The 135,513-nt window shown below is 35.4% G+C and overlaps 2 protein-coding genes across 4 annotated transcripts; both read right to left on the bottom strand.

Annotated features, from left to right (window-relative positions):
- Positions 1-18,699: 18,699 nt before the first annotated feature.
- Positions 18,700-93,685, bottom strand: LOC116175332 (homeobox protein Hox-B10a-like). Of its 3 annotated transcripts, none has more exons than XM_031493402.1 (3): positions 92,527-93,685; positions 19,148-19,526; positions 18,700-19,012 (listed from the first exon to the last, which is right to left on the bottom strand). In XM_031493402.1, coding segments are annotated over exons 1-3 (1,149 nt in total). In that variant the 5' UTR covers positions 93,296-93,685; the 3' UTR covers positions 18,700-19,011. The 3 variants fall into 3 exon arrangements, with proteins under 3 accessions (XP_031349262.1, XP_031349263.1, XP_031349261.1); XM_031493403.1 differs by having other exon boundaries at positions 19,272-19,526; positions 92,527-93,681; XM_031493401.1 differs by having other exon boundaries at positions 18,700-19,526; positions 92,527-93,683.
- A 17,101-nt stretch (positions 93,686-110,786) lies between these two features.
- On the bottom strand, positions 110,787-112,015 carry LOC116177205 (matrix metalloproteinase-9-like). Its single transcript, XM_031496106.1, has 7 exons — positions 111,908-112,015; positions 111,812-111,852; positions 111,613-111,750; positions 111,470-111,567; positions 111,256-111,420; positions 111,096-111,202; positions 110,787-111,039 (listed from the first exon to the last, which is right to left on the bottom strand). Exons 1-7 carry the CDS (start codon positions 111,948-111,950, stop codon positions 110,870-110,872), a joined length of 762 nt encoding a protein of 253 aa, XP_031351966.1. The 5' UTR covers positions 111,951-112,015; the 3' UTR covers positions 110,787-110,869.
- Between the last annotated feature and the right edge of the window lie 23,498 nt (positions 112,016-135,513).

Raw genomic sequence — 135,513 nt, 5'->3', positions numbered from 1 at the left:
GAATTTTTGTTATTTTTTTAAGCTAATCGTTAGAATACGCAAAACCAGCGATCACGAATGATTATATTACGATTTTTATACACTGGCGCGAGCTATAACAATGTAAATCAGTATCCTGATTTTCAACCGTATTATTTAACGATTTTCTTGTACAAACAAAACTGAAACTTTCTCCCATAGAAACATTTGCATATATTTACGGGCAAGAGCGCAATTATAGAAATCGACGTCGAAGATTAGTTATAAATCGAATGCAATGAGTTAAACTGCTGAGGGGTGCAAATCGACCCCTAAATTAAGCAGGAGAATGGAGCTTTTCAGAAAATTGCACCCTGATATTGACGCCCTGTATTTATCGCCGAATGCGAGAGAGAGGACGACCTTACGTATACAATTCTGCTACCGAAGATTAACGTTGTTTGTTTATATTTTAAGGATATTGACTTTTGTTGGCATTTTTTCAAATTAATTCGCAGCGGGGAGATGCGGATATAGGTCTTATAAAATTAATTGCTAGGAAATCTGGTTTTTGTTGAACCTTTTTTACCCTTCTAATTGTAGATTACTACTCCCTACTGCTAACTTATTTTTAGCGCAGTTTTTGCAAAAAATTTTTTGTAAAAAGTACTATTAATTCACTTCTGCTGGCTGGCTGGGCTGGCGGCTGGCTGGGCTGGCGCAAAATGTTGGCGCGGTAAGGAATTAGGTAAGAACTCTTGTTAGAAAGGCAACGGGTGTGACGTGTATCTACAGGGCCGTTGAAATTTGTCAACACTTAGGGAAATGGCTACATGATGTATGGTTGGCGACATTCTGAGGCGTCATCCTCGAGCGTAGTATTACTACGTGAAGGTTTTTCAGTTTGTCCTATTTTCTACTAAGTTTTGGTCCGTTCTTTTGAATTGGTGTCTGTCGGAAACGATGTGTAAAACGCGCGATCAACTCCTGCGTGGGCGGAATTTTGTTTGTTTGTCCATAGGGGCGAATAACGACCTTTGCGAGGCGGCAGCGCGCGTGCTGTCTTCGAGAGTAGTCAGCGCCTTTTCTTTCCGTTGCGAACTCAGCGGTGTTAACGTTTCGTGAATCTCGATCGCCTGTCACTTCTTTCTCGTGTCGCATAGAGTGAATGCGATGGGAACGGCGTGCGAGTGGTAACCGTAAAAGAGAATTGTGGTTAGCCGCGACACGGATCTCACTGGATGGTGGAGGTCAAATCTTCAATCGCGAATATGCGGGTGAAGAGGGACGTCGGAAGGGGTCCGTTCAAAGGGAAATGTTGGTAGCCCGACCGATCTTCCTTGATGGTGGAGTCAAAACGCATCAAACGCGCAATGCGGGGTGCGGGACGTCGGAAGGAGTTACCAGTCAAAGGAATGTGGTAGCCCCGACAACGATCTTCTGATCAACCCAATGATGCGAGTTAAATCTATCACTAACACGCGAATTGCGGTTTGTGTAACGGGCCGTCGGAGGGGGTACCTCAAGAAATGTGGATAGCCCCCAGACCCGATCTTTTCCCTGATTGGTGGAGTCAAATTCTTCAACCGTCGAATGCGGGTTGAACCGGGAGCGTCGGAATGGGAGGGGAGGTACCGTTTAAATGAATTGGTAAGCCCGCGTACACGATCTCACCTGATGCGGTGAGTCAATCTTCAATCGCGAATGCGGGTGTGAACGGGACGTCGGAAGGGGTACGTCAACAGGGAACTGTGGTGCCTCCCGACGATCTTTTGATGTGGAGCAAATCTTCCAAACGCGAATTGCAGGTAGATTGAACGGGACGTCGGAATGGTGGTTCGTTAAAAGGGAATGTGGTAGGCCGCCGACACGACTCTCACTGTGGGAGTTCAAATCTTCAATCGCGAATTGCGGAGTGAAGGGAAGTCGGAAGGCGGTAACGATCAAAGGGGAAATGTTTGGTAGCCCCCGAACGATCTTTCTGATGGGTGGAGTCAAATCTTCAAACGCGAATTTGAAGGAAGTGAACCGCGGACGTCGGATAGTGAAGGTTACAAGAATAAAAGGAATGTGTGTAGGCCCGCGACACGATCCAATGAGGTGATGTTCAAAATCCCTTTTTGCTTATTTATCAACAACGCGATCATTGCTGTGAACCGGGCACGTCGGAAGGAGGTACCGTCAAAGGGAATTGTGGTAGGCCCCCGACACGATCTCCTGATGGTGGAGTTCAAATCTTCAACGCGAATTGCGGGTGAAACGGGACGCGGAAGTGTGGTACCGTAAAAGGGAAGTGGGTAGCCGCGACCGATCTCACTGATGGTGGAGTTCAAATCTTCAAACGCGAAATGTGTGTGTGAACGGGACGTGGAAGGAGACCGTCAAAGGGAGATGTGGTAGGCCCCCGACACGATCTTGCCTGCATCGGTGGAGGTCAAATCTTTTATTCCTCTCCAACACAGCACGCGAATTGCGGGTGAACGGGACGTCGGAAGTTGGTACCGTAAAAGGGAATGTGGTAGCCCGCGACACGATCTCACTGATGGTGGAGTCAAATCTTCAATCGCGAATTGCGGGCGAACGGGACGTCGGAAGGGGGTACCGTCAAAGGAAATGTGGTAGCCCCCGACACGATCTTCCTGATGGTGGAGTAAAATCTTCAAACGCGAATTGCGGGTGAACCGAACGTCGGAAGTGGGTACCGTCAAAGGGAATGTGGTAGCCCCCGACACGATCTTCCTGATGGTGGAGTCAAATCTTTAAAAGCGAATTGCGGGTGCACGAGGAAAGTGGGAAGCGGTTAGTGAATGTAGTATCCTTCGACAAGATCTGTTATTGATGGTTGAATCGAAAGTGGCTAATAGAATACTGATCTGCCACACAAAAATGCGCTGAAGTCCCTTCGATCTCAAACGAGGACTTTGATAATTTTTGTGGCATTGACTTCTTGTTGTTGCGTTTTTTTTGTAATTAGATGATTGGTTTGTCGGCAAGTTTTTCATTAGTGTCATACCATAATCACTTTCCTATTTTATTATTGCAAGAAGTGACAGACTCAGTTGCCTTTTTTTAAAAATAAAACTAAACATTTATATGCAACGACTAAAAATATTTGCATAAAGTGTTAATTCGGAAACGTGGTTTAATGCCTTTTTTATATACCTACCTAAGTAGGTATTAGTATAATAGACTTCGCGGGAGGTCATTTTGAGTTCGAAAAGTGTCGAAGCTCTAAAAAAACTGACTTTCCTTTGGAAATAGATCTTTCAGTACAAAAAATTGCAAAATTTCTACTGCAAGGCTGGTGAAGAAGGACCTCCGACCAATTTGGTAAAAACGGGAGTGTATAAACTGTTATGTGTTTAATCTGCAAAAGCGCAAGTTGTTCTTTTCAAAAAATTTCACTTATTTTTAGAAATATGAAAAAAGCATAAGAACTAAAAGTTATTTATAATCGAATTAGATGACGTTTATTTCACATTGCCCTATATTGAACGGATTCTGCGATATAGCACCAAGTTTTTCAAATTACACGATGACAATTCTTGCACTGTCGTGTTTACAAAACGTGAAAAATAGTTACCTTCTATTATTGAATTTTATTTACTGTTTAAACTAATAAGTCGGAAGAAATTAAGCCATTTTGCATGGATGCCATGTTTCTTTCGGAAAGAAATAAAAACGGCCAAGCTCAATCCAATTTCATTGGGAAAGGAAGCCGAAAATGTGAAAACCGTTTCCAAATATTCCAACAGAATGCAGGAAATCGAAATTGGTACATTGCACAGAATCTTGTTAGCATCCTTTATCAAACTTTTTGCATATTCTAATTGTATGTTTCGCAACTCTACATACTACTGTTGGTTTTATACAGGGTGGTGCCTGAAACATGGACTACATCTTCAAAACAACATTTTTCGATTTTATCCAAAATTCTAAAAAGTTTGTTACCAATCCACATACTTTAAAATTTATGTCAGTCTGCAGTATGCTTTTTCATTTTCGCAGGATTGTCTCACGTTATTATTTTCTCTTCTGTTCTCATTTCTGCAATTTCTAATTGTTTCCGAAGAATATCAATAATTAAACGGTCTTGTCGCAGATCAAAGAGTGATAGGTGTAGATTATTCGCGACGTTAGGTGATTTCGATTTTCCATTTTAGGAGTATACATAATGTAGGGTGGTGAAGGTCACGTGATCTCTAGAGCAAAATAAAACTGTACAATAAACGAACAGCATGCTGCGGATGGAGCGTCAACCAGAACCTCTAAATTTTGTACACCATAACCTCAAACTTGTGCCACAGTAGTGGATAAAAAAAATGGTTTTAGCTGTAATCCTCCATCAGGGTGCAAATTTGATATCTTTTGACAGTTATTCAAATACTAAATCATAGGAATGTGTAGAAATATTCATGATGTTCAAAATATCTTTAGGAAACAAATCGCATACCAAAACAGTCGATTAGAGAAGACACAAAGGCCAATCTTTAGATTAAAATAATCTTCAAAATGTTCTGAAACGATATTTCGTAACACACAAGTCTTCAAAGGATTTGAAATGAGCACAGTGTGATTATGCAAAGCACGAGAAATCATCTGTTAACTCACAGTACTTTCAAATATTTAAAGAGTGCACGGTGTGTCGCTTAAAAGTACGCAATACTTCAAAAGATAATAAATCTTCTACATACTCTGAAACGACACCTTTCAAGACACAAGTCTTCAAAGCATTTAAAATGTGCACAGTGTAACACATCACTACCATCTCCTGAAACGGAAATACCTCAAAGGATTTAAAATGTGTACACTGAAAAGGCTATATATGGAAATGTCAGGAAATGTCAATGTACTCATATACACGGTGTTTCAACAAAAGGTCGCATATTTTATCCACGTATAGTACTCATGAAAACAAACCAAAAAGTCTTAATAAACATAGGTCCATAAATTAAGTGTTTCAGAGAGTAGATTTTGTATTGCCTTCAATAAATTACATTATTAAAAACAAACTAACAGTGTTGTTACTTGTTTCTTAATGAAACTTAAAATACTTAGAAGATGCTCTATGTGTGCTCCTTCCATTTGCACACAGACTGCAAATCTTCGTTGAGACGAAGCTCTAATTCGTTCGAATACAACAATATTTACATAGACAAAACACTGAATTTGCGAACCTATGCTTATTAAAACATTTTTGTTCCTTTTCATGAGCACTATACGCAGATAAAATATTCTACCTATTATTTCTAACACCCTGTATTCGAGGTTCTATACAACGTTCGTCGGGTCTGCTTTTATCTACCTATATAAAGAAATGATGGTTTGTTTGTCTCTTATACTTTTCTAAACCGTTCGTCCAATTGCGATTGGGGAGTACCTCGGCTTGGACGTATGCCCTCGAAAGTTTCTGAGTTAGTAGAAACACTTTCAGAACTTTCCACGGGAACGGGAAGAGGAAAAACAGGTTTCACAGTCAAAAAAAGACTTGAGTTTTAGGTTTCTTTGAATACTGCAAGGTGTACTCCACAAGAACTTTCCACGGAAACGAGGTACGGAAAAAACGGGATTTCCCAAAGGCGATACGAAGTTCACCGAAACTACAAGTAGACTATAAAATCAAAAAATTAGACGAATTCGACGAAAAGGGGGGATTCGAATAATCCCAAGGATCTGAAACAATATGAAAAGAATCTTTAAAATTCAATTAATTTTCTGTACATGATGAATCTCAAGAATAGGAAAAACGGAAGCATCCATAGCATCATAAGAATGTGAAGGGTTGTAGAAATCAAAATTAATCTGATCTGAAAAATTTGAACAATCTGAGAAATAGAAAGAATTTGAAGAGCTTATCAATTTGAAAAGATTTGTCGATCTGAAGAACTTTAAAAATCGAAGAATTTCGAAAAATTAAATGTCAGAAAATCCTTACAGAACTGAAATATTGCTAAATACCGGAATAATCAACAACTGAAGGTTCCGATGGAACCTTAAAAAAATAGAAAACCACCGAAAGATCGAACAACTTGAAATATTCAAAAAACGAAAGAATCAGAAGAAGGGGGGGAAGAGGAATCGTAATAAATGGACACATTGAACAATTTGAGCAACTTGAAACTGAAGAATATCGAGCATCCCGAGATATGATGGGTTTTAAACAATTTTCATAACCTCAGACGGAATTTTGATAATCCAAAGAATATCTGAAGAATCCAAAGAATCAATGCGAATAATTTGATAAATCTGAAGGATTAGAATAATATCAAAAATGTAGACTGTGTGTAAACTTGATGCTAGAAGTGTGCTGTCAATCTAGTAAGCTTGCCGCCAGAAAATTTCAATCACTTCCAAGAGCTTGTATATTGTAGGGCGTGTATATGCGACAAACTGTACAAGAAATAATTTCCTATACAATTTTTGACTGGTATACAACAAAATACTTGGTGCCATACCGCCTTTAATCTACAATGCGTCATTCACAATTTCACAAAATGCTATTGATGTTTAGGGTTACAAAGTATAATCCGATTTTTCATAATGCAAAATTTAATATCAATCAGTGATTTTATCGCGACTCATCAAATGACTGAAGTCATTCTAAGTATTTGCTTAATTTTGACAGTCCCCTATCAAACAGGTAGGTACCTATTCAAACCATCAACTTTTATGGAAATCTCAACCTTTTTAACGTGTCTAAGTTGACGTGCTTGCATGTAGTCATGTTTAAAGAAAACGATAAGGCTTAAATGGCCGAATTTGGAATTACCTAATAAATATCGTCTAATAACTTCCTCTTTCATAACTCTTAAAAATGTCATATTACAACTATTAAAAATGAAAGAAAAACGTTAGCTAATAGTACCTTGGCCATAACTTCGCCGGGCATGTAATATATAAGAGGATCGAAGAAACGGCGCGAACCATTCAAATAGCACCGTAAATTACCTAGCAGTGTTTTGTCACGGGAACAATTGGTCTCACACCTAGCCGCTTTTGATCTTTGCCGACACATAAATCTAGCCACTTTCTTAATGAAAGCCGAGACGTCACTAATCCAACCATCAGTAAGTGACCACTGATTTATCGATTTTGAGCTTGATTACTGAACCTAATAGTAATTAAAGTGTTGTTACGCATTTTGACATGTATAATGTGCGCTCTTAATTTGCAATATAATTGAATTACGTAATGAAAGATGCTTAATTATATGGGAAAAATACGTACCTATTCGGGCGGTTGAACGCTTAAAACGCGATCCTAAATATTAACCGCGTGCGTTTAGTATAGGAAATTAATTTTGAAAAAATTAATGAGTATTTTTATTACTGGATTCTTTATTACCAATACGACGAAAATGGAAATTAATTTGAGCGGTTCGTCTAAGGTGAGATTTATTAATCGATTTCAGATGCATAGGAATAAATTTTACTGCGCCTCTCAAGTTCCACTAGGTTTGTTAAATCTGTACACACTGTCTGTCTAATTTCTTCATTTTGAGATGTACGGAGGCAATTTCCTTTCAATCTCACTATTGCGAAGGTACTACATGCATATACATCAGTGGCTTGTTTTATGACTACTCGAAATGTAAGTGTAATAAATTAGTACTAAGAAGTAATAGGAAACAAGTCATTACAGAAGTACAATGCCTTGCTAAAAAAACAACAATTAGGAAGAACACGTGTAATAGTAGTAGGTAATATAAAGCGTTAGGTATACATATACGCTATTTCTCATAAAAAGAACAATTTTATTTAAAAAATGCAGCTTATGTTTACCCTGCATGAATTGCGTCCACCAAAGGGTTTGAGCCTCAGCACTGTATAGTGTGGTCCAATTAAATGGGCAACTTTCTTATTAGCGCAGATAAACGAAAACCGCTTAAGGTACTCGTGGCCTCTTTTTTTATGCTTATTCCATTATCGTTGCCAGAAATAAGCTGCCGTCTTTTGTTTTTTCACCATAGAGAAAACTGAAAAATGGCCGATTCCTTCAATTTAGTTTAACTTCTTTATTTTTGAACCTAGAACAAAATGGCTTTAGTATTATTCAGGCACTTATATGCCGTCAGTCGTTTGTTTCTAGCCCTTTTAGTAACTGCGTTGTAACTCAAAGTTGATTTTTTTTAATGGACCACTTGATTTTTTCGAGACAATGCTTGGCAAAAAGTTAGCGTCGGTCACTAGATTTCGAATAAATGGCACGCTCGGTCGGGTTTTACAATAATTATGTTGTTTTGCAAAGTGTAGGTACTTCCAGGTAGTAATCATTTTATTCTTTATAATACTAACCATCAATCTTTGAATCTTGTTTTCTCTGTTTATGATAATGGCCGTGCTTACTTCAAGTTCATCTCACACTCTTGTAATAAACCTTTCAAATTCATTTCATGTTCCCCTCAAGCTTTTCTTTAAGTTTCGACCAAATCCTTCTCAAGTTCCTCCCAAGTTCCCATCATTTTACTTCCACGTTCATTTCTTAGCTCTCCTTCAATTTCTTCTTAAGTCAATTTCTCATTCAGTCTTTCTAAAGTTGATCCCTTAATCATTGCCAGAGCTGGGCAGAATACTTTCAAAAAGTATATGAATACTAAATAGGAAATACTTTACACAAATCAAAGGTATTTGAATACTAAATACTTTTACGTCCAGCACAAGCGAATACTAGATACAGATGCATTGAAAAGTATTGAAATACTTAAAAAAATAAGTATTCAAATACTTTAGAATGTATTCGAATACTTTCAAAAGTATTCGAATACTTTCAAAGGTATTCGAATACTATAAAAAGTATTCGAATACTTTGAAAAGTATTTCATTATCTTACTTTGAAAAGTATTCGAATACAGTAAAAAGTATTTAAATACTTGTCACTCAAATACATTAAAAATTTAAAATAGTATACTAGATAAAAGGCTTAATACTACTTAAAAAATCAAGTTATACTTTGTATATTTTTGACCATCCGTTTGTCCGTGTGCATGATAACTTGTTTAGAAACGTGCGATCGCTTTGAAAATTGGTACACATGGTTTTAAGGATATAAGAAAGGTCCCTATTGTTTTTAAGTTACGTAGACTATCGAGTTCGGTATTCAGATCTAAATTGTTCTCAAATATTTCAATAACTTAAAAGTACTGCCTTTTTTGAGGCCGGAAAAAAAATTGTCTGAGATCGAGATCGATCGAGAGTCCATAATTTCAAACAGTTTGAAGATTGGGCTACTAAATCAAAAGTTACAGCCCTTTGAATTTTTTTTCGAAATTTGTTTTTTGTCCATAACTTTTTATTGAGAGGTCCAATCGAAAACGTACGAATTGTTTTGGATTCTACGCACCAAAATTAATAAGAAAAAGTGTTTTCCCGAGAAATTTTGGTGTAGTCGATTTTTGGAGGTTATATACACTGCCTTTTTCTGAGGCTCGCAAAAAAAATTGTCTCAGATCGACCCGACCCTTTGAATTTTCTTTCGAAATTGGTTTCTAGTCTATAACTTTTGATTGAAAAATCTAATCGAAAAAGTACGAATTGTTTTGGATTCTACGCACCAAAATTAATAAGAAAAAGTGTTTTCCCGAGAAATTTTGGTGTAGTCGATTTTTGGTAAAAAAGGAAGGTTATACACTGCCTTTTTTTGAGGTCCGCAAAAAAATTGTCTCAGATCGACCCGGAAAAAAATTTACTTATAGAATGTGGCCTATAGAATCCATAATTTCAAACAGTTCCAAGATTGGGCTATTAGTTCAAAAGTTACAGCCCTTTGAATTTTCTTTCGAAATTTGTTTCTAGTCTATAACTTTTGATTGAGAAGTCTGATCGAAAAAGTACGAATTGCTTTGGATTCTACGCACCAAAATTAATAAGAAATTGTCCAAGCTGATTTCAAGTTTTCCACTACTGATTTTTGGTGCTTCTCAAATTCCCACAATATCTCTCAGTGTTCCCATAAAATTCATTGTTCATTTGAAGTTACTCTTCAATTTTAATCACGTTAAATGTTTCCGGAATAGTACGACAATTGTGATTTTTCTGTACCTATTTTTATTGGGTATTTTCTGGTAAATTCGGTCAACAATGCATAAAAATTACAATGCGTTTGTATATATTTGTGAAAATGGTTTCACCTGGACTTGCCCTTGCATTTTCTACACGTTGAATTTTGCAGAGACATGGAACCTAATGGAAAATTGTTACCAGGCTTTAAACTAGTGAATTAGTTTCACCGTCAGTATCTAAGTGAATGTATAGGTTCTTTCATTAAAAACATGTTTGAATCTAATGCATTGTTCGCCTAAAGTTGTCACATCCATCAGTTTCTGGATCAAACCACTGTATGCCTTCATTACATATCATGTACTGATGTACCTCCCCCCTTCCTAGCCCATTGAGCCCCTCGCCTATAGTGTATTGTGCCTCATTGATATACTGCCTCATAAACAATCTTTCAGCTATTTACAATTTGAGGTAACGGATAAACAATCCTTCAAAGATTCTTGTGGTAATTGGTAATAAATATTCCAATGCATTTTTCAAGTGAATAAAAAGCGAAGCTCTTTAAAGGTGGTTTGGGAATAAAGCCGTATTCGTAAATTACTTCTTGATCAATTTGCGCGTTGCGCACTCTGCGCTCCTTTCTTCGAGTGACCGAAAGCCTTTGTAAATCCATTGACTTGTTCCATAGGGAGGTCTAGTAGTGTATCGAGGTCTTATCCTCAGTTATAATAGGTTTTCATCTTGGGATAAAGCAGTAAACTTCTCCTAGGAAATTTGTCTACACCGTTTTTGATCGGGCCTGAGCAAATTGGGAATCCATCGCGGCGACACTTTGTCCATTCCATTTTTTTTACCGATAACCGAGGTTTTACTGCGCGTTCACCAAATCTTCAACTTGATGATTTCGTCAGTTGTTACTTCCAGAGATCTTCCACATTGTTAAACCATCATAACTCTCTTGCCCATTTGAACTGCTTGCACCAAAATTTGATTATTTTCTCCATAGTTAGAAACGTTAGATACCTAATATAGTAATACGCAACGCATATTCTTTCATGGATGTTAATTGGGCCACCTCCTTTCATTAAAATTGCATAACGCTAAACTTTCAAATTACACATTTTCCCCAATTTAAACTCGTATAGAAATGACAAACGCTAAACGATTGCAACCAAACTGGGAGATTATAAAACACTGCAAAAACTGGATGTAAGAAAATTGTCACGATGAAGCAAATCGTGGGGCAACCAGTTCGTAGTACTGCAATACCATATAAATAAAGTTCATTGAGTTGTAACTAATTCGTACCATTCGTAGAATATTAAACTGTTTGAAGTTTTTGTTCTTTCTGCATTGCTGCTCTCGCTATATTTAGATTGATGGAAAAAATACTAAATTTGAGTCACTTTTCCACAGATTAAATCGAATAATTACGCCTATAATGAAATAATGTGCGCCTAACAATGTCTAATTATTAGGCCAATGCGTATAATTAACCCCATAGTCCGTGGCTTGTTTTCGTAATGACGATAATTAGATTATTCTTCTGTGATTGTTCATTTGTCAGCATAGTAATTCACATACCCGAAATGGAGTTCAAGGAACCTAAAAAGTGCAAATATTCTCACTGATGGCACGCTGTATTTTGGTCATATCATCTAATTTACCCCCATAGCAAAAGGCTATTGTGTCTTAATAGACTTGTCACTTAACAAAGATCAGTGTTAAGATGAGGCATAATTAAGTCATTTGATGCTGTTACTGTACCGTAACCATACGGTAAGCAACCAACGGTGTGCATAGCAATGACGCGAGTGAAAACCAATTAATTAATGGCACTATATCAATATGAGCGTAGGTACTTTATTAATGAGCAAATGCACTAAGAACTGCGTTGAAACTCCCAACTCATATATTTCCTTTTGAGTCAAGTAATCCGTTATATAACTTATTCGAATCCGACGATTCCAAACAAACGTTCACACGTAATATTTTCATTGTAATGCTCGTACAATTACCACAATTAGTTCCTATTATACACCACAAATTATTAAGCTGCATTCCTATCTTTATACACACCGTCCGAGATTACTGTTAGACATACGTCGTTTTAATTAAAATACTAAAAAGTTCTAAGGTGTTATTACAATTTTCTTATGGTAATCGCGCATGTAATAATGTGGCAATTATAATAATTTTACAAAGTGCACTTAGCAGTTAAGCATCTTTTTGCACATACCTAAACTGTTCGTTCGTTTGACTAACGGAGTTCAGTTTACTGAACGCGAAATCCACATAAAAATAAAATTTAAATAAATTATGTTGCGGCTTCTGGATTTTTAATTAATTCTACTTAGTCGTAGTCAACTTAAGTACTAATTTATGTCGTATGTACCGGTTTTTTTCTAATATTTCGTTTAGAAATATATTAAAATCTTAAGTACCTACCTCTCCGGTTCCGACAAAAAGCGCGAACTGCTTTCCATTCATTTATATGTTAATTTATTTGTCAAATAATTTGCTATAATTATTGTCTGAGTTAAATTCCGTTCGACCGCTTCTATATTAAATATTATAATACAAGTAATATTGAAGTTTTCGTTCGGTTACACGCTCGGACGCGAATGCCGGTACAGGCTACCATTGAGGTGTTATAACAACAGAGTCATTTAGCTCAAATATCTGTTTTAAAGGTAGATCATCGCTCCTTAGGGGTGGTCTCTACTTTGGCGGCATGTTATATCGCAATTAGAGATGGGAGTCTATCATTAGTTCAGATAACGACATAACTAGACAAATGGGCACGGGTATAGAAATACAAATTATAGCCTCTAGCCGCTCTCTAATTTAAACCACCGCGGACACCTACTGATGCACACATGATTTTTGATTGAGTTTTTTTTTAATATATTAAAGACGGCATAATTCATTTAGCAATCAATGATACTGCTAAATGAACTTTGATTTTCTTTAACTGCAATTAGTATCATCAACTCGACTTTAGTAATGCCGTTTCAAATTATTTAAAGAAAAGACTTTCAGTTCTAATTCTAAATTTACTCTTGATGCCATGGATCTGGGAGAATACACAATTTGGAATGGAACGGTGAAAGTATAAAAATAGAAGATGCATGTAACCTCAAATGAATATACCATGTGTGAACTACCAAACCTGATGGCTATAGGGATTTAATATGAAGGTTTTGTTTGATTTCTGGTACCTGCCACATTAAGAAGTTAATTAAATATAACATTTGTAAAATGGGAAAGTTATTAGAAACATTTTTACTCACAATAATAGTAGTAATATTAACAACAAGATAAACAAACAATTACTAGCAGGTTGTAATAAATATTCGAATAATTCGCCGTTCTGGTTTATTAAAACCCACCCTATAATGCAGTCACATTCATCAGTTGCCTTTCTGTTACATTTCTGCATTCTGCACGGATAGTCTCCCTCCGAAAATCAATATTTAGTTGTCAAGATTTATAAATGTTGTTCTGAAGGTAGGCCCACAAAAAGAAGTCATGGTGCAAGATCAGGAGATCTATCCGGCCAATTTATGGTACCACCATACCTCCACCGTGGCTCATTATTGAACATAAACGTGTATTCGTCGGCAAAACAAACAGAAGACAAAAAGAAGACAATTTTGGTTTGCCTTTTCCTGCATTTTTTTTGCACAAAATAATGCTACCTTCTACGACTACATCAACAATTTCCTAATGCCGCTGTAGTTTATATGGATAATAATTATATTCACGCAAAATTTTCCATACCCTTTGGGGAGTTACATTGCAGTTTCCCGTAACAGTTGTTCTCTTTCGCAATAGTACCTACTTATAGGATAAGCGGATACCATTCCTATAATACCATTTCCCCATGCATGATTTAAGTTTCCTTTATTGCCTCTTCTGGACGTTTTTGCCACAGAACCGGTTTCCGCAAATTTTGTATTTTTTAACGGTATAGGGCGGTTATTAAATTTAAATTAAATACCTTATTCTTCTAAAACTATATGGTGGTAACTAATGTTGGTAACACGGTATTCTATCTTGGGGCAGGAATAAATTTAAAAGGGCAAGGAATCTGTTATGGTTGTTGAGGCACAAGATATTTTTGGGACTACCTGTTTTTAGCCTCCTCTGCCACAAGTAGACAAATTTACCGTTAAGCCGCCTACGGATTACTGAACCACAGGGACCGCCACATAAAGAAGGGGGCTATGCGCAGATGACCAATTTAGAGTCTGCAGACTCCGTGGCGCACCAGTAGAAGAATAGAATATGAATATCTCCAGATGCGTTATCTTTCGCCATCTTACAAGTAGGTACCAGTACAATTTTTATTTTAAAAAATGTCCCAAAAAACTCAAATCATTAAAAAATGGTTCATTGTAGTCTTATAATCATTTGTAACTTATGGTCATTTGTAGCAAATATAGTCCCAATTTTGCGTTAAATTAAGCATGTTCATCAGGTTGTTTGGATGTCGGTTTCAGACATTTTACACTCAAAATGTTATTCGCTTTGAGATAATCCACAAGGGTCTCCTCAGAGCAGCTTATAACGAACGAATGAAAAGAAGAGTAAACCTTTTAGCCTCTTTTAGAGCACTGGTTTCCTGGGAACCAAAAATTCCCTGTGGATTTTTTAGTATTTCAATTGAGACAACTCGGGGGGCCCGTTCCCCCACCTCTCATATTGTATGAGGTAGAGCAATATATGATACATCACAATGATACAAAATGCATACAAGATTGCTATGTATTTTTTATGCATGTTTGTTGGGTATATTTTAGGAAAAAAAGTCTTTTTTTTTAACCATTAACCGTACGTCCTTGAGGGACAATCCCAGAAACCCAAAAATAATTTCCAACGATTTCCCCAAGCTGTGCAATTAACGGTTCCATATAGATAATGGCTTGTGGGCACAACGAGAACATAGTGTACTATTTTTAGGTTAGCAGATCCCTGGGTAACTAGAGGCTGAAATCAGGCCTTTTTAACATTAACATGACAACTCGATGAAACAAAGACAAGTCATGACATAAACAACAACTTAAAATTATAACAATAATATTAACATAGCAACCAGTGACATACTTACTCGCACATAATCATAAACAAAATATATAGCTTCCATGGGCTTTGAGATGCGACTTATTTGCTCCAGCGTACCATAAAATTCACGTGAAACTGATATTTAGTCACCATATGTCAACGGTAAACTAAAAGAATCGATTAGCAATATCAACAAAATGGATGGACACATAAAAACAAGTCCATATAAATATAGCTCTGGTATACAACGCTCAAGGCGAGATTGTCGAATTCAAATATACCACAAGCAGAACCACAAGTCACTCTGCTTATAAATATGAATATTCATTATTACCCTGGTCAGATAAATAGTGCAAGGAGAATTACGTTAAGTAGCATTACAATACAACAAAGAAACATGCCGTGGCAAAATACTAGAGGAAATTCTTAATTCAAAGGAAAGGGCAGTATTCAATGATTTTGACCTACAAAACCGCCTCCAGATGAGGAACACCCTGTAAATAAATACGAGGGACGCTAAAAAAGAAATGTACCTCGACATGAAACAAAAGACATGCCAGGGTTTTCATTATTTTATTTTTCAGCGTATGAGGTCCTCCTTTTGTTAGACACTTAATGACACTGCGATGTTCTGACTTCTGGGAACTCATATTGTGGCACAAAACACCACATAAAATGCAAGATAGTTGTCACAAGTTCAAGTTTGCTGGTAGAGTAAGAAAATATGACATGACACAATCTGACACCCTAATTTCAAGTTTATCATTTGTTTTCTTTTGGCTAGGTAGATTTCTTTTCTAATGTCCCGCGTACTAATAAGCACACCTTAAGGGATTGATTCTGTCCCACCAGATCAGTATACTTTGTAAAACAAATTGTTGCATCTTTATTAGTTTTACTTTTATTTTATTTATTCATTTAAATATCCTGATAAAAAAATTGGGATTGCGCAAATACAAAAGTTGGGTTGCGCATGCGCAATTTTGTTTTATTCATTTGCATAGTTACCCGAGGTTAAGGAACATTTACTAACACAGAAAACCGGACATTCGTATGTTCTTTGTAACAAGAATTATAAAAGAAACCCTTTTTTTGAGGTTTGGGCAGTTTTTGGACTGTAACTTTTTAGCCCGTGTTGACATGTGTATCAATTTTCAAAGCGATCGGACGTTTCTACACAAAGTTAACATGCACACGGGCAGACAGACGGACATAAAGACAGCAATACAAAATTATAAACGATCTCGAGGATCGTTAATAAAAATCCCTACATCTGCAACGTGAAAGCGAGTTTTCCTGTATTGTTATGGGGTTGGCACGTAATACCAATTGTATTAACCTAATGCACCTGTATAATGCGATGCAATGATGTAATCACACGATGTGTAATAAACTAAAGACAAAAATAAATAAATTACATCACCTGAACTCTGAAGTCTAACTCAGGATGAAGCACTCCCGGTCGCATATTTGTTAACGGCAGACGCGTCCGCATATTGACTCTTCCCCACAACTGTTTCGGAATGATTCAGATTAATCACGATCTCGATCGACTCTTTGCTTGAAATGTTTTTTTAATTATTTTTTTTTTTACAAAAATGCGTATCACAATTCAGCCGAATGGAACATTAGGATGTTTGTAGGCTTAAGATTGTCTTCTCGAAATTTTGTAAAGCAAAGTTGTACAAAAATGCTGAGGAGTTTTCCGAAGAGATAACGCGTCTGATATTTACAAATTTGCCCCCCCCCCCACCCCGGTCTTCGAACAATTCACTTGGACAACCAATAACAAGTATATTTACCTAAGGGTTGATAGGCACAACAACGGGATTTCCTGTTATTTCTTTCTTGGATAGAACAGAATGGAAAATTTGAACAAATATTTCAAATCCAGTCCTACCAGTTCATCAAAGAAGTTAAACTAAAAAGTTGCGATTGTTTCAAAAAATGAAAACCGCCAATATTTAAATCGAATAATGGGTGCATCATTCTTTTACATGAATTTTGTATACTATTCGTTTTATTGCTATGATAATGTGAGCCGGTACCTAGTTCTCTTTGGAATTCTCTGGGTAATTTGTTATCCTATGGCATTGCTGTTTTTCTTGTTGTCTCTGCTATTCCTTTCATTCCAGCATCTAGAGATTATTTATATAATCCTCACAATGCAACGTTTGATGTATACTTACCTGCAACCTTTCACGCGGTAAATTTTCTACTCTACTATACTAAAGGGCTTTCAATTCAATTACTTTAGATTTTGCAGCAGAGATCTTGACTGGCAGGCTTATAAGTTGTAAAGCTAGCTGATCACGAACATCGTCGTACGTGCAGTGGGTAAATGCATAAACAAGGTTTACACCTTTTTAAGAAGATGAGTCCTTAAGATGTAACTCTTTTTCATTTGTCAAGGTATGTAAGTAAAAAAAGTTGCAAATCGCAAAACGTCAAAAAATATGGAACACTCTCTAAAATATAGGGAAAAAATAGGACCAAGCTTATCCGAAAGTGTTGCTGGTTATAATGAATAGAAAACTAATGCAGTATATTATTTGCCTACGTTCGATTGGAGCAATGAAAACGTCATTGTTATTAGTGCCGCTAGTATGAAATTGTGCGATAAAAAATTGTATCAATTTATCAAAGAATGATCGTGCAACCGAAGAGGAGATGTGTAGTAGATCCCGTGAAATTACACATCAGGTCGTGGTTCCTAATAAACAATTAGTATACATTGTAATATTGCGTTTTTCTGTGGTAAAGAAGGACATGCTCATCAGAAATCAGTCATTCGCAAATCCATTGCTTCGGATATTACTACCACACTGTATAATACTCCTAACATGATAATCATCACGGTGTTGATTTCTTGGATATGAAACCAATTATGGACAGATATCGGTCGAAATTGAAAAAACTCATTTACATATTTGTCTCTTGAAGAACAAATTATCTATTCAAAACGCGCCCTGTATTATTCCTTTTTAAGGAGCGCTTGTTCTACGAACTGTTTCCTAAGCGTCTATTATAGCGGGCGGTAAGTGATAGAGTTGTTTACAAATATTTTTTTTATTAACAAGCTTCTTCATTAACAAGGTTTTTTAATTTAGATCACGAACAGTAGGTGTTCGGTAGGTTAAGGAAATAACATTAATTAATAACTGAATTAAGCTACAAGTTTGCATATTAAAAATTACTTAATTGCTTAGCTTTTAGCTTTACATTAATTTCGAACTCTTGGACCGAGTGCCTATAACAGTATAATCTGCCCTCGCCTGCTCACTTTAATTTTTGTATATGGATCGATTTATATTTGAACGTGTGCAAACTGTCAGTAGCAATAAAGAAGGCACCAAGGAAATTGGTTCGTCAGTGTATTTATCAAATGCATAATTTAATGTGACAAGCGGAAATTCTAGAAAAACAAGCAAGCGTTAGTCCTTACATCGAATACGTACCAGATATTCATTTAGGCAGATACCTACATTAAAAATAATTAAATTCTGGCGCATCTGGATAATTTTAGCCATAAATTTTCTATGGATCTAAATATTCATAAATCATCGCTAGTAAATTTAACTACAATGTTCTAGGGGACTAAAGATCAAAGCTGCCGACCTTTCAGTTACCCAATAAGACGCAACCAGTTTAAAAATCTTTTATTTTCACATTGACGCTATCCACAATGAAAAATACTAAAGCTTACTACTGTACACTAATAAAATATTGCAGTTACCCGTCTAATCGACGTCAATAAATTATTAACATTAATATAACAGAGTTGTGTTTACATACACATATATAGATCAACATTTACGAAATCTATCTAAATACATTATTTACATTTGTACAAAATCGAACGTCGCTTAATTTTTTGGGGAACTATATACAAGTGGGAGAGTCGTTGCAATTTTGATCCAAATCGGATAAAATCAAATAAAGGAAGTCGATGTGTGGCATTCTTCATCTACTCGCCGATCATACTCTTGTTTCTATAAAAATTTGAATTAGTAACGTAATTCGGAATGCGTTTGAATGAAAACACAACGGCATATAAGACACAAGTATTACTTAACGGAATTTAGACTAAAAGTAATATTTGCGTAAATTTCCTCTTAAGTACACACTATTTATCCGATGAGACCACTAAATTTTTCGGGCAATCATCGTCATTCACAACTTTTTTCTTTAAAATTCCCAAATCTTGTACATTTTCGAGGAAACTTTTATGCGCGTGTAGTAGTTTCGTACTTTCGACGTCCTTTTTAAGCTCTTCCATGTCCCGTTTCAGTTTCGCACGACGATTTTGAAACCATGTTATCACTTGTGCGTTCGTAAGTCCGAGAGATTGCGCGATCTCGTCACGATCCGCTGGGCTAAGGTACTTTTGGTAGAGGAATCGTTTTTCTAATTCGAAAATTTGATGATTTGTGAAGGCCGTGCGCGACTTCCGCTTCTTTTTCGGTTGCTGCCGGTTGTTGAACAGGTTTAGGTGGTTTTGGCCATCTGTAACAAAAATTAACCTTATTAGATTTCATACGTGAATTGCTTTGTTTATATGAAATGAGCTTTTAGTGATTCCTAATGAGCAATTTTAATAGAATCTGATAACTTGGAAAAACATGCAATCACATCTTTAGTTAATTAAATTTAAATTCTAAATTAAATTATTAACTTTAATGGTAGACAAGAACGCTTAATAGCTTTCTAGTTTTAGATACCAATCCGACCTACCTACCACATTGTAACAATATGAAGGAAGAAAATTTGTATGATATAAAATATGAAAAGAAGAGTGGGAGTTAATAAATCATTATTTTTGCATTATGGTAATTGATGGGTTTGAATTATTTTTATTACATTGTTGTATCTAATTTATTTTGCAGATTGAAAGTTTATACCTACTTTCCATTCCAATCGTTTACCATTAATGGCACTCATATTGAGAAGTTTTCGTAACACGACCCTTAGTCGTAGTAGTAATTTAGGGGCATTAACTAACAATAGTTTATTTAGTTTACAAATGAACACAGTATGTCCGCGGATTGAGTTTACTATGCGCATTATTGATCAAAAATTTTTAAATCTAATTTTGATGTTTTGAGATCCCGACCTGCTTGGCCTGAAAAGAATTTCAAGCAAATTTTTACTTTTTAAAACCCCTGATGGCCATGACAATTGAGAAAAAAATAATTTTATGTTTAGGTAAAGTGCCATTTCGATCAATAAAACGACAACCTGTTATTAAGAATTAAAATATTAAATTATGCCCATACCCAAAATTTCACAAGTATAGGATTGATTAAATCAGTATTTGATTTGTAGTCTTGCATAGAAACCACAGAAATAAATATTATGTCTAAATAAAACAAATGAATTATTGTTATCTGGGATTAAGATTAAAGTGACATCTAAAACAATCTGTTATACAGAGTACTTAGTTCAAATGGAAGACTACAAATGAAATACTGATTTAATCAAAGTGATGCGATATTTGTGAAATTTTGACATAATTTCATATTCTAAACAACTTCTCTTAATAACAATTTGCCGTATTATTGACCAAAATGCCACTATAAAAGTATGATTTTCTTAATTGTCACGGCCATCTTGGATTTTAAGAAATAAAAATGTGCTTAAAATTTTTTCTAGACCAAGCAGGCCTGGATCCAAAAACATCAAAACGAAAAATGTTTCATCAATTACCGTGTAGGTAGTATAATAGTGAACTTAATGCGCGGACACACTGTATATTGATCTCTGGCGATTGAATTCGTAATTTGGGCATTCCCAAGCGATTACCTATTTGTCCGACATTAACCTGTGCTTCTAGTGGAGGTTGTACATATGCGTTTTTACCCTTTTGTCGTAGATACCGCTATGTTGCATTTCGTTTATTTATCGTGCGTCTTTAGAGCTGTAGCTGTTTCTTAATCTAGGATTACCACGCTTATATAAGAGGTATAAGAGGTTACCTTTGATTTCTTTTAGGGTTCAAGTTTCACGTTTTACGTTACGTACCAGTTCTTGTTCGACGTACAAGCTTACAAACCTTGAGTTAAATTCACCATTATTTGCGGATGCAGACGTCCTTAGCTTAGTTCTACATCTGCTGATCACAAACGGCCATTTTGCGGTGGAATAGGTCACCGAGTCATGAAGGAGATGTAGCATCGAAGATCCACCCTCATATGGGACAACTATTTAACAGCTTAGTTGATAACTATTTTTGTCAAGTAATTGCAGACCGAGTCCTGCGGCTTGAGAGGTTTTTGTTTGATTGTTTTCAGGTTTGGATGCGATAACTGAGCTCAGCTCTTGGCGTCAACGTCTAACTTTATTCAAGGTAAGAGTTGTCTCATATGTTTTACTTATTTAATTTGTTTAATCGATCGCTTGTTGCATGGTGTGTTATCTGACCCTGAGTTGCTTTCAGCTTATTTGATTATTCTGTGTCGAATAAATTTTGTTTCATCCGTCAATGGTTAGTTTTGTGCTTAATTGACCACAAATTACGACCCAAATACGAGTGTTAAATTTTTATATTTTGTACTCAAAATTACATCAGGCAATTTCTTAATTAATTCTTTGGAGACGATTAAGGCTGCTGAATTCCTCAAATACAAATTAATAAAATTTACGTCAATATCGAGATTTTCGATGTGGCTGAGGCCGGACGTGCTCTAGAAAATTATAATCTTGTAAACGGTTTGTTAGTACTTGTACTTAATTGAGCTAGCTGGGCTGGTGGAGTATAGGAGTTTATTTGCCTAACTACCTAACAAGATGAAATAAATTTCATGTTTTCTAAGTAAGTCGGGCATAAACTTTATAATTTTCAGAACGGCATTTTAATTAGAACATAAAAACTATATAAATCAATTAATCGTGTATTTAATTATCCGATTAAAACCAGCAAATTTTTATCAGGAGATGCTGTGCGAGCTATCACTGGCAATAAGGCTGTCCCCAAAGGCATGGCTATTGAATTTTAAGATTTAAACAGATTCTCAAAATTAATGATTATCGATTATGAAATAACCATGAATTATTTTATAAATATCGAATATTTAAACGACCTACCACCCCTTTTGATCTTATTGAATTAAGTATTACTTTCACTACTTGCTAACAAAGTAGGAAAGGAATCTCTAAATTACATCCTTGATACAGTTTAATAATTCACTACAAATATAATAGCGGTCTCATTATAAGTCGATTGGCGATTTGAAGTAGTACTTAGTTCCTTTCAAGGAAACTACAACTGCTAATTAGGTACTAACATAAACATTTTAGAAAAATTAAGGAACGAGTAATGTTTCAACTACTCGTGCTCTGGTGAAAGCACCTTGGAAATCAATTTACGTGAATTTATTGAAAAAGTAAAACAAGTGATCAAACCTCTCGCATTATGACAAGAACAAGTGAAGTTTGACATAACTGACAAACATCGGCAAAAGGAGCGTTCCTTAATTAAGTTTTCTACTCAGTTTATTAGTCTATTAAGCCTTACAAATGACTAATTAGTGTTTAAAATTAGCCGCAATCCTCCTTTTAAATCCAACCACAGTGTATCCAGCGAATGTTTTACAAACGCTAGTGGTCTTTAGAGAGAAGTATTTCCATCGTCGGAGCCAGCGCAGCTGCATATGTCGTGAAAACATTTTTGTCACATTATTAAACGGTGTTAAAATCCTGAATTATAAGCATTTAAACCGTAACGTAATAGGATTTTTTGTAACTCTAAATTAAGATGACGAATGAAACGTTAATTTAAGTTACAATTATTTCTATTAGCGTTCCGTAAATATTGTCGCCGGAAAATAAAGTTTTCAAGTGAGGTGGTAAATTAAAAATTAAGGCCCTCTAAAATTACGAGTAGGTATAGGCATTTTTGCACTGTGAGGTCCTAAAACAACATTTTAACTTAATAAAAAGTCAGGAAATAGACGCCAGTGTCGAAAGACAAACGTGCAAGTTGTTCCAAAATGAGTATCCTTAAATCCCCCAAGCGCCACATAAGCTGACAAATAGAGTGAAAACAAAATAAATCAGAATACCACCGCCGCTTTCGCTATAAACTCTTCACTGATTTCGTTTAGAAAAAAATGTACGCCAACTATAAATCACCTAATTTAATTAAATATGCGCAAAATGAACTCGCAAAGAAGCGTTAGGTATATTCATTAACAGTCGTCTTAAGTGCGACCCATCAATTTCTGTTTGTCGTTTTGGGTTGGGTCGAAATTTACAGACCATTTCCGTACGGTTTTATTTTCTAATTTCTTACCGAAAATTTATGACCGTTTAATAGTGTTGATGAGTGGATTGTGTCGCAAATCAAATGCACGGTCGGATCGTACGTCAAGTTCTAAGTATAATGTGCGAATGGACTTGAATCGCTGCAGAACATTTTCAAAATATTTATGTCGGTGAAATTACCTGCAGAAATATCAAAAAATAAAGATATAAAAGTATGAAGATGTAAAACAGAAATGTATGTTGTTTTAAACGTTCTGTCAGACGCTCACACCAATTTCAAACACTAAATCAAGTTGGCGTTCCTTGTTAAAAATAACGCGGCTTATTCTGACGCATGTAACCACATTTGTATTACTTTTTTTTAAGTGTTACTTACCAGACTTTTACAATTATCTGACAATAACGTTTTAAGACGCCTTATCGTTGACATAATGTAAGGGGAGAACCTGGAATGTATTCTGTTTGCATAAATTCAGGATGTTTCATTGGAAATGCGAGAAATTTTTATATACCTACCTAATGTACCTAGATATGAAGGAAAGGACTAAACCAAGCATATGTACCTTTTTTTGCAATAAATCTTAAAAAATGTGTTGGTAGCTCTAGCAGCAACTTTCAGGTTCTCATTAGAAGCAAAAGATATTAGTCGCAGGATGCTAAATCCAAACTATTGGGCGAACTCCTGGAAGCCACTTTCATCGATAACATCGAACTTTTTGAGCCTTGTGAAATTTATTGGTGTGTAACAGTACGATCCTATGGCTAAAATTCTGAGGTTTTTTCTCTTGAACAGCATCAGTGTTAAAGTTTAGTAGTCTCTTTATAAACATCGCCATTAAGTGTACTGTTTTTCATGTTTCCAATAAGCAGAATCCCCCCACAATCCTGGAAAATTAACCTCCAACACAAATTTATTAAAATTGACTGATGGAAGAGAAACAGTAGGTATATTCGGGTTTATTTAGTGACAGAGATTCCCCCCCCCCTTTTTTTTAATCCACCACCGAAATACGCGCTTTCACAAAATTCGCGTTCGGAACAACCGGTCTGAAGGAAAATGTTGAGGAATTAAAAAAGCGGAATGAGTAGGTAAAGAAGAAAAACGAGAAAATTTATAAAAGGGAAAAAAGGTAAATTTCGACAAAATTAAATAAGAAATTTCTGGAAATCAGCACGCCACTGGTTTCAACAGGAACCAACTAGACTCCAAGAAAATCAAATGCCTGTCTCCAGTAATATATACAGGGTGGGCCATTAGTGGAAGATTGTGAGTTTATTAGCGCACATACTTAAAATTCATTGTCGAAGCATGTTGAAGAACTCTTAAGGCTACAACTTAAAAATATTTCCAGCGAAACTGTCGAAATAGCAATTGTTATACAGAGTGATTTATATCAAAGTTGCATTTTATTAAATAGCACCTGCATATTATTGGATATTTCGATTCCTTGGTTAATTTTAGTGTATATTATTATACAATAGTATTACCCCAGATAAAATAAGTATTTTATCTAAGGTATTACATACAAAATTTAAAATGATTCGTTTCGCTGCAATTCGTCATTTTTGAAACAGTCGATGTCCAGTAAAAATTGAATATCGCAGTTATCACAAAACTTCGACGGCCGTGAGTCTTACTAATCATAAAAATATTAAAATTTATGGTTCTATTTTTTGGCTTTCGTAATGCCGTAAGTATACAAGGTGTTTTTTTGTGGCCATAAAAAAATAAAGCTGATGATGATTTCTCGGATACAACATTTGGAGACCCTATTTTGCATTTCTTGGAAAATTTCGCAAAACGATAAAACAATCATGAATTTCCGCAATCGACATGTCAACATGCCGAGGTTCAGTCGAGATTGTGTTATGGCATTATTTTCTGGGGATCATCCTACATACGCATCAAAAGTGTTTATGGTGCAGAAAAGAATACTGCGCTGCTTGGTGGGTATTAAGAAATGGGAATCATGCAAAACCCACTTTATTCAGCTTGGTCTTCTCACTCTGCCGTCTATTTTTGTACTGGAGGTTTTATTGTACATATATAAAAATCAGCATAAGTTTGTGCGCAATGGGGACTTAAACACAAGAAGGCAACGAGATTTCTCTGTGCCGGTATCCCAACAGTCACCCAATAGCATTGGCATTAAGCTCTTCAACAACCTCCCTAGCACCATGAAAAATATAAAGACTTTCAAGGAATTCAGGTTCAAATTAAAAAAAATTATTAGTTCAAAATGCAATCTATAAAATCGACGAATTCGTAAACATCTGCAAATAAATCTATTTACTTTTTAATTTAAACTTTGTAAATTGCTATGTTACTATGTAATCTTATTATTATTTTTTTTACTGTCCTGACTAGCCCTTACACAATGTTAATCCATTGTCAAAAGGTAACAATATATGAAACAAAAAAAAAACAAAAAAAAACATACATAATGCAACTTTTTCCTAATTTAAACCACTCTGTATCTTTTCCTGTTTTCAAAATCCTCATGCTGTGCTTTCTTATCTTGGGCATGGTGTATAACTGTATACTGAATACCTTTTACAAAAATTTCGAATGAATAACGCTGAAGAACGGGCAAACGGACATACTTGAACTCCGCTTAGGCCTCCTGGGAACTCGGGCAAATTGCAAAAAGTCATTTGTCTGGTGGATCTTTAACTCTCTTCAGGTTAAATATTTTTGTCACACATTTAGAATTATTGATTTTGATCCGCTATTAGTGACAATGTTACTATATCTCCGACAAGTGCTGTGGTGTACTGCTTTTGATCAAAACTTTCTTTGAATATTGCTACTATTCTTTGTAGTTATGCTAGTTGTGGAATAATGATTTTGGAATCCAAATTAAAATTTGGTAGGTATAATGTTCAGATTCTTTACTAAGCCTGATCCATATCAATTTTTTCCAGTAATTTCGAAAACGTGGTTAATAAACTTATTGGTCGATAGGAATTAACAAGTTTTTTGTTCCTACCGGACTTTGGGCATATTTCCATTTCTTTGGGAAGTAACTTAGTCTTAAGCAAGATGTTAAATAAGTAGGATAGAATGTGCCAGCGACTTGTGTGTGAGGTTTTTCAGGACCACATTAGTGATCAGATCGTTACCAGCAGATTTGTTTTTTTGTCACAGAAAAAAAAACAAGCCTTAGTTCTTTTGGGCTTATTGATTTTATGGGGGAGGTGCGTTTCAATGTGACGGATGATTGTGTTATAGGACGATGTTAGCTGGGTGGTGTGAAGGAGTGAAGATGGTTTCGAGATCTGTATTAAATGTACACTATCTGACGTAATTATTGGGATTTCTTGGGTCTGGTGTAGAATCCGTTTTGTAGATTTTCATAATCTAGGGTCTGACGTACTGAGTCTGATACGGTTACGACTTTATTTTATAATGCATCTAGTTCGTTTCTGATACGATGTGCTAGTTGTTTAGAATATTTTTGGTCTTAGGATTTCTTGTGCGCTGCCATTCTCTTCGGGTTTCGTTTTTCTTTTTTATTAGGTTTAGGGTGCAGTAGTACAGTATGGTCGTGTCTGAATTTTAATTGGTTTTGTGAAATGTTTAAATACCTACTTTCGCTCACAGCATTCGTGTAATTTACTAATCTTAAAATGTATACGCCGTACTCCGGCGGTAACTTGTACCCCCATAAAACTGGGCAATAAAACACTAGAATTCCGTCTATTTTTATATTGAAGGAGGCTAATTATACATAGTTCAATCTGTCGAGTCGGTCCACGATGTTGAGAGCATTAACACAATAGACCCATCTATTGATCCTGTTGAGTAGCCTGAAGACAAAAACAGATGTCTGTCCTGAAATAACGTCGAACACACCACGTAATAAGATTTGAAAATCAGCCGCGGATTTAAAGTGGGCGCAGGGGCGACCGCCCCCCCCCCCCCAGACAGTGGTAGTTACGCAGGCGGTCACCTATTGGAAAAGACTTATACATTCCAATTCTTAATCATTTAATAACTGACTTAAAACATCGTTTTAGTGAAAAAAAAATTATTAAATTTAAACATAAATATATTAATACCTAATACTCTTCTGGCAGCTCCAGATGATAACTTTTGAGTGAAGTGCAGGTATACACCGTGTCCCAGATGGTCAAATCATAGAGGTAAGAAATTTGTTGATTTCGTTTTTATTCTTGTCTGATGTTATTTGAGCAGATACAAAAAAAAACATTTTCTCATTGTCACTTATTGAGTTTTACAAGAGACATTGAGACGTTTCATTTCAGAGAAATCATTATCAATTTTATTTTTTTATATGGCCCGTAAAAAAGTAGATACTATATCGAGTAGCATTCTTTCCTACGAATAAAACGATGTACGGCACACAAAAGCAAACAAAAGTGGGAAACTGTTGGTTTCAGCAAGATGGTGTACCTGCGCACAATGCCCTAATCGCATAAGGATACCTATATTGGACAAATTTCGTGGAAAATAGATTTGCGCCGACAAAAAGAAAACTCACGACTTTGCCATTTAGCCTTTTTTCTGGTTTGTTCGTTCATTAGTTTATAAAGATTCAGTTATTTGTTCAATGTATTATGTATTATGGCAAAAATTTTCTATTTTTAAACGTATAATAAAGGTTTTTTTAATATATTCACTTTAAAAATTGTATGCGCCCCTCTCCAGACCAAATCCTAAATCCGCCACTGTTGAAAATGGTCCCCGAGATCAAGGCTCATCATAATTGAAAAAAAAATTCGTTATTCCGCTTGTGAGCAAGGCGAAGAGTGCATTTTCAAATTTGTTGTTTTCGATTTTAACAGTGCCTTAACGAGAATACAAACGTGAAATAATTTTTAATTTATGATCGAATGACACCAATACTAAGTCTGTAAGACAGACAGACATACATACATCAAGAGCGCAAAAGTGCACTTTTTATTTTTTGAAAGTGAAAGTGCACTAAAAATAAGATCTTATTAAACAGCGGTTTTTACCTATAGTTTCATTTAACAATTTATACCTCAATTCTATATTTTACCACAGTGTAAGAATAGTTACACTAAGATTTTACATAAGAAGTTACTTCCGGTGCTGTATGTTAGCATCAAAATGCAGTTTCTAGATTGTGGGGGACGGTAATAAAATAACGATCAATCAAAATTGTAATCGAAACGTCCATATTGCTAGTTCTGGGCCCAAACAAAATTATTATGCTGCAGTTTTCAAAGTTTCGAATGCAGACTGAGGTGCAGTGAAAAAATGAGTTTTGCGGCAATTTTACTTTCAACATTTTCATTATCGGTGTCGATATCGAATGCCTGACCATTAATTTAACAAATTAAAGCGCACGGAATCGGTTTAAATAAATTATTAAAAAGCGTTGAAAATGTGTGGTAGGAGAACATTAACTCTATGAGAAGGCTACAGACACAAATTACGCCTTGTGGACATTTTAATAAATCTAATATCATATTAGACGTATTTCCCCCTAGTAATATAATGTAAATGGCTTTATAATTTACATAATTACGATATTTAAATTAATTAAATTAAAAAAGGGTAAACTTTAACTACCACCCAAAAATTCTCCTTTAATATTGGTGTTATTAAAAGATATCGCCAAATCATTGTAGTATGTGGATGTTCAACTTGCTAGTTGAGTGCTAGTGGCGGCTGGCAGGTGTGACTAACATAAGGCCTTTGAAGGAACTTGCCGACATTGGTTCAATTTATTATTCAATACGTCTAATAAGTACGTGAATGGTTAAGGTACGTTTGGACAGCTGGAAACTCGCGCTTGTCTCACCTACAGCAGAGTTGCTATAACTTAATGTTTTAAACTGTAATCTTATAGTATTTAGTAATGAATTTTTGAGAATTTTTTGATCCTCTTCCGTTAATAAGAATTAGAAAAGAATTTGTGGGAATGTCGTGTAATTTTGTTGGGGACACCTTCCTATATAATATTCTTTAAGTACATAGTTAACTACCGGTTTTTTTGCATCGTGTTCTATTTCTATAACCTTACGAAATTACCGAAGCGTTAAATTGTGGTATGTATAATCTTTGGATTGCTACAGAAAAATTGTAAGACGCAAGCATTCTTCACTTTTAAGTAAACTTCCCCAAATTTAATTCAACCCCTAAATTATATCATTTTACTTACTTTTTTAAGGACCTGTGGTTGAACCTACATTTATCAGAGCGATTACCATAGTCTTGTCCCTGAAAATGTGCAGGGTGCAGATAAATTATTTTTTCTCGTTATGCTACAAGTGCCTCTCTGGACTACCAGTCAACACTAAAATATGATGATGTTTTACAACTATCCAAATTTAAGAGAGACATACTGATCGCTTGAAGGTACTATATTATGCAGATATATTGCATTTAAACTTTAATTCAAGTCCCAAAAAATTGCTAGACCTTTTTCTTTTAATAGCGTAAGTGCATATCTCGAGAATGGGTAAAATTAGAGTTTTCCCGCAATTACTAACTAATGAAAGGAAAAATAGTAGGTACTAAAAATCTCGTGCGCATTGGAAGTCAGTTGCAAGAATATATACAAATACAGCGGTCGAGGGTATTTTAGAAACACAAATTATGTTCATACAAAAAGTGAGCCGAAATATTTTCGAATGGACAGATAAAAAGAACTGTACAGCTAGAGAGGATGGTTTTACCGAGGGTAAACTAAGTAGAATTAAACGATAATTAAAGGAAAACATAATATGAAACAATTTCATGCCAGAGAAAAGTTCCGGTAAGAAACACAAATCAGAAATTGGTACAAACCTATTTTTAACCTGCAAAAAAGATAAAAGGGAATAACGTGAACAACATTTGGGAAAATATGAATAAACTCCGAAATCCTAAAGAGAGATAAAGAATGATCAGAAGTCAGGGGAAGTCAACTTCACTATTATTTGGTTGAAGCATTTCTGGTGGAAGTATAGAGGAACTTGAGGAAAATTGAAAGAGGAACAATACATTTAGAGCACCTTGATTGAACTTTATGATGAATTTGCCCTAACCTTGAGGATAGCCAAAGAGGGATTTGAAGGGAACTTGTGAGCACATGTTGATAAAAGCATAAAGAGATTATGAACGAAAAAACTTGAGAAGGGTTTGAAAAGAGTTTGAGGACAATTTAAGGAGAGCTACAGGAAGAATTAAGGGAAACTTAAAAATGAACTTGAGAATAACATTGAATTCTGGGGAAACTTGAGCTGGCAAAGAGCTTGACGCGAAGGGGAAAACCTGAAAGCAACTTATAAAAAGAACTTCAGGGACGCTTAAGAATTTTGGGGAGCTGGAGAGGAACATAAAGAACTTTAAAAGTGTTTGATGACTTTTTTTAAGGGTATTTGAGACGAATTCGAAGGAACTTGAGAATAACATTTGACAGCAACTTGAAAGGAACTTGAAGGGAATTTGCGAAATTTCTAGCCACCTCAACTTTATACAGTAAATTAAAGAAAGAAGTGTTGGTGGAATATTCTCGTCAAGATCACAGGATTATTTGAACAGTACATGTCACCACCACGTTTGCAGACAAAGAAAGTGTTTCCCGAGATCATCTCAATAATAAACAAGAAATAGTGAGGTCTCTTCCTTCTATTTTCTCTCTACAGTTCGCAGGTTTGACCCAGATGCATCTTCTATACAAGGAAAGTGATTATCAGATCAATCTTAGCGATAGAAACAAAACAGGCAATCCTTTTTGGATGTATTTTGTGATACATTTCAAAAGTTTTCGATGAAATTCTGATCAAGCTTACATTCGTAAGGAGATTACGATTTCACATCCAATAAATGTTAATTTCATCACATTAGTGTTTAAGATTTACACTGTGTGCGAATGAAACAAATACAAAGGTTTTCGCCTAATGCGAGTAACTTTAGCGCATTTTCTATCCATTTATCAGTACTTCCCAAAAGGCTATGGCTATATTTTTCCTTACTAAAAGCATCTTTGGTCAATATTCCAAGGAAATATCTTAATAAATAAGAAAGTTAGCGTTGCGCAATCTACGCATTCGCGCATCTTTTGTTTGCAAAATGCGATATGTTTGCCTTTACTAGAAGTTATCTGTGATTAAAATTTCATCAAAATATATTAATAAACGAGAAAGTTCACATTAATTGGCTCAGGTGCCAGAGCTATAAACTACCAAACTCAAATGAACGAACTAAATATTAAATAAAACTGTAGTAGTAGCCTCGAGCGGACAGACGGACGGACGGACAGAGAGAGAAAGTGGCTGTAATAGCGCACCCACCTGAGTTGGAAAATTCTCTAAAAAGTAAATGGTGTAAAACGTGTACTATGCGATCAAAAATGAGTTGCTTTCGAGTCACCCTTGGAATTTTTGTTTACATGGGAACTTGAACTTCCAAAGGTCACTCGACAGCAACTCATTTTTGATCGCACGGTATTAAATAGATATTGAAATTACTATTTAAATAAGTCCCCATATTGTCATATTGTGACTGATGCTGCTGTAAAGCGACTTTGGCCAAAATTTTAGAAAAATCTTTATTATAAACCAAAAAGTTGAATTTGAAAATGATGTTAGTTGATTCCCGAGTTTGAAGTAATGGAGGACTTTCCTCTGAGTCCTTTTCCTATAGATGGTACGATCTATAGTGTCAATATGGTGAGTGCTTAATATTATCAAGTTGAATTGCAGGGTCTTTTGTAATATAACGCAAAGTTTTTAAACGAGTTATCAATTCAATTAGGGTTGTTCTTTGTTTACTTGCGATAAATGACACATTTTTAAAGTTTTCTCATGAACGTAGAAGTTTCATCGATAATATCGCTTATGTTTATAGGAATTAGGAATTTTTCTTTAACTTAATTAATTTTTATCATGTTTTAACGTCGGGGTAAGATTTATCATTCTGAAGGTTAGTACAGGGTGTTGATACAATTTAGGGTATGTTGTAGGTTTTGTGTACGTAGTTGCAACTACCACATGGATTTTAAATTTTAACAATGGGCATAAAGGTGACTTTAAAATTCAGTTACGATGTTTGTTATCGGCTTGTGGGATGAGTCGAGGTTTTGTTTGTTATATGTGGGGGCGTAATATATTTGTTGAATTTCTTTGAATTGGTATTTTTCCACCATCTTATTACATAAATGCCAAATGTGATAATTATTCATAATTCTTGAATATTTGTGTTATTTGGATACTGGATCTCTAAACTGTTTATTAAACGAGAAAAGAAAGCGATTGCTCGTCTGTCTATTTGTCTGTCCGTTCATGAACACGATAACTGCCAAACGCTTGGGCGGATTCGATTCAAACTTTGCACAGTTGACTTATGCCACATGCAACAAACCTATTGAAAATGGGTCAAATCCAATGACCCCGTAGCCTGTCGCTTTGTAGATTCTGTTTACAAGGTTTATTATAATCCCCTATATCATTATAATCAGACAGGTACTGCAAAATGACAAGATAGACATTAGGTATTTGGCACAATACGACAAAATCTATTAAAATATTTCTATTCTGTCCAAGAAACGACGGCGATCAAACTCACCGACGAGGAGTCGGTTTAGGCATTATCTGACCCATTATTTGTTTCGTCAATGACATTTTTATCATGTTTGGCAATGGTTACAAACGACGAGAGTTCACAATATTAATTCACAACACATTAATACTGTAAATCTCGTTATTTTTGTTTAAAAACTCCTTCAACTGTAAGAATTTAATGAGGCGTGAAAATATCTATTGCCATAGAAAATTAGCAACATATTTCAAACACAAATTATAGGTGGGTGCAGAAATAAATTGAATTCACGATCAAATTTATCTGAAGCAATAAAGTTCGTTTATTAACGTTAATTCACAGGGAATCCGTTAGTGCATACCAGTGAAGACTCTTTTTGTCATTTTATTTTGCATATTCCCGCTTTTTAGAAACGAATTCATATTTTGTATAACTCTTACCTAGAAAAAGTGGAGGCAACATGTTTTAATTAATTTAAAGGTAGAACAAGGACGAAGAGGTTCCACCATTTTAACGAATCCAAGGGAAGGAAACAATGAAACATAGTCACGTCTGTTTTAGAGTGGAGCTTTTTATCAAGTTCATAATTAGGATAATACCTAACCGCTAACAAATAAAAGCATACGTTTAATAATTATTGCAAGGATACCTTATTAATGTTTAACGAAGCAGAGCGCGTAATTAGGTAGAGTAAATGGTTAAACTTGGTTAAAAGACATTTATAACTGGCAAACATCTCATTACATACCTCTTGCATTTCGAACGAAAGTACGAACGGCTTGATGGACGTAGATCCATTAAACAATTGTCTTTAATGAGACTGTTGGCGAAATAGAAAATCACAACTTTGTATAACGAGGCATTAAAATTTAAACATATCTTACAATTGATTACGTTGTCATTATACAACACGCAACAATACTTAGCGTTTTGCTTACATCCTGATTTCTGGAATTTATATCCATTTCAGGCATTATTAAAATGCTGCAAGGTATAAAACGATAAAATCAAATCAAGTAATTACTAAACATATCCAGTTTCCTCCCTAAATCTCATTACGAATGCTGTTACAGTTGGGATACATTTAACTAAACTCCGCCGTAGAGAACTAAACGGTCTTGGAGTGTACTCTGAATTTATGACGTCAGAGTAGAATTTTCGCACCCGTGGCTGGGCGGAATGCTCATTTTCTCATCACAGCTAAATCGGGTGGAAAATAGAGCGCGGGTGCGACCGTATTTATTACAAGAGTGTCAACCCCGCAGAGTTATTGTTAGCGACCCACGTTTCGTTGCCCCGACGTCAACCTCCACTAAAATATACCTTGAAAGACCGCCACTGATACGTTTCGTATGACAGTGATAACAGATTTTATCATTTGTTTTAAGAACGTAGGTGGCATTCGTGTTTTCGGATAATAAAGCTACCGGCGTTTATTTTAATGGCCCAAAACCGCCGGAGTATACTCTATTTGTAGAAATAACGGATAACACGCCCATATAAATTCTATCAACACCTGACTAAACGCCTAGCTAATCGAAATATCGAATAAGTGTTTCACCAACGTCCGGAAATAAATTCCCTACATCGCAAACAGGCTCGTAAATGCTGTAATAATAAAACAGTTGAAGTGTGAAAGTGGATTTTTGTTGTTCACGAAACAAAATGGCTTCTTGACAAAAGGCGAACACTTCACTTGTAATTGGTGATTTAGTTGTATAGAGTTGACGATGCGACACTTTTTCAAAGATAAACACGAAACCGTCTTTGGAATTTCTTTAATTTTTCCTCAATAAGTATTTCGTCCCAGACGTTCGCCCAATTAAAACTCGGCACTATGAAGTGCTGCAGAAGGCATAACGAAACATATCGCTTTGCTACTAACTTTCGAACGTCAAGTTAGGGGAAGTACTTGGGGGTGACAATATGTTGACTTAATAGGTATTAATGGTTTGTAACAGGAAGCATACGAGGAATTTGCCAATATCGCATGTGTAATGTACTGTAAATATTAATACCGGCATTATTATTAAGTCAATCGGTACTGAATTTGCGTACAAATTTGCAGTTGTCCTGCCTTTTGTGCTGTACACACCACTCGATCGGGCGAATATACAGAATGAGCGTAATGATAATCCTTAGACGGTATTTTTGTAGACATAAGCTACACGCGATAGGGAGTTTTTAACACACAAAGCTGTCTAACCTCAAGTAATTACTAAAATAATGTATAACCACCCGTCTCGATTTTCTTTTGTGCAACTAATAACAAAACAACACCATTGTGAGATCTCACACCTCTAATTTAGACATTGATATAATATTTTAATACAAACCAACTGGTGTTCTGATACATTTTTTTAAAAGCACAGGAAGTCGTTTGTATTCCATGTTAATAATGACATATAACTATATTGCACTGAACTAATGGGTTAAGATCATTAATTAACTTCGGTTATCGAAATTTTAAGTAATTAAACTTACCGCTAAATATTGTTATATTTCCGGTTAATTACTATATACCGATTTAGTTTCGTATGGTCTGAATGTAATTAGTAGAAGACTACTTATACGATTTTACATTTTAATTTACAAGATAATAAGCACCAAAAAGTTTCGAGTCATCGTCTCTTTTATTTGGGAAAGGAAATTTCTATAATTCATAGATATTTCTTGAAGCGTAAATGCGCTAGAAACAATTGCAGTCAGACGAATGTCGGACAAGTACAAAAAACGTTTCAGTGGTAACATTGATAACTGTTGAGCCCCAATTGTTAGCTCACAATCACAAATGTATTCTTAAGCTGCTGACTGACTGCATAGCTAAGGAGCCGAAATCCATTTAAATTTTAGCTTTTCAAAGTATAGGTACCAATAAATATTTGGGTGAACTAAAAATTGCGACTCAACCTCAATTATAATGATGCACATTTCTTCGTGGAAACGAACAAATTTGAGACCATCAACGACCAATCAAGTACCCAAAATTTACTATTATTTTTAAAAAATCATCTACATATTTTGGTGGAGCTTTGAAGTTGGGCTCAACATTCTGAAATAGAAAAAATGGTTGATAGTGCTTTTTTTTTCTTCAAACCTAACTAAAACATGACTTTTCTCATCTTAAGGGGTTCATGCCATAAAGTTTTACATTTTAGACGGATGTGCGTTGCCATTGGCAGCGTAAAAAAGTACTTTAACTGAAGCTCTGGGCGACCCGTATTAATACATCGGCCATGCGATATTAACATATTGCGCAATTATACAGTGTGTAAAGCGATGGGGTATACAAGAGGGCATTTTTTTTAAATATTGATTTATGAAAAAAATGTATTCTTCATGATATGTTTTGCTTGCTTTGAAAGTACCAATAACGTTTCGATAATCTAAAATTTATTTATAGAAATCTGGAAAAATAATAAAATTAATTTTTTTTATTGAAAGTGATTCTACATTATAATCAAGATAGCGTATTGCTACCAAACCACAAACAATCGAAACGTTATTGGTACTTTCAAAGCAAGCAAAAAATATCATGAGGAATAAATTTTTTTCATAAATTAATATTAAAAAAAAATTCCCTCTTGTATACCCCATCGCTTTACACACTGTATAGATACACATATTTTTAGCGCATTTTTAAAAACAATTTGCTATTGTTTGTGTTTTGTCCGTCCGTCCGGACCCACTTCTACCGTTTTGAACTACTTCTAGAGGAATGGTCCTAGAGTCCTGATGGAATTTTTTGCAGTAGGTAAAACCTTGAAGGTGTGCCAGACGGCCATCAAATTTCGCCAAATCTGTTCCACTTTTTAATCGCGTTGTTTAAAGTTTTGAATTAATTCAGCAAAGGGTAGAAGATTTAAATACCTTAGACATTTCATGCCAGCGTTACAGATGGTTTAGGACTTTATTTAAACGATGCTTCCTATTCATACAGGATAACAGCTCTTCACATTCTTTGCTTTTGGATTTTTGAAGTACCAGCTTTTCTTCTGCTTTTGCAACAAGCTACTGAATGGGCGATTTATTATCTTTTTCAACCGAACTCATTTTATTCACAAACGCTAAGGCGGTGATTTTAATAAGCAGACTTTAAGTGGCACTTCTTCCCTTATCCATAAGGAGTTGAGGTGGTGTCACTGTACAAATAAATTTTATTTATTTATCATATATATGGGGTTTGTTTTTAAGTGGAATATAACTTTTACGGGTCGTTTCCTTTTCCATTCTTTTGGAAATAGACATTTTTGGTGGGAATTTTAAGCAAGTGCCCTTTTCTCAATTTTAGAATTTGTAACCCAAGTGAGTAATTAATATATATTTTTCTTATAGGTTATCGATTTCGCTATTTATTAGCATCTTCGGACCTTAGCTGAAATGTATGCTAATAAATAGCCATAAGAAAAATATATATTAATTACTCACCTAATATCCAAGAATCCAAATAATATAAAGTAATTAACAATATGGAGACATACATCAATAAAATTTGTAACCCAACTTCCAAGCTCCGTATCTATTCCATCAAAACGGATTTTTTTAAAATAAGAGCATATTTTGCGTACTGTCATCATTATAAGGGCACAAGTTTGTGTCGGATTGACCGTTATCACGCTGCTGGAAGCAAAAAAGTTAAAAAATGTCGTAGTTTTTTGGGCCCCCTGCAGTTAGCACAACGAAATTTTGTTGGCGTAGTATTACTGAATACCACCGAACAATATTCCAAAGTATCAGAAACTTTGCAGTTTTTGCAAGCTACTACCTCGATTTTAACTCATGCTGACTGGACTATTTCTAAAATTTTCAGTTTCCAAAATCTAAGCGAAGATCATGGAGGAACTTCTGTGATAACATGGAGGGTCTTCCTGAAGTTCAAAAACGCCGTAAGAGCTTTTTGAAAGACCCGGAACAAAAAATGGGGACATTGAGGGGTTCATGCGGCACATATACGTCTACCGCGGGTAAGGATTTCACATGTCTCCTCGAAACACACTTTCTAGGCTCTTCGGGCCCAGCAAAAGGAGCTCCCCGGTTGGGTGCAAAGCCGATCGACTAGAAAGTAGCTGCCCGGGTGGTTACCGAGGGATCTCTCAAATAGGCGGTCAACACGTTCAGCCCATTTAAGTGTGTAGCACCGGACGGGTTATTCCCGGCTTTCTACAAAAGGGCCTGGAACTGCTGCTCTTGCATTTGTTGCACCTCTTTAGAGCCTCCCTGAAAACTGGAGAAAGGTAAGAGTTGTGTACCTACCTCAATCGGGTTGTGCCAAATAGGGCATGGCGAAGGATTACTAACAGACCCATCAGCCTATCATCGTTTCTTCTAAAAACGGTGGAGAAGCTGGAAGATGCATACAATAAAGATTGAGATGCTGGTCCTTAGACCACTACATCTATTTCAGCATGCTTACAGGGCGAATATGCCCACGGAGACCGGTCTTTCGTGCGCAGGATTGTCTGCTGGGGGAGGTAGCCTTGGGAGCGTTCCTAGGTAGAGGGTGAGTTTAACAACACATGGGTTAATCGTAAGATGAATCAGCACCATGCTCGGAAGCAGGGTCATTATACCCTCAATCGGGCCGACGGAGATGAGCTTCTCGGTCGCTAGAGGATGTCCGCATGGTGGAGTATTTTCTCCACTGCTGTGGTGCTTGGTGCTAGACGGGGTCTTCGCACTTTGAACCAAGACTGAGGGTATGCACAGGAATACGCTCACGATCTCGCTATTGTCATAGCTGGAAAGTTCCCATTCACCGTGAAAGAACAGAGCTCTTGAACAGGTGGATGGGTGGTGCAAGGTCCAGGGTTGGTCCATTTACGAATAGGTCTTCGTCGGACCCGAGCCTAAAATATATTCTAAGACCCTATTTCTGACCCTTGAAGCTTTGAAACTCCAAAGTTCCTAGTTTTAAACGTTCAAACTTTCAAGAGCTTTTGAAGGTTAAAAAATGCCAGTTTCGAAGTTTCAGTGCTTCAACATAAACTTTGAATGGGTCGTTTTAAATTCACATAGTGTCTAAAGTTGCAGAGCTTAAAGGTTTCAAGGTTGAAAAGAAAAGAATATTCCGTTTTTATTAAGGGCCTGATGAAATTACGAAGAAAGTCGTAACGTAAGGCTTGAAAATGAAGTTAATTAATTATCTTTCAATACCAAATATGGCATGTAGTTTTGGTTTATGATTTTTTAAATATCCTAAACAATGGAATAGTAGGTAATTAGTATATAAGAGCACCAAAAACTTCCGGACAATTTCCTTGACCAAGACCATGAGTTTAACAAAACTATGGTAATTGTGTGTTGCCTATTTAAATTCCGAAACCTTTCAGCCTACGAGGCCTTAATATTTAGGTTCTGAAATAGTAGAAACTGCAAAATTTGATATGGAGAATGGTTGAAAAAATTGTGGGAACGAGTATCAATAAAATCTTTGAAGGCGGTTTGGACTGCCTCATTGGAGTTAAATGTCGGAGACATTCCAATCGCAGCTCCTCTAATTTCGACCGTACTGCAATTGACCAGTCTCAGCCATCTTTTCCATCAAATAACGCGATATTTTAAGTTTTCCTTTTGCGAATAGAACGATGGCAAAGAAAAATCAAATAGTGTGAAAACAAGTGAACCACTACTAAATTCGAAATTTGAAATAAATTTGGAATTCGGAACCAAAGGCCAAATATTTGAGATCAAAGTGACCAGTTCGACCAAACGCGAATTTAATTTATGTAAGGACCTAATATTTGGCCACGACAGACAACTATCTTGCATAAACCAATGAAATACCTAAGTTTGTTAATGTTGGGAGAGCGATTTCATTACGAACTTGAGAAGCATTTTGGAACTAGTTCTATGGCAATTGTGTAATCGATACATTTATTCGCTGCATACTGAAATCACGTCCAATAATAGGTTATTGATTATGATTACTATATGAAGGGATTAGCTTAGTAGATCTTAGCGATATACACTTAAAAGTGCTCTCAGATGTTTATCACTTGGTATACTATATAAAACCGATTTTAAGAGCCCAATCGTATCTACAAATCTTCGATGACTGACATGGACTGAAAATTCCTTTATCTTTCAGAGTTACGTATCAATTCTTATGTTTAATGATAACTTAAGCCTATATCGAATTATAATGAACAATTACTGAAACTACCTACTAAACTTCAGAAATACGATGAGGGCTGGTTTTTATATTCCCGGACTGGGCTGTTTTGAATTTTGATGCAATTTTTTATTATTATGCCTTGGTAACTTGTGTGGCAATTTACAAAACCATTTCAACATTATTAATTTTATTATATATCATTTTGTATTGTCGCGCATTGTATAAGTATATAAATGAATAGAATCGAATACCGTGCTGTTAGAAAATTCATTACAAAACATTACAAAACAAGGAAAACCTCCAAAAATTATTATTGAAGCAACGTTGGGGATGATTACGCTTCTATTTTCGAGTGGTCAAAATTGTTTAAACATGCTCGAGAATCACATCCCCGCGGTCTAGGACGAGGACGTGATCTTGTGCAGTACCTCAGGACTATGCATCACTAGGCTCCACGTTGTTTATTACATTTTTTGGTGAATGATTTCCCAGTTTCTGTTAGATATTGTAATGGTGGGTTTATACAATCATTATCGTTAATTCACTACCATTAGATCCTTCAGAAATAGCCAATAGAAAAAAAGTATGGTTTAGTTGAATATAGCGACCCATAATAAACCTTTGTTTCTATTGGATATATCTTAATGATATAATGATAGTGTACTAATGATAATGACTATGACCCACCATCAATCTGCCCGAAAGTACCTAGTCCAAATATAGAAGCCTAAGCATCTATTACAATAAAACGAACATAGTTCATTTTCGTCATGGGATAAGTGCTAATGCTAAAAAATTAGTTTTACTGGTCCTCAATTGATAAAAATTCGCACCTGATGGTCATCCTTGTAAGTCGTTCATATTGCGAAGATAAGGCCTCTTTTCTAGAAAAATGTTTAATTCTTGGGCTAACCATATCAAAAATGTCTGTACGTACAGTGTAATTAAAACCGGATCACGTACCAATTTGCAGTTTTTAGTACAGACTATAGATGAGCCTTGTGTATTACACTGGAACAAATGCAAACACCAAAAAATACTGAATTTCTTTTACGTTTGGACCACCAGCAACGTAACATTTATTAAGCATGAAAATTGTTTGTGAGAGGAAATCGGTAATGGTTCATAAATAGTTACTACCATTACAGGCTATATGGATTGCCAATTATCATAAACTAATAAGACGGAATAACTTAATTTATTCTTCGTTTTGTTCCACGCGGAGCACACTGAGACAAGGAAATTGCCCTATTCGCAACAATCATTTTTCAAATCTCACTATTCAACGCAAATAATATCGATAACAGTACACAGGTTAATAAAATTGTATCAAAGTAAAGATTCCCAAACAAGAAATGGTTCTTAAGTTATGGATGGAACACCGCAAGTAAGTATTGCCAATCGTGCTTTGCCGGTTGTGAAATTCAAATATACGCGAAATCAACAACAATAGTAACAATTTTTCAAGGCCTTACGTCCCACAACCCAACAATTATTGGAACATCTCATTGTTTCTCAAGCAATTATAATACACCTCCAATTAGTAAACGGTTACCTTCTGATGGAGCGAAAGTATTACAAATTTAAAGGCAAAATAATGACACGAATGTAAAATAAAACGTATGCATGTAATTTAAGTTCATTTGAAGATTCAGAATGAAGCAATTACACTTACACCTCCTCATTACACAATCGTGTATTTAAGAGACTTAATTATTCCATTAGTCTATCACAAGATATTTCTTGCAAACGCGTACAATTTAACTAACATTGCGATAGCAAATATTGGGAAAATAGATAATTATATGCACTTGTGTTGTATACCTTTGATGTTCACCAATTAAGACATCTTGGTGCTGGACGTACGCAATACAAATAAATTGCGGTGCAATTTCCCTTTGAAGTTATCAAATAAAGATTCTATCTGGAATAATTTTAAGATGTTTAAAATCACTAGAAGCAAAATTAGATGCGGGCGAATGATTTCCTATTAACAATTCCCAAGCAATATTCAATTTCTGACTAAATTTTTTGCTATTTTCTGTATCGTACATATGTTTCATGCTCTTTTAGAATAATGAACTCCACGCGTTTTTAAAATAGAATCGCCTTTTGTACTTTTTAAATTTATCCTAATGATTTTTGGTCGATCATATACATTTTCTGCTTTTGTGGTTTTTAACTTTTTTAACATTCAGCTTCATGCGTTCAAATATCTCATGTTACCAAACGAGAAAGGTTTTGTATCTAATAGTGTTTAGAAGAGGATTCAGAGGAGGAAGGAATGGGGATACTAAGGGATTTGTATAATGCGATATACGAAAGTGGAGTGTGGCCCGAAAACTTAGAATCATTTAGATACCGCTTCAGAAAAAGAAGGGAACAAAAAAATGCGAGGATACAGAACCATCAGTGTTATAGCTCATGCTGCTAAGATTTTGTTGCGGTTGTTGGATAGGAGCGCAATTGAGGGGTCAGTGGGGGAATATTAATTTGGATTCGGAGTAGTAAAAAAATGGAGAAAGATATATAGAACGAGGAAGAGCTGCAAGTCAGGGCCTAGTAGATCTGGAAAGGGCATTCGATTGTGCGAAATACGAAAAACTGCTCCAGATTTTAAGGGTCAAGGGTGTGGGTCGGAGGAAAAGAAGATTGATCAGTAACTTGTACATGAAGCAGGCAAATTTTTTTAACATTTCTTTCATTTTTTCAATTACACTTTTCATCCATTTTTGTCCTTTTCTTCCCTTGTCCAATATTTCTTTCTTACTTTCTCTTGTTCTTTCTACCTTTTTTACGTTCCCCTATCAGATGGTCTATATTTTTACTTTCTTCCACGTAGCACTCGTTTTCGTACCAGCTGATTGAACGCCCGGTACATGGGGGAACTCAACCGGATGCTTCTGTACGATAAACTGTAGCGGATGCTTTTATTTTACAGTGTTGTTCTAGCCACCGATAAGGAGCTCAAGATACTGTTACTCATTTTCAGTTTGTAACCGTTCTTGTGAAGATATTTAAATTATGATTGCAGCATCCGAAAGCTCATTTAAAACTAGGATAGACACGGACAAGGTCGCCGTAGTACCATAGATAGTCAAACCCCTCGCTTGACACGAGGGTTCTAAGAAACAATGGTTGTACTACCGAATTTGGAAATTTCAACCCAGATTTTTATGATGACCTAAAGCCGAGAAATTAATTAAAGAAGTTTTACTTTTCGAGCACTTTGATATTAGTTAGTTGGGCTATGCGGATTTTACAGCCTTCTTTTTCCACATTTTATATAAGGTAAGAGCTTGTTAAGGGGGCACCTTTTGATATTTTGTCGTCTTGCATAGTGTGCATTTAAGTAAATTCAATTTAACCGTACCGTTTAATTTTAAATGTAAGCGTGTGATATTTTCATTAATCCGTTAATATTGTAGTGAGGATCTGCTTTTCTTCGGTTTGTTTCCCTTTGGATACCGTTAGTTAATTTGTGCTTTTGTTCCCGCTTTGGTAAATCGCTACCGTTTCCGTGTGCTGTAACTCTTTCTAGATTATTCGCCAGTGACTGACTGCTCGTTTCCTGGCGTTGACCGTTTTCTCAGCCTGTGGCTTCCAAATTCTGCAACCATAATCGGCGTCTTTGATCACGGACAAGGATCAATAAACTCCTTGTGGCGCTCGAGATAAATCGTACCGTTCCAACGAGACTATCGCATCCTCCTACCAACTACCGAAGATTCTTAAAGTATTTCAAAGAGAATTTTTATTAATTTATTTTGTGAATTAAAATCGATCGCTTGGATCCAACTAATTTCACCGGAAGTTTGTCGCGCACATAGTCTGCATTTCCTTTCTACTCTCCACTTCTACTTTCCCTTCTCCTCCTTTCTGCATCTAAATCAAGATATTACTTTGATGTTTTTCTTTCCTTCCCTTAGATATTTTGGCACCCCATCCATTTTTACCTCCTTGTACCTTCTGTTTCCTCGTTAATTCACGTGAATTCTCTGCTGCACTTGTATATCTTGGTCCATTTGTGTAACTTCTTCATCCACCCTCTCCCTACTTTCAACCCCCGCCCATCCTCGTTTCTTTCATAACATTTTCTCTCGCCATTTTCCTTTTGTGTTCATCCTCGTTTTTTGTTTCACCAATTCACTTTCCTCGAATCTTATCGCCCTGCGTCATCTATCCTTTATCCTTATCTTCTCCATGTTCATTTCCTCCTCTAATATGTAATTAGGTATCCCTCCGTTTAGTATCAGTACCCATGTATAATAAAGTCCAGGAACTAAGCCACCGATATGAAGCACAAATGACGTCACCATGCAAGGTCCTTAGTGCTTCATTGTCCTTCACACCAGAAACCAACCACACCTACTATTCAGGAGATAGAAGCACAATTGTTGTGATGGAGGAGAATCCTTAGTGCTTCGCTAGTATTCATTTACGCTTCACACTGGAATCCAGCCCAGTGACGTCATTTGTGCTTCAAATCGGCGACTTTATTAGAAATGGGTACTGAGACCTAACGAAGGGATACCAAATATACCTTCTAGTTCATCCCGTTTCTTTCATCCCCACATCTCCGTCCCATATACCATCAACAGTCAACACCCTTCTAAACATTGCATAAAAAGATGTTTTTCTATTTTGAACTCGTTTTTAAGTTTACTCTCTTCTATTCCCCACACCTGTCTCATCGCCACTTCTCCCTTTTTCCTTATTTCCCTTTGCCCCATTATTTCATTGCACCTGATATCCTACATATTTAAATTCTCTTACTTCCTCTAGCCTTTCTATCCTCAACTTCCATTGTACCTTTCTTTTCTCACCTTCCTCCTTCCCAAATTGTTTGACATTCCTTTTTCCCTTTCTTCTAATATTCAATGAACTACCACAGACGCGTGACACTAAAATGTTTCGTTTTGGGAATGCGTTTTAGAGTTGAATTGGAAATTGAAAATTGTAGTTCAGTTGATTATGGAGCTTTCCTTTTTCTAGATATTAACTATGCCCGTTCCTGAGTTATCGTGTACACAGACGACTGACAGAAAGTCCAAATGACACAAATTTAATCAGTTAGTCCCTTGATCATTGTCTACCTGTGACTGAAAACCGAATTGGAAAATTCGAAAGCACAAACGGACGGACGAACGAGCAGAAAGTCCAAAATCAGAACGAACTCTGAGTTGACTTCGATTACAAGTAAAACTGTGGTATAGTATGTCCACATTTACTTGGGTCTTTTTTGTCCGAGCATTTCTATCAAATTCGGTAACTCATTATCATGTTTCCGTTTAATAAACCTATCTACACATTTCTAATATGGGAAACTTTTACATGCAAATATATCTGGTAGACACAATCCGGTTGGAATGTGGAACAGAATCGCTCTTCCATTATTAAGAAAAGGGAATATTAATTTAATCAGAAGAGGAGCGGACACGCCTAAAGTGAATGAAACCTCAGATTTACTTATAGCAACGGCACAATTCCAAAGTGGAAGAGCAATTCGCATACCGATCCATGTTTTTTTTAATTCATTAAAAAATACAACCTACGATTTCATAAGCAATAAATACACATTGTAGCCCCATTTAAAAGGATAATGCAAAAATAACATTTAATAAACCCTCGGAGACGATGATTATAACAGGGACGGTGTTTTAACTATTACACAATGACAGAGAAGAGACACACACACATAGTTAATTTCACAAGTAATGTTAAACAATTAAAGTTGATTACAGAGCGGTACCTTTCACCTGGTTAAAGATGGGATCGGTATATTATAGTTATGCTCACCCTTAATACAAGCGGTTTGTAGATTGAAATTTTTGTAACCGCAATCATAGAACGTGATGAGTCACTAATATAAAATTTTATGATATGAGAATTGATTTTTTTAAAGAAACACTGTTAATGACAGGGCGCCGCTAATTGGATAGTCTTGTTATAAAATGTTTCAACTTACCGGTTTGTAAAGTATAAAACGTTAAGAAATTGCTTTAACAACATGAACAAATAGTAATAAAAAGGGACTATATGGTGCCAAAGGCTGGGAAGATGACATGGACGAGTCGCAACTGATGCCAAATGCCTACCTACATCGCTATTAAAGATCATGCTCGAGGGGGTATCGTAAAATTAAATCAAACACAATTTAATGACCTAAGAAATGTCTATTTTCGGACATTTCCGTCCTTCTCGGTCTTTAAATCATCGTTTTGTTATCGTCTTCCCGTTTTAGTGTAAGTAGATAAAATCTCCCAATGTTTTATTGGGATACAGATAATGGTGATTTAACGTGTTTTCGAAAGGTTTTAAACACGGAAAGAGTGCAATTAAGAAATTAACTTAAAACAATGCTACCAAAATCCGAATGACTAATAAAACTGTCCGCTTTTTAAAGCACTAATAAAAGGCTTCGTACCTGTAAGCTATATAAACTTCTAACATGGTGATGGTTAGTGGTAGTCGTGGTCGCCGCCACAGGCTGTGCCGACAAAAGCAGCTAAAGTGTTTCTAATGTCGATTAATGGTCTCCGAGGACCGTCGTAAAGATTGTATAAACCAGCTATATACTTAAGGATAAATCTCCTTTGAATGCGTGCTTCAGTTCTGCTTCGCAGTTTAAATTTTCGAGTATTGTAAAAATGCAGACGGACGAGACAGGCGCTGTTCACTTTTAAAATAAAAACTCTGTTAATCCCGTTAAGAGATTATTTAAATTTTGTAGGAAACTAACCTTTGTCTTAACTGGCTATAAGTTATACTTAATACGAGGTGAGAATTTAAGGTATACCACTGATTTAAAAGAACGACATTCTTGCGAGGTGCTTTAAAACGAAATTTGCATTTGCGAATAAGAAAGCTCATAAATTTCATTTGTAAAAGGCATCTTTTTTAACATTAATCTTCTTGATCAATTTCGATTGTATTCGAATCTGTTAACATTGAAACCGAACGCGGCACCAAAGGGATATGGACAAAAAAATCAAGAATGGGAGTATTTCTATCCGGACTTCCTTACTGTGACTAAAATTCAACAAAGTTACAACCACACTTCATTTAGTTATGTGGTCCTCTCTTTAGGTATAAACCTTGAAACTTTTTCTCAGAATGCGTCAGAATTGGGCAAGGCTTTGCCACAAGTAAAATTTTCTAGTCCCCCGGGAGAGATTTGAACGCAATAGGTACTGAACAAATTTTACGTGAATATTCCTTATCCCTAAAACTTACAATTAGATTAGACTTCGATCGTGTTGCGAAATTTCTAAGCGTGTAGCTTTCCATTTTTCAAACACCAAACCGAAGCCCTACTAAAGTGCTCAAGAACCATATTTTTATTAAATAATAACTTTTGTGCACCAATTTTGTGGGTAAAGGTTTCCACTCCATGCCAATCATTCTCATAACTTTCATAACGTTCAGAAATTTACGTACGCAATTATTAGCATCTCAAGCGACAATACATTATACAGTGCTTTTTGAGATTGAGAGGATTGATTTTTCTTATGGTAAATTTTTAAAAGTAAAAGTGTTGATGTGTTCTTTTCTACTTGCGAAAAGTGTGCTTAAAGCACATATTGGCATAAAAGTTGAGGATTTACGAACTACAACAAAGTGAAAAATAATTGCTCTTTAATACCAAAATTGTATACATTCAGGATAAGCGTTTTCCTATGTTTAGTGAGGGGATCTCGTATAACCACAGGAGAGACAATGGGCAAAGTATTGCAGAATTTTATACATATTAATTTTCCCTTTCAGAGTTTTTTGTAGTCCTACAAACAACAAAGTTATGGTAAAAAATGTGCTTTGGTTTCCACAGATACCACCCACACACCTGTGCATGCGCGTTCTGCCCAAAAACTGTTCAACCATTTCTGTTATGCCTAGGAATATGTGTACCAAATTTCGTTCCAATTGGCTCAGCCGTTTAGCCGGAAATGAGATTACAGACGGGCCGACAGACCGACATCATAAAAATTTTGTTTGAGCCGTATTCCTGGTGTTTCAAACGTGTATTTCCGTCAAAAAAGTGGGGGATCATTTTTTACCCCAATGCCATACTTCCCTTCAGCTACCGCTGGTGCCCGGGGCGGCCCACAGAAATGCGCTCTCATACATCCCCCCCCCCTTCATCTCCCATTCGCCACCAAATGAACAGCTTGGTGGGTACAATGAAAACAGTTCTCTTTGTTTTTTGTTTTGAGCTAGCCTGGACAGGTGTTATAGGAGTCGTGTAGTGACCGTATACCATTGCACTTTTGCACTGCACAATATATACCTACACACCTAAACAATATTTTATTTCCCTCGAATGTAGCAGATTGATTATGGCAATTATGGAATAAAATTTAACTTCTTGAACCAAACATGAATCATGAAATCCAAAGCAAACCCAATAGGCTCTTTCCCGAACTACCCTTATGATTTGAAACTTTAAATTTTAACGCCCAACTCCCTCACATCAAAAAATTTTTTTAATTCCTTTTTTAGTGAAGTAACTTCTTTCACATCCACAATATCGAATTATTTTACAAAATGGTGATGTCCAATGTCTTTTTTACTACCAATCCTAAACGGCTTTTAAAAATCAATTCAAAATCTGCACGTTCGTCAAGTTCCAGAGTGCGAATTTATCTTACGATGAGTTCACTAAATTAATACTATATCTCCATTGAAAAAGCCTGAATTTGCAACCGGTCGCCGCTATTTTGACGCCACAAGTAATTAAAGAACGAAAGCCCATACAAACTAATAAGTCGATGTGACACATATTTCGCTGACCTCAATCAACCAGTTAAATTCTTTCAATCATGACCAAAATCGGTTTGGGAAGACATTTCAGATCCTTGGCACTTTGTACAGTGTAAAATTTCTACTTTACCTATTTCTGCTAGAAAGCTAGACAGCGCCCGGGGTCTGATTAAAATGAAAAGTAATTAATTTTACTGATACCCCTTGTTCAATTTAACATCGTTAATAATAATAATAACTATATTAATGGCGTTCAAATAATTTGTTTTGTCATGGCAACTATACGATTTGGTAAAACAGTTTGATGATATGTTATAAATGCAAATATTTCAAAAATGACTAAAGTAAATGTCGACATATTATATATATTTTTGAAATCAGAAAGAAAAGATCTATTCAATTTTTGAAAACTATACAGGGCATTCCATTAAAAATTTACTAAATTTGCATTTTTTTTTGCTTTACATTTACTTTCTGGCGATTTATGATAAAAATATCCACTTGCTCTCTAACTCAAATATCATGTCTTAGAACGGCAAAGATTAATAACCTCATACGGGTTTTAATAGATATATACTTACTCAATTTACTGGCTATAGTACACGCGGTACTACTATTTTAAATTCGCAAATTTTGCTTTAACTTTTGAGAAAATTCTTAGACCTATCCAATAAAAAATTGTATACGCTTTTTAAAAATCTGAGTTTTTAAATTCCAAATTCTTATCAGAAAGAAGGCAAGCTTATAGACCGATCTAATGCGAGATTTCTGCTCTTTTCAAAAGATCGTCTTCAAGTAGATTTGAGTGCGACGCGTTTCCACGAAAAACAAAAACAGCAACGTGGCAGTTTACTAAAAAAACACTAACTTAGGTATATTTAATAACTTTAAATTGTTGCACAAAGTTCCTTTTCGTGACAACAAATTCTCAGCTTCATGTGGCATTAAACTTAGGCTGCCCCACCAATTTGAGTCACTACACACTTTCAACGATTTCTGATCACCCTGTACAATAATTACGAAAAGTGGACACATCACACACATGGCACATTTTAGGAAAGGAACCCAAAATAATGCGAAAACCAAATCAGAGCATTTACTCCAAACGAGCCTTTTTTACTTTAGATATCAATTTGTAACCAAATAATTATGCTTTAATTATCAGTTTGAAAACAGATCAACAATATACTAAATTGTAGTGAACTAGTGACAAGAAACCAATATTCCAGATATTTAGTAGTACATATATGCTACACTGTCGCCTTGTCGGTCTCCTTGGATTATTATCTTACATTTGGCCATATAAGTACATAATACTCAATAACTTATGTATAGTGGTATATTGTATGAAAAAGGTAGAAAAGTTTGTATACCTGTTACATTGATATGGCAGCATATGCAAAAGTTAACAGTTACTTGTTAAATTTGTATTGTTCCTTTTACTACCAACACGTTGTATTTCACCTTTCATATGATTACTTTGTACAAGAAAGTTGATTAATTGATAGTATATTATCAAATGTTAATAAGTTGCGTACAGAGTAGGTCATAGACAATTAATGCCTTGTGCGATAAATTGTCTGCAAATTTAAGACGTCTTTAAACATTGAAAATAAATTACAAGAGGCGCATTAATTTTTCAGCAGTGTTATTTTTAGGTATATCTTTAAGGGTAGGTCCGGCCTCTTTTCATGTTAAACATGTCTAAATGTCAAAATACGGCTTATGCGAGATAAAATATATCTTTCATAAGTTTTAAGCTTAAATCCTTATAAGCAGCTTACAGTAAATCTGACCCTGCTTTTAAAAGCTACTGCAATCCCATTTAAAACGATTTAGTTTCACTTTTGCTCTTATTTGCGACACATGCTGTTCTCTTTCAGAAATTTTCGTACAGCGATTAATTTTCGGTTTTACAATTCTGCACGTAATCTACGGTAGTTGTAATATAAATAGGCAGAATACATCTGCGTCATCAATCATGAGATAAAGGGTAGGCGCATTAATTAACAAAGGTAATTAGTGAAAAGTGCAGCGTCACATTGGGCAATCACCAAATTAGTTTACGTTTATACTCTCAGGTACACCTTAAACAAAATTGATTTATAGAACACCACTTGACTATTGTGGGAAACGAAGATTTTCATAGTAAATTGGTTTATAAAACCCATTTAATTGCTAATTAAATAAGTTTGACATTTACGGCTTTTAATCTATAGGACCGCATTAACAAATAAAATTTAATATCCTATCATAAAGCGAAAAAAAACTGTTGATATTGATATTCTAAAACAATAAAAATAAAACAAAAAATTCAAACCGAGCCCCTTGCCTTGCTAAGAATCGAAATAGTTGAGGTACCAAACAACGGCAGCACATCAATAAAACAAAAGGGTGTCGTAAACTGTTGAACAAACATGGCTACCGCATTAAGGGACTGCTTTATGTTTGGTTTTTCTTATCTACATCAAATAGTAGGACCCGCCTAAAAAGCGGGAGCTTGTGGTCTGTTTCACCTAAAATAATTTGACTTGATAAAATTGCACGCATGGCATACTCTTTCTACTTTGGTTTGGTTGTTTAATTTTTTTATTGTTGTAACGCAATGACATATTTGTTTAGGAAAGTTTGAGAAAAAATTAATTAAATTCTCGACTTTAAGAATGATGGATTTGCTTTTTATGGTAATAAGTAATAAAATTAATTATACTATATCCATAATTTTGTAAATCATATTAAACAAATAAAACTTTAATTGAGTTTCTCGATTGCGTGACCACAAAAATAAGGTCCTACAAGATCGCCCACGCGAAAATTTGCGTTTCCGAAAAAATACTGAAAGAGAAGCCTTCATAAATATAAGCATAATTAGACAGATCATCCGTACGCGCTCACCTGATTTAAGCGAGCTTTATGATTAAGTATTTCTGATTTCCCTTTACTGCTTCAGCTTTTAGTTTTATAGCAGGTAAGGTTTTTTCCGATGCACTAAATTGCCGGTAATAAATTTTGAAGGAATACAACGACAAAAAATGCTCGATTAGATTACCTACGCCAGATTCCATAAAAACATCTTCATAAACTCAATTAGTTTTAGGCTGTAATTAGTACCTCTATAAGTATCCATACTTGCATCTGAAATTGGGAGATTATATTCATGGCTTTTCCTATATTGTACCTACGCTTTGACGGTTTATGTAGAGTTCGCCATCTTTTATTCAATCTCTGAGGGATTGATATCACTGTAAAGGTCCAATGTGGTCCAGCAATTATATAAAAATTAATTTTAACTTCCTAGCCTTCTACGATCTACAGCAAAGAACCAAAGTTACAATGTTCACAATACTTGTAATATATTCCTTTGGAAAATGCTGTTTTCTATTGAAACTTGTCACACTACATACGTGAAGTTTTCCGTAAGGCTCAAATACGAGAGCTAGAAGTTCCTTGTCGATGTTACTGTATCTCTGCTGGGTGGAAGTCAACGATACTGAAACATATTCAATAATTGGAATGTGGTAGCCCTTGACAAGATCTTACTGATGGTGGAGTCAAAACTTCCAAGTCGAGTTGCGGGTGAACGGGACGTCGAAAGTTGGAACCGACAAAAGGAATATGGCAACCCCCGACGAGATCTTCCTGACGGTGGAGTCAACTTTGAATGCGAATTGCCGGTGAACGGGACGTCGGAAATGGGTACCGACAAAGGGAATATGATTACTCTCGACAATATATTACTGATAGTGGTTCAAACTCGAGTTGCTGGACGATCTTATTGATGGTGAAGTCAAAACTGGCTAATAGAATACTGATCTGCCACACAAAAATGCGCTGAAGTCCCTTCGATTTCACACGATGACTTTGATAATTCTTTCATGCATATTCCATTACCATTGCCGGCAATAAGCTGCCGTCTTTTGTTTATCCCTAGAGAGAAAAACTGGAAACACTACATATTTTCAGAAATCGATTTGCATTAGTTTTCCACACAATGTGGTACGAATAAACAACCATTACAAAAACCATACCCAAAAAAGTAAATCATTTTACTCAAAAATTCCTTGAGAATTAGAAAGATTGGAGAACAAGTACATCCGAACGATGGTAATCAAAGAAACAAAAGTAAAACAATACACCACAATCGGAAATGAAACTCAATCTACGTTGAAGCGCATTTAAGTGCTAACCAGAAAGAACTGGTGTAGGATTAAGGCGCAGGATAGGAGAGAAGGTGGATAAGATATTAGATCCAGCAGTGATCAAGCTATCGTATCAATGAATACCATAATAGAACGAAGTGGAAATGAGGTAAAGAATGGAAGTATGAGCAGTAGCAGACGATAATTGAGCAAAGAAAGGTAATGCCGTTAAAGGTAAACGGAAAAGGAATAAATTAAAGAGAATTTCGTATTGGTTGTGTATTCGCATCGTTTGAATACTTACTAATCCAAGGGCGCAAATTGTACAAATCGAAAAGGGTGTATACTAAGGGTCTTTTTCTTAGTGCTTGAAATGTGTACTTGCTATGATACATTATTATTCCTTGCTATCTGATGGGAATCTTCAAAGCAGATATTGATGACCTGCATTTCTCCCTTATTTGCGTTAGTTACATTAGTTTCTGTCAAAAGTGGAAAAGTAATTACCAGTCTAATTAAAATAATACTGTTCTTGAATAAATATTTGGATACATTCAGAAGTAATTGATAAAAATCTAAGTCGATTGTAGGCGAATTTAACCCCAATTTATAACTGTAAATCATTGTTAGGGGATGTACGACAGGAAAACCTAACAATACTAAATTAAAGGAAAACCAAATAGTATCCTATTGAAAGGGCGTTAATATAGACGAACTGCAGTGATCAGTGAGGCAATAAAACGTCTCCAAACAAACAAATAACGAGTAATCCAGATTAAGGCGAGGTGTCGTAGTAATGGTGACATATTAGGCACGGGGTACCGCAGTTTACGTAAATCACTTCCACGACATTCCGTAATTTGCTTGCTTACATTCGTCGCCCAGTTTTGAAAGGTTATGCACTATGGGAGATTTTAGGCGAAATTAAACGATAATTATATGGTTCGTTGTAATAAAAGTTTAGCGTGTTATTTTAAATAAATTTTTAATTAACGCGATTGATGATCATAACATCTGCTTTCAAATGTCTTTGTCCATAGTATCTATTTTGCTAAACGAGTAATGGTCGATTTAGAAATCGCCATCTCTAGTAACCAATTAGTGAGGACTATTTAACATCTGGTGTTCCATTAATTTAATAAATTTATTAAAATTACGACATATTTGGCTCTTAAAGATGTTTATTGCACCTACTGACATTAAATTTTTTTTTGCTTTCATAACGACGCTATTATCATGAAAATGTCTCTCTCCAGTTTGCAATCGCATTGACATTTCGTTTAAATACTCAACCCCACAGCTAATATCCAAAATTCGTTAACAACCACTTAAATCAATTAAACTATTTTCTCTATATATTTGGTGTTGAAAAGAGAAAAACTTAAAGCAAACATCCCTTAACAATCTGTCGTCCCCCGACCCCCACTTGTTCCGTTTCGATTACGCACACAGTAATTCATTTATATCGTAAATATGTCCATCATAAAATTAACATATCTAAGGGTTTTTTTGAATAGTTATATAAAATAGCACTGTATAATAGGTACATAATAAATTTATTATAAAAGACGGAAGCCGACTTACTAATATTTACTTAAATTCTTGATGCGCTTCCAATTCATCTGCTGTGGATTCTCAAATTATTTTTAATCATGGCTTCTTCGAATTTTTCCAATTCTTCATTAAATCCTATCAGAATCTTTAGATTCTTTTCTTTTTAGCTCTTCCCATTGTTAAGATCCGTCAAATACAGGGTCAAATACTTCGGATTCTTCAGTTTACTTGAATGTTTCCGATGTCTTAGGATTTGATATCCGTTAATTCATCAGATTGGTATCATTCATCTATGTCTTAAGATTTCATATTCATATTCTTAATCAATCATTCAGACTTCGCCCTATTATTTGACTGTTTAGTATTTTTTCAGTGGCGTTGTTCCGATTATTCCCACTTTTCAAATTCTCTCCTTCTCATTCGCTTCGTCGAATCATTCCGATTTTTCAGGTTACTTTTAAATCCATAAAATCGTTTATATTAAGGTTTATCAAATTCTTCAATTGTTCGAATTTTTCCATTTTTTTAGATTCTTACGATTTTTGTTTTTTGAAGTGCGGTCCATTCTTCGGATCCATACGATTCTTCAAGCTTAAATGATATTTCAGGGCTTTGGGCGTTTCTTAATTCTTACGACTTATCACATTTTTCGGACGACATGGATTTTTTGGATCCGGGTGACTCTCAGGATTATTCAGGTTACGAACTTCTTCATTTCTTTCTGCTATTCCATTTGCCACGTTCTTTATTAAGAAACCTTACATTCTTCCGTTCCTTCGAATTCTTGAAATTATCCAAACTTTTTTTCATATTCCTCCGCTTGCAAATATTTTTTAATTTCTTCAGATCCATCAAATTCTGATGTCCATGAACCTAGCAGAGCAAGGTCAACAGAACACAATCCTACCCCAAATTAAATACTCCTTTTTTTTATTATTACATGTTCTGTCAGGTCATATGAACTGAGCAGAACACTACCTTTAAAACCCAAGAAAATGAAAAGTGAACTAACTATAATTAGGTGCAAATTAGGTGCTAATTAAGTGCCCTATTCCCGAATTAAATGCTCCTTTTTTTTAAATTATTACATGTTCTGCTATAGGTTCATAATTTTAAAAAAAGGAGGAAAGAAATTAATCTTCGCACGTAATGGAATCTCTTTCACACATTGGTCCAATTTCTCTTTCTCTCGCCAGTTTCCTTTAAATCTTCTACATGTATTATTTAATTTGTACCTTTTTGACCGATTTTTACTCCTTGGTTGTTTCATGACCTTTACGTCTTTTGCCTTTATGTCTGCTTTCTTTGCCCCTTCCTAATTAACGCCCTTTTTGGCGCATTTTGCAAATTGATTTGTAAAAAGCCGCTTGGCCGGCCATCAGCTGACTGGCTGGTAGCAAATGAGGACCCTAAAAAAGATGCTTGTAGAAAGGTGAGGAGTGTACGTGTATCTACCTGCCGGCGTAATTTTAGGGACGAGACTACTTGATGTGCGGGGTTGACGACATCTGGGCGTCATCCCCGAGCGTGGTTAATTTTTCAGTTCTTTCTTCTACACTTTTGTTCCGATTGTCTTCAACCTGGTGTCGTCGGAAAGATCTTGTAAACGCACTCAATTCCTGCATGATGGATTTTTTTCCTAGGGGCGAAATAAACCACCTTTCGCAAGGCGCGCGTCTTCGAGGTGTAGTCGATTTCGGGCGCCGGAAAATTATCTTCCGGGTCTTTTTTTCTCGTGTCGCCAATAGAATTTCGAGCTATGAGAAGTAACCCAAAAATTGAGTACACATTTGAGGAGGGTTTTTAACAAATTCCATCAAAATGGGTCATTTATATGACTGTGGGGGCCGACAAAGGGAATTAGGTAGCCTCTGGCAAGATCCTATTGATGGTGGATTCAAAACGGGCTAATAAAATACTGATCTGCCACAAAAAATGCGTTGATCTCAGACGAGGACTTGTTTTACTATTTTTTCACTCATCATTCGCTTTATTTCCTCCTCCGTGCTTTCTTGATACCTCATCCTTTCACATTTCTTCTTTCATATAACTATCCTCCCCAGGCTTCCATCTACGCCTCCTTTGTTCCCCTCACCTTCGCTTTCATTACTCGTTCTTTGTTTACTCTACTTCATTGTTCCTTTAGGGACTGTTCGTACTCCTTTTATGCGGTTTTCATCTTCATTCATGCTGTGTTCACTCCTCAACACGTTCTGCCTACTGTTCTACGCCCTCTGAAGCCACATTCCCGATTAGTTAATCGTCCTTCCTTTGAGCTCAATTTAATAATAAAAGCACACGCCAAAATCGCACCCCAATATAAAAACCAGCATCTCGGAAACCATACGTTACATCAGATTCGATTAAATTACAAAAAATGGGAATTAAGGGACAATATATTTATTTGCGTTATATATTTCAGGCGTTGACTACGATTACGAAATTTTATTTGCGGCGATTTAATCATTTTTAGTTTGTGAATTTTCAAAAGGAAACCTAAAGGTGTGCTATCTGCATTTCCAGCTTCCAATCAAATAATCCCACTGTTTATTAAACATTCAATTGTATTTTTCTGGCAATTATTTGCCTTTCTTTGAAAAAAAACGATCCTTATTATTATGTCTGTTTTATTAATCGTTCCTGGCCTCGAGAACGAAAAGGGCTGGCCGTCTCCTTTTCGGTTGGCATGAATAATAACAATCACCAATATCTAAATAGGTTATGAGTGTTTTAACAGTTGTTGTAACAAAAAATTACGATCTCTATTAAATTATGGCCCTTTAAAGTGAAGTTGAAAACTAAAGCTTTTCCCCTCGCAATCTATCCCTTTTGCTATATATTGTGCACTGCTATTTCTATTGAAAAATTTTTAAGTTCATTTGGGTCACTTGCAACTTCACTTACGTATACAGTTTGCAGTGATTGCATGGTAGAGATAAATATCACAATTTCACCTATTCACTTAATGCGCCCTTACCCAACTTAATCTGCCAAATGTTACTGCATAGAAACACAATTGAAGTGGAAAATAGTTTAAATTGGCGTTGATATTTTAATTAGTATTTAAAATATGAATGCGTGTCAGACCAACGTATAATGGAACCACTTTTACCTGTCAGTCGCTATTATTTCACAACAAAAACTAATACAAGAGCAGTTTGAAAGGCAAACACTGACAGACAATTTGTACGTATTTAGAACACCTATTAGAGCAGTGGGACGTTTCGAGTACTAATTGTAACACGATACGCATCAGACATAGTTAGACAGTAGTTAGTGGATATCGATTACTAATTGTAATATACTTACGATAGGTGAATATTTCCCGAACTAACTTGGAAAATATTCATATTCGTCCATAAATTGGTAACCTGATTCTTGTAGACGGTAAAATAGATATTAGTATTTCAACGTATAATATACGATCTTCGAAAAGTAATCAACTTATTGATCCTTCTATTATTACAGATTACAGCACCTAATCCCAGAAATTTCAATAAATTACGGAATTAAAATAATGATCCTGACGTCCTTGTGTTTTTTAGCAGCTATAAAATTTGAAATTTATTGTTCCCGCTAATGTGAACTGAATTCATCCTAACCGCAAAAAGAGATCCTAGGACTATCTTCGATTTCATAGCTCATTTTTGAAACGACATTTCATAATGAGCTGACATGTGGAATCACAATTGATTGCTAAAAAGACGATTTAACCCGAAATAAATGAGATCCTTTCGGCTTCTTACTTTGTGAATTAACTACTTTCTTTGTCAATTTTTAATGATTACCACTGATTTTTACACAAAATGAGATACTACCTTAAATTAAGATGTAACCACAATGATCTGCAGTTATGCGGTCGAACAAACGAGACGAGGTTGGACGGTGTCCTTTGTTGGGATCTTACTTGTTGACGGACCGTATTAACGATCAAAAGCATTCGGGTGATCTTTTTCGGGTAACCAATTTTCTATTCAAAATGTAATTAAGTTGCTTATTTTTAAACTTTCCGCATTTAGGATTAAGGAAATTAATTTACTTTTTTTCCGAATTCCGAATGGATTTTTGCTTCAGTTTCTATTACCTAATATTTGACGACCTATTTCATTCGATTTTTTAATTCACTTCGTCCTCCTTTATGTGAGTGCATTTACCAAAATACCAGAAAACTTTTATCAACATTATACAGTGTGTCCCGATTATAAATTGCGACTTTTTAAAAGTCATTATCTGGAAATTTGACAAAAAATGCTTGGACACGTCAAATTTGTATGGAAGGAGGGCTACATTAGACTTTGTTTTCAGTCATACACATTGTATCCCTTACAAAAATTTAATGATTAATGAAGTCATATCCAAAATCAAAATCTAACCTTTTTTTAGTTTTAATTTCCATCACTTTCTTTCAATAAAAGTTGAATTATTGCTTCGTCTTCCAATTATTATAAAGATTTCAGTTACCCACACTTTATAGGCCCGTAAATTAGAACCATTTGATTTAATTGGGATCCCACATAAGTCAATTAAAACTGTTCCAAAGGTACACCATAATCGCTGGATGCACGTTTTGAAGCATTGCTGGTAGTAATGACAGTGAATGTGACATCTGGTTATAAAATGGAATGTGTTCAACGGTGTGCTGCACGTCCCATGATCGTTTTCCAAGAAATGCTATTTAGGGTATATGTGAATTTAAGTTGAAACACTTTATATGTAGGTGGGTACCTTAGGATAGGAAGTAATTTTGAATATTTAATATACATAGACTAATAAATCAAAATCTCTATTAATATATTTTTTATTCCCTTATTAGCAACATAATTATCTGCAATGTATGTCACGCGGAACTCCCACAGAAACCTGATTGCAATTTTCACTCTACTGACGTAACCGAAAAAACGATTTCAACCCAAAATCAACAGCAGCCCACAATAAACGTAAATCAACAATCATACAATGAAAGTGTGTATTGTGTATTTTTACAAAAGCTTGTCCTCGTAAATTTTCGAGTAAACTTTTATGCAATATTAAACAAAATTGAATACTTTTTATTAGTAACGTCGTAAACCTAATAACATTTGTAACTCAGCATGAAAAACTCATACTCGTAGTTTTTATTGGCCCCATAATTTAAAGGGGAAAAAATGTTCTGACTCGAATCGTTAACACACTTTCATATTTATATCAAGATTTCTAACTATATAAAATATTTATGGTATTCATAAGTTTAACGTTTACAAGCCCGTGTTTAATGCATAATTAATCATATTGGAATAATTGTATAAATAGGTATATCCATTAGTATGCGATGATTACAAGTATAACGCTTCTATCGACTTTATTTATACAAGTACCTATAGTGAAATTACTATTATCTTTATTCTCTATTAATTCTTAATGGACAAACTCGAATCCGTGCATTGGGATTTATTCTCTACCAATATTCAGCAAATAAGGCACCGTTTTTAAGTTCTTGATCATAGAAACCACAAGTTTGAGTCTCCCATCACGATTTCCCTCATAGCGGAGTTCCACCTTTTAATCAAGTCCACAGAATATTGTGCTAGTTTGTGCACAAATTCACAAGTTTTGGAGCCCTTTTCGTTTCGAGGAAAATCACACTTTCCGTTCAAGTTCAACTTACTCATATTAAAATTAATGCAATGTTATAGTTTAGTGCAAATTTATAGGTTTAGAGAAATTCAACGTTCTTTTGGGAGTATCAGCTACACGTAACACCCCTCATTCTCGACACAACTAAAAATCTGTTTTCGCCGAGTTGTGTGTCTGTTCTAAAATTTTGTGCGCCTTTCGTTTACGAGAAAATAAATAGTAGGGGATTCCAAACTTTTTCCTCCTCCCAAAAAGGAACTCTCAACAACGTAAAAATAAATGTTGATTTAAATATTCTTGAAATTTTTGGAGAAATCTTGAATTCCATGGTGCACCGTGGTGAACGATTAAGAAATCGCTTTATTCTCACTTAACGCTTCCTTAAGGGTAACACGTCAAAATATTTGTCTTGTCAAGGGGGACAACTTTTTAACCAAAAACTACTACACCCGTATTCACCCTCTGCTCCCCAAGGTTATTCCCTTAAAAATGACAATGGGTATCGAGTAATAGATTGTTTGAAAGGTCTTTCGAAGTCCTTTATTTTGACGTTTGATTTGATTCGTTTTTGAGAAAATTAGAATAATTTCCACTCTTATTTCGGCTAGTGTGTCAACCATTTCAGAAGTAAAATCTGAATCAATAAATTAATTTTCATTGTTCCAAGATTGTCACAAAGGTAACTGACAGCAAATTAAATTCCCTCTGTCCCATAGCAATAAGTGATATTTTCGTTTGTTTTTGTTTTCTATCTGAACAAATTAAGATAAATAAACATTTCAATTCTCCCGTACTCCCCTTCGACCTCTCTAGTAATCGGTAAAAGAAAGGCCCCGAAAAAATATTTCGCTCCAGGCCTCGCATTTGCTAAGGACGGTTCTGATCCGGCTAATGAAGAAATATCATCGGGAAGCGAAAACTTGATTCCAGAGAATCTGTCTAATAATTAGAACCCTATTTGAGACAAAGAGGAACTTTGACGATGACGAAACAACAAACATTGCTCAAATTCAAATTCTAATATTAAGAAAGTTATTTAAATTTTTCAAAATTGACAGTTACTGGTTTTCGTTTATTGAGAACCGTTGATTTAAACGATACGATACTTGATTATTAAAATTAGATCTAATCAAGTACACCGATGTCACTTAAATGTCAAAAATGATGTATTATGTAATTAATTTGTTAATTTTGGTAGTGAGGTTAGAAATCACCCTGTAGATTCTTGGGAATACAATTGCGATTACTTTAATAATTAATTACAGCCGGTAAAAAAGAGAACTTTCCAATACTTTTTAAACGATATATCTAATATTAGTAAGGATTAAAACGTCGACTGAACTATCGAAGATATGTACTGCGGATGAAGTTAGTAGAAAAATCGCTAAGCAATTACAATCTTGGACTTGTATCCAATCCTATTAATCACGAACAATTTTCTTAATTGTATCCGAGTCGCTTTAAAAATAGCATATTACATGCGATATTTCTTTTTAAAAATACGTATGCGCCTCTCATTAGTAGTAAATAAATTATAGTTAACAGTCATAAAGTAGGTGTTAAAAATCTAAACATATTACTAAATTTTAAGTAAAGTACCATAATTTTGAATAATTACACCTTTTGTTATAAGAATAATAATTGGTTTCTTATGTAAAGTAGGCACTTGTATTGTGAAAAATATACTAAATACAAGTCACAGCAACTTCTGATATTTTCCTTGCGGCTACCATGTTTGACACTATCTCAAATCTCGCGTGATTCGCTTTCGTAAACCCTTCTTTCTTAGTTTACGCTAAATGCTGTGTGCTTTTTTACCATATAGCCTGTACATTAGAAGCATACATTCATTGTGGCGCTCTAATTAAACCGATCGATAGTATAGTTGATTGTAGGTGAGTAATAAACAGCTCCTTATATCGATCTTTTTGTTTTCTAAATTTAGACACCTCGTAGAGGAAAAAGTGTGAAACGGTTATTTGTCCATAATAAGGAATATTTAATTAACTTTTGTACGGAAATGCCTAAACCGCGTCAAAGAAAACAGGGCCAAAGCTTTTTTTCGGCGCACGGTTTTTCGTAATTATTGCTCATATAAGAACTTTACAGTTAAGCGACGTCTTTCACAATGCGACAGCGTATAATTAAAGGACAAAACTGTCCTATTTAATAAAATCGAATGTTTTCATTAGCGTGTTTTTATATACCTGTGCTGTGAATATCAGGCGTCTATTAAGAAATGGTGTAGGTATACAAGCTGGAATACCCCGAGGAAAGTAATAATGTAAAATTGCCTATTCATTTCATCAACTACATGATAGCTTTATATTACTCGTCATTCAAAAATTTTTAAATCTCCCATTCTGACTTCATTAAACTTAATTATGACATGACTTTTCTTGTCCAATCACTTTCGCACTACTGTTTTTAATAAACCTACTTATATATCATTCCTCGATGTTTTTTCTTGTAGCACGTTTGGAACTTACGTGCGAAAGCTTGGCCAAGACACTGAACACGATAATAATCCATCTAGTAATAGTAGTAATAGTAATTTATTTATGTTAATGCATTGAAGCAAATTGTCCGAAAATGGTGTAAAACATAAACATAAAATACATTACACACAAATTCTAAATAAAAGAGGTCCAATTATGGAACCTTGCGGAACCCCTGATGTGATACTTTGACATTTTGACGATTATTTAAGTACGATCCTATTAACTGTGTGCTTTGAAGAGAGAAATAATAATAATAATAATAATCTTTATTTTGTCATTCCACCAATCCTTGGCTTCGACACGTCATTGACACATAGCATCCAATAAAAAAAAATATACATATATAGGTACATAAAATAGCAAACAAATACAGTGATACATGCAAGTAATAATACAACAATAAAATTATTCATTAACAATCGTAAATTTTTAAAACAGTAGAAGGTATTTTACATTAAATCACAGGGTGTGTTTAGGTATGCGCTTACAGAGTAAAAGCAGTGGTTCAGAAGATGGTTCTTAATAGTATTTTTAAACTGATTGAATTGTTGACATTTAACAGGATCTGGAAGATAGTTGTACAATTCAACTCTTGGACTATTATTTTTTGATTTGCTTAATCTGTAATAAGGAACCCTTATATTTTTTGCGCCTCGAGTACCGTAATTATGAGAATAGTCATTGTAGAATTGTAGAATTGTAATTTTTCTAACGGTACATTGCGAGGCACTAAATCAAACGCTTTCGTTTGGTCAACAAATATTGACGTGCAAATCATACGTGCCTCTAAGCTATGCATTATACTCTGGTGTAGTAAAGTATCGTGTATCGCCGTTGTTGTAGATAGAGCTTTCCGAAAACCGTATTGATTACTACAAAAAAATTATTTTCTTCCATAAATTTAGCAATTCTATTTTTTTAAATGACTTCAAATATTTTGAAACTGACGTTAAGTAAATTTCATTAAATGGCTTCATAAATAAGAAATTTGCAATTCTGTTTATAAATGGTCGAGATGCGAAGAGACCACTGTGAATGCTGATTGATTAGGTTCAACTTTTGGAATTGCGTTTTATATGGCTAATGCTATATGCATATTGAATTTTATGCAATTCGGTTCATAACTAACGGAGATATCAAAAGGGCCTTCTTTATTTTTTGGCCTACATTGCCAATTCACGAACTCCGATCTACAAATTTGATACAAAACCCACCTGTAAAACTTCATCGTAGTCGGTCCATTCGTGTATGAGAGATCGTGCTAACGGACGGACGGACGGACAGACCGACAGACACCGCAAAATTATAAACTCGCTAGGAGCTTTTAATAATCTAGCAAAAAAAGTGAGACTATGTCACTTTTTCAAAGCTTCTAATTTTTAAATATCCGTAACACCATTTTTTTCAAATGGCAACCCCATTTTTTTCTTCACTGTTTTTTTTCCTTTTTCTGAGACCTTTAATTTGATACAAAATGTCAAAGGCTGCTTCAAAAGGTTTCCGAGATATTCCATGTTTTAATTCCTGCTTGTATTGCATGTAGGCAATCGCTTAATCGCCTCGCCCAGAATTCATCTACAGTTTTCTTGGTCGTTCCTTTCCATGAAAAACAGCCAAGTAGGTATTTTAATATCTACATACAAAAAGATCATAAGAATTCCATTTTCGTTCACTACAGAATTTTGTAATTTCTTGTAAAGTTAAAAATCGACAATGAAACTCAAACAACCAATCGATATTTGAAACAACAATGATTTGAACCATCTAAACCTGGTTGTAACACGCAAATATTGCCTCATTTCAGTTAACATAATTGAGGAATTTGAATTTTGAATCCTTGCCTAAATTCGTACCATAAGGTACAACGTAAGTCTTGATGTGGGTTACGATGCACAAAAAATGGCGGTAGTAGCTAAATCCTGCCGTTTTTCTAATTGGGTGGCATGAGCTCGACGTCACTAACTGATTAGTACCCTAATTCCAGCATAAATTTGACTCACTCCTAAATTCTTGTGGTTACATTAGGCCATCTTTAATTATGAACGCCTCGACAATTATCCAACGGTACCTATTTAAAAAAAAAAGATGTTAACTTCTGTATCCGACAGTACTTCAAAAGACGGTAATTCCTCTAGAACTAATAGGTGTGCGCGTACCTAATGCATTTTATAATCTAGATCAGGTAGTTAAAATTTGACAACTCATTCCATGAAATTAATACCGATCTAATGCAGAAAGAAAGTTTAATTATCAATTTTTTTACCGATCTTATCGATTTACTGATCTAAAGAAAGGTTTTTGACCTAAAATTGCTTATCGCTAAAAACTTATTTATTCATAACCAAAGTTAGCTTGTACTCGTAACCCATCTGCATATTCATGTTTGTATATTAACATATTCGCACGTAACACATAACCGCTAAATAATTTGTTGAGGCAATACAACTAATATGGCAGGCAACAATAAATAATCTTTAACGAGCCCGAAAATAATTTCGAGAATCTTTTTTGTATTTTGCATTTCGATTGATGGAAAAAACGGGGCTTCAATCAGTGCAAGGATTGTAATATGTAAAAGCAGTCCGACTGTTCTCACAGTTTAGAAATTATTGCGGTAAGCAATGCGGTCGCTACTGAATCTTCAAATCATAACGCCACAAAAAATAATCGAACGTGACCATCTCTCTCGACTGATATTGAAGCCGCTTTGCCGCTAAAGAACTATTGACTGAGTAGACTACCTACTTTTTATTCAGTAAATACCCATCACTGTTGCAAAGCTATGGAGATCTATAATTCTGTTTATCAATATGAATTGTGACAGTTGCGTTTGGAGTCTGTATTTCTGTCATGCGAAAAAACGTATCATTAGGATGAATCTTTCGCACTAATAGATCTTCGGTGCTTTACTAAATTGTTTATAAATGTTCACCCACAAATACTCCACTGCCTACACAATAAACAAGTTCATGCTTTTGGAGAACTGCCATATTAGAAATTTCTTCGTTAATATGTTATTACATGATGGCGTGCACTTATTCGGTCAGTGAATGTGCAAAAACGAACTAATGCAATATACATATAGGGAACATTACGAGCTTCCCACTTTCGAGGACTCAGTTACAGAAATGCCAGGTTGCAAATATTTTTCACCTCTTGATTCCAATAAAGTTTCAGGGATGTTGAACTTTGTGACGATCCGTCTAAACTGACAACCTTCGCAAGACCGTTTGGGCGATTTCGCAAATTACCTACCTTATGGAAAGTTATTTCTTAGTTTTATTTATATTAGACAAAGGGGGATGATATAGATGTAACGTGATGAACTATGTTAACGTAATGTTGTTCTATTTTTGACATTTAACAAATTATGCCATCCCCACATTAATTAATATCAATATGTTTTTTTAAATTTTAATTCTTCTACCTATCATAAATTTGGATAATTAATATCTAATCCGAAGTAGCCATCTCTTTTACTAGCTCTAAATCGCTCAATAACTTGAAATCGAATCGTTAATCATTTACACTTCAAACGCAACCTAGTTTTGTTTTTTTTTGTTAACTAGTTAACCTATGGATGACCTCTGAACTTGGTTTACTTACAGCGATTTTTTAAGAAAGCTCTTTTGAGTCCGCAAGATCAAATTTGAGTAGACTTGTCGAAAAATTCAGGGGTTCCTTTTGATAACAATGCACATGAAAAGAACAATAATTTACATGGTTCTCGATAATTTTAGAATCTTTCATTTAAAGTTTTGATCCTAATGATATCTACAATAGGTCAAATTTCTTTTTTATTATACCTGCATCACAATCTCCGTTTTAAACACTCAAATGCGTGCGAAAAAGGGCCTTTAAAACACACGTGCTTTAAAGTTGCTAAGTAACGATACTTCAAGTATGACTTTTGAAACTGTCATCTGGATGAAATAAAAACTCCTCTTAGGTCGCTTTCTGTAAATGCAGAACATTTCTTTGGTTTTTGTATCTATCCTTTGGTTGAAGCTTTCACAAACGCGCGTAATTTAGGGCATGCTTCCAAATCTGTTCCACTTTTTAATCGCAGCATTGCTTTAAAGTTTTGAATGAATGCACCAAAATATTGAAGATTTAAATACCTTTGACATTTCCTTCATATATGCTAGCATTATGGATGCATTTAAGACTGTATTTGTAAGTAACTTCCTATTCATCCATGGAAACAACTTTTCATATTCTTTATAATAGGCTTTACTGGAGTTGGATTTTACACCTACCAACGTTTGTTTAGATTTTACAACAATCGATTTAATGGACGGTGTATTATCTTTTTCAACGGAAATCGTTTAATTCACAAAGACGATGATTTTTATAAGCAAACGTCAAGTGACATTTCCATGGCAATCGTGAAATTACGAACACCCAGCCCACTTAATTAGACATGTATTCGAGTATAACGTCAATATGACTTCATTGTATTTCCTATTTTTAAATTATACTGCAGGTATAATAAAAAATACTATAAGATACACGTGTATAATTAGTCTTTAAAGCACTTGCAACGTTAAAGGCACTCCGCTTTGCGTCGTGCCCTTAAACTCGTTGCGCGTGCTTTAAAGACCTGATTATACACTTGTATCTTAATATACTATTTTGCAGCGGATCGTAAATGTAAATGTATGGGTTGACATTGACTAAATCATACAACATTTATAACTAACCTCTCTTTTACAATTCTTTCCTCGGCGTAGAACTATGGAATTCTTACAGTTAATTTTGGATCAGCGCTCCGACTTCAAAGTTTCTAAACAACTATTTTTTGGATTAGAAATTTCGGGTGATTGATTGATAAATATAGACTGACTCCGGCTGCCACTTTTTATTGGCGAAATTGAACACTGCCATAAGCTCAGTTTGAATGGGTTATTATTGAAATTTGGTTTAACGTTTAGGAAATCCTAAGGGAAGGCATCAGTGTAAAATTTTACCTAAGGCCTTCGCCTTTGCTTTATAAAGCACGAATACTAAACTTGAATATTATCTGCGTTTTAATAAAAGCTCTCTAGTCGTAATTTCATTTCACATGTAGAATTAGATTGAGTTTCTTATTACTTCGTGTACTAAATGAATCAGTATTGCGAGCTTTTTTAACTCCCACACTGGAATACATGAATATCCCTTGGTTTCACTGTATACCACTTTAATCCTTTAGTGAACTAGCACCTTTTTTACAGATATCGGTCACGATCGATGCACGTAAATTACACTGGTTACACTTTTTCTACAATAATCCAAAATGAGACGGACTTTTTTTACGTTTTTTACTATCTATTGGAACAGATGATAAATTTCCAGAAAATTACTGGTATCGTATTGTATCGTATGGGTGGCACTCCCTAGATACAGACGTTTTCAGGTCGCATCAACAGTATGACCGCCGGGACCCTCCGAAGCATGGTAATAAGGAGATGTTCTGTGCCACTAAAAACTAGCAAGTTGTGGTTAACTGTACGCTAACGGTCGCTTGGAAACTAATTAACTATTTATTTTAAGCTCGGTAATCCCGAACGCCAAATGAAACTATTTAGACTCAAAGACCGCTAATCCAAAACTCAATACTGACCAAAACGCTAATCTCTCGTCTCGACTTTTTCAACGCGAGTCGCTTATCTAGCTCTACGGCCAAAAGGTGAATCTTCTCTTCGTTCAAAATAATTCCTCTCAATACTAATTACTAAGTCAACTTAATGACAGAATAATAATGGCGGAAACACTTTGTTAATGTTCGTTGGTTCGTCAACTTTCAGGGCTGTCTATAGAAAAGCCGACAGACAGACTTTACTTATCTTTTCCCAATGAACGCTTAATTCGTTGATATGTAACCTAATATGACCCCTTTTTAGCGTGTAAAGCAAAACCACCTCCCGGCAATATGGCGACAGAAACCATTTAGAATAAAGACTTCACTGATAAACATGACGACGATGACAAATAAGGTTCACTGCATTACAATCAACAAAATAAAAACGTGAACTTGACATAAGGCATATTTGTTTGGATGAATGTTCTTGAAACCTTGAGCGTTTTTTAAACTTGGAATTTTTGTTTTTCCGCATATTTCAATGGAAAAATCGTAAAAATGAACGCAAAATCACTGCTCTCGTTACAAAAGTAGTACAATTAATATTGCCGCACAAAACGTGGCGGCCAGCGCACAAATCCGCATAAAAATTGACCGCGTAAAATTGAATTTGATGGCGAATGTCGGCATCAACCTTCAACCCCATATTAAAAATTCCACGTCCGTTACAATTAACAGGGCTATCGTTATCAAAGAAATTTGCCTTCCCCCATGAATTTGTGGACTAAAATAAGCAGCATTTTTATGGGATATTTTCGTAATATTTTTATGTGGAACCGCCATTTTGAGTTCCAGTTGAAGGACAAGTGACCTACATACCATTTGTTTACTGAATTATTGTTCCCGAGTTGTAACTGCAAGTATTACCTTTTGGAGATTACTGCTCTTGTGAATTACGTACATTAGATCTTTCGATACTCCACATTTTATCCTTGTTACTTTTTGTCGCTCCGAAGATGCATTCATGTAAGTTTAATTAAGTTGAATCCTTCAGATTAGTTTTGTTATACGAAAATATTTATTTACCTCTGCTTTGTAAATTATTTTTTGAAATTACGAGACCTATACCAATAACTGATAACTACGATACGTTTATAGGAAGATTGCGAGTTAGGGAAATTCCTTTAGCTTACTCAATTTTGTATCCTGCTTTGACATCAGGGTTAGATTAATCATGTGTTAGGGGAAGGCTGAAGATTAGTACAGGGTGTTAATACAATTTAGGGCATATTATAGTTTTTCATACGTGGCAGTTAAAGTGGATTTTTCCATAGGCATGGGTAACTTTCATTTGAGATTAATACACAGTGTGTTTAGATAATTTATGGACATTTTGTGTGCGTAGTTGAAGTGCTATATTAAGTTACGTTGATTGTTATCGGCTGTACGATAGAAAGGAAAAAAACAAAAGCTCTTAAACCTAATCTTACATTAAGCGAGAATATACATTTTAGCAATTAAAGTTTAAAAGAACGCCAACGTCACCGACAAGATAAAGATAGAAAAAATACTACAAGTAGTCAATGATTGCCCAAATTGCAATACGTTCAAAGATAGGTGGGTGTACAAAATTATAAATAATAAGATATGTGGGGGATATGTAAGAAAAATGAAAAAATACACACACCAAAACTGCAAACAACGACGATTTATTATATACTTTGAATACAAAACCTTACCCCTTCCATGAAAGAAAGTATAGCGGCTTCTCAGTGGCGTATCTACTATTTTCTCTAGTAGTTCGTGTTTATAAATCTTTCAAACGTAACCCCATATTGTAAAACTGGAAACCTATCGCGTCTATTTTGTGCAAATTTATTTTGTTTTGATCTGTAAAAATAGAATAGGCTCCATTGAGGATCACGATGGTGAGAGAATGTACCTACTTTGTTCAATTAACATAATATTAATTCATGAAGCTTATTAGTCAAAAACAATAAAATTGCGTAACAATGGCATGATGCCATGTGTGCAAATTGCTGACTAGAACTTGAAACGTATTCATAAACTTGACAAATTCAGGGTTAGCATGCATCAGAAAGGTTATGATCGACAGGCACCCTTAGTTTTGCAATCGATACATAAAAGAGGTTATTGAAACTGTACTATTTCCGTCCTGCACTTGTATTTTTTAGGTGCTACAAAAGTGTGCAAAATACCACCTGGGTCATGCTGTACCAACTAAATGATTAATAATTCACGACGCGATATAAACGCGATCCTAATCTACAATACGATTACATGCATAAAAAAGTACCCATACCTATTGACTTTTCATCTCTAATATGCAATGTTCTACGGTAGACTATTTGAATGGTATAGAATTACCTCCCGCCGCGCTGACTGCTTGGGCGTTTCCCTATAAAGTACAATTTCCAAAAAAAAATCTAAGTATCTACTAAACGAGCAAATTAAATTGGTTTACCTAATACTTCACATAAAACGTATGAAATATTTACAGACCCCTATATTCGAATAAGTTGAAATATAATTAAGTACGCCTACCGGATAATTTGCTTTAAAAGATAAAACTCGGTTATCTTAAACCAGTAATCATATAAATTACTGACCCCACTTTTTTATCTTCGTTATTGGGTGGGTGCCATGAAAGCGATTATTAAATACCAACTACTGCCGTTACGTTATTGATCGGTAATATTCCCTTCGAGCATTAGCGAAAGTCGTGCTTGAAAACGAAGGGTTAAAACACTACTCGGTCAAAGTGACACCTATCCAATTATAACTAAAACGAGAGACAAAATCGGTTTTTTTTTTAGAAAAATGAGCGAACGGACAGATACCGGTTAATTAATAACGACAGCTGGTGGTACTAGGCGTCAAAGGTTGAAGGAATAAGGGAGTCATGTTTATATATCATTAACAATCTTTCCCACATTTTAAACAGATTCAATTTTAAATTCAATTCCGTTGAAGGCACTAAATGAGATCGATCCGAAAAAACAACAACCGGTGGTACGATTCACGATTTCGGCCAAGCGGAACGATTCTCAATGGATTAAGTTGGTAATAAAAAATAAACATGTTAGCTGTTATTACAGGATGCCGCTTTGGTGTATGCTAACTGGAAGTTAGATTTTTTTGCGCTTTAATGATTCTTCAAATTAAATTAAATCTTTTTTTTAAGTTTTAGGGTCCATTAGCGTAGTTGCAACGCGAATTACCGCCTTGACGAGCGTGCAATTTTTGTCGCAGGTTAATGGACTTATATTTTTTTGGATTTTATGCGCGTTTACATAAATCAAACTTTAGCGACTATAACGTGTACTCTGTACAAGGTTGATTTGTAGTCCACACGCGTAAAATATTACCAAAAGAATTATGTGTTCCTTTAGTTATGTATACGCACCGATGTCAACAAAATAAGTAGAGTGGACGATCAGATATTGAAAAGTTTAGCAACCAAATGCAAATAATGCTTCTCATCGTCGACTACTTGGAAAACACTTTTGCAATGTTCCAAACATTAATTCCGGAGTATGTTGTATGCTGTAAGGGGGTCAATAGGATGGTTATATATGGTATGGACAAGTATGAGGTTTTCCAATATTTTCGGAAACGTTATACGTAAGATGACTAAACGAAGTTAATTGGGGATGTTGGAAAATTAATAATTTCATAAACATTGTAAATCCTGCACAGATTTTGGTTCGTTTCAATTTCAATGCATATTTATTAACACTTTCTTATTTCTCATTGTACACTCTACTGGCGACGAGCCAAGTATGGTAAAATCATTAGAACTGCTATACCTACAACTGAAAATATGTTGACTGAAACTGGCACCCTATGGTATAAGAGTAAACTTCAGAATTCCAATTGCATTACTTTCCCATATAATAAGATTAGGAACTCAACTCCTATTATTTTTGTAGGATGTACTATTAATTCCAGGTCGTGGTCAATAGGGTCAATTCTGAGATTTCTCTAGATTTGGTGAAACTTCATAAGGTGCCCATAAAGAATAATTATTAATTACTTAGATAACCTTTCCACGTGCATTTTCGATGTCTCACACTTCCTCGAATTTTTAATCGCCTTCATTAATTAAAAACGCTGAAGTTCGCATTGTCAACACTTTACGGCCCATAAAACTAAAATTTGGTGACCATTCTAGGAAATTTAAAAACCGCATACGAGGTTGTAGGCTTTCAAAACAAAATTTATTGATTGCTAACGTAATTAACCCTAGTCCTTGTAAGGACGAGTTAAATGTAGATTTGAAAAGAAACCATTTGTGGTATGGGCAGAATGTAAACACGCACAACTATAACAAGATTCTCGTCACACAATCCTTCGGCCATTATTACCTGTATAAGATGTTAATTTGCAATCGATTTTTAGCAAACTACCGGTGCTTAGTTGTTTGAGTTAACAACTTACAATGTCTAGTATCTAAAGATTCGAAAGGGGACTTTCATTGTCATGTCAGTGGCTGCTAAAGTGTTATAAACACAATTTTTATGACCAAGAGCAGAAATCATGTTTGATTGACGTTTACTGATATATGTACAATAACCCATATAATTTTAACTTGCAAAAATTGATTTCGGGCAAAGAATTATTACAGCTTTCACATTCACACGTGTATACCATTTAGTCCTATACTACAAAGAGCTTGCTGACTAGGGTCAACTTTTTATTAAAATTCTGGTAAATTTGCAACTTATTTGCAAATGCGTTTTGTTTGGGGGAAATGGCTATTTGTCTAACATAGACATCTTTTACTCACAACAAAAAGCAAAAGGTGAGAACGAAACGGAGTTAAGTTTAGAATTCTATAGGTACTTTACTTCTACATGAATGTCGCGGGAGTTTCCGGTTCCATAAGAGATGAAACGAAAGAGGGTATTTTTAAGAACTCGCGGAATGCCTCCAATAAAACTATTTGTGAAAAAACAAATTATTTTGCTACGTTAGAAATAATCAACTGGTAAATGTGGAAGGACAAGGGAAGAAATGTGCTAAATCAATTCGCCTACTTCTATTAGTATACGGGGCGTCAATTTTAAAACTTGCAGTCGGCCATATTTTGATATTGAAAATCGCGCAAAACCGCTTCGGGGGTATCGAGGGGGAACCAGAATGACGTTATGAGTGACAACCCTCCACCCCCCTTAACCCCCCAGTCCCCCCTCTTCAAAAATCCTAAAAGACTGTCGAAGAGTTCAGCCTTTCTGAAATTAATCCTAGCGATTTTGGAACAGATCCATTTTTGACCATCCGTTTGTCCGTGTGATGATAACTTGTTTAGAAACGTGCGATCGCTTTGAAAATTGGTACATATGGTTTTAAGGATATAAGAAAGGTCCTTATTGTTTTTAAGTTACGCAGACTATCGAGTTCGGTATTCAGATGTATCGGATTTTTATATTTGATTTTGTGACAATGGAAACTTTCCCTAAACATTTCTAAATTGTTCTCAAATATTTGAATAACTTAAAAGTACTGCCTTTTTTGAGGCCGGAAAAAAAATTGTCTGAGATCGAGATCGATCGAGAGTCCATAATTTCAAACAGTTTGAAGATTGGGCTACTAGATCAAAAGTTACAGCCCTTTGAATTTTCTTTCGAAATTGGTTTCTAGTCTGTAACTTTTGATTGAGAAGTCTGATCGAAAAAGTACGAGTTGTTTTGGATTCTACGCACCAAAATTAATAAGAAAAAGTGTTTTCCCGAGAAATTTTGGTGCAGTCGATTTTTGGTAAAAAAGGAAGGTTATACACTGCCTTTTTTTGAGCCCCGAAAAAAAAATTGTCTCAGATCGACCCGGAAAAAAATTTTCTTATAGAATGTGGCCTGTAGAATCCATAATTTCAAACAGTTCCAAGATTGGGCTACTAGTTCAAAAGTTACAGCCCTTTGAATTTTTTTTCGAAATTGGTTTCTAGTCTTAACTTTTGATTGAGAAGTCTGATCGAAAAAGTACGAATTGTTTTGGATTCTACGCACCAAAATTAATAAGAAAAAGTGTTTTCCCGAGAAATTTTGGAGTAGTCGATTTTTGGTAAAAAAAGGAAGGTTATACACTGCCTTTTTTTGAGGCCCGCAAAAAAAAATTGTCTCAGATCGACCCGGAAAAAAATTTTCTTATAGAATGTGGCCTGTAGAAAATCCATAATTTCAAACAGTTCCAAGATTGGGCTACTAGTTCAAAAGTTACAGCCCTTTGAATTTTCTTTCGAAATTGGTTTCTAGTCTATAACTTTTGATTGAAAAATCTAATCGAAAAAGTACGAATTGTTTTGGATTCTACGCACCAAAATTAATAAGAAAAAGTGTTTTCCCGAGAAATTTTGGTGCAGTCGATTTTTGGTAAAAAAGGAAGGTGATACACTGCCTTTTTTTGAGCCCCGACAAAAAAAATTGTCTCAGATCTACTCGGGAAAAAAAATGTCTTATAGAATGTGGCCTGTAGAATCCATAATTTCAAACAGTTCCAAGATTGGGCTACTAGTTCAAAAGTTACAGCCCTTTGAATTTTCTTTCGAAATTGGGTTCTAGTCCATAACTTTTGATTGAGAAGTCTGATCGAAAAAGTACGAATTGTTTTGGATTCTACGCACCAAAATTAATAAGAAAAAGTATTTTTCCGAGAAATTTTGGTGCAGTCGATTTTTGGTAAAAAAGGAAGGTTATACACTGCCTTTTTTTGAGCCCCGAAAAAAAAATTGTCTCAGATCGACCCGGGAAAAAAATTTTCTTATAGAATGTGGCCTGTAGAATCCATAATTTCAAACAGTTCCAAGATTGGGCTACTAGTTCTAAAGTTACAGCCCTTTGAATTTTTTTTCGAAATTGGTTTCTAGTCTATAACTTTTGATTGAGAAGTCTGATCGAAAAAGTACGAATTGATTTGGATTCTACGCAACCAAATAAATAAGAAAAAGTGTTTTCCCGAGAAATTTTGGTGTAGTCGATTTTTGGTAAAAAAGGAAGGTTATACACTGCCTTTTTTTGAGGCCCGCAAAAAAAATTTTCTCAGATCGACCCGAAAAAAAATTTTCTTATAGAATGTGGCCTGTAGAATCCATAATTTCAAACAGTTCCAAGATTGGGCTACTATTTCCAAAGTTATAGCCCTTTGAATTTTCTTTCGAAATTGGTTTCTAGTTAACTTTTGATTGAAAAATCTAATCGAAAAAGTACGAATTGTTTTGGTTCTACGCACCAAAATTAATAAGAAAGAGTGTTTTCCCGAGAAATTTTGGTGTAGTCGATTTTTGGTAAAAAAAAGTATTCAAATAGTATGCGAAGTATTCGAATACTTCTCAAAGTATTCAAATACCTTGCGAAGTATTAGAATACTTTACGAAGTATTCGAATACTAAATATTTGTGAAAGTATTTGAGTTACAAAAACAAATACTGCTTCCATAAAGGTGGGTTCATAGCTCTCCGTTCATCCGTTGCGTTGATCCGTCAAACGGATAGTACATTTTGTTAAGGTTCATAGCAATCCGTCCACATTGTACATTTGCAACGTATACCTAACCATAACCTAAATTTTATTTTGTACTGTACCCTCCGTGATTTTCAGTATGAAAAAATGATACGAAAATAAGAACACGTTGCTATCTGAATATCACCGTGAAGAACGAATAGGCGAACACTGTTAACGTACCAAACATAACCTCACTCTTGTTAAAAACGGACCAACGGAAACGTAAATCTTCAACTTCAACCAACTTTTCCGTCGTAAACGGACGACGTACGATTTAAAAATTTGCTGTCTTCTGATTGGCTAACGGACAAACGGAAACGTATGAACGGAGAGCTATGAACTTACCTTAATAGTATATTAAGATACAAGTGTATAATCAAGTCTTTAAAGCACGCGCAACGAGTTTAAGGGCACGACGCAAAGCGGAGTGCCTTTAACGTTGCAAGTGGTTTAAAGACCAATTATACACGTGTATCTTATAGTATTTTTTTATTATACCTGCAGTATAATTTAAAAATAGGAAATACAATGAAGTCATATTGACGTTATACTCGAATACATGTCTAATTAAGTGGGCTGGGTGTTCGTAATTTCACGATTGCCAGGGAAATGTCACTTGACGTTTGCTTACAAAAATCATCGTCTTTGCGAATTAAACGATTTCCGTTGAAAAAGATAATACACCGCCCATTAAATTGATTGTTGTAAAATCTAAACAAACGTTGGTAGGTGTAAAATCCAACTCCAGTAAAGCCTATTACAAAGAATATGAAAAGTAGTTTCCATGGATGAATAGGAAAGTTACTTACGAATACAGTCTTAAATGTGTCGATAATGCTGGCATATATGAAGGAAATGTCAAAGGTATTTAAATCTTCTATATTTTGGTGCATTCATTCAAAACTTTAAAGCAATGCTGCGATTAGAAAGTGGAACAGATTTGGAAGCATACCCTAAATGACGCGCGTTTGTGAAAGCTTCAACCAAAGGATAGATACAAAAGCCAAAGAAATGTTCTGCATTTACAGAAAGCGACCTAAGAGGAGTTTTTATTTCATCCAGATGACAGTTTCAAAAGTCATACTTGAAGTATCGTTACTTAGCAACTTTAAAGCACGGGTGTTTTAAAGGCCCTTTTTCGCACGCATTTGAGTGTTTAAAACGGAGATTGTGATTCAGGTATAATAAAAAAGTATTTAATTACAAAGTATTTGAATACTTTAAAGGATTTGAATACTAAAAAGTATTTACAAAATCGAATATTGCCCAGCTCTGTGCGTATCGAAAGTAATAGATCTCGTCTGTGACAGGTCATCAATCCTACTCCTCAAAGACCATGAAATTCTTTAAACTTATAGTGCCAAATTTAAAACTGATAAAATAGAATCAAACGGTCCAACCTCAACACTATACGTGTAGTATTTTCGGATGACCACGCTAATGGAGCAATTCAACCAAGCGGAAAGCACTACAGTTGGACCTTTTTTTACGCATAAAGTGCTAGGCTGGCCCTATAAGATATGAAAGGTTTGCAAGGGTCGGGCTCTGACAGCTTTCGTTCAAGCCTTTTGTTAAAGCTAATGCTTCAAAATGAAAGATTTCCAGGCTTGTTCTGTGATTTTTGGTTTCATCTTACTGATTCAAAACTAAAAGTTATTAACTTCTTAGCTTTCAATTTTTTGATATCATTTCTTGTCTTTTCCGAAAAGCTTCTTGCACATTTCTTGACCGAAAATTTTTTTTCATTATACTTCTGAATTTAAAGAAAAATCTAAGTACTTGCACTGTCAAGCTTAGGGTGTGGTTAGGATTAAGCATAGCTAAAATTCCACAGCAGGCATTATTGCAACAATGTATATTATGTTCACTCAGTTTAAATTTGATAGTCTCTTGTCTTATAAATTTTGCAAAATTGTTGTTCCAACTGTAATGGCTGACAAGCCACAAGGACAAAAACGATATTCGGATGTGACTTCTAATGGTAAGCAAGCATTTCTTTTTCCTTTTGGAACTAAAGCTCTTTTTGAATTACAAAATTGCTTTTCGCCTCTTCTAGCATATTTTGAGTCGAACTGTTCAACTTCCAATAATTTTTCCAGCATTTACTGTCCCCCGTATAAAATACAAGCAAAATCAAATTATAACTCCATTTCTGTTAGGACTTGCGACATTTAACGTAATTAATCTCAGGAATCATTAAGAGCATGAAATTGCTTTTTACGAGAAACGAAGATCTTTAATAAATAAATTCCATTTTGAAAATAGGTTAAGCTTTTTATATCAGCGCATTAACCGAACCCCTACTTGCACTTTACTTTTTTTTGTTTCTTAAATCCTCGCCACTTTTATTACCGCGGTCAGTTGCCTTTATTGCCACCATTTACAGCCCATACTTTTGTCATCGAAAATTCGGGTAACTAAACCTTTATTGCGTGCCATAAATTTCGCCGCCTTAAAAGTGCAAAAAAATGCGTGGCGTACAGAATTCCCAACCCCGGTTAATAACGCGATTAATTAATTAAGTGTAAGCGTGAAGGTAGAATGTGGATAGCTTTAGGAATGTCCTTCTGAGTGACATTTAACACATTTTTGCATCTGGTAAGCCATTAAGTATAACAAATCTAATCTTTTCTACATGTATCACTGATTCAAAGAATGTGATTAACTTAAATCTAACTTCGCACACGATCCCAGCATTTAAGAAATTAAAGTTCGTTAAGAATGTGATCGTTTAGTGAAGAAGCGTTAATGAGGTGCGTTTTTAAAAAACGTCCTTCACATTCTAATTGGACTATTCTTTAGACGGTGAAAAATCTTCAGTTAAAGGCATAAAACACATAACTAGCATATCGAAATGCACAGTCTAAGCCTGTACAGGTATTTTTTAACATCAAAGGGACCGCCGATGCCCGAAGCGACGGTTCACACTAATTGGAGGCTCAGGACGGTCAAAGAAGCCGCTGGAACTCAATATTGAGCGTTGTGTGGCTAATTGAGTGACCAACAACTTTATAGGTGGCTATGGTCTTCTTGTATCTATGCTCTACACTACTTTTTTCTGTAATTTTTTATGCAACTAGTTATTGTTATGTAAGTCGGTGACCTGAATTACTACACTTTTCATCTTAATGGAAAGGGTTTATTACCCGCTTTTACGCGGCGAGATATCGAACACATCTACTGGAATTTAATAAAGACAATTGGTTAACTGGCCTACAATCAGATATAGATCGCATGTTTTACCCCAGTTTAGTGTGTACTAGCTGATTCCCAGAATACTGTACCTAATTACTGTAGATTTAAAAAAATATGCGCTCCAGATACGACGGTTAAATTGTTAAACTTCGCAGGTGTGTTAAAGTTAATTAAATTGCAGATTAAATAATTGTAAATTTCAAGTGCCGTCTATATAAAGTAATTTCCTTTGAAGAAAGCTCATTATATAATTTAATAAGAAGCACATGTGAATCATTCTTCAACCTAAAAAAATCTTGTCAACGTATGATTAAGTATCGTACGAATAAATTTGAGATGTGAATAATTGATTATTTTCTTAGCAAAAAAGCTAAGTAGTACGATGGTGCAAAAATGACTGGTATGCGTGTGGCCTCGCGCATCGTGTATAATTGAAATGGAATCTCATTTGAATTCAATAACCAAAATTCTTGTTGATAAGCGGCTTGGAAATTTGACGCGGTCAATTCAATTTAAGAAAAATACTTGGCTGGCGACTACTTCCCTAATCGCCACGGACTCCACATCAAATTGGTCATGCCCATAATGTTTGCCACTGTAAATACTTCAATAGAGTCCCTTTGGAATCTAATATATTTAAATTGTATGCAGTATAAAGGTGCAAATCGTATGATTCTCTAATTCTAGAAAAGTTCTACCACAATAAGCGATATATGCGATAATATGTTGTATGAATTTGAACTTAGTAAATACTAAGTTAATGATAAGTAGGTAATATTTTTCCAAAAACAAATCAAAACGATCTCGTGTATACCTATTTAAATGGGTTCAAATTTTGCGAAATAACAAAAACGCTGTAACTTTTGCCTTCCCTTAAGTTCTATTTTTCTAAAAATGGTGCGTTAATAGAAATATGTCATTGTAATTTTAATTTGTAAAAAAAGGCCCAAACTAGAACTAGAAGCTACATTTCTAAATGAAATGGAACTGTGAATTTCCAAATTTATTAATTGTGTTCGTAATGTACTACAGATACGACTCTGTTGTGTGGAAAATAGTCTAAGGGGTAAAAATTTAATTAGAAATATTGGTAAATTAGAGATACGGAACGTTTGTTCAACTAGGATTTTTTTATTCACCTATGCAAGTTTATCTCAATAGATTTTGCTGAAAGTCGTGTCTGACAGAACAAGAACGTTTCTTTGGGAAAGTTGGGTTAAGTTAGCACCCCTAAATCAGCACCCCAATTTGTTACATCGCTAAAATATTGTCGGAATTTTCTAGTTTTCTTCATAGTAGTATATACCTAATAACCGTTATAATTATCCATCATCGTACCTTCTATAGTTAAACTGAACAAATTAGCAGTTGCATTAAATTGGACTACCAACGAAAAACTTTTCTCCGAAACGAAAGGCGCACAAAACTTGGGAATTAGCGCAAAAATCAGCACAAAATAGGCACAAAACCATGACATACGTTTCAAGTCACTGTAAGGGATGCTACGTTACGTTAACCACCGTTGAAGAAATTTTCTCCAAAAGGAAAGGCGCACAAAACCGGAGTATTGACGCTCAAATTAGCACAAAACAAGCTATGGTGTTGAGTCATGTCAATACGAATACATTTTGAATTACTCATTACATGAAAGGCGTACAAAACCTGGGTTAGTACAAAACGAGCACAAAAAAGGTGCAAGAAGGTACCTACATCAGGAAAAATAGTGATGTAAAGCAGTTTACAGGAAGCAGCGGGTTCATTCTGTAGTCCAAAAGGCGCCCTCAATTTCTAAAAATGTTTTCACGAAACTTTTCTTATTTTCTTCAAGAAAATTCCAAAGAATATGTATATACTTATTACCTATATGTATTTTTAATTCAATTCAATTCAATTTTTTATTGTTACCTTTTGACAATGGATTAACATTGTGTAAGGGCTAGTCAAGACAGTAAAGGAATAAGATTACATAGCTGCAATTTACAAGGTTTAAATTAAAAAGTAAATAAATTTATTTGCAGATGTTTACGAATTCGTCGATTTTATAGATTGCATTTTGAACCAATAACTTTTTTTAATTTTAACCAGAATTCACTGAAAGTCTTTATATTTTTCATGGTGCTGAGGAGGTTGTTGAAGAGCTTAATGCCAATGCTATTGGGTAACTGTTGGGATACTTTGAGTTTTGATACCGGCACAGAGAAATCTCGTTGCCTTCTCTCCTTGAGACCTATGGAATGTCTGTAAGAAAATTCTTTCGAAACTTTTTAAAAAGTAGTTGCAGTACGGTTTCTAAGACCTCTATCATGAGTTTTCTGATTCCTAAAAGCACTTTCTAGCAAGTTTTCGAAAAGTTGAAATTCCTACTCAGTGTGCGTAAAAAGTTTTCCACGATAATTCGCGGATAATTCTATCTAAACTTTTTGGTACTACCCATTTCTAAAAAAATTATACTTTAATGTAGGCACATCTGGTCGTTGGAGATATGGAGGTTTATTATCAGGTGAAATTTAAATAACGCGCGTGTTCTGGCGCTGATAGGGAGATGGAGATTTTACTAAGAATTTCACCTTTGCAAAAGTGGGGACGTTTAGACGCGTTCCGTTGGGATGTGCGATTTATTTAAAAATTCATAAATAAGAGGTTTATTTTATGGTTTTTTCTTAAATACTGGAAACAGCGTAAAAACGAGACTGCTGCTGGTTTTTTGATGGCAGTCTGTATGTGAAAACGTATTTCGTCAGTATGTCATAAAGTGTGTAGAAGAAGTTAAGCAATATTAATGAAAGATTTAAGTTATTACTTCGTCAAGTGAAGTGGTAAAAGTTCGAAGAAAGTCTTTTAAAGCGTGTTGTCTCATTACGAAAAAGTGTTGAACTTCGAGTTGAAAATAGAAGCAGTTTAGTCAGCGAGACCCTTTGTTAAGTTTCTTTTCTTATTAAGACTTAAAAGTTTCTACCGTCTGAACAGCTACCGAAAATTTGTCATTTTTGTCATCAAGTTAAGATTCATGGTCCAAGGTCGTGATCGGTTCTAAGCTTATATTTTACTATACAATATATTATATTACATATATATTATACGTCGATTCCTCGCTTCCAACCAGACTATAAAATAAAGGCAATAAAATAAAATCAATAACAAAAAAATAAATATTTCAGGTGGGAGTTGGCTCCCAAACCATTCCCGGACTTGATGGAAGGCGTGATATTTCGCTGACCCTTTGGTAAGAGGGAGGGAAGTAAGATCAGGTTGGCAATTTGTACAAGTTTGCAAAAAAAAAACATGTTTATTAAGGTCCGAGTGAGTGAGAGGGCGCACGATATACTTCAAGAAACATCTCCTGCTTCTGCTATATGGCGACGTCAGATCACCCCTCACTCTCGGATACACTATGTTCCTCTTTACACTTCAAAGAATAACTGTATCAACTTTCAAAACTACACATACTATTCCTATTCGGTCTGATTTTCTTAAACTATGTCATGTTCAGGAAATTTAAAGTCAAAATTAAGTTAAGCAGTATAGTAGCTAGTGAATGTCGTCTTTCAAATATCCTTGTAATTTCCACAAATACAAGGTTTATTTAATTGAGGTGATGGAGGAATAAACAGGGGAGATCCAAAACTTCGCCTTTACGAGCTACGTACACAAAATTTCAAATTCTTCATTAATTCTTTACCTAAGTAACCGTACCAAATGGAAAGGTGGAATTAACGGTTTTATTTAGGGTGTTGGGCACGCCCTTGCCTATTATGTACAGGGTGTCTCATTAATAATGGTCACAGGCCATATCTATGGAACCGTTAATTGCACCGCTTTGGGAAAAAAATTCATAAAAGGGGCCAAGAGAAATGGCTGGAAATTATTTTCAAGTTTCTAGCTTCGCCGCTAGAGGGCGTACGATACATGGTTAAGTAGAAAAATGACTTTTTCTACAATATACCCAAGAAACATGCATAAAAAATACATGCAAAGCAATCTTATATCAATTTTGCATCATTTTGATGCAGCACATATTGCTCTAGCTAGCTCATAAAATATGAGGGGCGTGGGAAGGGTAACATCTCTTTAAGGAATTGAATGTAACTTCGGTTTACGTTAACAGTTTTCACATAATAGGTCTTGTTGGAAGGAGCTCTCTTCGTGGAATCAGATTTTACATGAATAGAGTTTTGTTTAGTAAATGTGATAAGTGGTAGAGGGCGCGATGTGACATTCATAAACTTTGCAGGTTTTTTTGAACATTTCAACGATATAATTATTATATGATATTATTAAATAAGATGAAAAAGTGAGAATATCAGTGAAAACCTCATTGTGATATCTGTTTTCTATGCAGAGATATGGCGAAAATACGAACATTCACAAACGCGATAAGGATTTGACGAGAAAAACTGGAAAATTGCCTAAGGGGAACTTGTGAGAAATTAACCAGAGTGCCTCAAAATTAGGAATGTTCTATAGTGGATATAAAACTGTAACGAAAAAAAATATTGCCCATTGTTCGGATACCCCGACTTGTTTTTAAAGCAAATTCAAATAGAGTTCATACCGATATTGACCCACTTTGTTGTTAAATGAATTTCCAAAATGTTCCGTTGTCTCATAAGAAAAGGGATTCTAAACACTTTTCGCTTGTGGGATAATGCCATTCTGCTAATTTTTCAAAATATTTCGGGATTCAGGCGCCTAGTAATTGCTTCATTTTTTACACGAGGGTATAATCGTTAGAAGTATATGCAATTTGCATGAAAAATATAATGACTTTCAGGGAATTCAGGTGGAAATTTAAAAAGCTATTAGTACAAAATGCAATATATAAAATCGATGAATTCGTAAACATCTGCAAATAAATTTATTTACTTTTTAATTTAAACTTGTACTCCATTGCAACTATGTAATCTTGACTAGCCCCTACACAATGTTAATCCATTGTACAAAGGTAGATAACAATAAAATTGAATTGAATTTATGGCAAGGTTGACGAATATTAGACTTTAATCTGCGACGTCTTCAAAACACAGTTTTAAGAAAAAGTAGTCTGAACGATATATTATAAAATTACAGGATGTGTGACAAGTGAAATTTAGGGGCGTAACAAAAACAAATTTTACAAGACCTCTTGACAGGTGAAAACCATTTTTTTCAGCTTCCGACGAGCAAAACCATCAAAAGGCAATTCATAAACAAAAACAAGAACTAAAATTTTTCCATCCTTGCCATATATTATCATACTTACAGAACTTGTTATTAGTTTGATGTTATATCTAATTCTGAAAGTGGCAATTATAAAGTACTTAAAAGTTTGAACCGCATTTCGTGAGTTTGAACTTTTTGTTCGTCCTTCTTGCGTATAACGTTAAAACGAGATCTTCTTGTATAGTAGCTGAAGTCATTTTTAAAGTACCCGACTTTAATGTAGTGTAAAATTGATTGAGGATATGTCGAGAAGGTCAAAACATCAGAGATGAAATAATATTAAAGCGGCATCTTAATTATATAACACCTTAATTGTATCAAATTAGGGTAATAAGAATTTTGGAATGATTAATACGGTATGGACCGCAAATTTTAGGAAGAAGGGGGGTTGTACACTTGTACAGGAAATAATTAAATAGTATCAGACGCTAATGGCGTATACGCAAAAAGTTCAATTGGCTTAAGTTTTACTGAGAAATTTGCGGTAGGTTTTTACGGCACGATTTCGCATTGCTAATTATTTCTTGTATTTGTTTATCGTTTTGGAATTGTTCACCAGAACCGAGAGAACAACCACCCCGCATGGTCGTTTGTTAAAAGCATTAGCAGGATTGTGCTAAAATGACACTTAAAATTACGCGCAGTGTTGTGAATCATGGCTTAATTGGAACTATTTGGAAATTGCATGTGGCTATTTAATTATATTATTCTTTTAACTTTGTAAATTAAGAATTAAATGGAGTGTTTTAGGACATCATTTTAATGCACAGAACGCAATTTATAAAGTAAATGTACCATATAATTTCCATCATTAAATTTTAATATTGTAATTATTTTGTTCTATTTATACATTCAACATATTCAAGCTTATTCAAAATTCATTATTTAAGTCGTGCTTCAAATGAGGAGGTAAGGGGTAAGCCAATGACCGCGCCTTTATTCATTGGGTTATTTTAGGAAATTTTAGCCACAGTTATCCCACTATGTGGGGTTTCTAAAGTGAAAGAACCGAAAAGACAAACATTGTAGTCAAGAACCATTAGAGGAGATATTGTGGTAGCTGAAGAACTGCTTGCCACTTGCATAGGTATTCCAAGAGACAAAAAGGGTTTTCTTCCTGCAGGCTGCACACGCAACGATGGACAACTGTTTTAAGATTCCGGGGCGCATATTTGTAAACGGTAAACGCGTGTGCATGATGCATGTGAAAATTAGCCCTCCCCCTCAAATATTTCGGAGTGGGTTTAATCACGATTGAATGTATATCATAATGGCCTAGTGACAAGGCTACTCCGTTTGCAACTGGGCGGCTCGGGTTCAATTCTTTGCATGGATAGTTTTTTTATCACATAAATGCGTATTCCAATTCAGGTTTTTTATAGGGCTAAGGTTGTCTTTTCAAATTTTTTTGAAAAGTTCGAATACGATACGACGTTGCATATTTCTGTAGCTCTGATTGCAAACATGATTTGCTTAAGAGTTCCTCGCTGTCTCACCAGCAACTTTTACGTACATTTAGCGATGGAGCCCAAGAATATTAATTGAGAACATAATGAAATATTTTTCTAGATTTTGTATTTTTATTACTGGCTTTATCACATCACCTGAAAAACAGTCAATACCTATTGCGCCACCTGTTATTTATGTTCATAGATCCCTTTTTCCTTCCCCCTATACCCCCTTCAAAATTGTAAAGGACATATTCGGAAACAAAGGAAAGTCCTTAATCGCAGCCGTGTTGTGAATACACACTTACATAAAATGTTATAATTTATTTAGGGACGTATATTTGCAGTATCCAGTAAATTAAAGTATGGAGTTTTATATGGTTAGTTCACCCACCTTTCCATTTGAAAATATGTAAAAAGTCAAGCTTGTCCATACAACTATCGCACATTGGAAATGATAACCGTATAACGCCATATGTAAAACATAAATAACTATATCCACTATATGCACTACAGTCGTTACTTCATGCGACACCGTTGCCTTTTGGGCCTTGAACGAAACCCGTAACTTTGTACCCATGATATAAGTACAAAAACATACATAAACATTTCCAATGTTAAAATTTGGTACATTAGCAGATTCGTCAATTGAACACCGCAGATATTTGCAAAAAGCGTACAAATACCTATAAGTGTCGTCGGAAGTTTGTTAAATCGCTTTCAAAACAAGGGAAAAAGCAGACAAACCTACCGGAACCATATGATCTGAACATGTCGGGTTGGAAAGGAGAACTTGTCGATGCAGAGATATGATATCCTGAACTGTTTGGTTCATGATGAAACTAACGCATCTGGAGTAGTTTATCTGGATGCTTACTTCGGGAAAGCAACTTATTGCATTTACTTCCCGTGAAATCCCAAATAAACTTCAAGTTCATGTTTTATCTGCAAAAGTTGTGTCTATTGCTAAAAGTTCGTTGTAATATTGCTGGAAGGAAGAGAGCATGATTTATTCCATGCCCTGGTATTATACACGATAACATTTAAATAATAGAATCTTAATATGATTAAAACACTAATATTAAACGCACATGCAGATACATCCCTTAAACGAAAAATCCTAAATGAATGTGCAGAATAATTTGATTTTAAAAATATCGGCTTGGAAATATACCTTTGAACTTCTCTGATGTGATTTTAAAAGCAAAGCTCTGTAGAGCTTAGGAATCGGAAAAGAACTATTTGAAATATGTATGCAAAACTATGGTAAATTTCAAACTTTCTATCGGATTATTATAAACGATTGATTACATTTCAAATTTCTATTAAAATAAAACGTTTGTACAGCTGGCCATTGTTATTTACTTAAAGGCAGTGGTGGATCAGGGTAATGGATGAGTTGTTTTCAATAGGTACCTACTCGTTTTCACATTGCTCATGTAATAGTTATTCGTTCCTCCAGTCTATCCAGACGATTGTGTGTCATAAAATATTATTTTTTAAGATCGGCGACAAAAGGCAAAAGGAGGTGAAGTTGAAGCAGAACAATCCTTTAGTGGAATTGCACTTTTTTTAATTCGTTATCATAAAGTTAACTGTATTTTTTATAATTAGGTAGTTAGTTCTTTTTTGGACTTGTAAGTGTTTCTTGCAACTTTATACAAATATTGGTCGTGGGTTTTTCTACGCCTTCGTACATATTTGCTCTCTTCTAATTTTCGTCAGTTTGTTCTGAGCTTCGTTAAAACCATTTCGTAAACATGAACTAACTAACTTAAATCATATTTGCCACCATATTATCGAAAGCTGGTGTATTGTTTTACTCGCCAGAAAGAAGTCAGATTAGGGTACATATCCAACGCTGCAAATTAAGAATTTCGTGGGAAAAGAGAAGTAAAATCTGTTGTGTCAGCTTTTCTGTAGACAGCTCTGGAAGTTAGAAAACCAATAAAAATTAACCGCCATTACTTTCCACCATTCGGTGGTTGCAACGTGCAAAAATTTCTACTCTTCACACTTTTTTGGAATAATATTTTTAATTCTAGTGCCAACCGCGGTAAATCCCTCCCTAAGAGTGCGTTTACCCTGATCCGGTTTATCATTTTACCGCATTTCGGACATCTTGAGAGAGAGAATGGTCTACAAGTCAAAAAATTTCTTGTCTCATAGTGAGTGTTTCTTGTCTTGTCTCTCCTTCTCTTGCACAAGACATCAAGACAAACAAGAAGCAAGAAGCTTACTTGTAAAAATCACTAATTAAGAACGGTCATACATTTTTTGTATGCTATGTAATTGTTGAGACTAACAATGCCATGATTACAAACGTATATCGACGCACGTTATCTAATTTCGTAGTAATTTGTTTATAATTACCTAATTGCGATTACTGAAATTCCTGCTATTGAAAAGTGTGATTATTTTCACAATAGATCATTTTGACAACAAACAAACACGCAGGACTGGTCGGGCTTGAGTTGTTTCTTAATTTTAATTATCTACCTAAATATTTATTATTTGTCATAGTGGCTGACTCTCTATCCCTAGTTTTTCGATGAGGAATCCTTTCTGCAACCTGATGTTTATGCGTCCTGAAAAATATCTGCCCGTACCATTTACTTTGTGTAATTCTTGACAAATCAACTTGAAATGAGTAGAAATTGAAACCGAAAATTTTTTACCACTATTGGTTGAGATGTTTAACCACGTAAAGGGAGCAATTGATTAAAATTTAAAAAAAGAAAAAGAAGGTTTTAGTAGGCGAGGGTGGACTTGAAGACCATTTGGTATAAGTAATAACAATGTGTAGAAATCTAGGCCTACTCCTATGACGTTGGCGCGGAGTTGTGGGTATGATTATAAAATTATAATGGATGCTCCAGTATTTTCCCGTTCGACTGAAACTTACTCCAAATTTCGAAACTTGAATGGCACATCTTGTACATTTTTATGTTTCTGATGGATCCTCAGAACCAGTTTTTTTCGATATGTTATTCTTACGAGGTTTGTCGACAAGCTAATGAAATTTTATTTTTTAAGATAGCCATGATAATTAAAATCGTTCTTCTACATCACTATACAAAGAACGGTTTTGTCGTTATCCAATAACAATTTAACAGGAAATTTTCCAGTTAATTAATGACTACAATAATTTGATAATGTAATTACCTACCGTTGAATAGAATAGTTTTAATTTTTTGATATGTTAACGTTAATTATTAATTATATTTTGTCAAATGATATAGAAATAGTCTAAAAGAACCATCGGATGTAAAAATAAGACATTTCTAATCATTTTTATTCATCATAATATCACCCACCAACATTTCATATCCATAGGCATTGTGTTATTGAGTCGATTAGTTAGGTATCGCCAATCCTGCCAGCCTATAGGTACACACTTCTCACAATAAATTCCAAAATCCGCACCAAAGACCAAGCGAGGACGATTCCATATTCGTCGACATGATACACATTTTTGTCTCTGCTCATCTTCGAAGTTATAACTTACGACTCTACGTTTATATTTTTTTCAATAAAATTGAAATTTCATAAAATATGAGCGACGCCTGATGCCTTGAACAAATTTGACAAATTTTGCGTTATCTAAGTAAGTACCTACATCACCAAAGCGGTTTCCTTAAATATTCTGGACTCTGGTTAAGGTGTTTAGTGAGGTTTTTGATCCACAACAAAATAAATAGAAACAAGGTGCTTGATAGTTACCAATATGTGGCCAGAGAAGAGCTGGAAGTACAGATTCAATATACAGGGTGGCAATTTGAAAACTTACCACCCCCCATGTCTTAGTAAATAAACGAGATATTTTAAAAAATCAAAATCCGTTTCGGTAATTCGGAGACATAGTTGGCGACGCCAACCCCCTGCACCCCAGCCACCTCAACTTCTAAATCATAAATAGTGACCCCCCATGTGTGATACGTCGTTGGAAAGCTCTGAAAAAATGCTTTCCAACCATACCAAATAGCATTACATTTAGGTTATAGTGCAAATCAAAAAATAAACTAATGGTTGGAAAGCATTTTTTCAGAGCTTTCCCACGACGTATCACACATAGGAGGTCACTATTTCCGATTTAAAAGTTGGGGTGGCTGGGGCGCAGGGGGTTGGCGTCGCCAACTATGTCATTGTGATTCCCCCTCCGAATTAACGAAACGGATTTTGATTTTTTTAAATATCTCGTTTATTTACTAAAACATGGGGGGTGGTAAGTTTTTAAATTATCACCCTGTATATCTGGCTCCCGTTAGCATTGGTGATAATAAAAAAGTAATATAGGGTGAATATGGTATATGTATATGCCCCAGGGTCGCTGATAAGTCTGGAAACGGTCCATCATCGGGGAAAATATTAAAGATATTGAAATATGATTTATACAGTAGTTTTGGGGTTCTTCTACTAAGCAGTAATAATTTACAGGGTTGCTCATAAAGGCGCGGCACTCCAAAATTGTATTTTTTAAATAGAACACCCTGTATGTTATTCAATATTTCAATACTTCTGTCAATTTTAAGCAAAATTTGTACCTAAATTCAGTCGTTTCCGGGTTATCGAGTTTTGAAAATAAACGCTATTATTTAAAAATTCATTAGTAATTAATTGAACAAAAAACAAGAATTAATGATTCCAAACAATCATAACAAACTTCACACACGGTTCTTTTCATAACTACAGAATGTTTTCAAAAGAAATTCGGGATGCCATATTGTTCTTTATTCAATACATTTTAAAGCAATACCTTTTATTTTCAAAACTAGATAATTCCGAAACGATTTCTTACAAATTATGCTCAACATTGAGAGAATAATTTGAAAAATCAAATAATATACGGGGTGTTCCATTTAAAAAAATGCAATATTGGTGTGCCGCGCCTTTATAACCAACCCTGTATAATTAAAATTACTACTACCTAGTAGACATTAAAGAACCTCAAATCTGTTGTATAAACTTTTTTTAATACCTTGTATATTTTCCCGGATAATCGACCATTTACAAACTTATGAGCGACCTTATATGCCTCGGACCAGTATCTCTTAAAATAGATACTTACCCAAATAAATGAATATATAAAAATTCTTACACGCCTCATAGTATTCCTTCTCCTTTTAACTACAAGGATGTCCTTATTTATAGCTCTATTCTTGTGGGCAGAAGGAGACCTACGATCCGCATTGCAAAAAGTTAAGACTCGGTAAATGGGAGGCAATGAAGCTCGTCGTGTCTACTGTCTATACCATACCGTCAAGAACTTTAAGAAGGCATCTGAGTACCGGTGCTTCTACCAAAGTTCATGTAGGAAGGCTTTCTGTTTTGAGCGTCGAAAATGAAAATAGATTGGTGGAGCATCTGTCAGAGGAATTGCATTCAGCTTTGCAAAAAAAACTGAAACTTGATTCTAAGTTTTCAGCTAAGGAAGAAACCAAGACCGCTGGAATGCATTGGTTTTATTCCTTCATGGAGAGACACCCTGATTTGTCAGTAAGAAAAAGTGAAGGGCTTTCACTAGCTGGCTCGGGCAACGCGCATGAATAGAGAAGAAGTGGACCAATTGCTCTTGACTTCAGAGTGTTTATGATTTAAAAGGTAAACCACAGTGCACATGCAATATGGACGAAAATTGTATTCAAATAAATAACAAACCTGATAGAGTTACAGCCCAGAAAGGCAGCAGAAGTGTTCACGTGCTAACTTTGAGAGAAAAAGGAGAGAATGTGTTCATAATTGCTTGTGCGAACGTCGGGGGACATGGACTTATTTTAAAAGGAGCCATCAAACAATTCAAACAATTTTGCAAGGAATGTCAACGGGTTCAGATTTATGTACCTATGAATATAAATCCTCATTCATAAATTCGGAATTTTTTTAAAAATGGATAAAAGAAGTCTTTATCCCCAGGAAACCCAATGAGCTCAATTTTTTAAACGGATTCTTACATGTTTCAAAGAGAGAACAAAACTATTAACTGAAATGTCGTAGGAAAACTGATTGGTGCTGCCTGGAACAAAGCCGCTACCATTTCAAATGCCACTTCTGGATTTTTGGCATGTTGAATATATACTCTCAATAGATCTGTAAATCCAGATTATTTTTTCTGACCACATGGCGTATCCATCAAGTAAGTACATCTTATACTGGAGTAGTAAAAACGCTTTCTACAATCGCTTTAACTGAAATTTTCTTCCTCTCCTAAATCTTTAAAATTTCTTTTTAAATAATGTTTATAAATAATAATAATAATATTTTCTCTATCATAAAAAAATTAATAAATTGCCAACCAGTTGCATGGGAATACGCTTTCCTTTGTCTGCGATGGAAAGGTAACATTTACAAATACCAGGAAAACTTTTAGAACTGAGGGCACCTAACTGCTGGTACTGAATGGGAAATGATTCTATACCAAAAAAATTCTTTTTCTGATAATTCAAATGATATTCCTTTCTAAGGGCTCATCTGACATTCTTCATACTAGTGTGCTAATTCTATAGGTTTTTATATCTTCAACTCCCTAACGTACCTACTTTTTATAGCCGTTGTTTGTAATGTGATGGCATTTCAAAACACGTCCATACCGTTCGTTGTTTTCTCTCCTTTTTAGCATGCCTTTAAACGCTGTTTAGGTACGGAATTTGCGTGTAATTGCAATGCAAGAAATTACTGCAGCTAAAGAGAATCGTTAGACCTTTCATAATTGCGATACCACAACGCACGTGATCTGATGGTCGGTTTGACTTTGAAGGGGGGACATACCAGGAATCTTGGTATTTCTCATGCAAAACGATACGTACTGTAAATGATATCCAACATCGATTAACACTATTTTAACAAACTTCCTGGAGGCTAGCCGAATAAAGATTTCTGGGAACTTATTTTATACCCTAGAGGTATATAATTTTTTAATATAGACATAAACTTACCTTTTGAATTTAATTACGTAATAGAAAGAAAATTACAATTTAATTACTTAATTCAAGCTCACTTTTAAATAAAACCAGTCTGCACGTAGAATTAATTACATAGAAAAGCTCACTTTACGAGATACGTCGCTACGCTTATTAGATATCATTTCAAAAGGTAAAGACAGATTCAAAAATTGCTCGACTTACCAGCACTTGATTCGCCTGTGCTTGAATCGAAGGTTTTGGATGTCATTTGGAAGAGAGCGTCTAAAGGAGTAGCTCCGAGTTGCTTGTTGTTCTGATGGTGTTTCTGTCTTTGGATCGCGGTACTCGTCACAATATCCGGTGAGCAACAGTCGCTGGTAACACTAGAAGACCGATCACTTCCCGTTTCTGACGTATAACTAACATTAAATGCAAACTCAGGTCGCAACAGTGCTAACTGTTGGGCCTTTAAATGTCTGTGAAATCGTTCCAAACTTTGCTGTGCTTCGATTTCCGGATCCAAGTCCCACGGGCGCACTATTTTACTATTTAGCAAAGACTTGGCGGGTTTGTGATTAAGAATGTCCTCGATTGAAAAACTCTTAACGCCTTCCGACCTGTCGTGCACTTCGAGCGTTGGCGATATTCGTTGTTCGGCGGATAGTCGCACCATTTTCAGCTTCTTTAGGGGTTTAAAGTAGTCTTCAACTTCTGACTCTTTGCCGCAGCGACAGTTGTCGGATCGGCACGTTGCCGTCGTATTCAGATAACTTGGGCTGCGACTTTCCGCGTTGACGTTAATCGCCGGACTTGGGCAGCCGACGCTTATTTCGTCTTCTGAGATGTACTTGGAGTCGTCTTCGACTTGAGAATGTTCAGGAAGCGATGGACTAGGTGAACGTGATGAAATGGGACTGCTGTATTTTGAAATTAGGTACGGTGACATTTCTGGTGGCGATGTGCTTGGTGATGGTATATCAGTGTCTTGCATCTTCAAAGATTTCGCACTATAGTTTACTTTGCACTGCAGTCAGTCATGTTTGGAGAAACACATCACCATATCGTTTTACTATACGGTCATGAGGGATCACATATTGTCACTATAGTACACTATTCGGTATAGGTAATTGATAATCGGTATTAAAATCACGATTCCACACAGTAAAGCACGTGTTACAGTTCGTATCTCTAAACGGTTGCGGTGGTGAGTGAAGGTTCTGTTCATGTTGGGAAAAAGGTGCATGTTGCTGGAACTCCGCCTTGGGGGGCGGTTAAAAGCGTTATTACCCGATTTATCTTGCCGCCGAAGACCAGTTTTTCCGTTATTCAAACTACGCAGCCCTGTTATTGGTTCGCGTCCAAAATAGGAGTGTTGATTTTATAGATAAAACCCGCCAATCACGTATATATACTTGAGCTTTTCACTTTGTCTCATTTATTTTGCAGGTTATAAACGAGCTTTTGTTTTACTATAAGATTTAGAACGTGTTTAATGCAAATTATTTTACTTTATGAGATTCTTCACTCTTTTCGTTTATTGCGTGCAAATTTTGTATATTTTATTGTTCGTGTAATCAATAGCATCTCATGCGTAATTTATCCCTAATACGCTTGCTGAAAATTGCGATTATAACATAAGGGTGGTCTGTACTGCCCATAGCCATAAGTATTGGCCGAATGTGTCTATTTAAAACGATGAACTAGTTAGGTATACTTAATTATTGCAGATCTAGTTGTCTAGTTTTTAATAACAAAATTACAATTACCACAAACGCTTTGTTTACGTAGGTAGGTATACATGCCAGAGCAATAGGTAGGTACATATATAGTACCTACATAATTTAAAAAATTATAACTTTTTAGTATTTAGGTATACTGATATACTTATAATTATCATAAGTCTAGTTGCTCGATATTTATAGGTATAAGATACTTTCATTATATACTTATTATATACTATTTTAAAATTCAGCCATGGGTTGTATCGAGGGTTGTATTCTCACCAGAGGTGTCATTGCTTTAAGGAACATTTAGGTAAGTTATGATTATATTATATTATATACTACTTACCTGCAGTTATATGCACGAATAATAGTTATTTGTAGAATTAGAGAAGAAAGTGGAGGTTCGAGTTCAAAGTTTGACACATGAGCGTAGCGAGTGTGTCAATTGAACGTGAGTTGGAAAACACTTTCTTCTCAAGTTTTACACATAATTTTGTCCGATACTACAATCAAAATTGAAAAATTATCGTACCTATGCAAAAATGAAGTTTCACACATAGCAAATCTATAGATACGGGTTTGTTTCAATTTTAAATGTGATTATTAATATTACGCAGCAATTGTTTTTTACTTTTCTCACTAGAGAGGAAAATCACATTTTCTTCACCCCTTTTAGTGACGAAAGGAGTTGTTTCTAAAGTAGTTTCAGAAAGTATTTTCTTTATTTATAGTAAGTGAACCGAGTTACTCTTTTTAAATTAAGTAGGTAGGAGGTAGGTACTGCACTTGCAACCAAAAAGGTTATTGCATAAGTAGGTACCTGTTTGATACAATCAATTGTCGTGTTGTATATGGAACATGTCAAATGCGTTAAAGCAAACTGTTCTGGTCTGGGTTACTTCGAATAAACCCATTGTTTTCGTTGATTTATCGTTTAATATACCTACCTACATGAATTTCAAAAAATCGTAGGTGCAGATACAAATACAATTAAAAAACGTTCTAACAAAAATTTTAGAAATTTATCTGTACTTTTCTATATACAAATATCATACCTAGACCTATACCTATAAATACCTAGCGACCTACATTTTGTTTCCTACAAAATGAGATGTATTAAGGAATAATAGCTTAGGTATTGCATCAAACATATTTTATGTGAAGTCAATACGTAATAATGGATTGATACAAACTTCATAAGCTCTTAAATGTTCTGAATAACCCATCGTTTTCGCATTTTTTTTTAAATAAACAAATTTTGCTCTCGTTTCCTTATACCGAAGTGCTGATAGGCTGATACCATGCAGACCGCATGTAAAAAAAATTGGGTGATAGGATCAAGATAAGCACTTTTCGGAATAAACTGATGGTCCAACGTGTTTCGTTTGGGAGCCACCCCCAAAGCAGTGATGAAATTTGGATTTCGTATTTAATTTTTTCTCAGTAACTATATCGGGTGATCAAAAAGAACTGCAGACAATTTAAATTGGGCGCTTTAAGTTTTTAATGTTTTTTACTTAAGGAATTAGCAAACATGTTTAGAAGATAGTTTACTTATGCATTAGTGATTAAATTGATCCGCCACTGCTTTTACATAAATGACATTTAGGTATGTTATCAACTTTATAAATGTTTAGTTTTACGGGAAATTCAAACTGTCCGCACTCCGCAGTACTTTTCGATCACCCGGTATAAGAGTGGCACGTCTTTGAATAGGTTTTCGGGTATGCCCTATCCGATTTTGTAAATTTTTATTCAAAATTACTACCACGAAGGGGCACCCACCTACATGGGGGTGCGAAAAAAAATCCGATTTCGACGAAATTTGGTACCTACCTATCTGGGGGCTTTTAAACAAGAAAATGACGAATCTGGAATTAGTTTTTGAAAATTCGAAAAAAAGTTTCCCTGCAATTCTTGACCGGACAACGAAAATGGAGAGAATTCCGCGAAATTTGTTGTGTACATACTTGATGAGTTAAGGAACAAAATTGTCGAACAGTTTTTAAAATAACTTTTCAAACAAAAGTTATACTCATTAGAAGATTGGGCCTTCGGGTTACAAAGTGTCCCCCGCCTACTAGTAATTGATCTAATTTCGCATGTAGTTAATTTAAAATGTTGCAAATAACAAAAAATAACGATTTAAGTCGATATTATGAATAAATGATCACAAAAAATTCGATATGTCGATCATGCATGATATTCAAGTCTGAAAATTCGATTCCAAAAATTCCGTGGACGCTGCGGGTGGTGGAAAATGCTTTTTAACTCGAGTTCCATTACAACAACAAGGAGCATTATTGCAAGTATCGTAACTCGAGACGAACACTATCGCAAGATGGAACAGAAACAACGTGAATGGAAGGTAGGGAGGGTAATGTTCAACAGATCCTAGTGAACTTCGGAGGCTGATGCAAGAACAGAAGAATGTTCTTCAAATCAAGGCGAGTTGGCAAATGCTCCAACAAAAGTTTACGGCGCTCAAGAAATTAGATGGTGAGATCTGATATGCTTATTCAAGATCCATCCAACAGTTAAGACGTCATCATTAGAGAGTGTGAGGAATGTGGCATATTTAGTAGATCATATGTCGAGAGCAGTTTAATAATTGAACGCATCTTAGAGACACCGAATTATGGAGTACAGCAAAGGTTCAAACGAAAGTACCTCATATCGAGTTTGCGAAATTTAATGGCACCACCCTTTTGGTCTCAGTTCAAGAAAGTACACGAAGATTTACTTACCTATCCCTTGATCCATCCGACAAAATAGAGTATATCAAGCTGGCGCTAGCACCTAAGTCGTATAGCCGTGCTCGAGTCCTTGTAGAGAGCTTTCCTCCTATTGCCGATAATTACAGTAAGATCATCGATGATGCGCTCTCGTTGCGGAAGAGAAGATCTGCAGATCGAGGTCTACATAAGAGGGTTAGTGAAAATCGTCATTAAGAATGCTGATGGTACTCTGGGAACAGGGTCGAGATTGCTTTATTGTACGATCAGTTGGAAACCCATCTACATGCTTTGTATACGCTCGGAATTACGTTGGATAAGTCGGATAAATCATACGTTTTTCTCGATTATGAACTTCTTCTTCGCAATTATCGGAATTTTCGGAGCTATGAAACCTGACGCACTGGCGTGAAGTTTGTCGCAAAAAACACAGGTTGGTCCAGCTTGATTTACCAAATCCATATGGCCGTTGCGATTTTCTCCACATCTTCATGTCATATTTCTCTCTTGAATTTTCGTAAACCAAACCGATCAGAAGCAAGAACAATTCGTTGAGCGTTCTCGACTTCGTTTCGAAATAATTCCCGAGCAAGATTAACTGTGCAGTCTGTGCTAAAAAGCATGTTACGATTATGTAGCCCGACATTTCTATCAACAAAATGTCAGTGGATAAGCTGGAGCAAACCAACGAGAGCTACTCCTCGAAATTAAAATGAGTTTTAACAAGATAACATGCTCGATTTGTTATCCGTGACCTCAAAAGCTATCACTGAATAGAGATACTATATACGTTTTTGTATATCGTAGTATTACATTTTACGCAGTTAAATGAAAAAATTGTATTTTACGGTACCATAGTAATGATAGAGAGGAGAATTTCCTAGAAAAGTACAACAAATACGGTGTCTCTCTCCTCTATCGATTTAAATCGTTACAACATAGATCCCTGTTTTCACCTTTAGTTTTATTATTTTTATTATACCATGACCTTTAGTTAATGAAAGCATCTGAGAACGTAACTTTGAACTAGCAATCTCACTCGTTCCTAGGTTTTCAATTTAGTGACATCTGGAGACTGATTTGTTCCTCAAGCAAACACATCCAAACAAATGGAAGGGTATGGAGGGTCTCTCCGGGGACCTGGACAGAAAGCATAACGCCTTACTCAACTTGCAACGTCCACTTTTAAATTTGGTCACAACATCTACCGCAAATTATGGTAGTCGGGTCACAGACCCGTAGTGGACGTACGGGTCTAGGACATTTCGAGATTGGAGAAAAGGATCGGCCATGCAAGAATCAAGAGATCAAGATCAATGCAATTACCAAACTCATAACAATTGTCGTCAAGATTTGTAGCACATTGAATTCGATCACTTATATGTATATGTTTAAAAACTGACATAGCAATTCCAAAATACTCCATATAAGATCAGGTATAAAATTGAATGGGAATGCATCATCAGCTGTTTCTTTGGAAATCTTAGAGCTGCGTTTGAAATGATAACAAATAAGAAGGAAAGATGAGTCTTGTTCTTGTCTCAGTTTTAGGTACTTATTTGATACGTATGCTTTTAGGAGAATACCTACCTTGTTTCAATCGAATGAAAAATTGCTGCGAAAAATGGAGCATTTTTGTGTACATGCACACACAGGCTAGTAAGAGAAGAACATAATGCACTTACGAATGCTCCAAAAGTTAGAGCGCGGCTCGGGTACAGGTTTATTATACCATGGGTACAGGGATCAAAATTGGACACCACCTCTGAGTTTAAATAATGATTTGTGCAGTGATCGATGGCTACTTATTTTTGGTAATTCATAAGTAGCAGTAAAATGACATACAAGAAAGGCGATTAAATGTTACAATGTAAGTTACAATACATGCGTAAACTCTGTAGGATTCTTTTAGGGAAAAGGTATAGGTAGGTGGATTTTAATAAAATGAACGCAAGCGACTCCAGTCCTTTGGAGAGTCAGGTTGTTCTATATTCATGTGATATATTGCATTAATTAACTATGTCGATTTTAATCATTTTTATATTCCTACGTGATTTATAGTTTCAACCAAAATCACTAATTTTATGATCCCAGCAACGGTTTAATTAAATTACGGTGAACAGTTGCAATAATTATAAAACTGCGAAGACAAAAAGTACCTACAAAGTTTTAATCATAAATTGTTAATATTATGATGAGCCCTTTGCTACTCCGTTACTTATCCTGACGGGGGTGGATAGCATTAAAACTTTAACATCCGGTTAGCGAATTCGACTAGTTTTTCTCATTTCGTGTGTCGTACCTCTACCTAATATAGATGATGACTTATAAATTGGTTGGAGCGGAATATATCAATCTCTGGATTATTTACCACCCCGAGTCGTATAACAGAGTATAAATTATTCTTGTGAAAGAAAGGGCCGTCCTGGGCGTGATCCTGTGTGAGGTCTGAAGGGCCGTGTATAATTATTGGGACACCTTTTGTTCGAGCAGCTGCCGTTGCTATCGAGTTGATTGCATTGAATTGACTGAAGTGTGTTTTTAATATACCAACGACCAATAAACGTTTATTTCGATAGGTAGGTAGTCTTCAGCAATTTTTGATAACTGCTGCAGTTCATCTCGAGATTAACGATGGATAGAGATTAAAGAGAGAGGATTGTCTCAATCTATTTTTAATAACTAACAACACGTCAAACGGTATAATGAAGAAAAATTATCTAATTTGTAGGTAAATCATGTAACAGAAACAGAAAGATGGGGGAATTCTTCCACCGTCGTTTCGACACTAATTAATTGATAATTATACAGTAGAATAAAATGAATGCTGTACGTGTTTACATAAGAAACGTCTTTACCTTTTTTAATTAATCAAAGAAGACAAGCACGTTTTGTACTCTCATCACAGGAGAACTTCTAATCGGTCGGACACCAAGTGTCAGGCCAGCTAAAGATAAAAGACGTAGGCATTTTCTTCCACAAAAGCGGTTCTATACCGTTCCTTATTTGGTCCAAATTTTACATAGCAAAGATTTGTATACTTTTTTGATTCTACGGTAACAATTCCTAATTGACGACGGGACACTTTCAGATTTCTAGTATTGAGGGTCAGCAAAAGCAGTGGCAACCATGTCGTTCAACGAGCGAAGGAAGTAAATTTATTCCCCGATGATCCTTTAATGATTCTTAAAGGCCTTTAACATATCATATTTTTAAAGATTCTTGATTAATTCATGATACATTTTTCTTAGACTATCGAAAGAATTCATTAAAAAAATGTCAGATATGATATCCTTAATTGAATTGTTAAATAATCTTTAATATTAAGGGTTCCCTAGTGATACTCCATTAGGATATTCAGACATACTTTGAGGTTTCCTCACTGCTTTTTAAAGAGTTTTTGCAGATACTTACAGGCCTTTTACGGGATCCTATTTATAGACACACCTGAGACATCTGAGGGTTTTTTTTTCAGAATGTCAGATCGTCAATCCTTCACAAATTGTTGAGATTATTTTTGTTTTGAGATTTTTTAGATATCTATCAGAGATTTTGCATATACTGTTCAATCGTGGTCGGGCTTTTAACCCATTTGATCAAGCTCACCGGTAACGAGACTATAGGTACATTCTTTCTAATACAATCGCTCATGAGTCATGACCTTCTAAGTATCTTCCCGAAAACAGCTAAGATAATTCAAGGGCCGATTCTGGTATTTGCTTCATATTATTAACGATTCTCGAGATCGTTTATAATTTTGTATTGCTGTCTGTCTGTCCGTCTGTCTGTCCGTGTGCGCGATAACTTTGTGTAGAAACGTCTGATCGCTTTGAAAATTGATAACCATGTTCTTAAGGATATAAGAAAGATGGCTATTTTCGGCTACGTAGACTAACGGGCCAAAAAGTTATAGCCCAAAAACTGCCCAAAACCTCCAAAAAAGGGTTTCTTTTATAATTCTTGTTACAAAGAACATATGCATATCCGGTTTTCTCTTCTCTGTTAGTAAATATTCCTTAAAGCTCAGACAACTATGCAGATGAGTAAAACAAAATTGCGCATGCGCAACCCAACTTTTATATTTGCGCAATCTTAATTTTGTTATATGTTAAGATATTTAAATGAAATGTTGTACGTAGGCACCTCACATAAAAATAATGCAGATCAAAAAATTTGTTTTTATTATACCTGAATCACAATCTCCGTTTTAAACACTCAAATGCGTGCGAAAAAAGGCCTTTAAAACACACGTGCTTTAAAGTTGCTGTAACGATACTTCAAGTATGACTTTTGAAACTGTCATCTGGATGAAATAAAAAATCCTCTTAGGTCGCTTTCTGTAAATGCAGAACATTTCTTTGGCTTTTGTACCTATCCTTTGGTTGAAGCTTTCACAAACGCGCGTAATTTAGGGTATGCTTCCAAATCTGTTCCACTTTTTAATCGCAGCATTGCTTTAAAGTTTTGAATGAATGCACCAAAATATAGAAGATTTAAATACCTTTGACATTTCCTTCATATATGCCAGCATTATCGATTAATTTAAGACTGTATTCGTAAGTAACTTCCTATTCATCCATGGAAACAACTTTTCATATTCTTTATAATAGGCTTTACTGGAGTTGGATTTTACACCTACCAACGTTTGTTTAGATTTTACAACAACCGATTTAATGGACGGTGTATTATCTTTTTCAATGGAAATCGTTTAATTCACCAAGACGATGATTTTTATAAGCAAACGTCAAGTGACATTTCCATGGCAATCGTGAAATTACGAACACCCAGCCCACTTAATTAGACATGTATTCGAGTATAACGTCAATATGACTTCATTGTATTTCCTATTTTTAAATTATACTGCAGGTATAATAAAAAATACTATAAGATACACGTGTATAATTGGTCTTTAAACACTTGCAACGTTAAAGGCACTCCGCTTTGCGTCGTGCCCTTAAACTCGTTGCGCGTGCTTTAAAGACTTGATTATACACTTGTATCTTAATATACTATTTGCGCACGCGCAATCCGATTTTTTGACATCTCCGTTAGTTATGAACCGAATTACATGAAATTTTGTATGCATGCAACTCGAATAAAAGTCAAACTAATGCCGAATCAAAAAATTTGTTTTACGCATGCGCTATTTCAAACTTTTTATTTGTTCAGATATTTAATTGAAATTGTATATATACGGACCTCGAATAAAAGTAAAACTAATGCCGATTCAAAAATTTGTTTTTTTCACTACTAGTGTCTGATGACATGATTATTAACCTTTTTTCCACTTGTAAAGTAGACTTTCTCGGCATTCGTTCAAAGTGGTTAATAATATGGACATTATGAACTAGTAGTCAATAATGAGAACCGTCACGCTGTCACTTTTAGAAAACGCAACCCGAAATTTCGCTCAATAAACGTTTAGACAAGTTGTGTGTTGTATGGGCGAAGATCTCGAGGATTATTCGGTATTCAGTTGTATCGGATTTTTTCTCAAGAATTTCTAAAAATCTTCCAAAATTTATCTCAAAAATTTCAGAGGCACTTGTTTGAATCTTGCTAAGAATTTAGAAATCTGTGAAGATTCTCTGTGAGATACTCCAACATACGCGTGAAGATTATCCTAGAGTAGATAAGCGGCTTCTGGGATAGGACCGTGTCAATTTTGACCGAAAAGGCAGCGTTTCGCCTTCTTTTACAAGAGGCTTCATCAGGACAAGAAAAGAAACAAAATATAAAATATAATAAAATATTGTAACGGACTAGTTACAATCGTTTATTTATTTAATAACTTACTTATAATGAAAACTAACTTATCCTTGTTAGAGACGTTTACCGGACGCTGGACCAGGGAATTGATGCCCCGCCGTTTTTGAGCAGAATGGGCGTTGCTCCCGTTGGCTCACTGGTGGGAGTGATATATATTTTACTTATTTTATTTTTATTGCTACTTTGTTTCTTTTCGTGTCCAAATGAATCTCCTTACGAAAGTAGGCGAAACGTCGACTTTTCGTCAACATTAATACGGTCCTATCGCGGAAGTCCTCGCATCATAATGACTCTGACCGTGGAAGCCTCCGCTCTGAAGTTGATAATATATTTCGTATAACGTCAAGGGTAAATTTGTACCCTGATTTTAACAAGACACTACTCGATGCTAGCGGCTTCGAAAGGATGTTTTTTAGCGTAACACAACGAAGTTGAGGTAACGCTTGTGTGCTCGATTTTCCGTCTTCTGTTTCCGAAGAACCTGTTACGACGATAGAATTAACTGTATTAAGCAAAGCACAAACAATGGACGTTTGAATTAAAAACTAACCATTTATTTAAAATGCTATTTAATGCAACTCTTAACAATGCCTGTCTCATTATATGTCCACCGTCTCGCGCTCTCTCTGCGAAAAGTACAAATAATTTAACCAGAACATTTCCAACTCGATCTGTCACTTTGTGGACCTAGGACAAGAAACCGATACCTGAGAACCTTTTCCTCTGATGCGTTGCGACTTGCGAGTGTTTGGGGTTAGTTGACATATTATAGCCCTGTGGAAGTCGCTCCTGTGAAAACCATTGTTCCTAACGGTAAGAGTTTTGTATCAGGCCCGTAGCAAGGGGTACGCCAGGGCAGGCTGAGCCTCCCCAGAAAAATTTTAAGCCTGCCCTAGCCAGATTTCCGAATTTCTCATTGTATTTTACTAGTGCGCTAAAATATATAATTATTACTCTTGACGATGATGCGGTTATCAATTAAACGAACATATATCTATGTATAACATGTTTTTTTAAAACCTGCAACGCTGCACTGGTATACAATTACGATATATCAACATCTCAAATGGCCGAGGGCGTCTCGTGAACTCGGTGGTTTATCACAAATATTTGGTGAAGCTTTGATCTTTTAGCGCATTTTCCAACGAAAGCAAACATATCTCATATTGTAAACATTAGATGTGCGCATGTGCAGTCCCAACTTCATTGTTTATGACAATATTTCTTCGAAATTTTAACCATAACATAACATACATGTAGTAAAAATCGAAAACTAGAAATGTCATTCGCAAAGGCAAACACATCGCACATAGTAAAAAGTCAAATGTGCGCATGCGCAAACTGCAAAATGCTTTTTTACTTATGAAAATCTGTGAAAAATTTTAACCATATACGCTTCTATTACGAGGACGATTGAGAAAATTTAATCTGGTTAAGAACCGGTGATTAAAAACTTTTAAATTTAAAAAAAAACGCAATGCAAAGTACTACTTTATTTTGTTGTATTTTTTTCGAGCATGTTATTAAATATAAAACGTAGAGGATTGCACTTGTTCCAATGATATCGAGAATATGCCTCCAGACTGAAATCTCAAATGTAGGTAATGGCATTTCTAGTTTTAAAAAAAACTACTGGCTTTATTTTCATAAGCACTTATTAAAATTTTTATTTTGCAAATAACCACTCGGCTGGCCTAAATTAACAAAAAATTCAAAATTTACACACGTGGAAATTTTTTTAAACAATGAATAATAATCTAAAATGAAAACATAAATTTCTCAAAGTGAACTATGACTACATTAAATGTACCCTGGAACGAATTTAGTGCTCATCAAACAGCACAGACGATAGTAGATATCAAATGTCACTTACTTTTACACACCTGTTCTTTCACGGTAAGCAATCGCAATCCTCTACGTTTTATATTTAATAACATGCTCGAAAAAAATACAACAAAATAAAGTAGTACTTTGCATTGTAACGCCATTTTGACGTAATCTTGAACCAGTGGCATAGCAAACACACGTTTATGTATGTTTGCTTCATTTGTTCATTTTCACTTATAATTGAGAAGGTGATGAAGAAGCGCATTATTGAGTACTTTCTTTTAAATAATCTTTTGTGCAAGCAACAACACGGATTCGTTCCGGGAAGTTCGACCAGTACCGCTCTCTCAGATCTAATGAAAAGTGTGATAAATGGGTTTCGGAGTCAGTTGTGGACGGCTAGTATTAATTGTGACTTGTCTAAGGCTTTCGACGTTATCGACCATTCCTTATTGTATGATAAACTGTTCCACTATGGGGTTAGAGGTAATGCTTTAAACTTAATAAAAACCTACCTAACCGATAGATCACAATTTGTGGAAATATCGCATACATCAAATGGCCGTACAATGTCATTTCAATCAGGTCGACATATTTTGTCATGTGGCGTTCCTCAAGGCTCTGTTTTGGGGCCCCTCCTATTTATTATTTATGTTAATGACCTGCCCCATAATATTGTAAATTTAGCAGCCTGCTGTGATGTGATGATGTACGCGGATGATACCAGTTTTGTCGTTACTGGAACGAGTATGAATAATCTTACCAATAATATTAAACAAGTTTTAGAGCAAGCTCGTCTCTGGTTCTCTGAAAATAGACTGCAAATAAACATAGAAAAATCAAACATTATCGTTTTTGGCAAATCACCAACATTACTTCATGAAATATATTTTGATAATCATAAAATTTCTTTGGTAAGCACATGTAAGATTTTAGGTCTCAATATTGATCGTGAACTAATTTGGCAAGAGCATAGCTCAGCTTTAACATCAAAACTAACAAAAGCGTTGTTTTCTCTTAGGCAATTAAAACGAGCGTGTCATCAAGAATCACTAAAGATGACATACTTCTCATACTTCGAATCTCACTTAAGATATGGTTTGTTATTTTGGGGAAATTCTAAATTTGTCATAAATATTTTCAAGCTGCAAAAGAGAGCCATTCGTGTTTTAGTTGGTATAGGGCCTCGAGACTCGTGTCGCCCCCATTTTATGAAATTAAAAATACCAACTGTATATAACTTATTTATTTTCGAATGTGTAGTTTATGTACACTGTAATGTTCACTTGTTTAAACGTAACTCCGACTATCATGCTTACAGTACAAGACATTCCCAACTCATTAGAATACCAATAGCTAAATCTTCAATTATTAATAATTCACATATAGTAATAGCTGTGAAGATATACAATTGCATTCCTCAGGGTGTAAGGTCAATTCCTTCACTTGATTTGTTTAAAAAAACGCTAAGAATCCGACTTAATTCCTTTGTTTTTTATTCTTTAAAGGAATTCTTTGATATTTTCCAGGAGTTTACGTAGTTTAGTATTTATTAATTTTTAACTTTACATGTATATTTATATTTTCTTGTTGTTTGTTTACGCTTGTTTATAATGTTTGTAAATTTTTTGAATTATTCAACACCTCTCTGGTAAAGAATAAAGGTATCTATCTATCTAAAATTTGTCATGGTTCAGGAATAGGCCGCCTGTCCTGTATGTTTGTGATCCTGTCCTGATTATACAGTCTGGCTACGGCCCTGTTTTGTATAGTTTAGTTTATTTTATTTTTACTACTATTTTGTTTCTTTTCTTGTCCTGATGAACCCATTTATCGTTGAAAGTGTTGAAATTTTAGGAATCGATTGAGTGAAAAGATCCCAACACTTTTATTCTTGGCTTTTTAGTTCAGGTTCTGTATTCTGTTGACGAAGTGATTTTTATTTCTTTAATTTTTGCCTTTTTAGTATTTTATATACGCGCACAGTGAGTGACAAGTTTGAGAGTAAAGATGACCGCACCAACATTTGAGTGCAGGAGATATGGGCTACCGTAAGACTATTTTCAAAATGTGTACTGCACAATCCAATAAGCATCCGGCACAATTTATTACCAACATTGTAAAAACCTTGGGGCTAAGAATCGAGTTGGCCCCTGTGTTTAAATTCAAGAAAAACTGATTTTCTAGGTCAGAACAAATTAAAATTGGAACAGCACAATTTAGCACAACACCAGCACTATTTAAAATTTTTCATTGCACATTTTTTAATTGCGGGAGGCTTTGGAACAAACCTTGCTCACCTATTGCTACATGCAAAAATTGTTTTTCCATTTATTATAGCCTAACGTCATGGACCATAAAACATCTAGCAGCCACTTATATCTTATTAAGATATGATTTCCTGAATTTACACGCTTCTTATGTTGAGTCGATTCTTATCTACAGCAATATACACATTTCATAAAGAAATACCAACATTTGAAGCACATATAATTCCCTACCTATACAAACTCAATTTGTAATAATAACACCTCACATGTTAGTCTTATTGACATTCAGTGGCGTTTCTTTGATTTGCTATCCGCATACCTTTCTCTCGCTTCCTTCAATTTATATAAACAAGGATATGAATGTAAACCTAAAAATATACTTCCAGTTGTTAATGGTATTATTAGCAATTTGGAACACGCTATGCAATTTTCTTTCGAATTCTGAACATATTCGCCTGTACAAATTAACGTTTAATTCCACAAAATCACGAATTCAAATCATATTTATAGCTTATTCATTTCAATTTACCGAAAAGTAATATGATTTCCCGCCTATATCCACATATATATTTTCCATCCATCAAAAAAGCGAACCGTTCGCCAACTATAACGCGTGCTTTACGTAAACACGACCAAATTATTTAAATTAGTGCTGTTCTTTTAAAATTAAAAACAATGGGTTCAGCACGAGTGCCTTAAACTTAAAGCGCATAGGTGGCCCGAATCAGATAAAAAATCTGTTTCAAATTCTCCAATTTGCGTCGGAATCTGTTTACGATGTGACAATTAGGTATTCTTTAGTGCTAATACCTTTGAGATGCCGACAAAGACTAACGCCGGAACCTAAATATAACAAGAATTTAGTATAATTTTTTGTTCACTGTCACAATACGGCCAACGCGTTTAATGGATTTTATAATGGCAATAAAGTATAAACTTGTAATTTAAATAAAATTTTGAGCAGATTTATTCGACTAGATTCGGGGAGTGACAATAACAGCAGTCCTAATGTCAATTTAAATACTGCCATTGTGGAGCCACCCCAAAAGATAAACGTTTATAAAAACTAATAGCCAAAGGTATGTTTAAATGCCTATATCCGTGTTAGAATTGGTACCATTGCGGAACGTTTAGATTAAATTGAATGATAATTACTGCCCCTAGATTATAGATGAGCTGTATGGGTTACGGGTGGTTTCCATTGAAGATTTTAGAAAACAACTTAAACGTCTTCATTTCCTTTTCCTGTGGCAGCTGTGAATTGTGAAAGTTTTCCTGGGACAACCCTCGTCTATCTACGTGAGAACAGTGAACACTTCGTCACTTTGTCATGATCCATTAAAATATACAGTAAATGAATTAAAATCTCATTCATCGTAGTTATCATCAGCTGACTTAATAAATCTTAGCATATTTCTGTGAATGGAAAGCCACGGATCCCACTTTACAATTCACAATTATCTGTAGTAGATAAATGGTGTTTTCACATGTCGAGAAAATTATAGGTTGCGCGATATTAAATACAATGGAAAATAATTTTTGTGGCATTTTGGTAAGACACCCAAGTTATGACGTCACCCATAATTGCAATCTCAAAGCCAACCGCCAACTCAATCTGGGTGTTCCATCAAATCGTTTCGCCTACACGTAATAAGAAGAAACGGAATATATTTTATCATGTAACGTTGAGGTAAATACAATGTATTTGTACGCAAAACGCCGTTAGTTCAGGTCACCTACAACTGAACCAAGATCAACATTGCATATTAGATACAATAAATCGGCGGTGCAGAGCAAGTCTTTAAATTTTTCTTGCAAAATGGAACAAACATTACGACTATTGACAGCTGCCACAATGTGTCATAAACGTTTAGTTATTACCCTGCACATTTTGTGTTTTACTGCAGCAATAACGTTTCGTTTAAGTACGGAATTATTGGTTGCAATATCTATAATGGCTTATTGTAAATTTTACTCGTCTTATCTTTTGTAAAGTAGTCGGAAGTTATGACATGTGCCACATGCGGCATTTTCAATGTCTTTACGCTGGCCTACAAACCATAAAATAAAGGCGATTCTATTTCTATTCGCCATTAATCCAATGGTTTAGTAAACTGCCTTTTAACGTGCTTTAGCTTTACAACCTTTCCTTTGCGTCTAAATTATCATAATGTATAAGCATGTATAAGTAATGAGAGATATTGAACGTATTATGATAATTATGAATACAACAAAGTATCACGGTATCGCTTAATTGATTTGAAGGACAATGCGCATGTAGTAAAGCAACAATGCTTCCTTATTTTACGTTACATACTGGTCTAATTTTTTGAATAAGAAATCATCCATCGTATGATCGACAGTAAACTCTCTCTATATTTCTTGTTTTGAGGACAATTCTTTCTTGTTCCCTAAAGAGCATGTACACCATATTCCAAAGGTCGTGCATTTAGAAAGTGCACATGGACGGACAGAACGAATTAAGCAAAACTATAAAGGATATACAGGGTGTTCATTTGAAACCCTCCCACCACTGATTTATCGAAAGCCATTGATTAAAGGAAAAAACGCAGACACATCAAAAAACGTATCAAAGTGGACAACTTTTTAACCAAAAACTACTGCACCCCCTTTCACCCTCTACCCCTAGGGTCATTCCCTTAAAAAAGGTCTTTGAAAGTCCTTTATTGTGACGTTTGATTTTTTAAAATCGGCCGAACTGTTTTTGAGGAAATTAGAAACAATTGTATCTAATTTATTTAATCGGCCTATCGAAAATATCGCTTATTTGTTGCTATGGGAAAGAAAGAATTTAATTTGCTGTCAGTTGCCTTTGTGACAATCTTGGGATAGTGAAAATTAATTTATTAATTCAGATTTTAAGTTTCTCGAAAACGAATCAACCGATTTTTAAAAATCGAGCGTCAAAATAAAGGGCTTCGAAAGACCTTTCAATCAAGCTCTGCGTTTTTTTCCTTTAATCAGTGTGCCTCTAAAAAGGGCTATCATGAAAAGTTTTTCATTTCATTTTAGTAAATGAATCTTTCCAATGAGGTGTTATTGGCCGGTGAGAACTTCTGCTTTTGGGACTGAGAAACAGAAACAATTTTTCTTTAAAGGGTTGGATTTTTGACTAGAGCTGTGAACTTAATATTTAAAAAGTTAAGCGGGTTTTGCGTCTTCCAAATGTCAAGAAAAATACCTCTATTTTAGAATAAGGAATCGAACAACACTCGTGTTAAGGGTTTTAAAAAGTTGTTTCAGGTGCAAAAGTACGATAATCCCCTTACTTACAAAGTTTCTTAAACCTTTGCCGTTTGGGGTGAATATATGTTTTGTAGAATTGTAAACTTCCGAATAAAACGTTGGATGGTCCTTCAAAGGTACAGAAACTTTTTATAGTAAAATTTGTGAATTTAATCTTGGTGGTAGTTAAGAATTCAGATTTTTCCGAACCCTTTCAAAGATTTATTAAGGGACATTTTGGTGAGCTCCCATGATGTTAATTAGAATTGCACACTTCTTTAAAAGGTTATTATGAATATAGGGAAAGTTTCTATAATTCTAACTCTGAATATACAGAGTGAGCAACAAAGATTGAAGCGTGCCGCTTCAGCTAAATTGGCAATGTGCCGCTCATAGCATATGTTGATTTGATACAAGATACGAAATACGAATAGACGCACGTCACTGTGACAGCGCAGAACGTCATTTTCGTATACAACTCCATACAAAGAAGGTAGTTTTGATATTAATAGGAACAAGCGGTGATGACGCACGCTTCAATCATTGTTGCTCACATTGTAGAAAATTAAAGGGGTTCGTAGAAAAGAAATCTTTAGGTTATTACATTCAGTAATATTGTTCATTTTCATTTAGAACCCTTTAATACAGTTTTTCTAAAACCTTTAACACGTTTGCTATCGCTAGCGAGTTGCAGTTCCCCATACTTCTTGCAATTATAGCAGCTGCTAACCAACAAAAGGAAAAATTAAAACTATGTAAAAATTATGAGATTTTTGACCAAATATAGGTACTGCTCTCAAGCCACACTATGACTTTTCTCGGGGAGAAACGAGCAATAACTACCTAAACATTATCTGGTGATATAGATCGTATTGAGACAATTCGTAGGTATTTGCTAATTAAAAATGGAATACGTTTTAAACATTTATTCATTAATAGCAACACAGATTAACTATCTGTGATAGCAGTTATGACAATTACTATATATCGAGGTTCAACGGTTATAATAGAGCCGCATCATACCATCATAGTCATCATCATGGAGTCTATCTCGTCCACCACCCATATACGCGGGGTACATTATAGCTTCCTTTACGTTTGAATGTCCCAACCCCATGGAGTGACCCAATTCGTGGATAGCCACGCTGTAGAAGTCATAAAAACCTAGAAAATTCAAGCATTAGATATTATAAGATCGGTATAATTAAAAAATGATTTACCCTCTTTGCCTTCCAAATCCCACTTTTCGGATAAGTCGAAATGGATGTCGCCATCATCAGGGAAGAATGCATGGGCTAAGGTACCATCTGGTCCATCAAAAGGATAACTGCGGAATTTATTGTCAGCAACTGTATTTGCTTACACCACATTTATACTAACCCATCTCCATGATTATGGCTGCCAAAGTAGGAAACGATATCAGCTTCCGATTCGTTGTAGACGCGGGTGAAAGAAAGAGCGCCATATGGGCCCCAAACTCCCAAAGCGGCTGCAAAGTAGTCTTCGTATTGTTTTTGGGTTATGTAGCTAGTTCCAGTTCCAATGCTATTAATAATAACGCCAATTACTCAAAGTTCGTTTTCAAAAGGCATACCTGTATGTTAGATCTCTCTTGCTCCAGGCTTTGTACGCATGGTATCGCTGTTTGCCGTTCTCATAATCGGCAACACCACAACGAGGTTTCTTGGTAAACTATAAAGGAAATGAGTTTTTTTTGCTTGTTTAATCCGTCATTACCTCAATGGTAGCTTCATCTATAACACCAGTTTCGGGAACGTTGGCCATTTTTTGCAATTTTTTGATGGCATCAGATAAACTTGCTCTGTTTTGAAGATCATCTTTTGCTGCGTATCCAAATCGCACCAAATAATTATGCTAGATAGATTTAAAAGAGTGGTTAGTTGGTACGTAGGGATAACAAATGATAAAAACTTACAACTTGATCTTCTGCGCTAATTGCAGGAGCAGCGTACGCGCCTAAAACAAATTGCGTATTATTATTTTAATAAAATAGAAGAAAAATGTACTATACCAGCGGCGAAGATAGCTAAGGTAACGATGAGTAAACCGTTCATGGTTATTCTTCGAACACCTTTCGAAAAGTGATTCTAAATGGCATGGAGCAGCCTTATATACTAGAGACTGAAGAGGTTTCGATAAACCTTTTTTGTTATTTGATAAGTTGATGAACGAAAATTATCATTCCTCATTAAAATCGACGTACCGTAGTAAGTGAAATTGTGTAATTTAGAGTAGTCCTCGAAGTTAAAATGAGTGTTAGACAAGATAACAAATTTATCTATTACCCCAACAGCACTGACTCTATTGTATACTGTAACGTAAATTAAATTACCTCGTTTATTTATTTACACGCAACGATGTTGGAACTGAACCAAAATGAGCCACAATTTGCGTATATAGTAAACGACAATTGTTCTAGAATGTTCTTAGAAAGATTCGGAATGTTTTAGAATAAACACGTCATTTTTCCCGGAAGGATTGCGACACATCCGCCTATGTTGTTTGTCGTCGATGACTATTCTTTCATGGTGACTCGGTGTCTATCGGGATTTCTGGAATATTCGCTACAATATGATTTGCACATTCACAAAATTATATAACTGTCCCATATCTAAGCCAGAATTATTATTTGAATGACCTAGCTTCTAAGACAAATTATGCGTTCTATTGCATTACGAGAAATAACGGACCTAATGACCTATTGACGCAAATGTAATGGTTACAATTGGATTGGATCGTATGTAACCAAACGTTAATCAAGGAATCAACGAAAATAACAAAATTTACCTTTGAATTGTGGTCCTAGCGGCCATCTGAATTCACCAGGGCGCGACCTGCAAATCAAATCGTAATATACCTACTTACAGTTCCGGAGCAAATACTAGTTACCTCTAGTTTCCCTACTAGTTTCCTCCACGTCGAGGCCACTTCCCTTTCGCCGTAAGCAGCTGATGGTCAATTATTACCTTAAAATTGTAAAAAATAGAGAACATCCAAACCGCGAGGAATTTGTTGAAAATGTAAGAAGGGCACGCGTGCACATCATTGGGCAAGGGAAGCAAGAGCGGGACTTGGTCTGTCAGACCGAGAGGTATTGCATCTGTCAATGACAACACGAAAGGCACTTGTGATACGGAGAATGTGAGAGTACTGGGGAAAACAATGGTCAAACACAGATACTGCTGCGAGAAATGATGTAATGTGATTGTAATGATTTGAATGCATAACATAAAATTATAACAACAGTATTGAGAAAATATGTAGCATGTAGGCTTCAAGAGGGAACATAGAGGTTAAAAACAATTTTTGGGGAAAATGGATCAGGTAAGCAGGTACCAACATTCTAAGAAAGGGTGACATACACAGGATTTGACTCATCTTTGGTGCAATAAAAACCTTTTGTTAAGAGCAAGATGGAAAATTACATGGCCTTGTAGGCAAATTTAACTAAGGACAAAATATGTGGAAATCATTGAATCGCAACTCGTATATCACACATAGATTCTAAACCGAAGACTTGATTAGCGCAATCTTGCCTCAAGATAGGTAACTCGCTCCTAGTTTCGGGGTTTTGAGCCTACAGTTGAATGTAGAAGACACATTGATTTATTATTAAACATGTGAAAAGCAGAGCGCGCGCATGCGCAGAAGTAAGGCTTGTTTATGAGCCGATTTTACTGAAATTTTAACAGTAGTAGCTTTAGTGGAGGCAACTCGATCGATTACATTAAAAAAGTTAAAAGCTGCTTTTGCGCATGAGTAAATTTCTTATTTTTGGATTAATTTTTGTGAAATTTAATGGTACCTTTTGTAAAATCAAATTGAACGTCCAATTTAAATTTCAAATAAATAAAAGCTAGACAAACCGTGTAGCTAAAACAGAATAATATAGATTATAAACAATTTAACATTTGCTGGTATCTCAGAAACTGTGTGCAAAAGACACACTTAACGCTCAACCAACCGAATGCCTTCGTGAATTGATTTGAATTGAACGTAAAGATTTCACTGGCGTTCAAAGGGCATGTGGAGGCATTGAAATTAAACAAGACGTACAATAATAATAAATTTTTGTTGGAAAGTACAGCGTAAAAGGAATATGACCATATGATATAATTGTAACGAATATTCCACAAATCTCAATAGAGATCGAGGCGCCATCAGAGATTAGTATAATCGACGATAAAGAACGAAGACAAATGCGACGTAATCTTTCCGAAAAATATGAAGTCCTATATAAGTAAATCGAACTGTATTGCAGTCAGTTCCAATTTCAACGCTATAGGTACCCAATTCAGAAAATAAAATTTATTCTGCTAACGTTAAAAATCTTTAACCATGTCTTTACATTGTAACCTCTCACAAACTTTTAACTGAGATGAGGGGCAAGTTTTCATTACTTACACAACCTATTTTATTTTTTTTTCTAATCGATTAATTAGGTACTACCCGAGAAACCCAGATTTTATATTTCTCAAGACCTCGGGAGCTATTTTCCTTCAGTGGGTAATAATTTTATGTCGTATAGTTCTACAAATGTTCGTTAAAACAACATGCACAATTATTACGAACCAAATTATTAACGCTGTTTACATTTTGAAATACTTTGTATCAATCACGTGACTAATATTTTTCCTTACCAAGTTACCACGTACCTCCTGCGGATAATCCTATTCTTGCTACTCCGTGGTAAAATGAATTCAAAATTTACCCATTTTTAGCGCATTTCCACAAAAATTAAAAAAAACGCGCTATTGTGGCCACTTTGTCCGTCCGTCCGTCCGTCCGTCCGTCCGGCTGTCCGTCCGTCCGTCCGTCCGCTCGTTTTGCGACGCTACTAGTTATTTATCTTAAGAGCTATTGTTCTACTTTTTTCGCTATTTGGTTCGTTATGGTGTCGAGGCTTGCACCAAGGAAGGAATTTTTTCTGCGTTTATTGCTAAAAAAGTTATTGTAAAAAAACCAACAAACCGTTTTTTACATGTTCCATAATTTTACACTTTTGCCGTTTATTAACCACCCTAGATATTATTTATAATTTTGTATTGTTGTTTGTCGTCTGTCTGTTGGTCTGTCCGTCTGTTCCTTTGCCTGTCTGTCCCTCTATCTGTCCGTGTGAACGATAATTTTGTTTAGAAATGTCCGATCGCTTTTACATCTCCGTTAGTTATGAACTGAATTGCATGAAATTCAATATGGGCATAGCCTTAGCCATATAATACGCAATGCCAAAAGTTGAGTCGAATCGATTCAAAATTCACAGTGCCCTTTTCGCATCTCGACAATTTATAAACCGAATTGCAAACTTTTTTTCTTATAAAAGTATTTGAATGAAATTTTATACATAGGCACTTGGAATAAAGGAAAATCTAACGCCAGTTTCAAAATTTGGTTTTGCGCATGCGCAGTGTCAACTTTTTTATTTATGAAAGCATTTAAATAAAATTTGATACATAGGTGCTTGGAATAAAGGAAAATCTAGCGCCAGTTTAAAAATTTTTATTTGTTACTCAGTTGTAAACGTTGATTAACAAGACAAAACGCAAACGGGTAAACGTCATGTTTAAACGCTACTGACTTGTAAAACTGACAGCAGACCTGTAAAACTGACAGCAGACCTGTAAAAATGTTACAAGTTAGTAATCGAGTAATTTCATTGGCCAGAATTAATGCGAAGTCTCTGTTACATGGATAACATGATATTTTAGACATTTCTTCAAGATTAATTTAAGAACTAATTATTTACGTTTACAAATGAGTAACAAATAAAATATTGTACATTATACGCCAGGTAATAGTTTTTACTGGCTCTAGGAGATGACAAGCTCGCCTAACGGCTCGCTAGTCAACTTCTCCTATCGCCAGTAAAAACTCACTTACCTGGCTAATAATGTAAAATACTATATTTTGCCCATGCGCAGTGCCAACTTTTTTTATCTATGGAAGCATTTAAGTGAAATTTGATACTTTGGCGCTTGGAACAAAGGAAAATCTAACATTAGTTTCAAAATTTAGGTTTGCGCATGCGCAGTTCCAACTTTCTTATTTAGAAAAGCATTGAAATGAAATTCTTCTTATAAACTGAAATTGAAATAGCATGTCAAAAATGGATTGCTCATGTGCAACGTTATCTTTCATATTTGTGGACGGATTTTTACGATTTTAACAGAAGTTGCATCTTACAAATGGGAAATGAATGCAAGTGGAAATGCGCTTTATGTAAATCGTTTACGATTACTTTTTAATTTACTTTATCGTAAACTGTTACAGCACCAGCCCATTTTCTGTTATTTCAATGCCCTTTTGAGATTATTTGAAAATCTGCCAATTGTAATTATTACATCACTAACCAACCGGTGCGCGGTGGTTCGACCGCGACAATGCTCATACTTTGGGTTGAAATACAAATAACAAGCCTTTATAATTAACACAGGGGTCGCGGTCAAATCACCCACCGTGTCGTTTAGTTTTAATAATTATATACAATTATCTGTTTTGAGTGACTATCTCTATGATGAAATTCTGGGGTGATATTCCGTTTCTCGCACAATCTTTTGTGCAAATACATGCACAACTAATAGGTACATACAGTGTAAACTAAAGAAATGTAAAATTTTCAGTTATTTTAATCAAACCATTAATTGAGGGTCGTGTAGTTTTGTATATTTAACTAACACACCCTTAAAAGTTGCCATTTGAAAAAGTAAACGCGATCGAAATCATATAATTGCAACATCGTACACTACAAAGAATCCCCATCAATTTAAAAGAGAGCATAGGCAACATATTAAATTATATTTGTAAATAATTAAATAGCAGCTTTTATGGCATTCTTTAATAAGAGTGGGAATATGATTGTAAATAATAACGAAAACATTATGCGCTATCAGTCGATCTTTGACATGCGAAGGTACAAATATCCCTATACACTACATTACTAGCCCAGGGATTCATTATCTGATCTGTTTAATGATAATTTTGTTTGTAACTATTCATTTGGTAAATTGATACGTGTGTATGATAAATGATGGATGTATTATTTAAAAACCACTATGTCGTTTTAAATGTAATCCATATCTACAGGCATAAAAACATCTTATACATATATACCTAACCATCAAAATCATATTAGCTGAATTAAAAGGGCAAGTTCTGTTGTAATACGCATTCTTTATACACAAAATCCCACAAGGGCCTCTTTCAACCGGGTGTCAACCCCTAAAACTACAATATCTCTATTAACTATTGTATAGTCACTCTATTAACATGTATTTAAAGCTATTGTCACAATGGGATTTTGCCCATGTCCTTACAACATTAACTTCGCCAAGGTTTATTGTACGATGTACAGTTCAAGCTCTAAACGATCATCAGTTATACTTTACTCCTAATTGAATGAAAACCGTGCAACTTTGATAGATACGTCTACAGAAAAAGGCTACTTATTTCAACGGATCATGTATGTCACTTAGTTTAACATGTGACAGATGCATTACAAAATTAGGACACCGACGGGTGCGTTATTTAAAAAAAACAAAGCTATCCAATTTAATTGAACGTAATTGATCATTATTGTTCGGAATGATAGATATGATTACGTAGATTAATTGCAATCTAATCAATTGAAATGTACGTTTAATGTGAGATATCCTTATGTAATTAATTACCGATAATATGCGAAGGACTTGGAAAAAGGTTTGCAATGCGTATACGTAATATAGTAAGTGTGTCCACGTTTCTATTCGTTCATTTTGAATAGCATTTTTCAATTAGGTAGGTAATAATTATGGGGCATTTTACCTGTTTCTTATTTTTCTTGAGTTAGGGTAATTCTAGGGCCAAAACCTTTTGCAAAAAACGAGCAACAAATCTCATTTAGGGCCAAGATAGGTTAACGGATCAAATTTCTTCATTTAGCCCATTAATTGAACCAAGATTGAATTGTCGTGGTACAACAGGCGCTTACGGTATCTAATCAGAGTTTATGTTTGTCATCGTTATTATAAAAAAGTTGTAAATCAGCATATGGATGATGAAAGCGCATTTTTGGTAATGCAGATCAGTATTTCATTAGCAGAGTTTAAAATTATCGATCTCACAAGTAATCTAACTCAAGACTAGAGCCTGCTCATCTACACTACATCAGAAAGCTTTTAGTGAAAATTTGAAGTCTCTAGCTATTGTAATTGCTGAGATCTCAGTCGGACAGTCAGCCAGCCAGCCATAACGATTTTTTTTCCAAAAATGCGCTAAAAATCAAGCGATGTACCTATTTTTCTAGCTTCTGTGCCATTCTACAAAAAAGGGCCTTATTCTGGAATCATTTATAACCCTAATTCGTTACAGAGAAAATTACTAGACTGCTCATAAGAGGATATGAGAAAAAAGGAATTTGCTTTGGTTTATAATTGATGGCATTATAACACCGTATAATAAAATTTGCACCAATTAATATGAAAAGGGGGCGTTATAATATTGAAATCGGTGGTTATAAGTGGCAATAAAAACATGCATGCACTATAAATTTTCACAAAAAAGAACGACGTAAACGTAACCTATACTTAAATACACACACTTCATTAGCATATCTAAAGTATTTTATTTGTGGGTATACCAAAAGGATCATTAGAGGGGAATTATTATAAAATGGCTTCCGATCACTTCCGTGCACGTTATTGAATTGTCATTCCGTAACAAATAAGGATAATTATGCACTATTATTTTCTATATGAATTGAAAGGGGATAAGTTTATGAAGTAATGAACAATGGGTGTGCGGTATGTACGATTTAATTTACGATTGTGCAGTAACGATTTCATGAATAAACCTTTTTTTTCTTTATAAAATTTCGACAAAAAAGCCTTTCTTATGAAATTCCATTTTCTGCCCATGGCTTTGTTGTAATGTAATGTATCATTTTCCGTCGATAAATGAAATGAAATGAAATGAGATCTAGAGGCAATGTATAGTAGGTAGATACAGGCCAAAAACGGACGGAGATGAGCTCATCGGTTACCATAGGATGTCCGCAGGGTAATGTGTTGTCTCCTGGTACTAGACGCGCTCCTCTGCACTCTGGACTCGCGATCGTTTCCAAACACCGTGAAAGAGCTCATGCAGGGGGCTCTCGAACAGGTGGATAGGTGGTGCAGTAGCCATGACCTTTCCGTTAACCCGGAAAAGAGCGAGGTTGTTTTTTGTTCCATTTACGAATAGAAGGAGAGCGTACCTTTGATGGGCTCGCTCTTCGCGGACATCGACTAGGTCTGACCAGAGGCCTATTTCACTTTTACTTTTACTTTGCAACTTTTTACTTCTCACTGCAATTTTGAGTTAATATTTTGGTCCACAAAGATAACACTCCAAATATGTAAAGTCGACATGAATAACACACTCCCACCTGACCTGGAAGGGGCAAATTTAGTGAATAAGCAAAAAGGTCACTGCATGTCAATGGACATGTAGAAGGACTTTTGGTTGTACGTGGGGTTGGACCCTCGACTGGTATATTGTCGGTACACTGTAGTGATAAGGCCAATAATACTGTACGGTGCCCTGTATGGTGGCCTCCACAGGAAGAAGCTAAAAAAAGTTCAGAGACCCCCTTGTCTGAGAGTCACTGGAGCCATGAAATCCACGTGTCCTCGCCAACGCGTCCTAAAGTTCGTCTCAAGCTCCTTTAAAGTTTTTCTATTCAATTTTTCTTTATGTTCCCCTCAAGTGTTTCCCAGACTTTGACTAAACCCATTTCATCATATTGTCAAGTACTTCTTATGCTCTCTGACAGTTACTACAAAGTTCCCCGCAAGTTTTGGAATTCCCTTTATGTCCCTTCCAGATTTGCTTAATTTCTTGTTAAGCATTTCTTCTACTCCCCCGAAGATCGCTCTTCAAATCCCCCTCAAATTTCACTCAAGCTACTACCAAATTTTATAAATTTGTTTAAAAGATATTTTAAATTCCCGTAAGTATATTTGCACTCCAATAGCACTACGCATTTTAGATAGAATTCAATGAGACTCGTTGAAAGGTACCAGTGACGTATTTTGTCACTTCGTTATCGGAACATTTCCACTTGAACTTTTGATACGGCCGGCAGATACTCTAGTTGAGATGTTCCATCCTCCGTTTAAAAAACACACTTTTCCGGTACTTAGTTCTCAAGAAATACTCGTATAACAGATATCGACAGATACCGAGCGCAAACTACCTTTCGTATTTAATTAGCATTATGTGTTTCTATGGCCTTCGCCATTTATACATTAGCTAACGCTTTTGATTCACCAGAATTAAGAAGGTATTACTCGCCCCTTGATCACCACAGCCATATATTTTCAGACTTGAGGATCACAGGCAATTTTCTTGTTAAGAACATTACACCTAAAGAAACTATTTCAAGTATAACAAAAGATGCTCTTATACAATGCGATCAAATATGAGTGCGGTTGAGTCACCTTTGGAATTTTTGTTTGCATGAGAGAATTCGTATTTAACTTAAACTTCCAAAGGCGACTCGACAGCAACTCATTTTTGATCGCCCGTTAGTCTTAATCTGTCTTATTGCCCTTGAAATCAATATGACTAACTTCGTCGATTTAAATAGGTTAAAGGGTCCATTACTATTGCCATGTTGTAATATGGTTTTTTATAGTGCCACCTGACAGAGGGAAATGAAATAATGGGGAAGTTTCAATAACCAATAATAAAATGGCGTTTATTGCAACTAAATAATTTTATAATTTCAGAGTTTACTATAGGCACAAGATAAAATTTGAAAGCATTGTTTTATTTAAGCTATTTTAAACTCAATTTTAACTTTCATATCTTAATTTCATTCACAGTTTTTCAAAATTTGCCCTAAACTCAAAAATGTCGCAGTCGAAATCACGAAACAAAATGGCTGAAATGTTTCCTATCTTTTAAGAGTTCTGACTAAATTTCATTCTGAACTACAAATAAAATACCTGATCCAGCTGGTTTCCATCAGCGGGCAGGGTTTCCAGGATCGAGGCCCAGTTTCCACGTTGTGCGAAGCTGATTCTTTGGAAAAGATGACTTGCAGCTCGACGTTCCCCTGTGACTTTGGTTATTCTCTCTCCAATTGTGTTGATCAAATCCAGCCTTTCTTCTCTCCGGTACAATGATACGGTTTTCTATTTCTGCGTAGAGCTTGCGTTTAGCTTTCTCTCCCAATCTTGCAGCGCATCCGACAGTGAAGTGCCGTAAAGGTAGGAAGGGCAAAGGAGTCTCGGCAAGTGAAACCCAACACATACAACGAAGGACAAGGACAACCAAGGAATCAGAATTAGTCCATCGACTCTCTTTCCATCTGATCTTGAGCATTCTGCTGGTTCTTCGATGGGCGGAATTTCGGCGGTCCTAAGACCTCGTTGAACAATGTCATGAACTACACAGATATCAGCAACATTCAACAGAGAGATGCCCACATGTGGTGATGGTATGGCTTTCAGCCAATCTCCAGCATGTTTAGTGGCATTCGCGAGAAGCCGTGCACGACCTTTTTGGTTGTTTTGGTTGTCTTTTGTTGTAGGTGGGTTCAGTTTTGGGAGTTCCCAAAACTTTTGTTTCTGTTGTTTTGTTTTGGACCATTTTGAGGTTGCTTCTGCCAGTGTTGCTTCGTGATGAGAGGCCAAAGGCGAGAATTTTGTCAATTTGACTGTCATACATGTGGACCGAAGCCAAATAAGGCATGACGTAGTCTGAGACCTCCCATAGAAATTGGTAAGGCGATTTACTTCCGTGATGATGCATCTAGAGATAAATTCAACTTGTCTTGAGCAATGATTTTGAGCGCGGAATCGCATTTAATGCGTAAATCTTCCTATCGGAAAGAGGATGCACACCATAAGAAATAGATTATGCGGGGAGTTGAAATGGATACTTTAAGAAAATAGACTGCTGAGTGGGCACCCAGTCGCTGACCAAAAGTTTTCTAGTTTTCGATCTTTCGTATTGGCATTCTTCGAATTGAGTCCACACACAAAGGAACCCCGAGGAATTCGACATTATCGTGTTTCAGAATAGTAATATCAGGAGCTACCTGCTGGAAGTGTTGTCTTCGGCCACCGGATCGGCTCCAAGATGAGTTGTATCACAAGAAACTTTCTGGATTGTTTGTAGGACAGCTTCTGGATCATCAGCAATAGTTCCATCATCCATCTACCAAATATTTACTTCAGTCTTCAAGGAGACCACCATTTGTTGAATAGTGATGGCGAAAAGGGCGGGTCCTAGAGTGTCACCCTGTATGCCGGTTTGTGATTTGATCAATTTTTCGCCAAAATAAAAATTGGATTGTATGCTTGAGAGACAAAGTTGTAGAATTCAGGGAACAGTGAATATAGTTCCTTCAGCATCGAGTCGCGCTGATGGAGTGCATTAAAGGTATTAGAGAAATCCAGTTTAAGAATGTCTTTCGGGTACAAATGGTTTGCTTCGTTATATTTCCGTCAAAAAAGTGGGGGGGGGGTCACTTTCATCCCAATATAATACCTCCCTTACGCGGGTGGTAAAAATATTAAATCACCATGGCAATATTATTTTAAAAGCTCTTTCATCTCGTCCTCCTTTACCTCTTAAACTACCTATTCCTAAAATACTTCGTCAAAATCGCGGAATACTCGCACCAAATAAATCATTTTAAGGCATTGCACTCTACTCTCGAAAACAATTACTAGATCCGATGGAAGCCCTTCGAATACCGAATTAAAGACCTCATAAAAACACTGGAACTAGACCCGTTCGATACCACCGAAATTAAAAATAAAGAAATCATCCTAACCTGACTACGAATCGGCCACACGGTCTTCACTGACAGTTCACTCATCACCGGGAGAGAGTGTATTTACCAGCAATTACGAGAGTACTATCGCACCTGGAAAAACACAGCCATATGTATTTTTCAGACATGCAGATCATAGGCAATTGTCACGTTGAGAACAATATTCTATATCCAATGTAGGTAATAAAATAGCACGTTAGCAGAAACGCAACGTTTGTTGCAACACACGAATGAAACACATTTGACATTGGTCTTTATATTTTTGGTAGGTAACATTTTAGCCTATTAACTAGCGTTAACATTTCATTTTTAAAAGTGGTGTTTCTTGAAGCGATATTTTAAAGCGAATGTTTCTGCGGTAAATATTCATGAAGCGAACTTTCTGGGGGAGAATTTTCTTATTTTAGCGATAAAAGAATTTCTGTTAACCCATTCAGGGATGTGTAGCCTGTAGCTGTACCGTGTGATGTTGATGTATATAGTAATTTGGGGATGGGGGTACGTACACAAATGTGAGCGAGAATTTGTTACTGTGAGGTAAGTTTTTGGAAATACACCACCCATCAATTATATATTGTTGAGGGAAACGGAAATATGATTCCAACGAACGAGACTTATTTTCGTGAGCACTTGGTTTTGTCGTTAGCTTCGTCCCATTAATAAGTGAGAATATTAATCTTAACCTCGAAGACGCGGGACAAGTAGCAATAAAAATATTTTGATAGCAATCCATTACCGCAGTATTTCACTTACTTATCCGTTATTAATAAGAAAAGTTAGGTTAAGTTTATATTGGATGCAATCCAGGCAGCTGTCGAGTACTAAGTTAGCAACTTTGAATGGCCGCTTTCTTGTATAATTTTAGGTATCAATTAATTATCAAGGGTAAGCAGATTACAGAGGAAGATTTGGCAACCGTAACTTTTGAAAATGTCGCAATATCATTTTAGAAATCCTGGTACGCGTAGACATTGTCACGAGGGGAAATAACAAGATTTGGCTCGCAACAAAATGGCCACTTACCTACGTTTAAAGCCTGTTTTAATTAGTCTTTATGTGAAAGGTTGACATTGAGGGGCATTGCTAAACGTTTCTTAATTTAACCTATCCTGCAGGTATACCCTCCACAAAAAAGGAAAATTACGTTTTGCATTTTTTACTTGGGTGGATACCCATTATTTATAAACGGTAATTTAGCAGCATATAAAATGAGCTTGTAATTTATAATTACAGGTTTCACTCTTGTAATAGTGTATCTATGTTGGTGTACAAAAGATATTAACTAATAATGATAACAAGGAAATTATCCCTGACTTCAATATGAAAGCGAGTACAAATTTGTTGCAATTAACATTCACCGGTTTGTACTAGACGCTGCATATTTCTTCGATAATTACAGAGGAAGCTTTCTTTGCCAGATTATGTTATAAATAAAATAATAACATCATCATGAGTGCAGAATTTTTCTAAGTCTAACTTGTCTGCTTAACCAATCCGTTTCTCGGTTGGCAATCATACAAAAATGATCAAAGTCCTCGTGTGAGATCGAAGGGACTTCAGCGCATTTTTGTGTGGCAGATCAGTGTTTTATTAGCCAATATTGACGCCACCATCAATAAGATCTTGCCGAAAGCTACCACGTTCACTTTGTCGGTACCATTTTCTCACTTACCGTGCACTCGCAATTCGCGTTTGAAGTTTTGACTCCACCATCAGTAAAATCCTTTGGGGGTTACCATATTCCCTTTGTCGACACCCACTTCTGATCACCCGCAACAATTCGGATTTGAAGTTTCGACTCCACCATCAGTAAGATCTCGTCGGGGGTTACCACATTCCCTTTGTCGATACACAGTTCCGACGTCCCGTTCATTCGTAATTCACATTTTGGTAGATTTCGCTAAAATCCCGGCATAAAATCGTATTCAACTTTTGGGTACTTCACATAGCTCGACCTTCTATTAGTGACACGAGAAAGAGAGACCGCGATTCGCGCTGTAAGAAACTTTTGGGCGCCCAAAGTCGACTACCCCTCGAAGCGCGCCGCGCAAAAGGTGGTTTATTTCGCCCCTAGGAAAAAAAACAAAATTCCGCCACGCAGGAGTTGTGCGCGTTGACAAGATCTTCCCGACGACACCAATTTGAAAACAATCGGAGAAAAACTGTAGAAGAAGATAGATAAAAACTGAAAAATCTCCAGGTTAGTATAATACGCTCGGGGATGGCGTCCAGATGTCGTCGACTCCAAATCTTGTAGCCCCATCCCTAACGTTCTTAATTACACGGCCCCGATAGTTACATGTACACTCCTTGTCTTTTTACAAGCGTTTTTCTACGGGCGCGCATTTACTGCCAGCCAGCCAGCCGACCAGCCAGCCAGCCAGCCAGCCAGCCAAAGTGAGATTAAAAGCTACTTTTTACAAAAAAAAATTTTTGCAAAAATGCGCTAAAAAAGATCACTTAGGATAGAATCCAGTTGGAAAACTAAAATGGCACGTCGAGGCGCACAAAAAAACGGTCGCTAAAGTATGGTCCGGATTTTGTGTAATTTTGGGACTCTGTGAAAATATAGGGCTCAACACACCCAATAAACTGACTGCTGATAAGAGTGAATTTTAGACAGCATTTCGAACACTCCTTTTTGTCATTCAACAGCACTTAGGATAACAGAATCGCACTCGCTGGCTTTAACTGGAACTACTACGATTAGGTCTTAACTATCTAGTAACAAAAGGTAGCCTAAGTGCCTTGTCAGAAGCAACGCACCCAAACCATCCTCCAAGAGGAGGAATAACAATGCGCAACGTAGACAAAATACTTAACTTGAGTTATGCCCTTGTAATAAAACTCTAAATGCATCCAAGTAGGTCTCGCTGCAATAATTTTAAATTTTACACAAGCAGTGAGAAATGTTTGATGTCCGTACAAAAATAACACGAAGATATAATTACACGTCATCGATGGCTAATTCATTCTCCTCATCGTATAAGTTTATATTTCATATACATGCATGCGTTAAGTTACGTAATTGTACGGTAACTTCCATTACCACACTAAAGTGTATTGCTATCTCTTCATTTAATTTGCGCCAGTACCGCCCATATCAATCTTGAGATTCGCGACAGACGTGCACCGAGACCTCCCAAGTAAAGTGCAAAATTTTTACCGTCTAAGATTAAGTGATCATCATTGTGCTTCACTTAATTAGATATGAGTAGACTAGTAGAGTAAAGGTTGTGATTTGCCGTACATTTATTGTCAATTGTTATAACGATGAAAAAGTGTAATAAGTACTTACACCGCAAAATAATGCAATTTGTTATATAATTTAAATGGATTACGAAGTTACCAAAACCTCATACGTCACCTCATTTTCCCAATATTTGAGGTTAGGAACGAGAATTTGAATAACGGTTTTCACTGGCCTCTTTGGATGTTATTTGGCTACTTTTTCTTTCCATTTGATTTTTTTTATTGTTTTAGGATTTAGGATCATAGTGTCAAAATTAGCCCCCTGGCGGAGAACGATTCGACTAAATTAACTATATTTTGATTAATTCTTGGTATCCAAGGAATCTTTTCAACGATACGAAATTTGTTACAATCGGTCTAACGGTTAAGAACTCAAAGCAGGTTATTGCAAAAACAATTGAACGCCCCACCATCTTTATTTTTGAAATAACTGAGTTATTGTTTTTACAAAAATGATAGATAAACTGGTTCACTTTAAAAATGTAAAAAAATATGCGAAATTTAAAGAAAATGCAATTTTAAAATTTAAGATGGCAGTTACGCCCTCTGTTGGTCATTTTTCTTTCCGCGGCGATTCTTCATGACCGATTTACCCAATTATTTTTTTTACCCCTAAGTCATATGACGAACGGTTCTGGAGATATGACCGAGGAACAGTCTTATTGGATCACCCGGTACATAGTTTCAATCTTTGGAATATGCGCGTAATAGTAGTTTGACTTGGAATTGGCCTCTGGATATTTTACGCTAAACAAAGCAGTAACTTGACGGGCACTATTTCCCACGTAAAACCATTTCAATTTTCTCGGATAATGAATACATTTTTATTTCATTTAATAAATTTTATAAACGAATTTATGTCAAAAATAACAGAAGGGTCTACTTTTTGTTTTATAAAATTCCATGGCATCACAGATTATTGAAAAAGATGCGGTTTTTTTCCAATTTATCATCTTTATTATGAAAAAAATTGAAAACTAATACCGTTGAATAGCGTAAAAAATTTTTTTCTACAAAAAACCTTAATACATTTTTGCTCTAAAATAATTTGGGGAGCCAATAATCGCATATCGCATAATCGCACCCTGTATAAATAGCTATTACGCTCATGTATTTTGGACATTTTTCATAGTATTATGGTGTGTTGCGGTACGTTTAGCTTCCTCGCATTCCCCTGTTGACTTCACTGGTCGTTAGGAATTGGGAACGGTTTTGAAAGACGTATAATACGCATTTATATATGTATAATACGTGGATAGTCATTATTTTGTGTCTTATAAATAATGACTTGCAGTGTTTTCGCATTTCACCAAGGCAAATACAACGAATTATTCTTTTCTGCAGTGTCAGGATTCTATTTGTTGCAGAAGAGCTTCCCCAGGCAATAGTAGCATAACGAAAGATGGCTTTGTACGTGTGCGTGGTAATACTTGACAAGGGTAGTGTCACGAGAGCAGTTTTTTGCTTAAATTTTTTGTGATTTTTCCTTTGAAGTATGTTCTAAGTTAAAAAGAGTCAAGGTCTCAGGAACATTCAACCAAACAAATATTACTTATGTTAAGTTCAAGTTTATATTTTGTCGGCGAGCTCACTTCCGTTTCTCACACGATCGTCAATGAATTAATTGTTCTAAATTAAATCTGGCGCCCCAATGTCGAGCTTTTGTGTTGATTTACAAACTAGAAACAAGTCATATTAAGTTACGTCTACCAGGTTGCAAACTAGGCATTCCTTTGGAAAAAATTAAGCTGAATTTGCAGATTCAGCATTTCCGTAAACGGCCCTGAAAGCCGGCGAACCGATAAAAATTAATAACATATCTCCGCCATTACCATTCCACCATAAGTAAGCGTAAAAAAAAGTTAACTTAGAGTTGAGAGAGGGGATTAATTTGACGAAATTAGTCATTCGATTAGCAACGGTGGCGCTTAATAGAGGGGAGAAGAAATTCGTGTCAAGACGTACGATTCAATTAACGGTCTTTGAGCCAAAACCAGGCCCATGGTCAGGAAATTCATTCGGGTAGGCTGAATTATTTCCTGTGTAAAACGAAAATACAACAAAGAAAACTGTTAGTAAAATCAAATAATATTCAAGATCGTATTGATGGTTCAACAAAGTTAGCCGTAAGAATTCCAGATCTTTCAAGTCGAAGAAAAAATTGTAAATAAAGAGATTAGTCATATTTCTGTATTCTTTTATAAATCTCAATCGACAGCTTTACGATCATTGTAAAAAGTTACATTGTGACCTAGTGTATCATTACGGTTAATAGTTTAAATGAGAGATCCTGGCTAAAGTAGTCGAGAATAATGTAAAATATGGTCTTTTGAATGCGTATTATCAAAAGGACCTCCTGAATTTGTTCTCCATTCTATCAAACTTTCTCTTTCCGAATCAAAGGGATCTCATCAAATTTCACTGTGAAGGAAATCAAGTTCAGCGGTTGTGTAGAACCTAATTTGCCTGCTAATTTGTCAATGTGAAATCAAAAAGAACCATTGATATCTTTAGACCTAGAAAAGTGATGGTCACCTCGAAGTAAATTTTAACTACTTCAAATTTGTGACAGGTAAGGTAAAGTTTAGTAAATACCAGAAGATTCAATGTAACAAAAGGAGATGTATCCTTAAACCACCCTTAATATTTTTCTGATTTTTTATTAATATACCATAATTTGTCACTTCGGTGTTATTATTTTGCTGGACAGTACAACGTCAAAGGATCCAGCAAATTTTCAGATAAAAGAAGGAGATATCTTGTGTAAACCAGGGGAGTAAAAAAGGTAACATTTATTAGGGAACTCTAAAGCTAGTCGGAGGCATTTTTTAACAATTTTTATGGCACAGTTTCTCGTTGAAATTTCCCGTTTAATAAGACAAAAGAAATAGTGAATCATTTATTTGCAACCGATTGCACATATGTTGGGCATTATCAATTAATCTACAGTATCTATTTTTAGGCAATCTATTCAAGAATATCCGTTTTAGTAGATAAATATTGTGCCTTTGTGTAGAGATATCGGCACTTATCGTCAGCTGAATGGACAATGATTCTCCGAATCCACATTGGAGCCCCTTTGCATTGCGATATCTCGTGTTACTGTATATGTTGTCAATGAGGGTGCCCTTTCTTTAAAAATCTGCGTCAGACTATTAATAATAATCTTTATTTGTCATTCCACCAATCCTTGGCTTCGACACGTCATTGACACATAGCATCCAATAAAAAAAAATATACATATATAGGTACATAAAATAACAAACAAATATAGTGATACATGCAAGTAATAATACAACAATAAAATTATTCATTAACAATAGTACATTTTTAAAACAGTAGAAGGTATTTTACATTAAATCACAGGGTGTGTTTAGGTATGCGCTTACAGAGTAAAAGCAGTGGTTCAGAAGATGGTTCTTAATAGTATTTTTAAACTGATTGAATTGTTGACATTTAACAGGATCTGGAAGATAGTTGTACAATTCAACTCTTGGACTATTATTTTTTGATTTGGCTTAATCTGTAATAAGGAACCCTTATATTTTTTGCGCCTCGAGTACCGTAATTATGAGAATAGTCATTTGTTGCAAAGTGACCGCTTTTTTATGTAGATTTCCATAATGTTGCGTAAATGAAATACATGGTAGCGGCATGATACGTAATTCCTTGAAAAATGGTTGACAATGGCAAGATATTCGGCTCCTACTATGATATCGAATTATTTTTTTTTGCAATATAAAATATCTTGTTTACTTTGAAGGAATTCCCCATAATGTTACACCATACTGTAGTGGAATGAACCAAGAAAAAATAACAGGATCGTAAAAGTATTCATACCGACTGCTCGCTTCAAATTCCTTAATACAAACAATGACTTGGGACATTTTACAAAATATCGTGATCGATATATATTGTTCCACGTTAATTTGTCGTCTACATACACTCTAATACCTTAGCGCACTTCCCGGAGGTAACCTTGTTGTTCGTTGAAAAGGTCACGATATGCGTTTTATTTTTATTTAGTTTTAAGTTATTGCTAATGAACCAGGTATCTGCTTCTTGTAATAAATTTTGGCTTTTGGGGATTGCTATTTTAACATCTTTGTCCGATACGAGTAACGAAGTGTCGTCAGCATAAGCAATACAGTGATTCGGGTGCATATAAGTAAAAAAGTCATTTGTGTACATAATAAACAATAATGGTCCTAAGATAGAGCCCTGAGGAACTCCATTCTTCGTATAGATTAATTCAGATTGAACACCATCCACAAAAACACACTGTTTTCTATTATTAAGATAAGATGAAAGTAATGTTCCAGCTAGCCCTCTAATACCATATAGATGTAGCTTATCCATTAGAATCTTAAATGAAACGCAATCAAACGCTTTCGATAAGTCACATAAAATTAGTGAAGCCTGTTCTCCTTTCTCAAAAAATTGAATAATTGTAGCTATCATCTTAGAAACAGCTTGTATGGTGGAGTGATTTTTTCGGAAGCCGTATTGACCACGATCAAACATGTTATTACATTCAAAATAATTATAAAGTCTCCTGTTTAGTATTATTTCAAAAATTTTAGAGAACATTGGTACAATAGTGATTGGTCTATAGTTGTTCATATCATTACAATCGCCTTTCTTAAATAATGGTAATACAACAGAAACTTTAAAGACGTCAGGGAAATTGCCTTCTGAAATACAGGAATTGAACACGTTTACTAAATAGTCAACATATATTTGTATAGTTTCCTTGATTAGCTTGCTATTGATGCCATAATAATCAGTACAGCGTGAGTTACTTAGTTTACTAACTGCCTGAAGGACCTCACATTTGGATACAGGGTTTAAGAAAAAGGAGCCATTTGAAGGTATCTTCATCATGTGTTGCATATTTAGGTTAGTTTTATCTAAATTATGTATATTAATGGTGGTGTTGACGTGTCAAGAATTTTCATTTTGTTCCTTGCAGATAATTACATTTTTAGAAGCTTGCATTTAGCAGCTTTTCCAAACAACATTCACCATTATTTAGAAAACAAAACAATAAACACTGTTTTTGCAATCATTCTTATTTATTCCAGCTCGAATTGAATATTCATAGGTAAGACATTTTAACGTCTGACGAGTCAGCTAGTCTGGTATAAAGGATTCGGTAGTCCATAAAAAAAACGTAAGTTGATAGTTTTCCACCAGTGACGTATTTTGTCACTTCGTTATCGAAACATTCCCACTTGAAATTTTGATCCCGCCGCGCCGACAGATACCTACGCTCGTTTCTCCGTTTATAAGTACTCCTTTCCAGTACTTCGTTCTCGAGAAATAGGTACACGTGTACTTATAACCGATCTCGACGGTATCCAAGGGCTACCATTAGAATGTATCTACTTACGATAATAATTATTTTATACGTACGCTTTTCCGGTACTTCGTTCTCGAGAAATACCTACTCGCATAACCGATATCGACAGTTTCCAAGGGCGACGTTTGGAATTCACCATAATTATTATTAAGTACCTATTTCTCCGTGTATTTGATGCAATTGCTTTCGCCATTTGTACATTATCCTACCCAATTGATTCACCAGCATTTTAAAGGAGTATTAGACGATAGCCATGCGTTTTCAGATATGCAGGTCATAGGAAATTTTCGATTTTATGCATAACTAAAGATTCGCTATTAGTTTTATTATTTTAAGATGGTATTGGGGATTATGCGTCTTATATGCACGCCCTGGGGATGACATACCCACTCATTTTCATATCTGCATATCGTGTCTAATTCTCTCTGCCCTTCCAAACAAAGTTAAAGGTGTTTGGCACGTTTAAAGGGAGCACTCATTGCAAGGGTTTTTGTTAGCGCGTTTTTCGAAAAAAAAGTAGCGCTTATACTTACAACAAGGTGAGTTTTTTCCGATGTTTAGTATAATGGGGATCTCGTAAACCGTAAGAGATGCAAAGTCGCTTAAATGGGCAAAAATGGCAGAATTTTATATAGTTTCCCTTTCCGAAAAATGGAATTATTACTGGCATAAGAAATACATTGCAAACTTCGAGGCAAAAATGCAAGGTTGATTCTTAAATGAAACACTTAGTGTTTAGTATGCCTGATTTTGTAATTCTTTTCTCTATCGAATGGCATAAATATCTACCCTGGTATGGCGTCCATAACAAGTAAGAAAGTTGATGTGATTTACTTGAAGCACAGGAAGGGTTTGTTAAAAGTATTGTTTGATATCTTTGAAAATAAATGAACGCCAGCGAATTTTTGAAAATAAAATTTTTCGGTTTTTTGCCTTCGTTATATGTACAGTTAGAAGAAACTTTGAAAGGGAAAATAATCTACATCAAATTCTGCAATTTCTTACGACCTACGGTTTACGAGATCCTCATACTAAACATCGAAAAAAATTCACCCTGTATTTTTCACTTTGGCTGTTTGGTGGTAAAGGGTAGAAGATTTAAATACCATTGACATTTCCTTCATAATATACAACCATTAAACTGTGTGCATAAAATGTTCCTATTCATCCACGCCAACAACCTTTCATATTCTTTACACTAGGCTTTTGCATTTGGATTTTGCAGGTACCGACTTTTTCTGCTTCTGCAACAAGCCACTCAAAGAATGATGTATTATATTACTTACTATGTAATTATTTAAGCACAATAAATGAAATGAATGAATGAATGTATATTCTAATATCTAATATCAGTATGATATTATACGCAGACTTGATTATACACTTGTTTCTTAATATACTACTATTACCTCATTAGAAGATTTCTATAAAAATTAATTTTCTACTTTCGCCGTTAGACTCTGAGGTAAAAAAATGGTTGACAGCTTTGGATGAGCTGGATATTCAATTCTCTGTCATTTAGGTATAACAACAATTTATTGAGAGTTTTTGAGCGCATAAGCATGTTCACAGATTAATACATAGGTGTGGGTATTTCGGTTTCCGCTCTGACGTTAAATTTAAAGGCTCGTATAATGTAGTTTGTCACTTGAACCTTTTCTGAAAAGCATTCCCAATTTCATTTCCGACAATTTTGTTAAGCTCTTATAGAGCTCATTTTGTGATGCATCATGATTTCCAAAATGAAAGGTCGCTTCGCTTATGCAGGTCAGGAAAGGGTACCTATACTTATGACACTCTTAAAAATGTAATTTTTTCTACACGATCGAGTGACATGTTCCATAAGACTTTATGGAAATCTACAGGTACCTACTGCCAGTGTCAGAGTATTGCAGAATCACACATCACCCTAAGCAAGAAATTAACTTGCAGTGTTAAATATATCTGTAATTGATAGGTATCGAAGTTATGCACAAAGGAAATTGTGTGATTACGTTTGTTGAAGATTACTAACAGCAAAAAAAAGGTGGAAATAACTAGGTACTTCTTCAGAGATGCACAATGCAAGGATTAGTCAAATGACCGATCTATTAAAAAAAACGCACTTAATATTAATTCCCTCAATTTTCGAGGTTCCGCAAATAGGAAATTCGAACGTACAACTTACACCATCAATGTGTCAGCATGAACTTAATCAAAAAGCGCGTTTCTGAAAAAAGAACGAAATAAATGGATCAGTATTTCGAGTGAGCTTGTTAGAGATATAGTTTAAGCGTGACTAACTCTACTCTACTTTGTCTTAAAACTTAATCATCGTTCATCGAACGCTTTTAATTTTAACATGCAAATACATGCCAGGATAAACTTCTCTCAGAAGCAATTTCTAACGTAACCACATACACGTGCTTGTCTTGTATGTCGTCTCCAAAGCGTATCTAAACAGATATAATCATGCATAATTTTAACGATAAGTTTGAATAATAATTCAACTAATTGGTCTAAAAACAAGAACAGTCGGTGAGTTACAGACAGTCGGCTACAACCGCCAAGAGACACTCATTTGTTAAATTAAATCGGCCATAGCGTGCTTGGCCATCCTGTCTGCTCAGCTGTTTAGTAAACCTCATATGTCACTCATTTCCGACATCAGACATCGCCTACTATGATCCAGTTTGTATTGTTTTAACACACCAGTGTCAGTGGCAGGGCGAAAGGGGAAACCATTATGTGATTAACGCGCTAACGTAAATATGATAAGATGGCCGCTGGATAGAATAAAAATCTACACATCACGCGAGCCTTTCACTAGAATCCTTTCATTTTAAAAACGTCAAAAGTACTAAATAGAAAGGTATGCCGAAAAAAAGATTGATGGTCCCTTCTCGTAGTTAACGTGCGTGCAAAAGGTCCGTAGCTTCAAATTAAAAGAAATTCCTTTTGTTGCTCACAAATGGCACATTTATATTAATTACGAATTGGCTATGCTACATGAAGTGAAGAACTAGCTCTAACTCTAAAATGAGTACGCAGTTAATTACGACGTTAAAATATGTTGTGTAAAATTTGACCATACGTTTCTAGTTTGTAATTAGTTCCGCAGAAATTTAACGCCATCTTCAGTTTAGGTACTAGAACTTAAATTTGTGCTCTTTAAATTGTGCTGTACGCATTTCGTGATAAATGCGGACAATGTTTTACAAATGCAGAGCGCTGTAAAGTTATAGTAACTACTGCATTGAAACTAGAATAATGTGTTCAACCGACGACTAGAAGAGGGCGACACTCTTGCTGAAATATAAAAATATTTTATATTCGTCGCGCCGCTAACTATGAAATAATAGCTGTATGATTTAACTGAGTTAAATCAGTTTCAGTGATTTTTTTCGTTTACAATCTTAGACCATATAGTCATGTACTAATAGTTATATCTTAAAATTGTAAACGAAAAAAAACAAAGTGCAATCACTTAAACTGATTTAACTTAGTTAAATCACTTGAAACGAATACAGCTAATATCCCATATCCCAATTACATCAACTGATCAACGTGCACCATGTTTTTAGATGTAAATTTATGAAAGCGTATATTTTATTTTATTGATGTGTATAGGTACCTACTAGAATTTCAGATTTCAAATTCTGAACGAAGCCTTTCTGCTCCGAATTCGGAGTTTTACATGAAAGTTGAAGTTGAAGTCGGAAGTTCGAATCGGCACAATTGCTATAACGCTTTTTCACAAAACAATTATTTTTATCATTTTAAGGAAAATGAGAAAGTCCTGGAGCCATTTTGCTCTAGTTCAATCTTCTAGTATAGATAATGTGTTGGGGAAAGTCATGTTTTGATTTAGCTGTAACAAAAGGAACACACTTTGTCTTGTTTAGCTAATGAGTGGTGTTATTTAAACGATGCGAACATACCATTTTCATTTTACAAATGTCGGATCGGATTTATGGCTCAGTGGTAGAGCATTGGGTTATAAATCCGGAGGTCGGGTGTTCGAACCTGGGTTGAGGTGAATTTTTCATCTGTGGTGGAGATGGAAATTACCTTACACCAGTTCCGAGCATTCTACCGAATTTCTCCGAATTAGGTTTTCCTGCAGTTTTCCTAATTCGTAAGGTAAATACCGGAGTAGTATAGACCAACTTAAGACCTTCTCTCTAAATAGCATTATGCGGGTCACTGTGTAATTGGGCGC

This window comes from Photinus pyralis, unplaced genomic scaffold (genome assembly GCF_008802855.1).
Source record: "Photinus pyralis isolate 1611_PpyrPB1 unplaced genomic scaffold, Ppyr1.3 Ppyr1.4_LG7, whole genome shotgun sequence".
Classification (NCBI taxonomy): Eukaryota; Metazoa; Arthropoda; class Insecta; order Coleoptera; family Lampyridae; genus Photinus; species Photinus pyralis.
This window is presented reverse-complemented; position numbering and strand designations above follow the sequence as displayed.

What these genes read in the sequence shown, in the direction of transcription:
- LOC116175332 (XM_031493402.1), bottom strand. Translation starts at nt 93,295, where the DNA reads ATGCAAGACACTGATATACCATCACCAAGCACATCGCCACCAGAAATG. An exon ending in CACAGGCGAATCAAGTGCTG is followed by an intron (nt 19,527 to 92,526) that starts GTAAGTCGAGCA and finishes TTTTTGTTACAG; the next exon opens with ATGGCCAAAACCACCTAAAC.
- LOC116177205 (XM_031496106.1), bottom strand. Translation starts at nt 111,950, where the DNA reads ATGAACGGTTTACTCATCGTTACCTTAGCTATCTTCGCCGCTG. An exon ending in TAGATGAAGCTACCATTGAG is followed by an intron (nt 111,568 to 111,612) that starts GTAATGACGGAT and finishes TTTCCTTTATAG; the next exon opens with TTTACCAAGAAACCTCGTTG. An exon ending in AGCCATAATCATGGAGATGG is followed by an intron (nt 111,203 to 111,255) that starts GTTAGTATAAAT and finishes TAAATTCCGCAG; the next exon opens with TTATCCTTTTGATGGACCAG.